Raw genomic sequence first — 143,326 nt, 5'->3', positions numbered from 1 at the left:
CTCTATTGCACTGCCACTCATTATACTGTCTCCCGACCCCCCAATTTAGTGCTTCTTGTTACAGTACCACCTATTATAGGGTGCTCTATTATACCCCCCCCCCCCCCCCCCCCCCCCCCCCCCCCCCCCCCCCCCCCCCCCCACGATGGGAAAAATGCCAAGGAACCCCTGCAGAGTCCTCAAGGAACTCCGGTTGAGAAAGCCTACCCTATACTCTGTATGGTATCCCACAGGCGCTCCAGTTTTCTCCCATTTTAGAGGACAGAACCATGGAAGGGACTATCTGTTGGGGTTAAGTGTTTAGCAGAAGAGTTCTGCAGTTGGATTGGGTGAAATATGTTATTTGTCAGTGGTTGCCATTGAAGCCACGGCATCAGGAAACCGGTTGATGTTAGGGGGTCCAAGGTTAGACATCAGAGGTGGGGTTTGTGCAGAGGGTGGTTACATTTGGGCATCAGGGAGGGAACTGAGACGGCAGCTTCTGTATATCGCACACTCCAGGGGGAGGGGTTAGAGTAACGGCAAGGCAGCAAATCCCTAAACCACCAACAAACACACAGCAGTGCCAAGTGAAAACCACAAAGGAAGCCAGTCTACAAAATGTACCACTGACACCCAAGCCAAACATGTACCAGGACTGAGGTAGAGGGACTTGAACCCGCCTTCTGACGCTACAAGTGCATTTATAGCTAAATTTATCTAGAATATCAAATATTGCTCAGTCACATGTTGCGCCAAGGGTGTCCACACAGTTTCCTGATCAGAGGGGGCGGGGCTGCATTTCAGAATTACTGTTGATTTTCAGCTTAACAGCCAATCCGGTTCAAGAGAATTTTTTTTTGTGTGTTGCTCCTGAGGAGACTGCATGGGAAGAACTCTACAAGTGATTTAACATTATTGAATAAGTTTAGTTACAGGTAAAAACCAGCTGTACAGCTGAGTACCCACACCAGGGCCAGCGCTGCCAAAGGGGTCCATTGCCCCAGGGGCCCTGCACCGCTGACCCTGCCAAATGCTGCTGGCACTGCGCCCCGGGGCCCTTGCGTGTGAAGCAGCAGTAATTACTCACCTGTCCTGGCAGGGGGCAGCTGCACAGTCCCGGCACTTTTACCACACTTCCCTCCTCCTTCTCTGTGACCTGGTGTGTGTTGTGTGTAAAGGCGCCCAGTCATAGAAGAGGAGGAGGAGGACAGCATGGTTAGAGTGCCTGGACTATGCAGCCACCGCCTGCCAGGACAGGTGAGTAAATACTGCAGTTACTGCTTTACATGTAAAGGCCCGGGAAGCAGTGGGGAAGAGGCCTGTTCGAGCAGGGGGCCCCCGGCTTTAGTTTGCCTCAGGGCCCCGGAGCCCCTTAAACCGGCCCTGACCTACACAGAGCTAGGAGAACATTTTTGCTGGTAAAGGGACTTTAACCACTTCAGGACCACAGTCTTTTCGCCCCTTAAGGACCAGAGCCTTTTTCTCCATTCAGGCCACTGCAGCTTTCACGGTTTAATGCTCGGTCATACAACCTACCACCTAAATGAATTTTACCTCCTTTTCTTGTCACTAATACAGCTTTCTTTTGATGCTATTTGATTGCTCCTGCGAGTTTTACTTTTTATTATATTCATCAAAAAGACATGAATTTTGGCAAAAAAATGATTTTTTTAACTTTCTGTGCTGACATTTTTCAAATAAAGTAAAATTTCTGTATACATGCAGCGCGAAAAATGTGGACAAACATGTTTTTGATAAAAAAAACCCATTCAGTGTATATTTATTGGTTTGGGTAAAAGTTATAGCGTTTACAAACTATGGTGCCAAAAGTGAATTTTCCCATTTTCAAGCATCTCTGACTTTTCTGCGCACCTGTCAGGTTTCATGAGGGGCTAAAATTCCAGGATAGTACAAATACCCCCCCAAATGACCCCATTTTGGAAAGAAGACATCCCAAAGTATTCAGTGAGAGGCATGGTGAGTTCATAGAAGAATTTATTTTTTGTCACAAGTTAGCGGAAAATGACACTTTCTGACAAAAAAAAGAAAAAAAAAAAGTTTCCATTTCTTCTAACTTGCAACAAAAAAAAATGAAATCTGCCACGGACTCACTATGCTCCTCTCTGAATACCTTGAAGTGTCTACTTTCCAAAATGGGGTCATTTGTGGGGTGTGTTCACTGTCCTGGCATTTTGGGGGGTGCCTAATTGTAAGCACCCCTGTAAAGCCTAAAGATGCTCATTGGACTTTTGGCCCCTTAGCGCAGTTAGGCTGCAAAAAAGTGCCACACATGTGGTATTGCCGTACTCAGGAGAAGTAGTATAATGTGTTTTGGGGTGTATTTTTACACATACCCATGCTGGGTGGGAGAAATATCTCCATAAATGACAATTGTTTTATTTTTTTTACACACAATTGTCTATTTATAGAGATATTTCTGCCACTCAGCATGGGTATGTGGAAAAATACACCCCAAAACACATTATACTACTTCTCCTGAGTACGGCGATACCACATGTGTGGCACTTTTTTGCACCCTAACTGCGCTAAGGGGCCCAAAGTTCAATGAGTACCTTTAGGATTTCACAGGTCATTTTGAGAAATTTCGTTTCAAGACTACTCCTCACGGTTTAGGGCCCCTAAAATGCCAGGGCAGTATAGGAACCCCACAAATGACCCCATTTTAGAAAGAAGACACCCCAAGGTATTCCGTTAGGAGGATGGTGAGTTCATAGAAGATTTTTTTTTTTTTTTTTTGTCACAAGTTAGCGGAAATTGATTTTAATTGTTTTTTTTCACAAAGTGTCATTTTCCGCTAACTTATGACAAAAAATAAAATCTTCTATGAACTCACCATACTCCTAACGGAATACCTTGGGGTGTCTTCTTTCTAAAATGGGGTCATTTGTGGGGTTCCTATACTGCCCTGGCATTTTAGGGGCCCTAAACCGTGAGGAGTAGTCTTGAAACCAAATGTCGCAAAATGACCTGTGAAATCCTAAAGGTACTCATTGGACTTTGGGCCTCTTAGCGCACTTAGGGTGCAAAAAAGTGCCACACATGTGGTACCGCCGTACTCAGGAGAAGTAGTATAATGTGTTTTGGGGTGTATTTTTACACATACCCATGCTGGGTGGGAGAAATATCTCTGTAAATGACAATTGTTTGATTTTTTTTTTTACACACAATTGTCCTTTTACAGAGAGATTTCTCCCACCCAGCATGGGTATGTGTAAAAATACACCCCAAAACACAATATACTACTTCTTCTGAGTACGGCGATACCACATGTGTGACACTTTTTTGCAACCTAGGTGCGCTAAGGGGCCTAACGTCCTATTCACAGGTCATTTTGAGGCCTTTGGATTCTAGACTACTGCTCACGGTTTAGGGCCCCTTAAATGCCAGGGCAGTATAGGAACCCCACAAGTGACCCCATTTTAGAAAGAAGACACCCCAAGGTATTCTGTTAGGAGTATGGTGAGTTCATAGAAGATTTTTTTTTTGTCATAAGTTAGCGGAAAATGATACTTTGTGAAAAAAAAAACAATACATATCAATTTCCGCTAACTTGTGACAAAAAATAAAATCTTCTATGAACTCATCATACACCTAACAGAATACCTTGAGGTGTCTTCTTTCTAAAATGGGGTCACTTGTGGGGTTCCTATACTGCCCTGGCATTTTACGGGCCCAAAACTGTGAGTAGTCTGGAAACCAAATTTCTCAAAATGACTGATCAGGGGTATAAGCATCTGCAAATTTTGATGACAGGTGGTCTATGAGGGGGCAAATTTTGTGGAACCGGTCATAAGCAGGGTGGCCTCTTAGATGACAGGATGTTTTGGGCCTGATCTGATGGATAGGAGTGCTAGGGGGTGACAGGAGGTGATTGATGGGTGTCTCAGGGGGCGGTTAGAGGGGAAAATAGATGCAATCAATGCACTGGGGAGGTGATCGGAAGGGGGTCTGAGGGGGACCTGAGGGTTTGGCCGAGTGATCAGGAGCCCACACGGGGCAAATTAGGGCCTGATCTGATGGGTAGGTGTGCTAGGGGGTGACAGGAGGTGATTGATGGGTGTCTCAAGGTGTGATTAGAGGGGGGAAATAGATGCAAGCAATGCACTAGCGAGGTGATCAGGGCTGGGGTCTGAGGACGTTCTGAGGTGTGGGCGGGTGATTGGGTGCCCGCAAGGGGCAGATTAGGGTCTAATCTGATGGGTAACCGTGACAGGTGGTGATAGGGGGTGATTGATGGGTAATTAGTGGGTGTTTAGAGGAGAGAAGAGATGTAAACACTGCACTTGGGAGGTGATCTGATGTCGGATCTGCGGGCGATCTATTGGTGTGGGTGGGTGATCAGATTGCCCGCAAGGGGCAGGTTAGGGGCTGATTGATGGGTGGCAGTGACAGGGGGTGATTGATGGGTGGCAGTGACAGGGGGTGATTGATAGGTGATTGACAGGTGATCAGTGGGTTATTACAGGGAATAACAGATGTAAATATTGCACTGGCGAATTGATAAAGGGGGGTCTGAGGGCAATCTGAGCGTGTGGGCGGGTGATTGGGTGCCCGCAAGGGGTAGATTAGGGTCTAATCTGATGGGTAACAGTGACAGGTGGTGATTGATAGGTGATTGATGGGTAATTAGTGGGTGTTTAGAGGAGAGAATAGATGTAAACAATGGATTTGGGAGGTGATCTGATGTCGGATCTGCGGGCGATCTATTGGTGTGGGTGTGTGATCAGATTGCCCGCAAGGGGCAGGTTAGGGGCTGATTGATGGGTAGCAGAGACAGGGGGTGATTGACTGGTGATTGACTGGTGATTGACTGGTGATTGACTGGTGATTGACTGGTGATTGACTGGTGATTGACTGGTGATTGACTGGTGATTGACTGGTGATTGACTGGTGATTGACTGGTGATTGACTGGTGATTGACTGGTGATTGACGGGTGATTGACGGGTGATCAGGGGGGATAGATGCATACAGTACACGGGGGGAGGGGTCTGGGGGGGGGTCTGGGGAGAATCTGAGGGGCGGGGGGGTGATCAGGAGGGGGCAGTGGGCAGGGGGGGGATAAAAAAAAAAAATAGCGTTGACAGATAGTGACAGGGAGTGATTGATGGGTGATTAGGGGGGTGACTGGGTGCAAACAGTGGTCTGGGGGGTGGGCAGGGGGGGGGAAATCGGTGTGCTTGGGTGCAGACTAGGGTGGCTGCAGCCTGCCCTGGTGGTCCCTCGGACACTGGGACCACCAGGGCAGGAGGCAGCCAGTATAATAGGCTTTGTATACATTACAAAGCCTATTATACTATTTCCATGCGGCGATCCGGGTGCTAGTAACCCGCCGGCGCTTCCGAACGGCCGGCGGGTTACTACGAGCGGTGGGCGGAGCCAGTCCCCGGCGGCTGATCGCGTCACGAATGACGCGATCGCCGCATAGCCACCCACGCAGCCGCCCCCGCCGATGGGCGTATTGCGGTCGTTTGGGCCCGGACTTTGCCGCCGCCCATCGGCTGGGGGCGGTCCTCAAGTGGTTAAAAAGAAAAAAAAATTCTATACTTATTTAAAGGGAACCTAACATGAGAAGTATATGAAGGCTACCATATTTATTTCCTCTTTAAAAAAAATACCAGTTGCTTTGCAGCTCTGCTGATCTATTTGGCTGCAGTTTTGGCTTAACACCAGAAACAAGCATGCAGCTACTCTTGTCAGATTTGACAAAAATGTCAAACGCCTGATCTGCTGCATGCTTGTTCAGGGTCAACGGCTATCAGTATTTAGCAGAGGATCAGCAGAATAGCCAGGCATCTGGTATTGGTTAAAATGGAATAAATATGGCAGCCTCCATAGCCCTCTCACTTCAAGTGTCATTTACGGAGAACCTCAGGATGTTTTTAAAGGTGCCCCCCACCCAAATTTTGTTTATCTTGAGAAAATTTACTTTCCGTTTTTTAACTCAGGAACATGTTATATGGACTAACACTGTCTATGTTCTGTCCCTTCTAGAATTCCTTTCCCCGGTCAGAGAGTGTGTTCAGTAGAAGCAGTGAGTGCACCTCCCCTACGTGCGTCCTTCCTGTAGAAGTGGTAAGCCAAAAGGAGATGGTGGAGGGGGAGCAAGAAAGTGAAGACAAGTTCTGTGAAGAGGGCTACGCAAGCAGAAAGAAGCTGTTGGACAGCGACACCAGTTCTGGGAACAGCAGTGGTCTAAATCCTTCAACTAACATTTCATCTTCAGAGTTCAGTGGTCAAGCGACCAGCTCTTCTGGGGACGAGAGGATCCCTAGTGATAATTCGGCAAATTTGCACATAGTTTCAGATTTAGATGAAAGTTGGTCTTCTCATACTCCAATACCAGCAGATGCATTAGGTCCATCTCCTAATCTCCAGTTTAACAAGAATGAGGTCTTCAACATCAACTTGAACTCTATATCCATAGCAGATGCTGGGGAGGTGTGGACAGACCTTAGTCAAGGGGGGTCTTTAAAAGAAGAGCCAGAGCATCATATAAACTCGGGTCAAGATGGAGTCCCACCAAATGCAGATATATGTCCTTCTATTGCCTTAGATAGTATGGAACTCTCAGTAATGGATGAAGAGCTTGTCAGTGGCGATGAAGAAGGTGATCCATCGGATAACTGTGAATCAGATGACCAAGTTGTCTCTGGATACATGAGAAGATGAACTGTATATGGCGGCCTGTGAAGGTTCTTGTTTGTTTCGATCATGGTATAGCCAAAGGAAATAATGCAAAATCGATAGGACGTTTTCTTTTTGTGCTCTAAGACATTTCCTCACCCCTCCAAGTGACTTTCCCTGTAAATTACATGGAGTAGGAAGCTAATGTTTTCAATAACCTGTTCCCGAACATGGTATGCTTACCTCATGAGGTACTTCTGAAGGGTTCAGGGGGTACTTTTGCGGGACAAAGTAATTACAAATAACAGAATAAGAGCCAATTTCCAAGCAGCTCCTGCCTTTTAAAGGAAACCTGAGACCCAGAATACTGGGCTGTCCAGCGGGAGACAGGCGAGGGACTGAGCGGCCTCAAGGGGGCTTGAGGAAGCCCCAGGTAAGTATAAAACCTGAGACCTCTTTGGTCTCGGGTACACTTTGAACTGGTCTGCATCAAATTTAAAGGCACAGTAACATGAGCCCATATCTGCAGTAACAGATTTAGCAGGGGATGAACCAATTACACGATCTCCTCTAAACCATATGGAGACATTCAGTTTCACATAGTGATATAATTATGTGGCAGCGTGGGCAGCCAGTCTCCATGCCCCCATCCTACCACTATTACGTGACTTGAGAGCTAACTTACTTGTGGGGTGCTTGAAACTTACACACGGGTACGCAAACCGCTCACACTGGCTGGGACCACCATCTGCAATGTGGGGGGGAAGGCTGCTCACCACTCAGAACTAATCACTACTGCCCCCACCACTGAGATTACCCACAAAACCTCCCCCAAACATTCAAAAAACATATAGTTTCACATAGTAATACAATAATGTGGCTGCACGGGCAGCCAGTCTCCACGTCCATTACTTCATGACAAATGCTGTTAATCATGTAAACCAGGATTGGTATTCTAACTCAAGAAAACATATAAAAACCAGGGTTGGTATTTTAGTTGACAGAAATGGTTGCAAAGCCATATGGGCTTTGGCACAAAGACATGTTGCTTTGCAATGCTGGGGGGCATGTGGTTTATACAGATAGACTGAATGGGACAGTGCTGCGCTGGGCACATACATGTATGACTCGGCAAGTTGTCTGGATACAGCGCCGCGCAGTGCATAACTGTGTCCATAAGGCAACGGAGTATTTGCACTGTCTGATGTCCCTGCTTATCCTACACTGACAACCGCTCAGGAGCCTAAGGGCCAGTTCACACTCGGAACTCGCAACCATGATCGCAGTTTTGCCAAGATTTGCATTGTGATTCCTGTTCAACAGAACGAGGATCACATCGTGATCACTCCCAAAGGGTTGGATGCAGCACGTTTTGTGATTTATGAAAATCGCAAAGGCTGCAGTGAGAATGATCTCATAGGGATACATTGGCAACAGCGCTTTACTGGTTGCCGGCGATCAGCAAAGCCCCAAGTGTCTGAAGGTACTATTACTAAACTTTTTATTATTATTTTTTTTTTTTTTTTTGAACAGTTGAGAACCTTAACCTGGAGCTTTTAAAAAGTGTATTCTGTTGTGTGTCAAAATGCACTATCCCCTTCCGAAGTGTTATATCAGACTACAATGTACATTGCTGAAAGCTTAGTGAATGAGTGCGTGTGATTACAAGCTTATGCACACAGTCATGCTGTGGCCACGCATGCAATTCATTGCAAAAGCACAAAAACAAATTTACTATCCTATCCGCAATCCACACTGTGTTCTGATGTGACCCACTGAAAGGGAACCAGAGATGAAAGGGATATGGAGGCATGTTGATTTCCTTTTATATAATGCAGATTGCCTGGTTGCCATGCTGATCCTCTAATACTTTAAGCCATAGATCCTGAACAAGCATGCAAATCAGATAACTGACAAGATTAGTTGCATGCTTGTTTCAGGTGTGTGATTTTAAACCCTACTGAACAGCAAGATCAGCAGGACTGCCAGGCAACTGGTAATTAAAAGGAAATAAATATGGCAGTTTCCATGGGTCTCACACCTCGGGTACCTTTTTTAAATGGCGCATTTTCACAACATTAAGTTTAGACTACTTAGGTTATCTAGTTTTCTCCATCTCTGAGAGCCATAGTAAATTCCTGCTTATGTGGTCCATACCATGCAGTAGTTGGTAAACTCCATTTTTTTTTTATCTTTTTTAAATGTGTTCATAAATCAATTAAATCAAGGTGTTCTAGATCAATCTGATCTAGAACACAGAATACCCAGATTGCTCAGGGTGACCCAGAACCACTAGGAAAGTACAGGGGGCTGAAAGAGACCAAAAAGCCCTCCTAAAAAGCAACACCAAGTGTAATTTGCTTTCTTAAAGGGAATCTAAAGTAAGTAAATAAAAAAAAAAAAAAAAAAAAAGCCAGTTTAATTTACTTGGGGCTTTTACCAGCCCCCTGCAGCTGCCCTGTGCCCGTCTGTCACTGAGGGATCCATCGGTCCCCTGCAGCGCCCCTCTTTATTCTAGATGACTCCGGTCTGCACGCCTCCTGATCATGCTCCTGCGGACTGGAGTGCTCTGCATATGTGCAGTAGGAAAACAAAATCTACTGTGCATGCGCAAGACACTCCCAGCAATGGGAGCACGATCAAGGACATACGTGGCCAAGCATTTGCAGTGGCCATCGACTCGCTGAGTCCCCCGGCGAAAAGCGGGGTGCTGTGGTTGACTGGATGATCGCTCAGTGGCAGCGTGGGTACAGGGCCGCTGTAGGGGGCTGGTAGAAGCCCCTGGTAAGTTTAAAAGTGGCTTTTTTTTATTTGCTTTAGATTCTCTTTAAAGAACACCTGTAAGGAAATAGTGTCTTGGAGGGAGAAGCCTCTGGATCCAAATGAGGTCAGCCCAATCCTGTGCTGGGGACCCCAGACAAAATAACAATCCCCGTTGCATTTCAGTGCAGTAGCGGCTTCTTGCTCTGTCTCCGGCAATGGCCGAGCCCGATCGGGTCCACGCTTCTGCACGAGGCGTCTGCACCTGTGCAGTAGAGCAGATAGAATCAGCCTCAGCTATTTCCACCGGAGCCCGAGCAGAGAAACACCAGTGCACATGCATGCACACGGACAAGTAGCCGACAAGATCTTCGGGGTTCCAGTGCTGGATCCCCTCTACTTCAGAGGGTGGGAGAAGCCTCTTTAGGATCCAGAGGCTTTCCTCTACCGAGGTAAGTACCCCCCAGGTTCACTGTAAAACAGAAGTTATTTGCGATAATTCATCTTTTAAGGACCACTACCGCGAAAAAGTTTAAAATAAATGTAAACGCATACAAATAGGAAGTATGTTTCTTGCAGAGTAAAATGAACCATAATTTACTTTTCTCCTATCTTGCTGTCTCCTGCAGTGGGTAGTAGAAATCTGACAGAATTGACAGGTTTTGGACAAGCTCATTTCCTCATGGGGGATTCTCAGCATGGCCTTTATTCTTTATAAAGGCATTCCCTGAAAAGGATTTATACAAATATGCTAGCCTGTCTCCTTGCTCACTACAGTTTATTGTCAGTTGGATGGAGCAACTGCCAGTTACTAAGTGCTTTTGAAAATAAAGGAACACTGAGAATCCCAGGAGATTAACTGGTCTAAAACCCATTGGTTCTGTCACATTTCTATTACCTACAGTAAGTGACAGCAACATAGGAGAAAAGTCATTATGTCTCACTTTACACTGGAAAAAATGTACTTATTTGTATATGTTTACATGTACTTTAACCACTTAACCACTTTACCCCCGCGCGTACGGATTTCTCCGCCCCTTTTTCCATCCTTTCACCCCCAGGGACGGAGAAATCCGTACTCTGCGCACTCCCGCCGCTGTCCGCGCTCCCGCTCGTAAACACGCCGCCCGCCGCTAGTAAACACGCCGCCGCCCGCTCGCCCAGAGATCAACGAACGGGAAAATCCATTCCCGTTCGTTGATCTCAGCCCCGCAATGATCTGCTGCCGCTCGGCTGAGCAGCGCGATCATTGTGAAAAAATAACAAAGTTCCAGCCTCTTTCTACTTCCTGCAAGAGTCCGGAAGGACGCTTGCAGGTCGTATGAAACAAATTGGTAATGTTGCCATCTTGTGGCCAAATAGTAAAACTACACCCTAACCATTTTTTACACACAAACTTTTTTTACACAAAAAATTAACTCCTTACCTCCCACACTCCCCAATTTTTTTTTTTTGTAATTAAAAAAAAAAAATAAAAAATTTACAATTTAAAAAAAATACATAAATAGTTACCTTAGGGACTGAACTTTTAAATATTTATGTCAAGAGGGTATAACACTGTTACTTTATAAACTATGGGCTTGTAATTAGGGATGGACGCAAAACTGAAAAAAATGCACCTTTATTTCCAACTAAAATATTGGCGGCAAACATTGTGATAGGGACATAATTTAAACAGTTTTATAACCGGGATAAATAGGCATATACATTTAATGGGTTTTAATTACAGTAGCATGCATTATTTAAAAACTATAAAGGCCGAAAACTGAAAAATAAAAAAAATAAAAATTTCCCACATTTTTTCCTATTTTCCCATTAAAACACATTTAGAATAAAATTATTCTTGGCATAATGTCCCACCTAAAGAAAGCCTAATTGGTGGCGAAAAAAACAAGATATAGTTCATTTCATTGCGATAAGTAATGATAAAATTATAGACGAATGAATGGAAGGAGCGCTGAAAGGTGAAAATTGCTCTGGTGGTCAGGGGGTAAAACCCCTCAGTTGGGAAGTGGTTAAGTACCAGCGGTCTCTGCCCCCTTAAAGAGAAACTCTGAACAAGAACTTTATCCCAATCAGTAGCTGATACCCCCTTTTATATGAGAAATCTATTCCTTTTCACAAACAGACCAGGGGGTGCTCTGTATGGCTGATATTGTGGTGAAGCCCCTCCCACAAGAAACTCTTGAGTACGTACTCCTGGCAGTTTCCTGTCTGAACTTTGCTGCATTGTGGGAAATAGCTGTTTACAACTGCCAAAAAAGCATGCAGCAGCTACATCATCTGCCAACAGTAAAAATGTCACCATGTAATGTCAGAATGCAAATCAGGGATTTAAAAGTTTTTACGATGGGCAAACACTGACTAAATCATTTATACATAATTATTGTAAAAATGAAGCACTTTTTTTTTATTATTATTACATTATTTTCACTGGAGTTCCTCTTTAAGGACCAGAGACTGCTGGTACTATCTCGATGGAATCCTGATGAATCGCCGCATGCAACCGCCGCACACCGGAATCCTCCTCAAATCCACTCTGCCGTCTCTATCATCAGCGGGGAGTGACGAAAATGGCGGATGCGAGCTGCGGCGGTGATTGAAATCTATGCCCTGTCAGCCAGGTAACCACCAAGACGGCATAGATTTCAATCACCTCGGTCTTTAAAGGGAAGGTTCAGGGAAACGTTGAAAAAAATTAAAAATCCATATCCACTTACCCGGGGCTTCCTCCAGCCCGTGGCAGGCAGGAGGTGCCCTCGCCGCCGCTCCAGAGGCTTCCGGTCGTCTTCGGTGGCCGACCTGGCCAGGCCGGCTGCCAGGTCGGGCTCTTCTGCGCTCCACGGACGGGCTCTTCTGCGTCCCACGCGGGCGCGCTGACGTCATCGGACGTCCTCCGGGCTGTACTGAGCAGGCGCAGTAGTTCTGCGCCTGCGCAGTACTGCCCGGAGGACGTCCGATGACGTCAGCGCGCCCGCGTGGGACGCAGAAGAGCCCGTCCGTGGAGCGCAGAAGAGCCCGACCTGGCAGCCGGCCTGGCCAGGTTGGGTCGGCCACCGAAGACGACCGGAAGCCTCTGGAGCGGCGGAGAGGGCACCTCCTGCCTGCCACGGGCTGGAGGAAGCCCCGGGTAAGTGGATATGGATTTTTATTTTTTTCCACGTTACCCTGAACCTTTCCTTTAAGTAGTTACATTTTAAAATATTTGTGATAGTGGTCCTTTAAGTGAAGCAAGTGTGGTTTCCCATGATGCATTACTTTGTAATATGCTATTAATCTCTTTAGATCTTTGAGCTAGAACACAAAAACAAAAGGTCTGCTTGCTGTATTTTCTTTGGGTGAACATGAGGCAGTTTTTAACCACTTATTTTTACAGTATTTTTATATTTTTTTATTTTTGCTTCTAAAAAGTACAACATTGCACTCCTCCTTTCCCATTTCCTCCTGACCATTATGGAACCACTGCTTTTATACCACAGTATTGCATTATTTTGTACTGAAAACAATAATAATGGAAGCAATTTTAATATTACATTTTGTACTTGTCTTTTGTCTACTGAAATTTTTATGTCAATTCACAAAACTTCAGTCATGTAAATGGGAATGAAGAAATGGTTGCTTGACAATGTGTAAAAGAAGCACAGGGAGAATGGGAGTCCAAATAGTGCAATGTGTCACCAAATGGAGCAATGTGTGGGGAAAAGGAAAATGGTACTTACAAAGGTAGGTTGCAGTAGGGGCAACCAACCACTTGAGACATGTGCTGATGCACAAACCCAACTCCACCTCGGTGTCCAGAATGTACTGGATGCGGTCGCTTTCTTAGGGTGAAAAAAAAAGCTGGTTCTGAGTGTGGTTATGCCACGTAGGACCAATAGCACCCCTCCACGGGATGGTGAAAAGCAAAACAAGAGGTAAGAGGCACTCAGAAATGTATAGAACTCAGTTAAAAACAACTAAAATGAAAAAAGGAGTGGTGGTGCTCTGTTCGGCTACCTACACAGACTACTGTGGCACTACTACTGTGTGCATATTGACGGTTTAGCAGCCAGTTAATTTAGAGACTAGCAAGTGCTCCAGGCCAATTTATTTTAGCATATTTCTTTATTTATTACGTTTGCTTGCTACTAAATGGTACTGCTGTAATGTGTATTTATAGCCACTTATCACTAGAGGGCAGTGTGAGACAATAACAGTGGACTTCTGTATTCAGTCTCTGCATTTTCTGTTAGCAGGGAGAGATCAAAGCATTCCAAGAATTTACAGCACGAGTTCTGCCGACTGAGGTGCAGTGCACTTATCTCAAATGAGATAACTATTGAAGCTCCTAATGGGTTAAAGCAAACCTGAAAATGAAAAGTCAAAATAAACATACACATGTCATACTTACCTCCCATGTAGTCTACTCCTTAATCTATTTCGGTAATGAATTAAAAAAACAAAACAAACTTCCCACAATCCTGCTGCCACTGTAAAGTTCCTGCAGTTAGGCAAAGGCACCCTGACCAGGAAAAAGAAAAAAATAGGGACACAGAGACCTATTTTAGCTGTTAGGCAGTAGTGTGGGAATCACTATTTCACTTTTACATCTGGGGGTATGAGCTGGGACTGTAAGGTGTTTTTTTTTGGGGGGGGGGGGGCAGGTTTTTAGCAATGAATTATGTTGCTTCTCATTTACAGTAAGTCATTTACTATGGGTTTAGTTGACTCAGTATGGGATGGGCACAGAAAGCAGATGCACCCGTCCTCTTCCCAGAATAGGTGTGTAAAGCTCACATGGCACCGCAAGCCAGAATAATTAGGATTACTCCATTGATGGGCACAGCAGCTCCTCTGAGAGGTGTGAGCTCTTTCACAGTTACAGAGCTGATAAATACTACAGAAAGGATTGCAGTAGGGGTTCGTTGGAGTCCTACAAAGTCCCTCCTTAACCCCTTAGCAGCCAAATAAAGTAAAACTTTGCAGCTGTAGGCCCAAATTTTTCTGCTGCGGTAGTGTGCCTTCCTCAGGCTAGGCAAAGTGGGCGGCAGGTAGCTGTTTTAGTTACCTGTCCAGACGGCTGGATTGGTTTCTTCTATCCTTCACCGCAGGAGTCAATGCAGCCCCAAGATTGGGTCCTGATCACATGATATGACATGCATCCAGGTGATGGTGTCAGCATTACAGCGCCATTCTGTGGTGGAAGAGGGATTATGGAAGTGTCTTCCACCACCGGGTGGCACTGTAACTCCGACACCATCCCCTAGATTCCAATCAAGTCATGTGATCAGGACCCAGAAGATGTCGGGAGAGGCAAAGCCAATCCAGTCATTCGGACAGGTAACTAGAACAGCTCCTTGCTTGCTCTGCATGGCTGTCCTAGGCAGCCGAGTGTAGCCGCCCCCAGCTTTTCTGCGCAAGTTGTCTCAAACCAAACTATTCATCCAGGGTAATATAAGGTCAAAGGGTCCCTGAGGTGAGTGGGTTATGGAGGCTACCGTATTGTTGGTTTTTCTTTTAAACCATGCACATTGCCTGGCTGTCCTGCTGAGCCTCTGTCTCCAAAACATTTGGCTGTAGACACTGAACAAGCATTCAGATCAGATGTATCTGACAAGATTTGCTGCATGCTTGTTTCAGGTGTGTGATTCGGACAAAACAATCAGCAAGACTGCCAGGTATCTGGTTTTGTTTAAAAGGAAATAAAGATGGCAGCCTCTGTCACTCACCTTGGGTACACTTTAAAGCACACACTGAGGCCTGGTACCCACTGAAATCAGCAAACGCAACCGCTAGCGTTTTGTCTGAGCGGTTTGCAAGCGGATTCATGCGCGTTTTTGGTCGTGTTTTGCAACATTGTATTTTTTTGCCCAGCGGGTGCGTAGCGGTTTGCGTTTTTATCCTGATTGGTCCTGTGAATTATTTTTAATTTTGTTACAGTGTGCTGAACCGCAAAACGCTAGCAAAACTGCTCAGTTTAGGTTTTGCTGAACGTTTCTGCTAGCGTTTCAATACTTTACATTGAAGCGCTAACGCTCCCAAAATGCTGCAGGTCCTGCGTTTGCGTTTCTGGGAAACGCAAACGCTCCTGTGGAAGTTGCCCCATCCATTAACATTAGCCCAGCGTTTTGGCAAACTGCTAGCGTATCGCAGTGCTGCCAAAACGCTGCCAAAAGCGCTCCTGTGGGTTCCAGCCCTGACAGTTGATGGGTATACTATGTAATTAGTTGGTTCTGTTCACACTTTCTGCATTCTGCAACAGATAAGCGGAATGCAAAACTGCGACCTGCGCAAAAATTTCCAGAAAAGTGAGTGTGTTTCCCATAGAAGAATATGGAGGTCTGCTCCAAACTACACCAGACCACAAAAGACCACCAGAGCAGACACTACACTGCTGGCCCTCGGTGATCTACCTCTACACTGCCCCTCAGCATATGCCACACTTGAGGTCATACCCCTTCTATGCTTAGAAATTCTGAAAAACTTTAACTTCATGCCCATTGACTTCAATGTATTTTGCTAAGATGTATTTTCTGCATATCCCTATTTTTTGTGGATATTTCCATTTGTGCGAAAATGACTTTTCTCATGCCCATTGAATCCAACGTAGTTGGTAGAAGTGTGTTTGTTTTTGTTCAGGCCCACCGATTTTTACACGGGGTAAATGTTAGGGCCCGTTTCCACTAGCTGCCACGCGCAGTTGTGAAATGCGTGATGGCACTTCCTGGTCTGTGGGTACGCAGACGAATCCTAGAAGCTGTGCCATGCATGGCTATGGAATTCGCTGCCGCCCGCATAGAAAAATGCTGCAATGTCGGTCAAATCGCTATGGCAGAATTTCCCCGTGCGATTGGCTTGTGGGGAAACTGCAGATTCGGCCTGATTTCCACAGCAGTGGAAACGGGTCTTTCTTTGTATGAGATTATGGAGAAAAACATGGTTGTAATTTTTTCACATATCAATATATCAATACACATTGTGCTTACATTTTTTTTTTTTTTTAAAGCTGTGGTGAAAGCGGTTTCCTCCCATCATGCTTTGCAATTTAACAATAGAAAAACTGACACCAATGTAGTAAATTCAGCAATCACAAGTCTGGAGCTTTTCAGTATACTGTAGATCAGTGGTTCTCAACCTGGGGTCTGTGGACCCCTGGGGGTACATCAGTACCTGTCAGGGGGTCCCCCAGGGGCAGTGGGAAAAATGGCGGAGAACTGCTGCATCGCAGTTTACAATTGAATAATAGCAGGCCAGGCAGCTGTTACATCTCCCTGTAGCACCGATATGCCCCATTCATAGGCGCTCGTGCGGGAGATGTGTAGTATCATGGCTCTCTGATTGGCCCAAATGCTGTCTGTCACAGCAGCGCCTGCACCCGCCCGCACTACCATTGCGGCCAATCGGAGCCGCTGCTGTGACAGACAGCATTTGGGTCAATCAGAGAGCTAGGCTACTACACATCTCCCGCACCAGTGCCTGTGAATGGGGCATAGCGGCGCTACGGGGAGATGTAACAGCTGCCTGCTATTATTCCATTCCAGCAGCGCAGTGCTACGGTGGGATGGGGGGGGGGGGGGGGGTTGATTTACTGCAGCAAGTGTACATGAGTTTTTCTGGGGGGAGGTGGGGATGGTTGGGCAAGGAGGAAACGGATCTGCTCCGGACACTATTTTCCTGTAGCCAGGAATAGAGGAGCAGGCCAGGGGTGTAACTAGAAATCACTGGACCCTCCTACGAAACTTTGGATGGGGCCCCCTCCCAACCCCCCCCCCCCCCCCCACCAAATCCTCTTCCCACCAACCCCCCTCCCTCTTATTTATTGCGTGTGCTGTTCTAGTGCGACTACTGATAAAATAACGTATTTTGGGTACTGTCCCTTTTTTTTTACGTTCATCCACAAGTAAAATCCACGAAGACAAAATACTAATGCACTGCAATCTAAAATGAAAGTACAATAGTACATCATTAAGAGGTCACTTCCTTGATCGGCCACTTTGAACATTTTATACAGTGAGATTTTTGTTAATCATGATTTTGGATATCCTGGATAAATATGTAATGAGGACAGAAAAAGAAGCCTCCCTCAAAGTCAGCTACTGTATTGCAGTGCAAGGAGAGGCCCACACAATTGGTGAAAACGTAGTAAAACCTACTACTATGGATATATGTGAAACCCTATTTGGCTCAAAAGAAGTTAAAGAAGTGCCACTTTCCAATGACACCATAAAAAGAAGAATCACACTTTGTGCAGATGGCATTTTAAATCAGCTCATTGCCAGGCCTTGCAGTTGGATGAGAGTACTGATGTCAGTGGCTTAGCAGTGCTATTAGTGTTCGTTCGCTACTTTTTATAATGGAGAAATGTTAGAAGACATTTTGATCTGTGATGATCTGAAAACCACAACTACTGGAGCTGATATCTTTGAAAAAGTTGACAGTTTTTTCTCTACTTACGGCCTGGACTGGAAAAAGTGCATTGACATTTGTGCTGATGGTGCCAAGGCAATGCAGGGTCCAATTTCTGGAGTAGTTACAAGACAGTTGCCCACCCCTCTTGTATTAGTAGCCAGTGTCTAATTCACAGGGAAAGCTTGGCTGTGAAAAACATACCTATAAAACTTAAAGAAATGTTCCATTCAATGGTTCAAATGGTAAATTATGTGAAATCTAGTGCCTTGAACACAACACTGTTCAAGCAACTTTGCAATGAAATGGGCAGTGATTATGATTGTTTGCTATTTTATACAGAGGTTCGTTCGTTGGCTTAGTCGTGGAAAAGTGTTGGTACGAGTCTTTGAATTACGCAGTGAAATCTTGATGTTTTTTGCATAAAATAAGAACTAAAACAAGTAGTCAAAGCACAAGAGACAAACTGCAGAAATGTATTGATTTTATGTCAAATGACACCAATTTGCAGGGCCTTGCATACCTATCCGATATATTTGGGAAACTGAACACACTAAATCTGGCATTACAGGGTAAAAAATACCACACTTTTCACTGCCCATGATAAAACATCTGCCTTCAAAGAAAAAATGGTTGCTTGGAAAAGGAGAGTCGAAAAAGGTAAATTTTTAGACCTTTGAGACTATGAACACATTCTTAAAGGGAAACTTCAGCCTAAACAAACATACTGTCATCAAGTTACATTAGTTATGTAAATTAGAATAGATAGGTAATATAATCTCTTACCCACCCTGTTTTTTAAAAGAACAGGCAAATGTTTGTGATTCATTGGGGCTGCCATCTTTTTGGTTGAAAGGAGGTGACCAGAAGCAGGAGACACAGTTCCAACTGTCCTGTGTCCTGATTACCCCTCCCAGCTGCACACGCTAGGCTTCAAATGTCAAATTCAAAATGTAAAAAAAAAATTGCACCAAAACAGCAGAACGAGAACAACAAAATCAGAAATCCCATCATGCTTTGCACAGCATCAGGGGAAAAAAGCCCGGGCAGTTTTCTTCTGTGCAGCTAAAAATGAGGCTTGTATAAGAGAAACTGATACTGTGAAACTGTTAAACACCAAGCCTTTTCAGTGCTTCTGAGTCGATTTTTAGTCCGGAGGTTCACTTTAATGGAAAAGGACATACCCATCAACTACAGGCAGCAATTATTGATCATATTACACTGCTGACTGTTTCTTTCCAGAAATATCTTCCTCCAATGATGGACATTGAAAACTACAGGTGGATAGCTAACCCTTTTTTCAAAAGGTCAAAATACATCTAATCTCTCAGCAAAAGCAGAAGAGGATGTTATTGTGTATCTCTTGTAGCACTGCACTCCAGGATAAATTTCACACTGTACCCCTGTTCGCATTCTGGGCTAGTTTATCAGAAAGTTTTCCAGATGCAGGAGATGCAGCTATTCCTAAACTTCTACCTTTTGTGACGACATATATGTGCAAATGTGGGCTTGCAAAATACTGTGACACAAAAGTTAAAAAGAGGAATAGACTTGATGCCTCTGCAGATATACACTGTCAGCTCTGATACCAGATTTTACCAAAATTGCTGCAAATATGCAACAACAGATTTCGCATTAACTTTTTTTAAAATTAAGTATGGACACAGTACCTGCCTATCTCATTTGTTAACCAGGGACTACCTGTATTTTGCTAGTATTTGGCTCCACCCACATGTCATGGCCACACCCACTTGTACCCCTTTGTTGGACATCCCTAAACAAATGTACCCCCTAACAAATGAACATGTGCTGAAAAGGTTGAGAACCACTGCTGTAGATAACACTGGGGGAACTGTGATGAAATTACTATGTGGAACTTGTTAATTTTTGCCTTGTTAAAGGACAACCAAGGTGACGTGACATGAGACAAATCTGTGTATGTACAGGGCCAAGCATACAAACAACTAGGCTGTTTGTTTTTTTTTCTTTCTTTGTCCGATTTTTAGGTGAATGAGGACAGATACAATTGTTTTTCTCATCAGTTTTTCACCTTGGATGTCCTTTAAAGAGGATCTGTAACATCAAAAGATCCCCTGGGGGGTACTCACCTCGGGTGGGGGAAGCCTCCGGATCCTAATGAGGCTTCCCACGCCGTCCTCCGTCCCTCAGGGGTCTCGCTGCAGCCCTCCGAGAATAATGATGTCAATATTTACCTTCCTGGCTCCTGCGCAGGCGCTCTGACGGCTGTCGGCTCCGAACTGCACGGAAATACCCGATCGCCGTCGGGTCTGCTCTACTGCGCAGACGCAAGTTTCCGGCGCCTGCGCAGTAGAGCGGACCCGACTGAGATCGGGTATTTCCGTGTAGTTCGGAGCCGAGAGCAGCCACAGCGCCCCCGCTGGAGCCAGCAAAGGTAAATATTGAATTTACAGTCGGGTCTTTCGCCGGCTGTTCGGAGGGCTGCAGCGAGACCCCCGTGGGACAGAGGACGGCGTGGAAAGCCTCATTAGGATCCGGAGGCTTCCCCCACCCGAGGTGAGTACCCCCCAGGGGATCTTTTTGACGTTACAGAGTCTCTTTAAAGAGACACTGAAGCGAAAAAAATATATGATATAGTGAACTGGTTGTGTACTATGAATAATTACTAGAAGATTAGCAGCAAAGAAAATATTCTCATATTTTTATTTTCAGGTATATAGTGCTTTTTCTAACATTGCATCATTCTATAATATGTGCAGATTACAAAACACTCAGCATTCAAAATGATTCTTTCAGAGCAGTCTGTGAACTAATGACCTCTCCTCTGGCAGAGAAAAAAGTAAATAGTTCAATAACAGTTGAGATAATAAAAGTCAGATAACAGCTCTCTCCACGACTTTGAAAGTCGTAGAGCTTAATGGCTTGTTTGCATAGAGATGACAACTGGAGTTTCTTAACTCTTCCTGTACTGGAAACAATTACACTGATTTATCTGATCTTAATGTTTTATTTCTTAGCTGTACTACACATACAAATCATAATATCATAATTTTTTTTTCGCTTCAGTGTCTCTTTAAGGGCTCGTCCACACTAGAGGTGCTTTTTCATTTTTTTTTCAAGCGCTGGTGATTTGTCAAAATCGCCCTGAAAGTGCATACACCATGCTTTCCTATGCGCTCGATTGGGGCTTTCCGTTCGCTTTCCAATCTGAAATGCACTGCATGGTCCGTTTTCAGGGCGATTCTGCCTCAATGGAATGTATACGAAAAGCACAAAGCGCTCACAAAATCGCTTTGTGCGGCGATTGTGTTCGCGGTTTTAAAGAGACACTGAAGCGAGAATAAATCTCGCTTCAGTGCTTATATTCAGCAGGGGCATGTGTGCCCCTGCTAAACCGCCGCTATCCCGCGGCCAAACGGGGGTCCCTTACCCCCCAAACCCACCCCTGCAAAATCTACGACCAACTTGGTCGTAGATTTTCCTGCTGTTGAGACAGGGCTAACGGCTGCAGCCCTGCCTCTCATCGCCGTCTATCAGCGGCGCATTGCCGCCTCTCACCCGCCCCTCAGCGAAGGAAGACTGAGAGGGGCGGTGGAGAGACGGAGATATGCGCTGACAGACGCGCATGAGGCAGGACTGCGGCCATTAGCCCTGCCTCAATGCGGAAGAGATCCCCCGCTGCACGGAGGGGATTTGGGAGGTAAGGGACCCCCGTTTAGCCACGGGATAGCGGCGTTTTAGCAGGGGCACACATGCCCCTGCTGAATATAAGCACTGAAGCGAGATTTATTCTCGCTACAGTGTCTCTTTAAGAATAAATACATTACATTTATTCTTTTTCGGGTCAAAGAGTTCACTTCCTGACTTGGGTCAGGGAGTGATTTAAAAAAAACGCTCTGGAAAAGCGCTTAGAAAAGCGCTTTTAACGAAAACGCACCCACCACCCAAGCGCTGGGAATCGGGAAAAAAAACTTGTCAAACGCCCAACAAGAACACTAATGTGATCGGAATGCAATGTGAACAAGGCCTAATGGGCACGGTTCACACTTCATGTGCATTGGAAGGGAAGGGAAAAAAGTGCACCTATGGGGTACTTACCTCATCAGGGGGAATCCTCTGGAATCTGAAGAGGCTTACCCCTTCCTCTTTAGCAGAGGGGATCCAACAATGGGACCCCCAAAAATTCAGCTGACGAGGCTTGACAATGGTGTGCACAGACGCAGTACCAGCTTTCCGATGGGCTCTGGCGGAAATGGCTGAGCCCACAAGGCGCCTGCGCAGTAGTGCGGGTCCAGTCAGGCTCCACTATTTATGCTGGAGTCCTAACGGTGAGCCACTAAAGCGTCTGTGCGCACCTCCATCAAACATTGTCGGCTGACTTTTTGGGGGTCCCAGCTCTGGCAACTGAGATTATTTCTGTTTACTTTTGTCTAGGCCCTAGACAAAAGTAAACCAAAATAATCCCAGTGGTGGAAGGGGTCTGCGTAGGAGCATGGGGGAAGCCTCTAGGATCCAGACTGGCTTCCCCCTGCCGAGGTGAGTACCCCTGGCAGGGTAGATTTCTTTCCTTACATGTTTACTTTATATACTACCATTTTTTTTAAGCATTTTACTATGGTAACTATTGGAGGCAGGGGGAGGGGTTAATGTATTTAATTTATGTAGTGTAAAATGTTGTTAGTTTTTTTTACCACTAGATGTCCTCACATTCTTTATTCTGTGTCCCTGAACAGAGATCAGAGCACACAGGTAGGCCCAGTGCACACTGAGCGGTTTTAGCAGCGATCCCCCCAACTGCATCCACCTGTGAAAACTAGCTTGGCTAATGTACATCAATGGGCTAGTGCCCAGCGGTTTGAGGTTTTTAGCAAACCGCAAACGTGCGTCCTGCTGCACATTTGCGGTTTGCAGAAGCGTTTCTGCCTCAATGTAAAGTTTAAATACGCAAACCGCTCTGGAAAAACGCTAGATCAGATCGGTTTTCCAGGCGTTTGTTACAGAAGCTGTTCAGTAATAGATTTATTGAACGTTTTATCGATAAAACATTCGATAAATATATAACACCTTAGTGAATTCAAAATTAGATTTTATCCATGAGGTAAATTATGAAACGTTGATAAAGTGTTAGATAAAGCTTAATGAATTGAGGCCATTGTGGCAGGAAAGGCCTTCAGGGAAAGCACGATTGACGAGAAGGAAAGTGGAGAATAGCAACTGAAATAACACAGGTGTTCCCCAGAGCTAACCTAACCGTCCACCTTGTGGCAGCACAGACCTAACGCAAGAGAGTGTAATCTGTCATGTGTCCCCTCCCTCCCTCCTCCCACTCTGCATTATCTTCCTGTACTTTCCCCGAGAGCCTTATAAATGAGGAAGTAACAGTGTCCATAATCAGTGTGTCGATAAACAAAGCAACATTTTAGGGGACATCGGGGACACAAAGAACTGACCATGTACCGCTACTTAGCCCTGGTCCTCCTCTGCCTCAGCAGCCCAGGTGAGTACCTGTTGTAGGCTCCTGTTTACTACTACTGACAGTTAACCAGCTGTATGTCATGACCAGGATTGTCTCTCCTTTATTAGGTAGTTACTGATTGCTCAGCAAGCTCATGGTGAACCAGAACTCATAGAAGTGTGTAGGGAGCTACAAAGGACCAAAAAGCCTCCTTACTAAGATGATATGAAAAACAGAAGTTTGCCTTCTCAGAACAAAAGTTATTTGAGCTCACTCCAACCTGGATAATCGCAAATACCTTCTGTTTTAAGAAGGCAAACTACTATTCTGTAGTGTCTGATACAATGTATATCTCGGAGGTACTTCTGACAGCACCAAGGGGTTCAACCGCTTACTGAAGTATAATTTGCGTGTTTTTGTCACTTTATAATCAGCAAGTATTTTTCGTGTTATTGTAAAAGTAGAGGGTGCGGTTTCCAAACATTAATCAGTGATTGGGGTGTTTGTTTAGAACTCACAGAATTAGGTGTAGACACAACAAGTCTATACAGCAGGGGGGGGTCTTGTGTCTAGTCGCCCTACTCCAGGGGTACCAGTTATACATGTGGTTTTGCGAAGGGAAATGCCATACTGCGTGTGCTGAACCTTTTGTTCTGGGAACTGCTGGGTGTCGGAAATGCCATTGTTAGAGTGCAGGTTACCAGTTCCTCTGCTTTGTGTGCTCCCTGTGGTTCTCAGTACATGAATTGTGGGTATCCATGAGTTTTACAGAGCTACACGGGAATAGTTTGTCACATGAGCAAGTTGTGGTATACAGCGTCTCTCAAAGTGAGTACACCCCTCACTTTTTTTGTCAATATTATATCTTTTCATGGGACAGTACTGAAGATATGACAATGTCACAATGTAAAGTAGTCGGTGTACAGCTTGTGTAACAGTGCAACTCAACACAACAGCCATTAATGTATTAACTGCTGGCAACAAAAGTTAGTACACCGGCTAAGTGAAAAATGACAAAATTCTGCCCAGTTAAACATTTTCTCTCCCCAGGGTCAGGTGACTTGTTAGTGTTACAAGGTCTCAGGAGTAAATGGGGAGCAGGTGTGATATGTTTGGGGTTATTGCTCTCTCACACTCTCAGGGCTCGTTCCCACTATCGCGAATCCGCATGCGTCCAATGCATGCGGATTCGCACATGTAATGCAAGTGGATGGGCCTGTTTCCACTGTAGCGTTGTTGAGGTGCGTTTTTTTCAGCGGTAAAAAAAACGCACAAAAGAGCCAACGAATTCGCCTGCGAGTGGAATGCATGCGAATCGCCGCTAATGTATTTAATAGTAAAAACGCATGCGTTTGTTACATGCGTTTTTACCCGCGATTTCGCGTGCGATTTCGCACCTTTTTCTATTTTATTTTGCCCTGGCAGTGTCATGGTTAATTTCGCATGGCACCCTGCCATGCGAAATCGCACGCGAAATCGCGGGTAAAAACGCATGTGGAAACACATCCGCATGCGTTTTTACAAGCGTCGGAATGCCGGCGAAATCGCGTCGCAACAGTGGAAACAAGCTCTTATACTGGTTACTGCAAGTTGAATATGGCATCTCATGGCAGATAAATCTCTGAGGGATCTTAAAGGGAACCTGAAGTGAGAGGGATAAGGCAGCTGCCACCTTTATTTCTTTTTAAACAATACCAGTTGCCTGGCAGTCTTGCTGATTATTCTGGCATCAGTAGTGTCTGAATTACACACCTGAAACAAGAATGCAGCTAATCCAGTCAGTGGTATGCATTAGTCAACCATAGACATTGAAGTGCTTAGCGTCCTCAGCAACCATAGAAATTGAAGTGCTCAGAGGTTGTATTTTGCAAATAGACATTTGAGTGCTGAAAGGGTTGCTGCAATGGTGGTGGGGGGTGTCAGCCTGTCAGTGCTCAGACCATAAGCCACACACTGTATCAAATTAGTCTGCACGGCTGTCATGAGACCAAGAAAACTTATTTGCTTCAGATGGTGTCAAGTGTTTGTGGCTGCAACCAGATGAGGAGAGCACCACTACTATCTGCGGCAAACTGGCGACTAGTGTGTTTCAAACAAAGACCATTGTTTCCAAGCCACGCCCCACAAAATATGACCAACACGTTATGGATAACTATTTTTTTTTAAATGACCTCTTTAAATCGAAACTGAACTTAGAAACTTCCTGTTGGCTTTAAAAGATACGCAACAGCATAGAAACCTTTTTAAAAAAATGTTTCTTTGTTACAGCTGATACAAATCCTGCAATAAATCTGCAGTGTGTCTACTTCCTGCTTTCATGGAAGCAGACATATTAATATCCTGGCAAGGAAATGAGCAGCGCTACTTAAAAACAGACTAGTGCCTACCTGCAAAAGAGTGCAAGCCCCACTTGTGGGGTCGAATACACACCGAGCATACACATGACCTGTCTACCACTAGAGGAGGATGTTGGTTTCCATTAACAGCTTGCATGCAACCTATTAAGTACTCGTCCCTCCCACTGCAAAGAAGTCAATCCTCCATGGGAGGGGCCTAACACTAACTAAATCCTAACCTATGTATATGCATAGCCTGGGTGCGGCTAATCAAAATCGAAAATTGAAAATTGCGCAAAAGGTGGATCAGCGCAACACCAGGCCGCCTCCGAATGGCCTTCATCAGAGATGCGCTTCTGTTTGGGTTCAAGGTGCGTTTGTAGTTCCTGGGGGGGCTCAGCGCATCTCTGATGGAGGCCATTCGGAGGCGGCCTGGTGTTGCGCTGATCCACCTTTTGCGCAATACTAATATCCTGTGATTTCAGTTGACCTTATCTGCCATGGAAGTCAGCTGACCCAGCTTAGGGCTCAAATTACAATTTGCGATTAGTTACAGATGAGGGGGAATTAGACAGTCTAAACTCTCTATACATACCGGGTGCATTTCTCTCTCTTTTCCTTCTGTCCCCTGTAAGAGTTCAGGTCCTCGTTAAACATATAGCAGTCAGCTCTAACTAGTGTTAAGTAATGTTAAATTGGTGATCCTGCGCTGATCTCCACTTTTAATGGCAGTTCTTTAGCAATTAGCCTGTTTTCCATCTTTTATAAATATTTCATAGTGGAGATACTCATTCCTTTATTTTTATGGAGCAGAGAAGTTAGAGATCTCAGCCCTGCAGCATGAAACTTTCGTGACAATTTTTTTTTTTTTTTTACTTAAAGGAGAACTGTAGTGAGAGGTATATGGAGGCTGCCATAATAATTTCCTTTTAAGCAATACTGGTTACCTGGCAGCCCTGCTGGTGTATTTGCCTGCAGCAGTGTGAATCACACCAGAAACAAGCATACAGCTAATCTTGTCAGATCTGACAAAAATGTCAAACACCTGATCTGCTGCATGCTTGTTCAGGGGCTATGGCTAAAAGTATTAGAGGCAGAGGATCAGCAGGGCTGCCAGGCAACTGGTATTGCTAAAAAGGAAATAAATATGTCAACCTTCATATACCTCTCACTATAGTTCTCCTTTAATCACTTTACTACAACTTGCACATCCACCTCTGACCACTGACTGCACAACTACAGGGGAAACGCAAAAAAAATTAGAATATTGTGCAAAAGTACATTTATTACAGTAATTCAACGTAAAATCTATTAAATTGGAACCCAGGGTTTTTGGATGAATTAGCTGATTAGAGAGTCAGACACTTTGAGCCTAGAATATTGAACATTTTCACAATATTAATGGTCTGAGATTTTGGGGTTCTCATAAAGCTGTAAGCCATAATCATCAAAATTATAACAAATAAGGCTTGAAATACTTTGCTTTGAATGTAATTAGTATTTCATATACAGGTAGTCCCCGGATAACGACCGAGATAGGGACTGTGGCCAGAAACCCACTGGGAGCGCTTTGTAAGCGTGAGTGATTTGAAAAAGCTCTTGGTAATGCAATGCTATGGGGGATTTTTATAAAATCACATCACTCTAGTGGGATCACACCCATAGCATTACATTACTAAGAGCTTTTCAAATCACAAAGCGCTCAGAAAAGCTCTCCTAGTGGCTTTCTAGCCTGTAGGTTCGTACTTATCCTTAAACTCTTCTTAAAGGGAACCTTAACTAAGAGGGATATGACTGTTTCCTTTCAAACAATACCAGTTGCTTGGCAGTCTGCTGATCTCTAAAGGTGGGTACACACGTCAGATAAAAGTCTTTGGAAAATGAAAGATCACAGACCAATTTTACCCCCTTTCATGTAGTATGAGAGCCATACTCTACACAGTCTATTCTATGGAGCTGAACTCCCCATCAGATAAAAATCTTTGCAAGATGCTGCACACAAAGATGCTGTACACATTCAACAGATCAGTATCTGCAAAAGATCTGTTCCTGCAAAAGATCCATTCCTGCAAAATGCATTCATAGTCTGATATCTGCAGATCCCATACACACCTTGTTTAACGGACATTCATCTGCAGATCAGCCAATTATCTGCCGATCTGAAGATCCAACCTGGTGGATCTGATCTGCAGATAATTGTCCGTTAAACAAGGTGTGTATGAGGTCTGCAGATATCATAGATTATGAATGCGTTTTGCAGGAATGGATCTTTTGCAGGAACAGATCTTTTGTAGATACTGATCTGTTGCATGTGTACAGCATCTGTGTGTGCAGCATCTTGCAAAGATTTTTATCTGATGGGGAGTTCAGCTCCATAGAATAGACTGTGTAGAGTATGGCTCTCATACTACATGGAAGGGGGTAAAATTGGTCTGTGATCTTTCATTTTCCAAAGACTTTTATCTGACGTGTGTACCCACCTTTAGGCTGCAGTGGTGGCTGAATCACACACCTGAAACAAGCATGCAGCTAATCCAGTCTGACTTCAGTCAGAGCACCTGATCTGCATGCTTGTTGAGGGGCTGTGGCTAAAAGTATTAGAAACACAGGATCAGCAGGAAATTCAGGCAACTGGTATTATTTGAAATGGGAAAAATCAGCATCCTTTTCAGTTTAGGTTCCCTTTAAAGGCTCGTTTCCACTATAGCATTGCGGAATCACCAGGAAATCACCGCGGACGAAATCACATGCGGGTGCGATTATGCATGTGTTTTTCCTGCGATTTCGCATGCAGTAGTAGGTATGCGATTTTAACCATGTCACTGCCTGTGTAAATTAACATTACTTCCTATGCGAAATCGCGGGAAAAAACGCATGCCAAAACCGCATGCGATTTCCCTATTAAATACATTGAATGCGATTCGCATAGCAGTGTGCGAAGAGCGAATTCTGATGGCTCGGCCGTGCAGATTTTCCCCGCACACGAAAACGCTCCGCACAATGCACAAGTGGAAACAGGCCCATCCACTTGTATTGGCTGTGCGAATCCACATGCGGACAACGTATGCGGATTCGCTATAGTGGAAACGAGCCCTTCGTCGGAACATTGTGCCATCTCTGTCCTCTGTGCCTCCAGTGTCCCTCGCTGTGTCACCTCTCTCCTCTGTACCTGCTTATACAAGTTTAAAAGCATTTTTTCTTGTAGTTTTTGAGAAAATCAATTTTAAAAAAATTTAGTCTCATTTGAAATTTTTTTTTTACTTGTTCCCATGGAAACAAAGAATTCATGCCGTTCATATCGGCGGGTTGTTCGTAAGTCGGCGTTCGTACTTTGGGGACTACCTGTATTAGTTTCACCTTTTAAGTTGAATTACTGAAATAATTTGACACTTGCACGATGTTCAGATTTTTTTGAGTTTCACCTGTATCTCTCACTGCCACCTGCACATCCACTTCTCACACCTGCAAAGCCAGCTCTCATTGCTGTCTGTGCATCAACCTCTCACTACAACCTGCAAAACCAGCTCACACCAACATAAAACCAGCTCTCACCTTCTCACTATAGCCTGCACTGCCACCTCTCATTGCCATCTGCACAACCACTTCTCACTACCATTTGAAAAACCACCTCTCATTGCTGTCTTAACAATCACCTCTAAGTTCTAACGCCTGTACATCCTTTCACTACTGCCTGTGCATCCACCTCTCACTACTGCACAGGTGTACATCCATCTCTCACAACTGCCTGCACAACCTCCTCACTGCAACTTGCAAAACAACCTCTTGTTGCTGCCTCTCACTACTGCCTGCACACCCAACTCCTCTCACTACTGCCTGCACACCCAACTCCTCTCACTACTGCCTGCACACCCAACTCCTCTCACTACTGCCTGCACACCCAACTCCTCTCACTACTGCCTGCACACCCAACTCCTCTCACTACTGCCGCCTGCACACCCAACTCCTCTCACTACTGCCGCCTGCACACCCAACTCCTCTCACTACTGCCGCCTGCACACCCAACTCCTCTCACTACTGTCGCCTGCACACCCAACTCCTCTCACTACTGCCTGCACGCCCAACTCCTCTCACTACTGCCTGCACGCCCAACTCCTCTCACTACTGCCTGCACGCCCAACTCCTCTCACTACTGCCTGCACGCCCAACTCCTCTCACTACTGCCTGCACGCCCAACTCCTCTCACTACTGCCTGCACGCCCAACTCCTCTCACTACTGCCTGCACGCCCAACTCCTCTCACTACTGCCTGCACACCCAACTCCTCTCACCTCTCACTACTGCCTGCACACCCAACTCCTCTCACCTCTCACTACTGCCTGCACACCCAACTCCTCTCACCTCTCACTACTGCCTGCACACTCAACTCCTCTCACTACTGCCTGCACAACCACCTCTCACTACTGCACAGGCGTACATCCATTTCTCACTGCAACTTGCAAAACCACCTCTTGTTGCTGCCTCTCACTACTGCCTGCACACCCACCTTTTACTACTGCCTGCACACCCACCTTTTACTACTGCCTGCACACCCACCTCTCACTACTGCCTGCACACCCACCTCTCACTACTGCCTGCACACCCAACTCCTCTCACTACTACACAGGTGTACATCCATTTCTCACAACCTCCTGCACAACCTTCTCTCACTGCAACTTGCAAAACCACCTCTCAATGCTGCCTGCACAATCACCTCTCACTACCACCTGTGCAACAACCTAAGGGCCTATCCACACTAGAAGGTTTTGCCGGCGATTTCTGCAAAACGCTCAAGCACTAGCGCATTTTATAGTGCTAGTGCTGTAATTCCCTATGGGCCCGTTCTTACTTGGATGATTTGCGTTAATCACCGGCGATTAATGCAAATCGCCAAACGCAAACATGAAGCCTGCACCATTTTCAGGCGATTTCCCGGCGATCCTGTTTCAGTGCTATAGAAGCGCAGAACGCGGGAAAATCGCTGCAGTGTCCAGTAATTTTTTCCACGTTAAATCGCGGAAAAATCACAACCCGCAAAACGTTTTTCACTTTTATGTGTGAATTGTGCCTACAGTTTCAGTCAGAAATTCCACATGAAAGCAGCAACTGGTCAGCAGATTGTAACTTTGAAATGCGTCTGATTTTCCGTGGCCTGAACACACGCTCAACCAAATCACCTGATGTCGTCTGATTTTGGTCCGTTGGATAACACGTACACATGGAAAAACGACTATACAAGCAACTGACAACAGGCGGTTCGCCTGATCCATCCAGCAGATCAACTTGCACACGACTGTTGGGCTGATATCGTGTATTTGGCCACGTGTTGTCGTTTAGTTACATATCGTGTTAAGGGTTTGTCGTGGTGTCGGTCATGTTGTGTTGTTGGCCGTGTACTTTGTTGAACGTGTGCCTTTAGTCCGCTCTGAATACTGACTTGTCTCGCACTTCATGCCTGCCTCAGGCCCCACGCAGGCAGAAAAGCGGCCCAACAGCTCACACTGCTTAACCTCCTGCCGCCCGCGTCACGCCAGTACGCGTGGCCGCGGCGGCAGCCCCAGGACCGCCTAACGCCAATTGGCGTAAGGTCCTGGGGCTCTGTTTTGCATGAGATTGCGCGCATGGTGCGCGCGCATCTCATGCTCGGAGGGCGGAGCTCCGCCCCGCCTTCAGTCTCCGAGCGGCTATTGCCGCTCGGGAGACTGTTAGACGGCGATCACGCCATCTATTTACTAGATGCAGCGCTGCGATCAGCAGCAGCGCTGCACCGGGGACAGCCGTGTGACACGGCTGTCCCCATGGGGGACAAGAGAGCGATCGGCTCTCATAGGCAGAAGCCTATGACAGCCGATCGCCGTAATTGGACGGCTGTGGGGAGGGAGGGAGGGAGGGAAGGAGGGAGGGAGGGAGGGAATAAATTTGAAGGAACAGGGGATTTTAGAAAAAAAAAACCTAACAATAATATTTATTTAAAAAAAAATAAACATGGGGGGAGCGATCAGACCCCACCAACAGAGAGCTCTGTTGGTGGGGAGAAAAGGGGGGGGGGGGGGTCACTTGTGTGCTGTGTTGTGCGGCCCTGCAGCTTGGCCTTAAAGTTGCAGTGGCCAATTTAGCTAAAATGGCCTGGTCACTAGGGGGGTTTAGCCCTGCAGTCCTCAAGTGGTTAAAGTGGACCTGAACTTGTACACAGAACAGAAGGAAATCAGAGAGAAATGCACCCTGTATGTACTTAGGGCTGGTGCACACCAAAACCCGCTAGCAGATCCGCAAAACGCTAGCAGATTTTTAAACGCTTTTTTTTATTTTTATGAGGCGTTTTGCTAGCGTTTTGCTGTTTGCTGCTGCGGTTTTCAGTATAGTAGATTTCATATATTGTTACAGTAAAGCTGTTACTGAACAGTTTCTGTAACAAAAACGCCTGCAAAACCGCTCTGAACAGGCGTTTTTCAGAGCGGTTTGCGTTTTTCCTATACTTAACATTGGGGCAGAAACGCATCCGAAATCCAAAAAATGCCTCACCTTAGCCTGTCTAACTACCTCCTCATCAGTGACAAAGCACAAGTTGTAATTCGATCCCTTTCTTGTGTCAGATGAGTGCCACGGCAGAGAGCTCATTTGGGAACACAAGATGTTAACAATATGTCTGCTTCCATGAAAGCAGGAAGTTGTCAAACTGCAGATTGGTTGCGGAATTTGTATCAACTGTAACAAAGAAATGTTTTTTTTACTTTAAAGGTTATTATGCTGTTGCTTATCTTTTAGAGTTGAGATGATGTTGTGAGTTTAGGTACGCTTTAAGCAAAGTCACTACCAGGGAGTTGACAACCTGGATCCATCAAAGGTGTGAGGAAATCTCAGCAACGAGAACGGATGAGTGGGTCTCCAAGTGGATTTATGCAATTATAGCACTTACCATATTTTTGGGACGATAAGACGCTCTTGACCATAAAACAAACCTAGAGGACAAAATCCAGGGGGAAAAAAAAATTATATACTAAACCTGGTGCATCCATGGTGAAGGGGCATCTTGCGGATTATGCCCCCTTTGTACCTCATGCCACTTTTACCTCTTGTGTCGCTGTGTCCTCCTCTTTCCCCCTTATGTCCTCCTCTATGCCCCTTTGTGTCCTCTGTTTGTCCCCCTGTGTCGTCCTCTGCATAGGCACAGTACAGGGAGTCCCTGACATTGCGGTGGGTTGGATGTTCATTGGAAGGTGTTCACTCCCTGCATTTGGACTATAAGACGCAGTGACTTCTACTCCAAAAAATATAGTATTTTTTTTAACCATAGTAGCAAAACCACAATGTTTCGGCCAGCAGGCCTTTATCTAGTAAACCTTAAAGGCCTGATGTGTCAGGCCCCTCACAGGCCAACATGTCCCTCAGCTGATAAATTAGTAAACCCCTCCTTCCTCCTTTCCCAAATGAATGTGTTCCTGTCACAGTTCACCTTTGTACACTGAATGGTAAGAACGACATGACGTCTCCTGACACCACATTCCGGCCAGCAGCCTGTCACGGCCAAGTTCTTCATGCTGAGAACAATGTGGCCCGTTTATGAGTAATTCCAATCATTCCTCCTTGAGGCGACAAGATGTTCTACAAAACACGTCCAGATGACACGTTCTGCACTTAACTATTTTAACTTCATGCATAAATTAGCAAACAAAAATCAAAATGAGGCTTTTAAGGCCTGTGATAATACATATACATATATATATATATATATATATATATATATATATATATATATATATATATATATATATATATATATATATATATATATATATATATATATATATATATATATATTCATTTTTGTAGATTGTAATTAAATGCTACATACTTGCATATTATTATGGGCCTCAAACCCCTCGTTTTGATTTGTCAATTGATGCTATTTCTTCGCACAATAGAAAACGTTTTAACGTGGACTAACGCACAGCAATATTAAGTCTGTGCAACATTCACAGTGCACACGTTGTGTGTAACGTGTAGCAATATTTAGAAAGTGCTGCTTGCTGTGCGTTTAGCAATAAATCTGCTGCATTGTGTGTTGCACATGCTCAGTAATGTTTAATGTAACGCATGCGCCATTTTCGTTCCATCACTGTGCGATGAAAATGGCGCACCCAACGCAGGGCTAAAGAATGTACTATAACGTCCAAGTTAGTCTTTCAATGCGTTGCATTAGGGGCACGTTATGCGACCTTAATGTCGCATCAAACGCAACTTCCCACTGTGAAAGAGGCCTCAAACACGTATTTTAACATACATTTTAACTTAATGTACAAAAGCATAACATATTTCATAGCTTTCCCTGAAGGGGTTTTAAATAGGAATGTAGTCATGAGGAAGAATAACTGGTCCATCAAATTTTGAAACCTGACTGATGTGTGCAGCAAGTGTGCTACTGCAAGGTTGGGCACAGGCAGACTAGACCGTGGATACTGCATTTATCCTGATTTGTGAATAGTCTCCAAAGCTGCAATGTGGTTGCAGATTACCACTTCATTGATCACTTGCAGTTCACTTTTAGGCCCCGTTCTCACTTACAAAACGCCTTTCACACTTGGGGCGATTTTCCGGCGATCGCGATTATCGCTTCTATAGCACTAAACGCGATCGCCGGGAAATCGCCTGAAAATGGTGCAGGATACAAATTTTTTTTGAGCGATTTGCGTTAATCGCCGGTGATTAACGCAAATTGCCCAATTGAGAACAGGCCCATAGGTTATTATTGCACTAGCGCTTTAAAAAGCTCTAGTGTGAATGGGGCCTTAGAGCTTCTTACACACAAACTATCACTCGCAAGGATCAGGCCTTCATTGATCCATTGGACAACAGTTTGCGGCAGAATGATGTGCAGACCCATCGCTAGCCTAGAGGCTATCGATGCGTCTGTTGCTATGGAGAGGAGTGATGACACATGTAGCGTGACAGTTTGGCTCTGGCTTGTGGGGTGAGTTAAAGTGGACCTGAACTCAGAACTTCCTCTCTGATCTAAAAGATACGCAACAGCATAATAACCTTTAACCTCCGTGGCAGTAAGCCCGAACTACGTTAGCTAGCCGCCAGAGAGGATCACATGGCCCCCGGATGATTTTTAACCACAACTCCGACTCCAAGTCAAACCAGGGTATTTTTGTTTAGAAAAGACATAATAAATATTACCTATGGGAGATGAGGTAAGTATTAGGGAAGTGTAGAAAATCCCCTGGCGTCTATAAATACCATTAAGTGCAATTATGTCTCTCAACCAAAGATTGGAATGTGAAGCAAATTGCAGGGCTGAAAAATTACTGACTAATCCACTAACTGCCTTCTCACCTTGACTGAACACGAACAAGCTGAATCCAGTGCAGGAGAATTGGGCGCAGCAGCGCAGGAGACTTCGGCGCAGCCGGCGCCACCATAGGCCGTAATAGGAATTACGGCTATAGCAGCGCGCAGGGAGTAACTTCAGTGCCGTCAGAAGACGGAGCTGAAGTTGCTTTTAAAACAATAATTCGCCTTCCAAGCCAAATTATTTCATTCCCCACTATCCATGGCTGCCTGGGGGGGAATAGTAATTAACACGGCCGGGACTTGTGCAGCAGCAGGATCAGCCATATACCGGCTGTATCCTGCGCCCAAGTCTCCAGCGCCGTTCTCTCTCGTACGCACTGAACAGATGTCCCAAATTAAAGGATACCAGAGCTGAAGATAGTTTGATAAATGGGGGGGAGCAGGCATATATGGGAAGCTGCCCACTGCTGCCCCTGTTCTCCTCCGACCCCCTCCTTTCTTACCTAAATGTCTCCCGACAGCCTCCTCTGGGTCAGGCATCAGTGCGCTGTTGCAAGGGCACTGCGCACACGCATAATCGTGATGTCATGCAAAGTGTGCAGCCTTGCCAGTGTCTGCGCACTGATGCCCGACCCGGAAGAGGCTGCCGGGGGCATTTAGGTAGGAAAGGAGGGGGTTTGGAGGAGAACGGGGGGAGCGTTGGGCAGCTGGACAGCTTCCCATACATGCAGTCTCCCCCCCACCCCCCCTCCCCATTTCTCCAACTATCTTCAGCACTTGTATCCTTTACCAGGTTTTCAAACTCCTACAGTGGGTTGCAAAAGTATTCGGCCCCCTTGAAGTTTTCCACATTTTGTCACATTACTGCCACAAACATATATCAATGTTATTGGAATTCCACGTGAAAGACCAACACAAAGTGGTGTACATGTGAGAAGTGGAATGAAAATCATACATGATTCCAAACATTTTTTACAAATCAATAACTGCAAAGTGGGGTGTGCGTAATTATTCAACACCCCCCCCCCCCCCCCCCCCCGAGTCAATACTTTGTAGAACCACCTTTTGCTGCAATTACAGCTGACAGTCTTTTAGGGTATGTCTCTACCAGCTTTGCACATCTAGAGACTGAAATCCTTGCCCATTCTTCTTTGCAAAACAGCTCCAGCTCAGTCAGATTAGATGGACAGCGTTTGAACAGCAGTTTTCAGATCTTGCCACAGATTCTCGATTGGATTTAGATCTGGACTTTGACTGGGCCATTCTAACACATAGATATGTTTTGTTTTAAACCATTCCATTGTTGCCCTAGCTTTATGTTTAGGGTGGTTGTCCTGCTGGAAGCTGAACCTCCGCCCCAGTCTCAAGTCTTTTGCAGTCTCCAAGAGGTTTTCTTCAAAGTTTGCCCTGTATTTGGCTCCATCCATCTTCCCATCAACTCTGACCAGCTTCCCTGTCCCTGCTGAAGAGAAGCAACCCCCGAGCATGATGCTGCCACCACCATATTTGACAGTGCGGGATGGTGTGTTCTGAGTGATGTGCAGTGTTAGTTTTCTGCCACACATAGCGTTTTGCATTTTGGCCAAAAAGTTCAGTTTTGGTCTCATCTGACCAGAGCACCTTCTTCCACATGTTTGCTGTGTTCTCCACATGGCTTGTGGCAAACTGCAAACGGGACTTCTTATGCTTTCTGTTAACAATGCCTTTTTTTCTTGCCATTCTTCCATAAAGGCCAACTTTGTACAGTGCATGACTAATAGTTGTCCTATGGACAGAGTCTCCCACCTGAGCTGTAGATCTCTGCAGCTCGTCCAGAGTCACCATGGGCCTCTTAAATGCATTTCTGATCAGCGCTCTCCTTGTCCGGCCTATGAGTTTAGGTGGATGGCCTTGTCTTGGTAGGTTTACAGTTGTGCCATACCCTTACAATTCTGAATGATCACTTGAACAGTGCTCCGTGGGATGTTCAAGGCTTTGGAAATCTTTTTGTAGCCTAAGCCTGCTTTAAATTTCTCAATAACTTTATCCCTGACCTGTCTTGTGTGTTCTTTGGACTTCATGGTGTTGTTGCTCCCAATATTCTCTTAGACAACCTCTGAGGCCCTCACAGAGCAGCTGTATTTGTACTGACATTAGATTACACACAGGTGCACTATATTTAGTCATTAGCACTCATCAGGCAATGTCTATAGGCAACTGACTGCACTCAGATCAAAGGGGGCCGAATAATTATGCACACACCACTTTGCAGTTATTGATTTGTAAAAAATGTTTGGAATGATGTATGATTTTCGTTCCACTTCTCACGTGTACACCACTTTGTATTGGTCTTTCATGTGGAATTCCAATCAAATTGATTCATGTTTGTGGCAGTAATATGACAAAATATGGAAAACTTCAAGGGGGCTGAATACTTTTGCAACCCACTGTAAATACTTTATTTATGGTAGGCATGTTGTTAAAATAGGACAAACTTAGGGCTGGATTCCACTAGGGCTGGTTCGCAGTGTTTTCCTGCAGGCAATTTCAAATGGGGAATCACAGCCAATTCAATAGGCTGCTTCCGAGTTTGCATGTGAGGGAAAAAAGCTGAAGCACTGCAACAGATTTTCGGACGACGCATCCGAAATAGGCCCTTAATTAGCAGGATATGTTTAAAAGTGATATTAAAAAGATCAAACTGAATCAGAGAGAAAGATGTGTCTCTTGGTCGATCTGCCCATAGATCGCTAGTTACCAGCCTGACGTCACTAACTAGATGCCTGCCTGATGTCACTAACTCCCCTCAGGAGTTTACAGTCTAATCCCTGCCTCATATCACTGACTTTAGGAGCTTGCTTCCTAACCCTCTTCTCATGTCACGAAGGATGACATGAGACAGTGATTAGACTGTAACATACTAAGGACAGTTAGTGACATGAGGCAGGGATTAGACCACAAAATATTTTTACTTGGAGGTGTGGCCCGTATTGAGGGGTGGAGTTTAGGGCGCCAGAATACCTGTGCCTACATGGTCCTGAGTTTTAAATCCGGCCCTGCCTGTTTTGCACTAGATTTGCTCCAATTCTCCTTGCCCTTGTTTTGATAAATCTTCCCCAGTGTATTTTGCAAAGTTTATTCTGCTGTCAGTAGCTGCATGTTCAGAGTTTCCCAGTATCCTCCTCCTCCTCCTATGCATAATGGAGAAGAGGCGCCCTGTGAGAATGAGAGCGCACCAACTAATGGAGCAGTGCGACTGGACAGGTGAGCTGCTATGCTGCTAAAAACAGTGCAGGGGAGCACAATAAAATTGAGGGAGGGGGCGAAACAGTTGGGTTCAGAGGGGCTACTTTTGCCCCGGCCTCCAGGACCTCATTGTGGCCCTCCTGGCTCCTGCAGACCTGTTCAGAGCTGCTTGACAAGGACAGCAAACCACATAAGAAGCGCAGCTATAGCCAGAAATATTACGTTGCAAACGAGGTCTTAGGCCTCATTCACATTATGAAACGCAGATAGCCATGTGTTCAGGACGAAACGCATGTGTTCGCCTGTTATCTGTGTTTCCGTCCGTTGTGCTTCTGATCCCATTCATGACACTGAATGGGTCAGCGCTTTCATGTGGAATTCCAATAAAATTGATTCATGTTTGTGGCAGTAATGTGACAAAATGTGGAAAACTTCAAGGGGGCCGAATACTTTTGCAACCCACTGTATATTGCACGTTATACATTTGAATAGGAAGAAAAACGCGAAACGGCCGTCGCTTGGCCCACCTCAGTCCCTCACCTCCCACCTCTTCACCAGCAGTCTGTTTACCACGCATCAACATTGTTGTGAGTACAGCCCGGATTGAACTGTAATCACTTGTTGCATTAAATTGAATTATCTCAGGACGCAAGGTGCACTCCTCTTCTCTTCATCTATCCATATGCATATTGCACATTATACGCCAGGGGCATAACAGGAGGGGAGCAGTCCGTGTGATCGGAGCCCAGAGCAGTTTTTGCAACCCCCAACTACTAACCTTCCCTTCCTCCAATACAGGGGACTATACTGCAGATCAGGTGTTTTTGTGGCTGTACTTGTTATGGGAGTGAAGATCATGATGCCACACTTGTTTTATAACCCTTGTGAGATGGGCCCCAAGGCCATAAAGGCACCAAAGGGAGGCAAGGTAAGGGATGTGACCATTGGTGGACCCCATCCAAGTTTTGCCAAGGCCTTAAAAATAAAATAATATATTTGAGTTCCCACACAAGATAGAGAAGTGCCTGTTTGCTGGTAAATTTAAGTTCCGTTTTCCTTTTAAAATGACACGTTATCCCGGCTAATGTCTATAAATGTGTTGCGGAACATGCTTGTTGTTGCTGTGGTTTCACTCTGACGAAAGACCTTTCCTCACAGCTGTGCTGTTTCTGATTCAGTAACCTGTGACTGATCACCCTGTGCCCCGTCCCTGTCGCTCCTCCTGCCCTCATCTTGCTTTTATCTTATTCTGGTTATAGTGTAATGCTGGGCACACATGGCGCGATAGTTGTTATCAATCGAGCCGCTGATGACTCGATTGATAATATTCAACCTGTCCGATCACCGCGGCGGATCGACACCGCGCTCGATCCCCGCGGGTGCACAATGGAAGAAACGAGCGGCTGATAAGGAACTGCCTGCGGGGACAAGCAGGAATCGATCCACGCACCCGCGCGGACGAGCGGGGACGCGCCGGCATTGAGCCAGTGGCTCGATTCCAGCGCATAAACGCCCCGTGTATGCCCAGCATAATGGAGTCTTGTGAGAGGTATTTTTACCACAAAGCTTGAAATGTTTTTACAGTCTGTGGAACAATGAGCTGTACAGAAGTTAGATTTGCATTATGTGAACCGGTTTTTTAACATTCTTTGTTCTGTGGTATGTTGCAGGATTTGGACAAGTGCCAGAGCCCGTCAATGTCAATATAGATTCGCAGAACTTCCAGACTTTTCTGCAGTGGAGCCCGCCTCCTGGCTTTGGGGAGGAGGAAGACGTGACGTATACCGTGCAGTATAAACTGTAAGGCTCGGTTTTATTCTCCTCTATAATAAAACATTTTTAACGCAGTCCAGTGTTCTAATTGACAGTATGCAGCAACCTGAAACCCCGCCCCATTCCCAGCCTTAAGCAGATGCAATAGCTGCTTGTTGGCTGCACACAGTGTCACCTCCTACACAACATCCCTTGAATGAGTACTGGGGGAATTTGATCATGTGATCACATACTGTATATTCAGCTCTGACTTCTAGGCAATGAAACACACATCAGGAAATGACAAATATAATGTGTGATCTTCTCTTGCAGTCTGACTCCATATACAGTTTGCAGCTCATGAGACATTAATGGGAGGGCTATAGATCGCAAGAGGTTATTTTCTCTGCCATGACTGTGGTCACACAGTCTGATGACTCCAATGAGTAAGAATTAGTCAGATTCTCCAATACTTCTGCTTTCTGGTACAAATTATTAACCAGTGGCGTAGCTTAGAAGCCATGGGCCCCGGTGCAAGTTTAGCATTGGGGCCCCCCAAGCATGCTATAGATAACAATTGATACAACACATAAAAAACAATCAAGGACAACCACAGTGTCAGAGGTACAAGAAGGGGATGGGAAGCAGTGTGTTAATGATCACTACTATTCAAATCAACTATATGGCCAGGTGCACACCAAAAACCGCTAGCAGATCCGCAAAATGCTAGCAGATTTTGAAACGCTTTTTCTTTTTCTGTAGTGTTTCACTTAGCATTTTGCGGTTTTGTGTAGCGGTTTTGGTGTAGTAGATTTCATTATGTATTGTTACAGTAAAGCTGTTACTGAACAGCTACTGTAACAAAAAACGACTGGCAAACCGCTCTGAAGTGCCGTTTTTCAGAGCTGTTTTGCATTTTTCCTATACTTAACATTGAGGCAGAAACGCATCCACAATCCAAAATCTGCAGCAGCCCGGGAGTATGTGTTTCTGCAAAACGCCTCCCGCTCTGGTGTGCACCAGCCCATTGAAATACATTACCCTAGCGGATCCGCAGACGCAAGCGGATCGCAAACCGCAGCAGAACCGCTCTGGTGTGCACTAGGCCTAGAAGTGAATATTATCAGCACAGGACCAATAAAGAGCTAATACTTTGTTTGAGGGGTGGGTCACTTGGGCCCCTCTAGTCCAAGGGCCCCGATGCGGTCGCTACCTCTGCACCCCCTATTGCTACGCCACTGTTATTAAAGGCTGATTATCCGCGTCCCCGGCCGCAATAGCGCCCTCTATAATGCTATTGCGGCCGGGGACGCGGATAATCAGCCGCGTTCCCAGCCTGTCGGCCGGTGATGGCCAAACCGGAAGTGGCCGCCGGCGAGACCAGGTGCATCGGAGGGACACGGCGAGGGCACCGTTCAGCTGCAGGGGGCTGAGGGGAGCCCCGGGTGAGTAAAAGTATTTTTTTTCATCAGACTTAAGTATTCCTTTAAGACAGAGGTACTGTATATGGAGGCTGCCATGTTTATTTCCTTTTAAGCAATACCAGTTGCCTTGCAGCCCTGCTGATCCTCTGCCTCTAATACTATTAGCCATAGCCCCTGAACAAGCATGCAGCAGATCAGGTGTTTCAGACTTTAAAGTCAGATCTGACAAGACTAGCTGCATGCTTGTTTCTGGTGTTATTCAGATACTACTGCAGAGAAATAGACCAGCAGGGCTGCCAGGCAACTGGTATTGATTAAAAGGAAATAAATATGGCAGCCTCCGTAAACCTCTTACTTCAGTTTCCCTTTAACACTAGTTGCTTGTCCATTTGGGATTACAGCTTGAGCAGACACTGGTCCTTTAATCAAACTAGTAGATACAGAAGAATGAAAAGTGCTTTGTAAAGAAATGAACATAGGATTAAAACTGAAGATTTTAACCCCTTTGGGACTGGAGGGTCCTTAAAGGCCCATACACACGTCGGATTTTAGCGAACGACCCGTCGTTTGAACGTTCCGTCGTTCGGACGTTTCCGTGTCAAATCCGACGTGTGTACAGACTATCGTTCGGGTGATAAGACTGGTTACCAGCGATCCGCCTGGCGGATCAGAGTTGCCCTTTCCCTGTTTGAGCATGTGATTGGCTCACAGTAATCATGGGGTCAGGAGCCAATGAACGGGATACAAAGCTCTGCTGTCACTGTGACAGCAGAGTGAGCAGGCTGCAGCGTTGCTGGATTGGCAAGAGAGATGGGAACAGTGTGAGTGCACGGTGGAGAAGTTGAAATTGATGTCCTGGCAGGCTTAAAGGGACCCTGAGCAAAGGTAATGAAAGCAAATCTGGACTTACCTGAGGCTTCCTTCAGCCCCCCGTAGTCCCTTGGTGTCCTCTGGGTCCCCACTGTTGTCCCGCTGGCGGCTCCGTAAACCTGGCGACTTCGGCTGCGCAGGACCCTTATGGTGACGGGCGCGATGACGCGCCAGGTGCCTGGACAGGCAACACATGCGTGACTTTGGCCGAAGTCACCTGCTTACAGAGCGGACCCAGAGGACGCTGAGGGACCTTGCGGGCTACCGGGCTCTGGTTGATTTGCTAGCTTAGCTCTGCCTCTTTGGCTAGCTGCACTCTGGTGAGACTTAAGGTATCTCTATATATATCTATATCTCTATATCTATATATCTCTATACACAGTATTGCTAGCTATTTTCCAGGAATCAATGCAGCCACCATCTGAGGCATAAGGGTCCATAGAAACAGCTGGGGATCAGATAGTGAACCACTGTAACATTAGCACAGGCTACACTTGCATCCTTCTCTTACTTAATGGCTGGGAGTTTTCGCTACATACAACTTTAAACAACCATACACTAAAACTATGACTTACTTTTTTGCAGTAATACGCGCAGAGCTGGGATTGACTTCAGTGACATCTGTGTGACTCAGGACCTGACCTGTGACTTATCTTTCATCACTTATTCCTTCATTGCAAGAGTGAAAGCTGCAGTGGGCAACAGTGAGTCCGGCTGGATTAATAAAGCATTCGACCCCTATACAGAAAGTAAGTATGAGATAGATATTCATTTTAGTGTTTATATAACGTTGTACAGAGTACATTGTCTTGTCACTAACTGTCAGAGGGGCTCACAATCTAGTCCCTACCATAGTCATTTGTCCATGTATGTATTGTAGTCTAGGGCCAATTTAGGGGGAAGCCAATTAACTTATCTCTATGTTTTTGGGATGTGGGAGGAAACCGGAGTGCCTGGAGGAAACCCACATAGACACGGGGAGAACATACAAACTCCTTGCAGATGTTGACCTGGGTGGGATATGAACCGGGGACCCAGTGCTGCAAGGTCACAGCGCTAACCGATAGATAGATGTTTTCATCAATTATTTCTGATAGCTCAGCCGAGTTGAAAGGCCAATTTCAAGAATAACTTTATTTAGTTTTAAAATGTTTGGAAAGCATTTAGAACTAGTGAGGATTTTGCATGATTACAATAACTTTTCACCTACTCTCACTATGGTCTAGTATGACCCAGATGAGAGATGGATCCCTAGAGCCTAGGTAAATTGTCCAGAGGTCATCTTTAGTATAGCAGACAGTTATCTAAGTCTAAGGTAGCCAGTGGTTTTCATTTGAAAAACTGCAGTCATCACGAGATTAACTCACCTTAGATCCTGCAGAGCTCATGCCTTGCAGTGGTGACAACTGAAAGGCTGACTGTAGGTGAGTTTGCAGCAGATATTATGTACACAGCAAGGACTGTGAATAGTCACCGTCCCCCCCCCCCCCACCACCACCACCACCACCACCACCACCACCTCCTTTCCGTTCTGAGGAAAGCTTCTCCATTCCAGGCACTGACTGTTGCAATATATTCTTTCCTTCCCCAGCTCTGATTGGTCCTCCAGACATCAAGGCTTCCTCCAGGTCTGGTCACATTGACCTTATTTTCTCTGGTCCGTATATTTACTACCCAGCGTACACAGTGAAGGAAAAATATGGAGAACTTGACTACAGAGTGGAGTATTGGAAAGAGTCAGATCCTTCCCATGTAAGTAATGGATGGCACTGAATTCCTCCTGTTATAACCTTGGATGTAAACATCTTCATATTTTAGATACATCTGAAAGAGGAACTGTAGTGAAAATAATGTAATGAATAAAAATGCTTATTTTCTCACAATATTAATTTATAAGTTTAGTATCTTGGAAACAGTTGTTATTTCCCACAATGCAACGTGGTTCTCAGACAGGAAACTGCCATGACATCACACTGTGGGAGGGGTTTCACCACAATATCAGCCATGCAGATGTCCCTGATGATCTATTGCTTAGGCGTGTGCTCCTAAGCATCCCTATTTTTTACAGCAACCCCACTCTTACTTATGCATCCACCCCAACAAAAGGCACCAGCTCTCCTCTTGCATGTGCAGTCAGTTTTACTTTTCCATTTAAAACTCTCTCCAGTCTCCTCTAGGCTGCAGCCTATGTGGCCTTTTCACAATCTGGGCTTAGTGGTCTCACACATCAACAAACACATTCACACTTTAGAGCATTTCTGGTGAGAATCTACACATACATAGTTACATAGTTACATAGAGAATCTACACATACATAGTTACATAGTTACATAGAGAATCTACACATACATAGTTACATAGAGAATCTACACATACATAGTTACATAGAGAATCTACACATACATAGTTACATAGTTACATAGAGAATCTACACATACATAGTTACATAGTTACATAGAGAATCTACACATACATAGTTACATAGAGAATCTACACATACATAGTTACATAGTTACATAGAGAATCTACACATACATAGTTACATAGTTACATAGAGAATCTACACATACATAGTTACATAGTTACATAGAGAATCTACACATACATAGTTACATAGTTACATAGAGAATCTACACATACATAGTTACATAGTTACATAGTTACATAGAGAATCTACACATACATAGTTACATAGTTACATAGAGAATCTACACATACATAGTTACATAGAGAATCTACACATACATAGTTACATAGTTACATAGAGAATCTACACATACATAGTTACATAGAGAATCTACACATACATAGTTACATAGTTACATAGAGAATCTACACATACATAGTTACATAGTTACATAGTTACATAGAGAATCTACACATACATAGTTACATAGTTACATAGTTATTTTGGTTGAAAAAAGACATACGCCCATCGAGTTCAACCAGTATAGGTATACATGTGGGGATACATGTATCCCCCCATGTCAGCTGCCTCTTCCAGAGGTCTTTGGCTGATGCTTCTGTTGTCTCCATAGTAGGACCCTTCCCATTGGTCCCCCTACTTTCCATAGAACAGAACAGGCTGCTTGGCTGGAAGATGAGCAGTGGGTTTGTTCAGTTGCTCACGAACAATCAACAATAATCAAAGGTGTCTATATATTATTGAGTTTGTTGTAGATAAGGTAAAAGATCTAGATAAATATCTAGTTGATGGTGTGCCACCTAGCAATAGGAATGCCATGTACATACTGCTGTGCTCATGGCGGGAGGTAAGTATGACGTGTGTAATTTTGTATGTTTATTTTGACTTTTAATTTTAATTTCAGGTTTGCTTTAAACAATGCATATTGTCTGAGGCCTGGGGCACACCAAAAACCGCTAGCAGATCCGCAAAATGCTAGCAGATTTTTAAACGCTTTTTCTTATTTTTCTGAAGCGTTTCAGCTAGCATTTTGCGGTTTTGGGTAGCGGTTTTTGTGTAGCAGAATTCATATATTGATACAGTAAAGCTGTTACTGAACATCTTCTGTAACAAAAACTACTGCAAAACCACTCTGAACTGGCGTGTTTCAGAGCGGTTTGCGTATTTCCTATACTTTACATTGGAGGCAGAAACGCCTCCGCAATCCAAAAAATGCCTCAGCCCGGGAGTATGCGTTTCTGCAAAACGCCTCCCGCTCTGGTGTGACCCACCTGTGAGAAAACGCGGAAAAGCGGTTTGCAAGCGTGGGCCTACATCTGATAGTATGGCTAGACGCGGAGAAACCGCCGCATGCCCTGATAGCGGTGCGACTGGTTCCGCGTCCAGCGAGGCGGGTGGTTCACAACACATGTCTGGTGTGGCTGGGACTGATAGTCCACACAGGTTCAGGACGCGCACGCGCGCTGGGAGGCAGAACTTTTATGACAGCCAGAAGCGAGTCAGCTGACCAAGCCGGTCAGCTGACGTTGCAACCAGTTCCCATTGGTCCAGCACTTAGGGGAGGCACTGGATAGCGCTGTACTATATATACTGGGTGCTGGTCATTCACTGGTTGTCTGCAGTTGCGATCACTACGTGGAAGCACTCAGACCTTTTGTCAGAATCTGTGTTGTTATTCTGTTATTATTTAGACTAGTTCCAGGGTGTTGATGATCAAGGACCTCACACCCAAGTCTAGGAATCTGTATTACCATTCTGTTATTATTCAGACTAGTTCCAGGGTGTTGATGATCAAGGACCTCTTACCCAAGTCTAGGAATCTGTATTACCATTCTGTTATTATTCAGACTAGTTCCAGGGTGTTGATGATCAAGGACCTCACACTTAAGTCTAGGGACTTGTGTTACCATTCTGTGTATATATATATATATATATATATATATATATATATATATATCAGACTAGTTCCAGGGTGTTGATTATCACGGAGCTTACACCCAAGACTAGGCATTGTTTATTATCTGTTATGACTTTCTGCTTTCCTGACCACTCTTCTGATCACTGATTCGGCACCTCGCTATATCTGATACTCTGTTCCCAAACCTTGCGTTCCTTAGGATTACCGAATCAGTCTCCTGTCTTTGTACTTTGTCTGTCCGTGTGTTGCCGACCTGGCTTGTCCGACCTCGAGAACTATCTTCTCCCTTAAAGGGGAACTGAAGAGAGAGGTATATGGAGGCTGTCATGTTTATTTCCTTTTAGACAATACCAGTTACCTGGCAGCCCTGCTGATCCTCTGCCTCTAATACTATTAGCCATAGCCCCTGAACAAGCATGCAGCAGATCAGGTGTTTCAGTGATTCAGACTTATAAGTCTGATCTGACAAGACTAGCTGCATGCTTGTTTCTGGTTTTAATCAGATACTACTGCAGAGAAATAGACCAGCAGGGCTGCCAGGCAACTGGTATTGATTACAAGGAAATAAACATGACAGCCTCCATATACCTCTCTCTTCAGTTCCCCTTTAAGAGTTAGTTCACAGATCAGTCAGTGACATCCTGCCTTTGGTGTCACTCACGCTCTGGCCCTTCCTACCCCTAGCCTGGCTCCTCCCTGCGGGAGAGTCCCAGGTTACTGGAAGGTACTTGTTCTCCAGGACCGTATTGCCTGCTGCCCTGATACCTGTTCCCCAGGTATTCTCCTCAAAGTATTACAGTTGCACCAAACACTCATATTACTCAGGTATCCAGAGGTTAGTGATATATCTGATTATCGGTGATACTGCAGATCATCAATAATCAGGTATATATCTGCATTTTTGGTGATGCTGCAGATCACCAATAATCAGATTCTTTCTGTGTTACACCGATCGTTACACCACCCCATTGAAATACATTACCCTAGCGTATGCTGCAAAAACGCCTGAAAACCCGCTCGGTGTGCCCCAGCCCTGAATGTCCGGATGATCTTCTGCCTTTAATAATTTTATCTATAGCATAGACCCTGAACAAGCATATGTAGATCAGCTGCTCTGAGTAGAGATGGTCGTAGTCAGCCAACTTCGCTACGCTGGAACTACGCGTATTTTTAGGCAAATACGCTTCGAAATCTACGGCTCCGAAATCAGCCACTTCGCTACGTTAGCATACCGTAGAATATGCATTAAAATACGCAAGCTTCACGTATTGCGTAGCGTAGTTGATGCGACCGCTTATGCCCTTATGCGGAAAAATTTCCGCAATAATCTGCTAACTATGCGCATACACAAACTAATATAAGCATACATTCCAACATCCAATGCGAAATTGTATGTGTATAAAGGGCAATAAAATTTCTGCGCATGCGCAATGACCCATATAAATGCAGTTACCGCACGCGTAGTTGACTTCGCAATACATATGTCAACTACGCATAGCGGGCGAAGCTACGCATAGCGGGACTACGACTACGCGGAAATGCGTACGTGTAGTTCTTAAACTTCGCCTACGAACTACGATGCGTAGTTGCGTACTACGATGCATAGATTTGCGCTGGCGTAGTTTACGAGCAACCCTGGCTCTGAGTGAAGTCTGCCTGCATTTGCCGCATGCTTGCTTCGGGTATGTGATTCAGACATTTCTGCAGCCAAAGTGATCAGCTGTGCCAGACAACTGGTGTTATCAGTAACAGGGCCGAATTTACAACTTAAGAGCCTCTAGGCACAGGTTTCTGGCACCCTAAACTCCACCCCTAACACTGGTAGTATTCTTCAGTGTTTTAAGGGTCCTCATCAAGCAAGGACCCGTACAACACAGAAGAACGCCGCTGATATAACCGTTATAATGCATAACCACCACTAGCAGGGCCTGTACCTATGCACCAGACAACTGCATTGGAGTGAGGGAGGGGCCTGAGGACATATACACCACAGGGTAGGAGCGCAGCAGCGGTGTCTCCGCATCAGGAGGGAGGAGGAAAGGGTCATTTGGGGAGGGGATCAGTCTCTCTCACATAAAGCGCCTGTAGGCACAAGCCTACAGTGCCTTAAGGTAAATTCGGCCCTGGGTATTGTTTAAAAGGAAATAAATATGGCAGCTTCTGTGTGCCTCTCTCACTTTCGTTGTCCTTTAACCAGCATCAATCAGGAAAGCCCAGGTTTCTAGTAGATGCACAGTATATACAGTATTTAGTTTTCAAAGAAGCTCTTGTAAAGTACCTCCTCTGCTGTGATTGAGATTGTGTGCTCAGTGTAAAGAGAAATCTGCATTCCATTTCAGGTTATGAAGCTGACCACAAATAAAAACACGGAGACACTGAGTGACCTGGATCCGTGGACATTGTATTGTCTAAGAGTCCAAGCTTATATTCCCGGGTATGATAAGGAAGGACAGTTCAGCTCAACAATATGTGAGAATACTACAGATGATGGTAAGTATTGTTATTGTTACACTTTGCCATTGTAGATCTGACTTGCAGAAGGACCTTTTGTGGCTTGGGCCTATAACTGGCTATGGCCCTGCCTAGGAGAACTGACGGAGAAGCATGTGATCAGTCTGATCAGATGATAGATTTGCTGGTCATGGTCATTTCTTAAACCAGGAAGTCATCATCACATACAAATCAAAGCCTTACTGATCTACCAGCTGATCAAACTGATCACATGCTTCTCTGTGAGTTCTCAGGTTGGTGCACCAAGTACACCTGAGGTTTAGCAATAGAAGGAGAAAAGATGGGCACAGCTGCATAAAATACCCTTTATTGTGGCTGGGTAGACACAATGGTCACAGCAGTGGGGGGGGAGGAAGATGTCCGACAGCTGTTTCCCAGGGATTAACCCTGTTTCATTAGACATCTTCTTTCTCCCCACTGCTGTAACCATTGTGTCTCTACCCAGCCACAATAAAGGGTATTTTATGCAGCTGTGCCCATCTTTTCTCCTTCTCTTGCTGGAATTTGTGGACTTGTATTGGAGCACGCTGCAGGTAAAACCAATGTGGTGTTAATCCATCCCTGCTGCATTTAGTGCCAGTTTTGTGTTTCTCCTACATTTACACCTGAGGTTTAATAGCGGAATTCGGTGAGTGCTTGATGTGAGGTGTACTTGTCTCTGTATTGCAGGCAGGACTCCGTGGTGGAAGCTAGCTCTGATCTTCCTGTCAATGATGCTCTTCGCCATGCTGGTGATCCTCGGACTTTGCTTCATAATCTACAAAGGATACAACTTACACAAATCTCTTCCAAGATATTCCATCCCACAGCATCTGAAAGAGGTTGGTTCCTTAGTCTAGATGACATTCATCTGTCTATCTTTATTCACCCCCTCGCCCCTCCCCCCCCCCTTTCTTTTCTATCTTATTTTTACCTTGCCCATGCTCACACTCCCCGAATCAGCAAAAAACGACACAGGAAATTTGGGCTCAGCCAGAATCGCGATAATGTGAATTATGACTATAGCGGCACTCAGTCAGTAATTTGGGCGCCGTCAAAAGATGGTGCCCACATTAGTATAGAACGGCGTAATTCAGCCACCAGCAATAACTGGAAGCCAAACTGAGTCTTACCCCAGAGTCCACAGCGGCCTGGGTGGGAAACAGTAATTAACAACGCCTTTAGCAGGAGCAGGGTGAGTAGTTTTTTGGCTTTACCTTGTGCCCAAATTTCCCAGTGCCTTAATTACACTTTTGCCACCCTCCCCTCCTCTCTGTCTTTCTCTCTATTCGTGTGTGTGTGTCGTGCTGTGTGTGTGTCGTGCTGTGTGTGTGTGTCGTGCTGTGTGTGTGTGTCGTGCTGTGTGTGTGTGTGTCGTGCTGTGTGTGTGTGTGTGTGTTGTGCTGTGTGTGTGTCGTGCTGTGTATGTGTATGTGTATGTATGTGTGGGTGCTGCACACTCTCATCCTCATACGCTCATCCTATCTCTGATGGCAGTGACGGTTCTAGTTGCAACGGGGCCCCGAAGCAAAAAATTAAAGGGGAGCCCCTTACAGACAACCCCCTCAGCCAAAAAGCAGCATTAGAGGCCCTTTGTTGCAGCCACATTTACCCCTAGGGCCCCAGACCCTCCAACTATGCTGTGCTACCCCAGGCCCCTGCAATGTCTTTGGCAGAGTAGCTGTCCCATGCTGCTGGGTCATAAAGGAGAGGCGACCCTGCCAAGAATGTAGTTAGGAAGTGCATGAATCCATGGAGTGACAGAAACGCGCACCCACCGGGACAGGTAAAACACTACTCTGCCAAAGATGTTGCAGGGGCCTCAGGGAGCAAGTTAAGTTGGGTTGGGGGGGGGGGGGGGGGGGGCTCCAGGCTTAGGGGCAATTGCCCCCTTTGCCTCTATGGAAGCGCCGACTCTGCCAGATGCACTTTTACAAAAACTTTCTGTGGACAACTAATGTATAGACTGGCATCTCCCTGAACTCTTCTGCTCAGTTTATTTGGCTAGGTTCTGTGTCAGTAGCTCCTCTAACTCTTTTATATAGAAAGCGCTCTGGATCTTCCATATATTGCTACACTTAGTTCAAGATACCATCCTACACTCATCCTGTGCTCTTCTAATGACCTTCTCCCCTTATTCTCCATAGTCACTTTTTCCTTCTCCCACATACTGTACAGGATTTCTCATGTGCTTCTTCCCTTCTCTAGAACTCCTTCCCAGTACCTGTTAGACACTCTCTAGCCTTTCAAATCTACAAACAAATCTGTAAGGTGCCCACACATCTAGAGATGTAGGGGCAGATCGATCAAGAGACAGATCTCTCTTTGATCAAATTCGATCAGAGAGAGATCTGTTGGCTGTTGGCAGACCAATTCCCAGTAGATTTCAGCAAGCAATCTATCGGGAATCAGCCTAGCAATGCTTCCTCCCCCAATGTAAATTATTATACAATGGACTGACTGACCTTACCTCTTATGTCCTCTCATTAGACTGTAAGCTCCTATGGGCAATGCTTTCCTTCCTATTGTATTTTGGGAATGCTGTATCTGTTTAACTATGCCATCCATTGTAAAAGGTGTATATATAATATAATATATATTTATATATCTATATATTAGGCAGCTCTGTACATCTGCATCACACAAGGCTTCCTACAGTGGCTTGCAAAAGTATTCGGCCCCCTTGAAGTTTTCCACATTTTGTCACATTACTGCCACAAACATGTATCAATTTTATTGGAATTCCATGTGAAGACCAATACAAAGTAGTGTACACGTGAGAAGTGGAACGAAAATCATCATTCCAAACATTTTTTACAAATCAATAAGTGCAAAGTGGGGTGTGCGTAATTCGGCCCCCCTGAGTCAATACTTTGTAGAACCACCTTTTGCTGCAATTACAGCTGCCAGTCTTTTAGGGTATGTCTCTACCAGCTTTGCACATCTAGAGACTGAAATCCTTGCCCATTCTTCTTTGCAAAAGAGCTCCAGCTCAGTCAGATTAGATGGACAGCGTTTGTGAACAGCAGTTTTAGGATCTTGCCACAGATTCTAGATTGGATTTAGATCTGGACTTTGACTGAGCCATTCTAACACATGGATATGTTTTGTTTTATACCATTCCATTGTTGCCCTGGCTTTGTGTTTAGGGTCGTTGTCCTGCTGGAAGGTGAACCTCCACCCCTGTCTCAAGTCTTTTGCAGTCTCCAAGAGGTTTTCTTCCAAGATTGCCCTGAATTTGGCTCCATACATCTTCCCATCAACTCTGACCAGCTTCCCTGTCCCTGCTGAAAAGAAGCACCCCCCGAGCATGATGCTGCCACCACCATATTTGACAGTGGGGATGGTGTGTTCAGAGTGATGTGCAGTGTTAGTTTTCCGTCACACATAGCGTTTTGCATTTTGGCCAAAAAGTACAATTTTGGTCTCATCTGACCAGAGCACCTTCTTCCACATGTTTGCTGTGTCCCCCACATGGCTTGTGGCAAACTGCAAACGGGATTTCCTATGCTTTTCTGTTCACAATGGTTTTCTTCTTGCCACCCTTCCATAAAGGCCAACTTTGTGCAGTGCACGACTCAGGGCTCGTTTCCACTATAGCGAATCCGCATGCGGGCACTGCACGCGGATTCGCATAGGCAATGTAAGTGGATGAGGCTGTTTCCACTTGTGCGGCTGCGGCAGCGTTTTTTGGTGCGGCAGAAATCTGCACGGCAGGGCCGTCAGATTTCGCGTGCAGAAGGAATGTGCGCGAATCGCCGCTAATGTAACTAATAGGGAAATCGCATGCGGGGTGACCATGCGTTTTTTGCCGCGAAATCGCATGCGATTTCGCATAGGTAATAAAGTTAATTTACTCAGGCAGTGACATGGTTAAATTCGCATGCAGCCTTACCTATGCGGAATCGCATGCGAAATCGCGGCAAAAACACATGCGGAATCGCACCCGCATGCGATTTCGTCCGCGGTGGAATGCAGGCGATTCCGCAACGCTATGGTGGAAACGGGCCCTCATAGTTGTCCTATGGACAGAGTCTCCCACCTGAGCTGTAGATCTCTGCAGCTCGTCCAGTCACCATGGGCCTCTTAGCTGCATTTCTGATCAGCGCTCTCCTTGTTCGGCCTGTGAGTTTAGGTGGACGGCCTTGTCTTGGTAGGTTTACAGTTGTGCCATACTCCTTCCATTTCTGGATGATTGTTTGAACAGTGCTCCATGGGATGTTCATGGCTTTGGAAATCTTGTTGTAGCCTAAGCCTGCTTTAAATTTCTCAATAACTTTATCCCTGACCTGTCTGGTGTGTTCTTTGGACTTCATGGTGTTGTTGCTCCCAATATTCTCTTAGACAACCTCTGAGGCCCTCACAGAGCAGCTGTATTTGTACTGACATTAGATTACACACAGGTGCACTCATCACTCATCAGGCAATGTCTATGGGCAACTGACTGCACTCAGACCAAAGGGGGCTGAATAATTACGCACACCCCACTTTGCAGTTATTGATTTTTAAAAACCGTTTGGAATCATGTATGATTTTCGTTCCACTTCTCACATGTACACCACTTTGTATTGGTCTTTCATGTGGAATTTCAATAAAATTGATTCATGTTTGTGGCAGTAATGTGACAAAATGTAGAAACTTCAAGGGGGCCGAATACTTTTGCAAGCCACTGTATGTCATTTATGTGAATTATTTACCATTTAGTTGTACAGCACCATAAAATACATTGTCGCTATGCAAATAACAATTGCATTACTCTAATGCTGGGTACACACGATGCATTTTTTCGGGTCGATTTTCCATCTGATCGATTTATGATTCGATCTTCTGATCGATTTCCGATTTGATTTTGTTAACTTTTCTTATCTATTTCCATGAGATGAGCAATTGATGAGAAAAATGTCGGAAATTATCTATTGAACCATCTACAGTATCTAACACAAAATTGTATGGTGTGTACCTAGCATAACCCATACATGTCAAACTCCGGCCCACGGGCCAAATCTGGCCCTCAGTCATTACATTTTGCCCCAAGTGGTTTCCCCACTTTGCATTATGTTTGGCCAACTCTAGACCACCAAGAAAGCTATATTGGAGGTGAAGCATTAGAACACTAGGGAAGCCATATAGGGGGGAGAGAGGGGAAAGCACTAAACACCAGGGAACTGTATAGGGGAGGGAGGACCACTAGACACTGGGGAATTGTATAGAGGATGGAGGGCCACTAGACACCAGGGACCTGTATGGGGCTGGAGGAAAGCCATTTACCAGGGAACTTTAAGGGAGGAAAGTGGCTAGTAGACATTGAGGTGGGCCCATGACTAGGTCCCACTGTCCAATTTCGGCCCACATTTGAGTTTGACCCCCCTGGTCTAACCTGTTCTGTTTTGTGTTTCAGTTCCTAAGCATGCCGTTTTACAACACGCCACACCTGCCGACACAGCCCAGTGAAGACTGCGGAGAGTCCAGCGAACAGCTGACATCAGTGTCTGTGGACAGTGAAGAGACAAAGGAAGAGGCCCCTGTCAGTGCTTGAGGGAGCACTCCACTTGTGGCAATCCAATACCCCTGCTAAACTCTCCACAAGCACTGCGGTGGTGACTGACAATATCACAGATCCTGCTACCCTTCTACCATAACTGTGTACAGACATATCACTGTCAGCCTATCCTGTCCTGTGGTTTACTGAACATTCTGAAGACAGACTCAAAACTGACAATAATAAGGGGGAGGGGTGCAATAAAACTAAAGGAAAAGGCTTGCGCTGAGCAAGGCCCCTTTCTCAGAATTAATGTGCGAACTGCGTTTTGGCTAATTCCCTGCATAGCTCTGTAATGGGATTGCATTTATGCGTTTTATTGCAAATTTTCGGATGCAAATTTTGGCAACCATCTAAGCGATTTGCATATAGTGTAAGCCAATGAAAATTGTGATTGAGTACAATGCGTTTGCGATTTTTTTTTTTCTAATCGTGAAATCACGCGGAAAAGTGCGACTGCAGAGCAGCGGAAAACTCAAAATCGAGAGCAAGTGTGTCCCCTACCTTATCCCTGGGATTTCTGATCACAATCTTTCAGATTTCCGATTCTGCGTTTTTCTAATTTTTTTTTCTTCCAATTCTTCTTTTGTTTGTTCCTGTTGCTTTTAAGCAAATTTTGGCACTGCAATTTTTCCATTCATATTGATGAAGTTAATTTACGTGATCCTATATGTTCAACTTGCATGCAAATTTTCTAATTTGTAACGCAAATGGGAAAAATCTTGTCGCAAATGCATTGCACTATGGGAAATATCCCGGCACGGTTTCCATCAGTTATGTGAATAACTAGTTTTTTGTGATCTGATAGCGATCGGAATCACATCGCAAAACGCAGCCAGCGGAAAAGAGCCCTATGACTCCAAATTAAGTTAAAGCACTTTTCCAGGACGCTGATTAAAGCAGATCTGGCCACAAATCTCGGGGGCAGACTAACAATTTATTTATTTTAGCATAATGTTCTATTTTTGCCATGGCCACTCCCCCACTTACAAGCTCCTCCCAGCCTCCATCTTGGTGAAAACGGTCAGTTGTCACACTACAAAAGGGTATATTTGCAGCTGACTTGCATTGAAATAGAATAAAATGCCAAAGAAATATCAGGGTTAGCAAGACTAACTAATCTCAGCTGCACTGAAAGATGTAAATATTTTCATACTGTTTGTCTCCATTTTATTTTATATGGTTATCGTATTTTGTACCTTTTATATACTGTCTGGAATACACACTAATGCTGCTTTTTCTTTTGCAAGTCAGAACCGAATCAAGGTTTCTTAAAGGGGAGCTGAAGAGAGGTATATGGAGGCTGCCATGTTTTTCCTTTTAAGCAATACCAGTTGCCTGGCAGCCCTGCTGATCCTCTGCCTCTAATACTATTAGCCATAGCCCCTGAACAAGCATGCAGCAGATCAGGTGTTTCAGACTTTAAAGTCAGATCTGACAAGACTAGCTGCATGCTTGTTTCTGGTGTTATTCAGATACTACTGCAGAGAAATAGACCAGCAGGGCTGCCAGGCAACTGGTATTGATTAAAAGGAAATAAATATGGCAGCCTCCGTATACCTCTTACTTCAGTTCCCCTTTAAAGTACACTTGTCCGAGGCACATGGAGGCTGCTATATTTATTTCCTTTTAGGCCTGGTTCACATTGCAATTTGGCAGTGAAAACTGTATCGGAGCGGATCCTAACAGATCCAATGTTAACCAATGGATTTGTTCACATTGCTCTGTTTGAATGGATCCTTTTGATATGTTCCGCCGAACATGGCGTAAGTTTGGGGTTGTCCGCAATTTTCCGAATTGGCTAACCCGTCGTATTTACGCCCCGCTAACAGAACGGGAAGTCACAGTTTAAAAACTGATGCCGAGTAACAACTGATCCGTTTCTGATCCATTTTCACTGATTCGTTTCCTTGTTTCTGTTCTGGTGTTATTCAGACACTACTGCAACCAAATAGATCAGCAGGGCTGCCAGGCAACTAGCATGGTTTAAAAGTAAAATAAATATGGCAGCCTCCATAGCCCTCTTGCTACAGTTGTCCTTTCAGGTAAGAATGGAGGAAGGACCTTGTTAGAGGATTACAAGTACTTTTACCTTTTTCAAAAAAAAAAAAAAAATTTAAATGGGTAGCTGACTAAGGAAAATAAATACGATTTTCACAAATTATACCTGGTACATACAATGGAATTTTCCATCAGATTGATGGTCAAATCGATTATTTCTGACAGGTCTGAATTGATTGCTGATCATTTTTCTGAACGATTTTGTATAAAATTGATTGGAAAAAGAATCAGAAAAACATTCAGAAATCAGAGTGGACCTGTCGGAAATAATCAATTCAACTGTCAATCTGATGTAAAATTGCATTGTGTGTACCATGCATAAAGGCCCTCAGTTTTCAAATTAGGGACCTTGATTATTGTTCTGGCACATGTTCCTTTGTAAAACTCTCTCTTTTCTAGGTGTTAGTATTAAATTATGAAAATATCTATGCAAATGTCAATAAATGCTGCACAGTCACACTATTTTGTACAGGGAAAAACATGCAGTTAAAAATAAAAAGATAGAGCAAATGTCTGGCACTAGCTTAAAGAGAAAAACCGCCGCTCCTGTGGACCGCACTGGCCTACTTTCACTTTCATGACCTATAGGTCACGACGCTGCACGGAGAGACTGTGTGTCTCTCGCTGCGTTCAGGGAGGCGGGAGAGCAGCAAGGGGCACGGCCAGGGAGAGAGATAAGGAAAAGTCCCTGCAGGAATGTCCTTAGCAGGCGTTTTGAACAAGGAATTTGTCTCCCTGTGTTTACCTCCAAGATATGCCTGGGGACACAGAGGTATATCATGAGGCAGAGAACATGCCTCTGTGTCCAATCTGCCCACCTCGGGTTCTATTTAACGGGATCCTAAACTTAAAAAAAAAAACTAGTTTAACTTACCTGGGGCTTCTACCAGCCACCGTGCCCACACTGTCACTTTAGTGATCCTCCAGTCCCCCACTGCATCCCTCTTCCAGATGGCTGACTGGCGAGTCGACGGCCACTGTGCATGCACGGGCGTCCTTGATCATGCTACCGTTGCTGGAAGGGTTCTGCGCATTCGCAGTAGATTTTTCATACTGCGCATGCGTAGAGTGCTCCTGTGCACAGGAGCGAGATCAAGAGGCGTGTGGACCAAGGATGTACATCCAAATGACAGTGTCGCTGCAGGAGACTGGAAGAACATTTAGTGATGGCGCGGCACAGAGCGGTTGCAGGGGGCTGGTAGAAGCAAGTAAAAGACCTTTTTTTTTCTTTTCAGTTTAGGTCCACTTAAAGTGATTTTGGATGAAAATCTAATTTTAAAGATTTACAGCAATTTCAGAATAGGAATGAATAAAGTGCCTGGTAACATGATTCTTGTTGCTGCAATTCCTTTGTAGGAAACCCGTGTCTGAGCTCAGCAGTTTCAGCATGGTGGGCTCACTGGGCTGGGTTTCTAGCCGCCCATTCAGGCTATACCATTACCGTGCTTTGTGAATCTCCGCCCACATAGCTGAATCTATTCAGGAAGTAGCAGCCAAGGATCATGTGACCCAAATGTGAAATACCATTTAAGGTACTTATTGAGATTAAATATATATATGTTATTTAGTTTCGGCTGCAAATAAGGTTAGCAAACTGCTTGGATATTAAGTTTAATACCATAAGGCCTGGCTCACACTGCAAGAGCTTTTTAAGAAGCAGTGATTGTAAAAGCTCTTGCTCATCTAATGATATGGGGGACTTTTAAAAAAAATCACATCGCTCAAGTGAGAACACACATAGGTTTACATTAGCAAGAGCTTCTAAAGTCTCAAGCGCTTAGAAAAGCACTTGCAGTGTGAACCAAGCTGTAAAGAGGAAAGTGTAGCAATCCCCCTCGCTCCTCTCCACCTTCATTATCTATTCTTTGGACATCTCCTGTGTTTTTTTTTTAAACTACTAATAAATATATATTTTGCAAAAAGAAGCGTGTCTGTGGTTTCTTTTCATACAAGATATGAGCGGATTGATAAAGCTGCATAGAAAACCAGATGGCGGTGATTGAAATCTGTCCTGTTTGTGGCCGTTTATTCCTGCTAGGGCGTAGATTTCAATCGCCGCCGCGGTTCCCTGAAGTGAGAAGGATGTGGAGGCTGCCATATTTATTCCCTTTTACCCACTTGCAGATCAGACAGCTCTGGCTGCTTTAGGACCAGAGCCGCCTGGGCCCTATTATACAATTTCATAGCTGTCATTGGCTCACAGACATCATGGGGTCATTGGCTCCTGTCTGATATACAGAAGCTGGTGTCAGTGTGACAGCAGAGTGAGCAGGTGCAGTGATGCAGTGTCAGGAACAGTGAGAGCGAGCGGACGGCGCTGCTGCAAGTGAAACCTACACCCTGGCAGAAATAAGCGGTTAAACAGTACCAGTTCCCTGGCAGCCCTGCTGATCTTTCTAGCTTCAGTAGTGTCTGAATCGCCCACCTGAAACAAGCATGCAGCTAATCTTGTGAGATTTTTGTCAGAAACATCAAATATCAATGCAGGGTCTATAGCTAAAAGTATTAAAGGCAGAGGATCAGCAGGACAGCCAGAAAACTTGCAGTGTTTAAAGAAACGAAAAAAATCTCCTCACTTCAAGTTCCCTTCAAATGGGGTGTTTTCATGAGACAGAAGGGCTCGTTTCAGCTGCACATACCAGAGAAGACGAGAAGATCTTCTTGGTCCCCCTTAATGGGATGTGGATTTTACCAGAACCTCAAACTGCTCTGTGTTTAGAGAAGAAGCAGCCTGTGATCAAAGTCGATGGTGAAATATGTCTTGGCCTCATTAACATTAAAGGGACTCTGAAGTAAAAATAAACTATATATCTGCAGGGCTGCCGGGCAACTGGTATTGTGTAAAAGGATATATGGCAGCTTTCATATCTCTTTCACTTCAGTTGTCCTTTAAAGGGAACCCGAGGCAGATTTTTCTAATCTGAATAGGACACAGAAGCATGTTCTGTCCACAATGACATGCCTGTGTCCTTCTATTGCCGCTGACAGTCCCCCCCTGGGCTCTGCTGTCCCCACTGCAAAATAGCACTATTCTAGCGACAATCTGCCTGTCGCTAGCCTGTTATTTACCTCGTATTTGTCAGTCAGCTTCTCCTCCCCGCCTCCTCTATTGCAGGGTAAATACAAGGTAAATATGCTAGTGGCAAGCAGATTGTCGCTAGCCTAGCGCTATGTTGCAGGGGGGGACAGCAGAGCCCAGTGGGGACTGGCGGTGGCAGTAGAAGGACACAGGCATGTCGTGCACAGAACATGCCTTTGTGTCCTATTCAGATTTTAAAAAATCTGCTTGGGTTCTCTTTAAACTTCTTACGGCAGTTTATACAATTTATACAATACTGTAACATGTAGCAAAAAAAAAAAATATACAATTACACAAACAGATACATGGAGACAATTTTGTATGAAATGTTGTAACTGGAGTCATTTGTAAGTAGGAGACAGCTTGTACTCTTGCAGCAAGGCGGGAGTTTATTAGTAAGCAGGAGAGAGCCTGTACTCTTGCAGCAAGGCGGGAGTTTATTAGTAACTTAAGTAGACCGCTTGTACTCTTGCAGCAAGGCGGGCGTTTATTAGTAAGCAGGAGACAGCTTGTACTCTTGCAGCAAGGCGGGAGTTTATGTGTAAGTAGGAGACAGCTTGTACTCTTGCAGCAAGGCGGGAGTTTATGGATAATCTTTTTACAGAGTACTCTCATTGAAGCTGCAAAGAAAAACAATGAAGTTTTGATGCACAAATGTGTGGTAATATTGCATGCAGACAGCACACGGCAGTATTATTGTTACAACCAGCAGCGTCTCACATGAGTTATGCAATTACCGGTAGTACAACCCATAGTAGTAGAGTAGCACAAGCCCTAAAATATTACCGCTACTTAGTGCACCAAACCCATTGTGAGTAAGTTCTGCAGATTGAAAATGGAAAGATCATTAAATTACCCAGACTTGGGCAGCAGCCATCCAAAATGGATTTTCCCAGCCCTGCCCTCCTATGTCCTCTATAAGGCCTGGTGCACACCAAAAACCACTAGCAGATCCGCAAAATGCTAGCAGATTTTGAAACGCTTTTTGTTATTTTTCTATGGCGTTTTGCGGAGTGCTGCAGCGGATTTTAGTATAGTAGATTTCATATATTGTTACAGTAAAGCTGTTACTGAACAGCTTCTGTAACAAAACGCCGGCAAAACCGCTCTGAGGGCTGGTGCACACCGAGCGGTTTTTTGGGCGTTTTCAGATCCGCTTGCGGCTGCGGATCCGCTTGGTCAATGTATCTCAATGGGCTGGTGCACACCGGAGCAGGAGGCGTTTTGCAGAAACGAAAAATGCCTGGGTGAGGCATTTTTTGGATTGTGGATGCGTTTCTGCCTCAATGTTAAGAATAGGAAAAACGCAAACCGCTCTGAAAAACGGCACTTCAGAGCGGTTTGCCAGGCGTTTTTGTTACAGTAGCTGTTCAGTAACAGCTTTACTGTAACAATACAGGAAATCTACTACACCAAAACCGCTAGACAAAACCGCAAAACGCTAGCTGAAACGCTACAGAAAAAAAAAAAAGCGTTTCAAAATCTGCTAGCATTTTGCGGATCTGCTAGCGGTTTTTGGTGTGCACCGGGCCTAAGGCCTGGTGCACACCAAAACCCGCTAGCAGATCCGCAAAATGCTAGCAGATTTTTAAACGCTTTTTCTTATTTTTCTGTAGCGTTTCAGCTAGCATTTTGCGGTTTTGTGTAGCGGTTTTGGTGTAGTAGATTTCATGTATTGTTACAGTAAAGCTGTTACTGAACATCTTCTGTAACAAAAACGACTGCAAAACCGCTCTGAACTGCAGTTTTTCAGAGCGGTTTGCGTTTTTCCTATACTTAACATTGGAGGCAGAAACGCCTCCGCAATCCAAAAAATGCCTCACCCCGGGAGTATGCGTTTCAGCAAAACGCCTCCCGCTCTGGTGTGATCCATCCCATTGAGATACATTGACCAAGCGTATCCGCAGCCGCAAGTGGCTGCAAAAACGCTGAAAAACCCACTCGGTGTGCACCAGCCCTCAACAGGTGTTTTTCAGAGCAGTTTGAGTTTTTCCTATACTTAACATTGAGGCAGAAACGCACCCGCAATCCAAAAAATGCCTCACCCCGGCATTTTTCGTTTCTGCAAAACGCCTCCTGCTCTGGTGTGCACCACCCCATTGAGATACATTGACCAAGCGGATGCGCAGCTGCAAGCGGCTGCAGAAACGCTGAAAAAGCCGCTCGGTGTGCACCAGCCCTAAATCATTGTAATTCTTTAGGTCCCGAATGCTGAGGTGGTGGAGAAAACAAAGGAGCGGTTTCTGCAACTGATTTGATTAAATATTTGAATTTATGGTGGCTATTTGTGTTTTATTGTGGCACTGTCCTAAGGTTCCACATTTCCAGCTGCACTGCATGATTTGCCACAAAGGGGATGTGTGCAGATAACATAGATGTACTGTGCAAGCTGCTCCTGGAAAACCAGATGTGGGCGGGTCTTCTCACCCAGCCAAAAATTCTACCTGACCTAAAATATTAAAAACAAACAGTAGTATTGGTGCTGACTAGATAAGCATTAATGCACAGATGGATTAATGGAGCCCTAGGCAATGTAGTAGAGTTGGCACCTGCCTGAGGTCCTTCTGGTAATTTGAAGTGGAAAGAGGTCAGAAAGTTGCAGGTGGTCCACCTCACACCCACTAGGCCCCAGGCACCTGCCTAGGTTGACTGGTAGATGATCCCGAACACTGCTATTCCAGCGCAGGAGAATTGGGCGCAGCCGGCGCCACCATAGACCGTAATAGGAATTACGGTTATAGCAGCGCACAGTGAGTTACTTCGGCGCCGTCAGAAGATGGAGCTGAAGTTACTTTTTAAACACTGTAATTCGGCCTCCAGCAATTGCCAAATTACATAATTCCCCACCATCCATGTGGACCTGGAGCGGGAATAGTATGTAAAGCCGCCGGGAACCTGTGCAGAAGCGGGATCAGCCATACCGGCTGTATCCTGTGCCCAAGTCTCCCAGCGGTGACTTCCCTCGTACGCAGGTGATCCTGCTCTGCACTAATGTAAAGACTTTTTTTCCAAACATGAAATCAAATTAGTAGAGCAGAACCAGAGCTTTGCACAGGCCTAATCATTCAGGAAGTTCCTAGTTTAGCCCGTTCATGCTATTTCCTGTGGATTCAAAATAGGCCCAACTAGTGCTGCTAATTCAGCACTGCTGCCCTTTTGTAATGAGGTGTGTACTTTCCCCTCCCACAGACACCATCTTCAGGAGGTAGCAGAGTGTCGCTGCCTACTAGGGATGATTAATGGGATCCAGATAATTTCTCCTTGCATTCAAATGTTGTTGTAAATTATATGCAGCTTGAAAGTCGAGCAAACAGAATAACCTCCTGTCATTTTTTTTTATTGGTCCAAGTTCAAGCTGCATAACATTTACATGAAATGTGAATGCAAGGAGACATTATTTGCAACTCATTTATCATCCCTACGGCTAACTAGCCTCTGTGGTGTTAGCATTTGTAGTAAGGGTGCATACACACATGTAATTTTGATTGGCCAATCGCTGACCAAATTTACCATCTCCATAAAGAATTATCAGAAAAAAATAAATAAAATTAGAAAAAAAAAAAAAAAAAAAAAAAAAAAATCAGGAATCTGATCAGACCTGGCTGATATAATAGATTTGACCGTCTATCTGATGGAAAATTGCATGGTGTGTCCCAGGCATTATAATCAAGTATAAAGGGGCACTAATGTGGAGTTTGAGTACTTTTACTGTCCTCACACCACCCTTCTTACCAGTCTTTCAGCCTCTTTACAGCTGGCCCATCCCTGTACCTCACAATCATGTTCATATACAGGGACAGGCTAGGACTGCCATACTATCTGGTACTTCCACCCCAAAACAAACGGTGGAATAAGGTAGGCCAGAATCGCACTGCAGGGGTGGAAGACATGAGCATTCAAGCAGGAAACAGGAGGTAAATCCTCCAGTCAGACTTGGGTCAGAAAAAAGACAAAGTACATCAGCCAAATATGCATTTTTTTAATTACAGTAAACAATGCCCTGTCCCATGTCAATGGCTTTGCACATAATCTGTACCTGCAACATAAATAATGCATTTATAAGTCCACTTTAAAAAAAATATCATTATTACAATATTTGGCAAATGTAGACTCCTGTGTGAACTGGTTTTTCTGTCTTCTGTGGGTATAAAAATGTAAAGACTGGATCCAGCGATCAGCAAAGCGCTGCTGCTAGCATATCCCTATGGAAACATTCTCACTGCAGCATTTGCAATCAGCCACAAACACGCTGCATGCAGGGCTTTGATGACAATTGCGCTGTGTCTCGGTCTACTGCACAGGAATCACAAGAGTAACTGCGGTAAAACATGAGATTTTGCCCGCCAAATCGCAAATCAGTGTTCAATATGAACCCACCTTAAAAGCAGAATCTTGTGTGCCCACAGGAAGAAATGGAAGTAGGGGTACACTCCTGTACATATGTATTTTACATGATGGGACAGTTGCTGCTCCGCTGTGAGGCTCTGAAGAGGTATCTACAATTATTAGGCCTCGTTCAGACTATACGCGTTGCCGTCCGCATTTTGGCAGCGCGTATAGTGTGCGACACGCAAGAACGGTAGAAGGGCATAGACAGCCCTTCTACCGTTCCCATCATATGCGCTGCGTGGCAGCGCGATTGCGCTATCGCGTGCTGCACGCATTTTTGGGAATCGCAGCGCAGATCCCATTCATTGTAATGAATGGGATCTGCAGCGCAGCGCATAGGAGCGCAGATGGCGTGCGATCGGACGCGTTGCGTTCCAATCGCACAGCCATCTGCGCTAAATGATGTGAACGAGGCCTTAAGCTACTCCGTGAGGATCCATTCACTTGAGAATTGAACATTTGTATTTTAAACCATTTAAAAGAAGCATTTGACCTTCATACATTTGCAGCTGTAGAATATTTCATTTATCCCCAAACTATCTCGTCAGTCTGTGACTGCCTCTCTGGAAAGTTGCCAGATCTGCAAATGTTTGGAAGACTTCTCCAGACACCATGGAATGGTTGGGTTCCTGCTTGGCTGCGAGCTGCACAGACATAAGAATAATAACATTCTGCCTAAAATCATTATTTGCATAGGGAACACCATTTAAAATCTGTGTAACTGTTGCCACAGTACAGAATCACGGTTTAACCCTCTGGGCGATACAATTACATCGCCCAGGAGGGGGCGCAGCACTTTTTTTAAAATATTTTTTTTTCTAAATCATGTAGCTAGCCTAGCGCTAGCTACATGATAGCCGATGTGCAGCGGCATCCCCTCACCCCCTCCGATCACCTCCGGCGATCAGCGCAAGCAGGAGATTCCGTTCAGAACAGGATCTCCCGCTTGGCTTCCCCGTCGCCATGGCGACGCTCGCGATGACGTCACCAACGTCGTGACGTCAGAGGGAGTCCCGATCCACCCCTCAGCGGGGGCTGCGCGGCACGGCGGGTAGCGACGGATCGGCGCCGATCAGAAGTTACACGCAGCTAGCAAAGTGCTAGCTGCGTGTAAAAAAAAAAAAAAATTATGCAAATCGGCACACCAGGGCCTGAGAAATCCTCCTGCGCGACATACCCCGAGCTAAGCTCGGGATTATCGCCCAGGAGGTTAAGGGATTTATTTTTATGTTAGAAATTAAATAAAAAAAAAAAGTTAAAATAACTGTTATTGGAGAATATTCACATTATGAGAATCACGAAGGTTTCCTTAATGCTTATGTATCAGCAAATGTTTGAACTGCAAGACTTGGCACACCGATCAGGAAGACATAGTTCGATCCTGCAGTACAGTACAAATACCCGATAGCAAAAATATAAACAAGGAGCAGCCTGCTGTATCACTTATTTGGCATCCTAGGCGACAGCCTATGTGGCCTGCACACAAACCAGAGTGTCTATGTGGCACAAAGCGCAGACAAAGTGCTCAACAAGCCTGGAGTGGTGCAATAAACACTTATTTGCAGAGCACATTTTGTATGCGACTCTGTGGTCACGGAAGCTGCTATCCCTCCACTGTCTGTAAAGTTAGTTGGGAGGCCACAAAGCAACACTGTCATTTCTCTTCCTCCTGTTCTCCAGCCTTCAGGTTTTCTCAGCCTCCGGCTGGCTGTGGTTCGTAATAGCTTCCTCATCAACATGAAGTTCAAGTCCCACGATAGAAAGATGATCGCACTGCTCATTGTATGCAAGTTCAGCATCTTCTGGGTAGGTAGATGGCGGTGGATTATCCAAAAACTGCAAGACACAAACACACCATCAAAAAGATACTGGAAATGGTGTATGCCTTGTGCTCTCTTCATACAGTCTGCAGTTTCACCTACATATGCTTTTCCTTATAAGGAGCTTTGTTTAGGGTTCAACAGTGGCTGGAACTGTAGACCAGCAGCCTGAATTAGGAGAGTGAGTGGCAGATGGATACCCGGCTACTGCAGGTGTTCAGCATTCTCTACTTTACAGAGTTGGAGGTAGATATTAAGCCCAATCTACACAATACGACAATATTATAATATATAAATTGTGAACAAAAGCAAATTTGTTTACAAATTGCAAGTTCCCAAAGCAAAGTTATCTGCTCTGAAAGCTGAAATTGCATTTTATTGTATATCCACTATATTTATATATTACAAAGTATCTAGTGATCATTTTTCTCCCTTTTGCTAAGCCTGCAGCGGAGTTTCAGCACTCCTAGGAATGTTTACTAATTGTGGCTGATAAGAAAATGTAAACAGAAGCCAATGTAATCACATCCTAGGCACAGGAAAGAAGCTTTCGACTGAAGAAGAAAGTGCTGTGTTTTAGGCTCTGTTCCCACTTGAGTGGAGAACGGACAAAAAAAAAAGTCCTTTCTCCGCGCATTGTTAAATGGAGAGTGAACAGCTGCTATGTTATACAAAACATCACACTTGTCACGCTGCCACGGATCAGCGGAATCCGTGGCAGTAAGCAGGCCGCACTTCTGTGCAGTCCGCAATAATCCCGGGCCAGGCGGATGTGTACCCCCATATAGCCTATAGGGGAGCGCATCTGCCTGGGGCTCCAGCCACATCACTGCGGAGCAGCTGAGCGGACATTATACTGTCCACCCTTGCTGGCCCCACGTGATGCGGAAGACGAGTGGGAACGGAGCCTAATGGTGGCCACACACATTACAATTTTTTTGTTTCTTTTCGATTCGTCAATTTAGATTTTATTCCGTTTGAATGAAAATCTAGACTCTTCTTCTAACCAATGCCCTACACATGTTTGTTTTTGTCGTGATTGTGTCAAAATCCATAAAATATATATATTAGATGTAATATGTAATTTTTCATTTATTAGAGCTCGAGTCCACTAACGCAGTTGCGTCTGCTCTTCAGTTACACCTCAATGTCACAGATGCTGAAAAGCGGACAGAAGCGGATACAACTTAGTGGGCTCAGGCCCTCAATGTGTATGGTAAGCTCTATGACATCACTTACATTAACAAATCTCTTCCTTATTTATTTTAACCTCCTTGGTTATCCCAAGTCAGGCTCATGGTGGAAAAAAGCCAGGACCGGTTATCCCAAACCTGACTTGTGGTAGCTGCCAGAACGTTAGAGACTCTGAAGTCTCAAAATTCAGGTTTTACCGGTAATTTTAGAAATCTCTTTAACATTAATGCCCTAACTAAAATGCAGCATCCCCGCGGCTGAACACTAACTAAATCACCCCAAACTCCCCAGCAAAAATCCACGTCTTTCTTGGTCGTGCATTTTGCTGCCCGGGAGGCAGAGCTTTCAGCTGCAGCTCTGCCTCCATGCGTGTCAATCCGCGTGCATCTCCGCCTCTCCCCCGCCCCTCTCAGTGAAAGAAGACAGAGAGGCGGGGAGAGGTGGCGATCCGCGCTGATGGACACGTGTAGAGGCAGAGCTGCAGCTCAAAGCTCTGCCTCTTCACGGAAGCGTTCCCCGCAGTGTGCCCCGGGGAATTTGGGGGGAGGGGGGGTGAAGGATTTAGTTGGTGTGCAGCCATGGGATGCAGCGTTTTAGTTAGGTCATTGATATTAAAGAGATTTTTAAAGTAAAAACATGAATTTTGAACGACTTCAGTCTCTCTTTAATACAGATCAGTGTGCAGCGGGCGTGTTAACTTACCTCCTGGGGGATCCAGACGCCGGCAGCCATTCTTCTTTCTCTCCTGGGAGGCTCTGTATCCCTCAGGTGAGATCTGCAATCTCACTACAGGGTTACAGCGCCACCCGGACGATGGAGGGAAAATGGCATCTCTGGATCCCAAGTTGGTGAGTAACAAGTAGGGGCTGCTGCAGGCTGTCTAGCAGCATGATTTTTCCAGGCTTTAGGGTCTAAAAGTATACAAAAAAACTGGACCGCTTTTAGACCCTAAAATCTGGAAAGAATCATACCGCCAGGGGAGTTAATCAACACTTCATTTATTACAGTGAAGGAATACATTCTAATGGGTCACTTTGACAATTAAAAATTCTTTATTCTTGAATGTAAACTTAATTGAAAAAGTTAAATGATTTTCATTTTCTGATAAAATTGATCTGATTTTTCCAACCTTTCCGATAGATTTTAATCGAGAAAACTGACAATTTAAATCGGATTTATTGAAGAAAAAAAAATTCTCGATTTTCTCACACAATCGATCATTTTAATCCAATTGGGGTAAAATCGACCTGAAAATTGTAACATGAGTGGCCACCATAACTGTTTGAATGCTGTTCTGCAACATTTTTTTTTTCTTTTCCTGATAGTAGGTATTATGCGGCAGTTAATCTTTTAGAGCAAAAAAGAAAAGCTGAGCTTCAAACCACTTTAGGGTCCTTTCACACTAACTACTCTTTGAAAGGATTGGTTAGAACACCAGCTTCTCAATCAAGCCATTATTCTAGATCAGGCATGGGCAAACTTAGCCCTCCAGCTTTTGAACTACAAGTCCCACAATGCATTGCAGGAGTCTGACAGCCACAGTCATGACTCATAAAGGCAAATGCATTGTGGGATTTGTAGTTCCTTAACAGCTGGAGGGCCAAGTTTGCCCATGTCTGTTCTAGAGGTTTGTCTGCACTGTTCTGAAGAAGGGGGCCCTACATGGCCCCGAAACAATTGTCAACTTGGTGTTTGACACATGATTGAAGAATAAAGGCTTGATTGAGAAGCTGGTGTGCTAACCAATCCTTTGTACGAATCGATTCCTATTGGATACCACTTAGTATCTCTGATTATGCACGCACCCCATCTGATACAGCAAGGTGTGCCTCTCCTCACCTTTTACCACACTAACAATGTCACATTGCGGTACTCTCCCCCACCGCTGCAGGAATCAGTCTGTAGGAGACAGGCCACATTACCCACAGTGCGGCACAACAGAAACGGTTCGAACGATAGAGAGGCAGCAGCATGGTACCGCGAACAAGCTTTATAGGATTACTGCGGTAGTGGTGCAGCGAGCATATCACAAAAAAAAAAAAAAAACACATGACGCATCTCCCGTCCTGAAGTGTGCACGTGACTGAGGGGGCCAGACATTTATGACGTGTGACGTCACTAGCGTATACGTCCGGGGGGCGGGCTCACGGCGAGTTCCCTGTTGGGGCAAGCTGCCACACGTAACAAAATGCAGCTACTGGTGCATTGTGAGCCACTGTAGTAGGCTTTTCTGTCACATGCTCTGTGTGTGTAACCACCCTAACCCTGAACAGTACTCACCTCTTGTATGTGAGGCGGAACCCTATATGGACACTTTAGCCAATTCTTGATCGTATTGACGGGTTTGTGCACGGGATACTTGACTGCAAACACAGCAATCATAATTGCAAAGACAACAATGCCTGCGGTAATGAACAGCGCCTGGGCAATCGTCCTTTCTGAAATTTTTAAGACGAAATAGACAGGAAAATTATTAAAAACAAATCTGGAATAAAAAAAAATAATAATTCACATGAAATAGAAATAGAGGGAGTATCTTACACTGTTAAAGGGAACCTGAAGTGAAAGTGATAAGGAGGCTGACGTATTTATTTCCATTTAAACAATACCAGTTGCCTGGTAGTTCTGCTGATCTGTCATTCATCAGTAGTGTCTGACTCTCCTACACACATGAAACAAGCATGAGGTAAATCCAGTCAGACTTTAGTCAGAGCACCTAATCTGCATGCTTGTTCAGCGTTTATGGTTAGAAGTAATAGAGGCTTGGGACAATTATAAATGACAAGTATTGAGAGGTTATAGTTGAATAGTTAGAATATAACTTTAACCATCTTAGCGGTATGGACGAGCTCAGCTCGTCCATCACCGCCGGAGGCTGCCGCTCAGGCCCTGCTGGGCCGATTTTGATAAAATAAAAAGCAGCACACGCAGCCGGCACTTTGCCAGCCGCGTGTGCTACCTGATTGAAAGAGGGTCCCCCCAGGCGCCCGAGCCCTGCGCAGCCGGAACAAATAGTTCCGGCCAGCGCTAAGGGCTGGATCGGAGACGGCTGACGTCAGGACGTCGGCTGACGTCCATGACGTCACTCTGCTCGTCGCCATGGCGACGAGGAAAGCCAAACAAGGAAGGCTGCTCATTGCAGCCTTCCTTGTTACTTCTGATTGCCGGAGGCAATCAGAAGAATGCGTCGGGAGCGCCCTCTAGTGGGCTTTCATGCAGCCAACTTTCAGTTGGCTGCATGAAATTGTTTTTTTTTTATTAAAAAAAAACCCTCCCGCAGCCGCCCTGGCGATCTTAATAGAACGCCAGGGTGGTTAAAGAGAACCCGAGGCGGGGTTCTAACAATGCAATCCACATACAGAGGCTGAGTCTGCCTATACAGCCCAGCCTCTGTTGCTATTTCAATCCCCCCTAACTTCCCACTGCACTCTGTAATCAGCCATAAATCACAGCCACGTGTCAGAGCGGGCTGTGTTTACATCTGTCCTGTCAGTCTGCCGCTCCCCTCGCCTCCTGCAGAGCTCCGGTCCCCGCCCGCGTCCCTTCCCTCGCTGCTGATTGGAGGGAAGGGACGCGGGCGGGGACCGGAGCTCTGCAGGAGGCGAGGGGAGCGGCAGACTGACAGGACAGATGTAAACACAGCCCGCTCTGACACGTGGCTGTGATTTATGGCTGATTGCAGAGTGCAGAGGGAAGTTAGGGGGGATTGAAATAGCAACAGAGGCTGGGCTGTATAGGCAGACCCAGCCTCAGTATGTGGATTGCATTGTTAGAACCCCACCTCGGGTTCTCTTTAACCACTTGCCGACCAAGTGATTTTCCATTGATCTGTGCTGGGTGAGCTCTTCAGCCCCCAGCACAGATCGTATTGCAGGCAGGGCGATCAGACTTCCCCCCCCTTTTTTCCCCCACTAGGGGGATGTCCCGCTGGGGGGTCTGATCGCCACCGCAGTGCTGTGCCTTGCGGGGGGGGGGGTAGGCTCCTCAAAGCGCCGTGCAGTGTAAACACCGGGGATTTCTTCCCCACGTGTTAACATTTCGCCTGCGAGCCGTGATCGGAGGCTCGCAGGCAGTTCTGGGAGACACCCTCCGTGAACTGACATGGAACTTGGAAACCCGCAGACAACCAGCTTCGGCGTTATCTGGTCATCAAGAGGTTAAGGCCCGAAACAGCTGTTCGGCCACTGAGAAAGTGTCATAGTCCAGCTCCCCATTCAAGCACAAAGCAAACTGGAAATGGGAAAAAAAGAAAAAAACCACTTACCTCTTTGTTCGGTCATTGCACAGACAGTCTCACTCTCCAGACCCGCTACATAATCTGTAGAGGCCGTCACCTGCATGCAATACTTTGTGTGTGGCTCCAGATCCCTCAGTATATAGAGTGTTTTACCAGAGTGAACCGTTTCCTAAAACAAATGTAACATTAAGATCAGTCAAAGAAACTGTACGTGTTTATAGCATCAGTCCGCTTGTACAGGAAGTCCCCGATTTACAAACACGTGAATTATGAATGGCCCACCGATATAAATGGACAAAAAAAAATGTGAAATTTGACTCTGTGGGAACAAGTCAAAAACACAGTTTCAAAAAGACCCTGTAGCCTTTTTTGTGAAAAATCAATTCTAAAGAAATAAAAAAAAAAGAAAAGGTTTTGATACTTAGGGAACAGAGAGACAGAGGTGACACAGTGTGGGGGCAGAGCAAGACACTGAAGGCACAGGGAAACACAGGTGACACAGGGGGACACAGGAGGTGCAGGGGACAGAGATGACACAGCCTTTCCACTTAAAGGGACCCTGACCAGACCTAAAAAATGCTCAGTTTATTTCAGAGGCGGAACATTAAACAGATCCAGCCTTGGTAACACTCAGTGCACCCATTTGTCAGCAATCAGTATCCTACCTCCTTCTCCTCTGAGTTTTCCTTCCAATAACGCAATAAATAATTCATATTCCAGTTCTCAGGGATTGGTGAGAAGGGCGGAGCGAAGTCCACGACCAGCATCTTTGAATGTGGCTGCACAGTGAGTGATGTCACAGGGCCTATTGTGGCTGTGGAGATACCGAAATGAAGTTAGAAACTCAGCACTGCACACCCGTCTGTTTATATATAGTCAATAGGTTCATTCCCACTTACAGCTCAACTTATGAATTATTTTTAGTTTTGGTTATTGTGGAAAGAGCTTAATAAAATTTTGGAAGTTATTCCTTTATGAAGGAATTTCCCTTCATTTCTTTTCCCTGGGACCTCCACTGGATTGGAAAGCTTTAAAGCAAACCTCTGAGGTTTGAAATCCTTAAAGGGATACTTAAGCCAGGAATAAAAAAAAAATCAGTTTTACTTGCCTGAGGCTTTTACCAGCCCTTTCCAGCCGCTCCGTGAACTCGCAGTCACTCACAGATTCTCCGGTCCCCCGCCACCTGCTAGTTTCGTTTCCGCTGACAGGCCCGATTTGCTTGGCCACGGGTATTTTTCTTTGCATTCCTGTCCACAACAGCGTCCTGCGCCTGTGCAGGACGGCGACATGAAGGAGACACGTGGCCAGGCCTGTGCAGGCACAGAATGCCCGCCGATTCCCTGTCAGCGAAAATGAAACTAGCTAGCGGCGGGAGATCGGAGGCTCCGTGAATGACTGCAAAGGCACAGGATGGCTGCAGGCGGCTGGTAGAAGCCCCAAACAACTAAAACTGATTTTTCAGAACGGAGACTCCCGGCACTTGTGCAGTAGCACAGACCTGCTCGAACCAGAGTCTGGTCGGGTTCCTACCACTGTGCAGTTTGCTTATGCATGCGCAGTAGCATGGACTCGATCGGGTTCAGCTTTTACTGCCGAAGCCTGATCGGGTTCATGCTGCTGCGTATGTGTGAGCTGTTGACAAAAGCGGATGGGACAGCACTGGAACGGGCCGGTGAAGTAGGATGGGGGAAGACTCAAAGGCTTCCCTCTCCAGAGGCAATACCCCTTTGGGGCACTTTTTTCCCTTCAGATGATTTTAGTGCCGGCCCGAGCCATGGAGTGCCTGCTTTGGGTGCTGCAATAGACCGTAATGTTATTATGGCTATAGCGGCGCAGCATAGAATAGCGTAGCGTAGAATAACTAATTTGGGTGTCGACCCTGATTTTACATCCATAGAGGGAGCGGCTAAGTAATAAGTAGGGGGAATATATTTGTTATCTTCCGCTACTTTGCCGCACACAGGGAGAGCCGTCTCAGCTTCTCCTCACGCCCAGCAATATGTAAACCTTCAGAGTTACTTCAAAGACACATCCAATATCCTGTGACAGGTGAGATGGTGCCAGCAGTACTGTGACAGATATTAATGTGTACTCCCTTTCAGAGGCATTCTTTTCACAGAAATCAGACGCCTGGCTTGGGCTGCAAGCCTGCCTTGCTGAGTCCAGTTTGATGCTAACACTAAAAAAAAAATGTAAGAAGCCTGAGGATTGCGTGCGGCCCGATCACTTACTGTTTTTATAACCCAGGAACTCTGGTGTTCGGGTCCAATTAGATCTTCTGGATCCCAGCTCCGCCCTGACTAGCAAAGTCAGCCTCCAGAAATGTGGCAGTTTGGTAAAAACGCATTGCGTTTCTGTGATGTTTACACACAGGTAATCTGGCTGCCTGGCTCTGGCCCTGCAGAAGAAAGAGCAGATGTTATAGCAGTGACTGTTGTCAAGCATTATAAACAAGGTTGTATTTATCAATGCAGATGTCAGTGCTGGAGGGGCCTCTGTACATCCAACCACTGTAGGCACACATCTCCATTAGTGATCCAGACATGTATTGCTGTGCAGCTGTTGTGCAACTTGTAGCTCTGCAAATTCACCACACTGTGGAAATGACTGGAAAAAAGTGTATTGTGAGTGTAAAGGCATAGAGCAGAAAACACAGATAAAGGATACACAATGGGGCTACTCGGAGCTGCAGAACATAAGTGACCTGGTTCTTTAAAGGGACACTTAGGGGTGGAAATGAGTTGAACTTACCTGGGGCTTCTAATGGTCCCCCGCAGACATCCTGTGCCCGCGCAGCCACTCACCGATGCTCCGGCCCCGCCTCCGGTTCACTTCCGGAATTTCAGACTTTAAAGTCTGAAAACCACTGCGCCTGCGTTGCCGTGTCCTCGATCCTGCTGATGTCACCAGGAGCGTACTGCGTAGGCCCAGTATAGTCTGTGCCTGCACAGCACGCTCCTGGTGACATTAGCAGGATCGAGAACACAGCAACGCAGGCGCAGTGGTTTTCAGACTTTAAAGTCTGAAATTACAGAAGTGAACTGGAGGCGGGGCCGGAGCATCGGTGAGTGGCTGTGTGGGCACAGGATGTCTGCAGGGAACCATTAGAAGCCCTGGGTAAGTTCAACTCATTTTCCCCTGACCCCCCCTACAGTATCCCTTTAAAGGACATACGAGGTGAAAATAAAGTGATGAGAAAAACGATTGTATCTATCCTCCTTCTCCTAAAAAGGACTTTTTTTTTAGATCTCCCACAATTTTATTTTCTATTTAAACCTAGTTTTTAAGTTTTTTACTGTTTCATTGTCTCTGCTCATTGACATATTCATTGAAGTAATGCCTAGTACACACCATACAATTTTCTGTTAGATTTTTCTGTTAGATTTTCTCTAATTCGATTATTTTCTGTAAAGTACTGGTAGAGACTGGTCATCATCTCTGGCGCATTGTCTTCTGGTTATTTCCTGCTGAGTAGAACTATGCCTAATTGCTCGGCAGATAGATGTTAGATAGATCATTTCCAACATGTTGGAAATTATCTATCTGGCAGGTAAATCTAATGCTAGGCATACACGGATGGATTGCTTCTTATCAATGATGGCTCGATTGATCATTTCCGAGGTGTCCGATACCCCGCCGGATCGATACTGCGCTCGATCCCCGCGGGTGGACAATGGGACAAAAATGAGCGGAAGATAAGAAGCGCCTGCGGGGATGAGCGGAATCAATCTGGGCGTGAGCGGGGACGCGTCGGGATCGAGCCACCGTCTCGATCCGGCGCATAATTGCATCCGTGTATGCCCAGCATAACAGAAAATTATATGGTGTGTACTAGGCATAAGCCAGAGCTCAAATCTATGAATTATTGACCCCTCTTATCTCTTTCCTGCTCGAAGGGCTGGTGCACACCAAAACCCGCTAGCAGATCCGCAAAACGCTAGCAGATTTTTAAACGCTTTTTTTTATTTTTATGAGGCGTTTTGCTAGCGTTTTGCGGATTGCTGCTGCGGTTTTCAGTATAGTAGATTTCATATATTGTTACAGTAAAGCTGTTACTGGACAGCTTCTGTAACAAAAACGCCTGCAAAACCGCTCTGAAGTGCCGTTTTTCAGAGCGGTTTGCGTTTTTCCTATACTTAACATTGAGGCAGAAACGCATCCGCAATCCAAAAAATGCCTCACCCAGGCATTTTTCGTTTCTGCAAAACGCCTGCCGCTCTGGTGTGCACCACCCCATTGAGATACATTGACCAAGCAGATCCGCAGCCGCAAGCGGATCTGAAAACGCCCAAAAAGCCGCTCGGTGTGCACCAGCCCTTAGAAGCCATTTACTGACAGGAAACTATTTTATAGCTGTAATTACTCATCAGTGAGAGTTATGCTGTAGTCTGACCAAGTCAGACCCAATCCCTACCAGGAAATAAACTGTCACTTGCATACCTGATTTATAACTCTTTCAGTTATAGAAAGAAAAAAAGGAACACAGCCTAGTTATTTGTGTGCTTGGCACTGCACATATACACGTCTATCTCATCACGTCACTTGTTACCTCGGATGTCCATTAAAGTTCCTGTGTAGTTACTGAATTCCCATTTCCCGCTGCCTCTTTCCTTCTACCAAAAGTGCAATAAGATAACATTTTTAAAAAGTGTTTAATTTTAAAAGTGTTTACAAAAGTGTTCTTAAAGTGAGATGAAACTCCATATGAACCGAAAAAAAATTAAAATAAATAATCTAATAAGAAGTTATTTAGCTTTCCTACACTGTTTTTAGCGTTTACTGTCAGAAATAACAGATATGAATAAAAGAAAAGTTTTTCTGCTGGTTTCCATTTTTTTTACTGTTTGGCCTGGTGCACACCAAAAACCGCTAGCAGATCCGCAAAATGCTAGCAGATTTTGAAACGCTTTTTCTTCTTTTTCTGTAGCGTTTCAGCTAGCATTTTGCGGTTTTGTGTACCGGTTTTGGTATAGTAGATTTCATGTATTGTTACAGTAAAACTGTTACTGAACAGCTACTGTAACAAAAACCGCCTGGCAAACCGCTCTGAAGTGCCGTTTTTTCAGAGCGGTTTGCGTTTTTCCTATACTTAACATTGAGGCAGAAACGCATCCGCAATCCAAAATCTGCAGCAGCCTGGGAGTATGAGTTTCTGCAAAACGCCTCCCGCTCTGGTGTGCACCAGCCCATTGAAATACATTACCCTGGCGGAGCCGCACCCGCAAGCGTATCGCAAACCGCAGCAGAACCGCTCTGGTGTGCACTAGGCCTTTCTCTGATGCAAAGAAGTGACATCACATCTGGGGTTTTTTTTGTTTGTTTTTTTGTTTGTTACCCAGCTCAGTGTTCATTTACTGCTTATTTTATTAATTTACTGCTTATTTTACAGATTACTCTCTTTCCACAGCAAACTTCACCTAGATAACAGTCTTCAGGTACGTACACACTTCTGATATTTCTGAACGACTTGTCGTTCAAATCGGTAGTTTGAACTACAGTTTGGCATGTGTATGAACCATCGTTAGACTGATAGCAGCAGTTTGGACTGATCTGCTTGGCGGATCCGTGGACTAACTGTCGTTCAAACCAGGGCTGTGGAGTCGGAGTCGTGGAGTCGGGCAATTTTGGGTGCCTGGAGTCAGAGTCGGGAAAAAAAATGCACCGACTTCGACTCCTAATGAATTTGTAACTGTAATTAAAATAGAAAATATGATAAAATGTTCTATTTCTCAGATAATAGTCATTAAAAATAATGTATATATACAGTATATATACAGTAATAGCTGTGCTTAGTCCATAAAAATGAAATAAACCAATCAAAATTAGGTACTTGTGCTGCTTCAATAAAGCAGTCCCCGTATTTTTAAGGTCAGATATACATATCTGATTGTGACTGTATATATGATGTGTACACAGGAATCTCTTATATATGTTACGGCCAGAACCCACAGTGTGGCCACTTCTAGTTCTGGCCGGCCACTTCGGGTTCTGGCCGGCCAATATGCGAAGTGGCCGCAGCGCAGCGGCCAATGTGAGAAATGTTTTGTTTACGCCGTCTCGCTGCGGCCAAATTGATGACAAAACTTGCTTAATTTAATGAAATATAGCCGGCGGCAATGTAATAGATGAAGCCGCCGGCTTTCGCACTGCCTCTCCCCGATCCCCCCCCCCCCTCTCTCCTCTCCCCGCCTCCCATACAATACGTAGCAGCCGGCGGGGACACGCAGCCGGAGAGTCATTCGTCGCGACAGGGGAATCCTGCCGTTCCTGCAGAGCGGGTGCTGGCAGAAACGATGTCTGCAGCCTCCCCGCTCTGCTGCCCCTGCTGCGAAGAACGACTCTCCGGCTGCATGTCCCCGCCAGCTGCTACGTATTGTATGGGAGGCGGGGAGAGGAGGGAGGGGGGGGATCGGGGAGAGGCAGTGCCGCCGGTTATATTTCATTCAATTAAGCCAGTTTTGTCATCAATTTGGCCGCAGCGAGACGGCGTAAACATTACATTTCTCACATTGGCCGCTGCGCTGCGGCCACTTCGCATATTGGCCGGCCAGAACCCGAAGTGGCCGGCCAGAACTAGAAGTGCCCACACTTCGGGTTCTGGCCGTAACATATATACTAAATAACATCTATGCTGTAAGAATAAAGCCTGATGTGTAGCTGTGTCACTCATAGAGATGGTCAACGAGATGGAAATAATTCTGCATTGATGCTGATTTATGCAAATGTATGCACTCCCTTTGCTGATGAAATCAAATAATTTGATATGTTGTTAAAATTTGGTTTGGTGACTACAAATTAAAGGGTAACTGAGACGGATGAAAAGTAAAGTTTTATACATACCTGGGGCTTCCTCCAGCCCCCTTCAGGCTAATCAGTCCCTCGCTGTCCTCCACCACCCGGATCTTCTGCTATGAGTCCTGGTAATTCAGCCAGTCAGCGCTGTCCGGCCGCATGCCGCTCCCACAGCCAGGAACATTCTGCACCTGCGCAATAGTGCTGCACAGGTGAAGTATGCTCCTGGCGGCGGAGTATGTGCATGCGCACTATGCCCGACTGGCTCAAGTACCTGGACTCATAGCAGAAGATCCAGATGGTGGAGGAGGACAACGAGGGACTGATTTTCCTGAAGACGGCTGGAGGAAGCCCCAGGTATGTATAAAACTTTAATTTCATCTGTCTCAGGTTTACTTTGTTACACAGTAGTACTATACTCTACATATGCACTCCCCACAGAGCTGCAGGGAATCCACTGAGAATGCTGTGCACATTGAACACAGAGGTGTTGTCTGTTTACAATCTCCTCATTCCCCTGCAGAGTACCTGCACATCATTCTTACATGTACCCACACTTACATTGCCAAGGGCCTGATAGATGTTCTTTGTTCCGGTTTGTACCTTTTACAAGTACTCTTACCAAGGACTAGTTTTAGTCTAAAGGGAATAAATATAGTAGTCTACATATCCTTCTCACTTCAGTTGTCTTGTAAAATTCCTAAGCGTTGGCAGTTAAGAGACTAATTTCATGTTACATACTTTTAATCAACAAAATTGTAATGTGCAAATTAGAGGAGTCGGAGTCGAGGAGTCGGAGTCGGTGGAATCCTAAACTGAGGAGTCGGAGTCGGTGGATTTTTGGACCGACTCCTCAGCCCTGGTTCAAACGACAATTAGGTTCATACATGTGTACAAACGACTTGTTTGAAAGTCTATTAGCTCGACACTAATAGACTTTTGAACAACAAGTCGTTTGATCAGTCATTTGATCTAGTCCATTGTTCTATCAAGTCCATTGACCAGTCAAACGACATGGAAATTAGCTGTAATTAGCATTTGAAATGTTTTGTCGTCCGTGTGTACAAGGAGTTTGAACGACTTTTTGTTTGAATGACAAGTCCTTCAAACGTCCAGTTGGAATGACAAATCGGGCATAAAAATCAGATGTGTATGCACCTTTACATCGCTGTGTAAACTCTTCAAAGGGAGGGAGAGATTCAATTACCATAGCTTCCTTATCTGAAATGGGATTGCATTTTTAGATAAGCTTGTTATTAAAGCACAAGAAAAAAAAATTCCCACAATCCTGTTGGCACTGCACAGTTTGGCACGGTTCAGCAAAGGCACACAGGTCAGGTAAACATAAATTAAAAAAAACGGGGGACATACAGGGCCCTATTTTAGAATTTTATAAAAAAAATAAGTTTTCATATATATTTGGAGCACTGACTTTTTTTTAGGTAATTTTATTCTTGGATGTCACAGCCCCCTTTAAGGTGCTATACACACCCAATGACCATCACCCGTAGGTCTTAGAACTCCAAGTCTGTTTTGTTGGATAATGCTATGCACAGCGGAATCATGCAAAGAGGAACGGAACGCCGCGACTCTACGACCGAATGGTGCTGAACTGCTATGCAAGGCTAAAGGGGCCCATACACTCAGCCGATTTTCTGGCCGACCGATCGATCCCGATCGATCGATTTTAGGTCGATCTGATGAGATTGCTTATCAGTTTGCATTGGCCTTAATGGAAATCTGATGGCAAAAAAATGCCATCAGATCGAATTTCAATAGACTTCAAACTGAAATCTATTGGAATTCTATCCTGATAAAAAATGTTCTAAAAACGCATCAGATAGATCATCAGATGCATTTCTTATCTATCTGCTGCCAATCTGACGAGTGTATGGGCACCTTTAATCCAGGTTTCCGATTCCCAGATTTGAACAACACTACTCTGTCTTGGGCAACCGTACAGGGCTGAGTACAGCTAGGCATCTGCTAAGCAATGCATACTGTTGCTATGGAGAATGATGATTGACAACAGCATGGTGCACAACGGATCGGCTTCTGGCAGGTGGGTAAGGAGAGGAACGATACACTCGAACAAATTCTCTGTGCCTTTGTTTGATTTAAAACAAATGCGTTCCTTTGATCAGATGAAAAGAATTCAGAGTATGACATTAATAAGGAGAACAGGAGGTGAAGAGGCGCCCAATTGGTATATAAAACACTTTAAAAACAATAAAATTCAAAAGGAAGAGGTGGCTTACCTCAGACGACAAATCACTTTAGAAAAATAATTTTAATAGTAATTAAGCACTGGCAACGCGTTTCGTGGGACCCAGCCCACTTCCTCAGGCCAAGTAAAGTGCCGCTCTGTCTATCAAGCCGCGTTTGGGGCGCCTGACTTTAATAAATTGTTCAAGCATCACACCCCTAAGAGCTGGTTTCCATTAAGCCCACATGCGTCTTACAGGATTCGCACCAGCAGTTGCAGTAATGACAGTACGCATCCGAATCCCTGCATCTGTGCCATGCATGCCTATAGGGATTCAGGTGCACGCTGCTGTAAAATGCAGAATGCCATCTGAATCACTCCAGCATGCAATTCAGACAATAAGGCTATTGAAAGAGTTTCCCCTCTCAAATAACTTGCGCAGAAACACTGTAGACTAGATTCCACAGAAGTAGAAATAAGCCGTAAATGAAATACTGTACAACCCGAAAATGTGATGAAGTGCTTTGTTTATAGCACTTCTGATGGCTCTGATGGTCAAGCACAGTTTATTTATACAACAGAAGATATTGGCAGCGCTTCCAAATACAGGCTGCACCAGAGTTGACCAGCTGCATAGATGCGCAGAGCCCACACAAGGGCAGAATACACCACTTGCATTCAAAACAGATGCAGCAAAGGAGGACGTTGGCTTCAAGGACAGCCTGTGCACAGATTGCTCAATGCGAGACTCTTCCACGACGATGACGTGTCCTCTTGGAAGAGACCTAACCACTAGCTAACAGTTAAAACATAGTATGAACCACTAGCCATAAATGGTCTACACATTTTCTAAACCTGTTCTTTATAAAATGTTTATTTATATCTTATATGTGCTGGTCCACAGACCAAAACTGATCATGATTTGATAAACTTACTTGCATATACTGCATGTTCAGTTATAGGGAATAGGGATGGAATTTGCTGCTTTTGCATTCCGATCACAGCTCTGTTTTAAAGAGGAACTCCATTGAAAATAATGTAATAAAAAAAAAAAAATGCTTCATTTTTACAATACAGGTAGTCCCCGGCTTATGAAAGCCCGACTTAACGACTTGCCGATATGAACGCCCACCGAATCGCCGCGATGACGTCACGATGCGGGGGACTACCTGTTCATCTGCCCGCTCCTTGTGCAGAATAGGCACAGCGGAAGCCGCATGGAGACTTCTCACCTGTTCCATGGTGGTGAAAGGTCCAAGCGTGCTCCCGGGAACCTGCGCGGCCCGTCCTCTCTCCCTTCACTGTTCCCTGGCGGCTCCTCTTGAGTCGCATAATGACGCAATCAGGAAGAACCTGTGGCGGCTCTTCCTGATTGCGTCATTATGCGACGCAAGAGGAGCTGCCGGGGAACAGTGAAGGAAGAGAGAACGGGCCACACAGCTTTCCGGAAGCATGCATAGACCTTTCACCACCATGGAGCAGGTGAGAAGTCTCCATGCAGCTTCTGCTGCTCCTATTCTGGGTAAGGGGACATAGGAGGCAAAAGGGGGATATAAGTAAGTACTAGGGAGACAAAGAGGAGAATACTGGAGGCACAAGGGACAGGGATAGCACAATGTCCCGTCTTAAGAACGGATTCAGGTTAAGAACGAACTTACAGTCCCTATCTCGTTCGTTAACCGGGGACTACCTAGAATTATGTATTTAGTCAGTGTTTGCCCATTGTAAAAGCTTTCCTCTCCCCGATTTACATTCTGACATTTATCAAATGATGACATTTTTACTGCTGGCAGGTGATGTCACTGGAAGTAGCTGCTGTTTGCTTTTTTGGCAGTTGGAAACAGCCATTTCCCACAATGCAACTAGGTTCACAGACAGGAAACTGCCAGGACCATGATCCTCACACTTTCCTGTGGGCGGGGTTTCACCACAATATCAGCCATACAGAGCCCGATGATCAGTTTGTGAAAAGGGGGTATCAGCTACTGATTGGGATGAGGTTCAATTCTTGGTCACGGTTTCTCTTTAACTACTTGACGACTGCTCCATGCCAATTGGCGTGAGCAGTGCGGCAGCCCCAGGATTGCTCCACGCCAATTGGATTTTTTTTACGTCTATGGGGCTAGCAGGAGATCGCGCGCAGGCTGCGTGCGCATCACCTGCTCAGAAGGCCGACCTCTGCTCCGCCTTCAGTCTCGATCGCCGCTCGGAAACTGTTAGACAGCGAAACCGCCGTCTATTAGGGTAGTACAGGGATGCGATCTAAGGCAGCGCTGTACTGGGGACGGCTGTCCCCCTGGGACCCCAGAGAGCGATCGGCTCTCATTGGCAGAAGCCTATGACAGCCAATTGCCGTGATTGGCCGGCTGCGGGGAGAGAGGGGGAAAAAAATTACAGAAATAGTATTTTTTATAAGAAAAAATATATGTATTAAAAAAAAATAAACATGGGGGGAGCGATCAGAGCCCACCAACAGAGAGCTCTGTTGGTGGGGAGAAAAGGGGGGGGGGAAAATCACTTGGGTGCTGAGTTGTGCGGCCCTGCAGCTTGGCCTTAAAGCTGCAGTGGCCTATTTAACAAAAAAAAGGCCTGGTCTTTAGGGGGGGTTTAACACTGCGGTCCTCAAGTGGTCAAGCACGATTTGTGTATCGTATTACATCTTTGCCTTCAGCTTACATATACTGTACAGTCCTGGCCATCTACGTTCTAAAACAAGCCATCCATCGGCTCAACCAGAGATCTTAACACAAATTATTATTAGTACTTCAAGTCTCAAGGATGCCTCTAATTGCCTCTTGGATAACAAGCTTGTTACTTCAGAACATAAAATGACTGTTTTGAAATGTATAAAGAGACATCTTGACCCTACTCCCCTTTAATCTGGCTGCTGTCTGGGAACTGTTGCATGAAGAGAAGGCTGTGGGAGTCATTTAATTGTAAGTTCAGAAAGAAGGCTGCCAACCCAGGTGTTTCCAGTAGAGATAACATATGTCTCTACTATGGCATCACAATAACGAGCCTGCAACATGCGCAAGCCTACCCATGGATCTGTACACAGACAGCCAACTGTCATCTGGAAAATGCAAACACGTCAGTCCCTCTGCCCTGTAGACTTCTGTTATTTGTCTCTCATTGAGCACATATTTTCCTGCATGACTGCTGGCCATTGAACGTATGTACAGACCGCCATAGAAGAAGCAATAATACAAAACATGAAAGGCCTGTACAAACTTGTGATAAAACATATTTTAAGACAAACGATCTCACTTATGTAATCCGACACTCTCACAGGAACGTTTGTGCCAAATGGCCATGAAATAAAATGATGAATGGCAAAAGTCGAAGAAAAGACGAAGTGGATTTTTTTGAACAGTTATTGACTGTCATCTATAGGGATCCAACAAGTACCCCAGTTATTTTGTTATTATGCACCCATGCATTATAGTCAGTCATTCGCACCATGACCTGAACCTAAAGTGAAAGTAATGTGGCCAGTTTAACCTCCTTGGCGGTAACCCCGTACTACACACGGGGTAGCTGCCGCGGAGGATCACATGGCCCCAGGACTTTTTTTTTTTTTTTTTAATGTTGGTATACGCTTTGGCTAGCAATTCGCTAGCTAAGCGTATGCATAAAGTTGCTCAGGTCCCCCGCGATCGCCCGCAATACCTTCCGGTATACATACCCCCCAGCATTCCCACGCTGGCGCAGCTGCCCAATCAGCTTCAGGCTTCGTAATGATGGCGATCGGGATTGCGGATGACGTCATCTCCAATCGTCGCCATAGCAACGACGGAAGCCGATCGGGAAACTGCGCTTTTGGGGGGGACCGGAGCAGCTTTTTACATACGCTTAGCTAGCGAAATGCTAGCTAAAGCGTTTGAAAAAATTTTGGGGGGCAAAAAACCTCCCGGCGGACGCAGCCTCAGAAACTGCGTACCGCAAAGGGGGTTAAAGAACAACTATTATTTACAGAAAAAATGTTTTTCTGTAAACCCCACATACCTATAGAGCACAGCCTGTATGAAAAAAAAAATGCTTTACCAACCAGCTGTTTGTAGAAATTTTGTGTCGGGGTAGGGACTGAGCGGATCTGTAACCTGGCTGTAAACGGTTTACACTGCGGCAGACAGAGAAAGAGAGAGAGAAAAACAAACACACAGACAGAGCTGCAGCTGATTATTTACACATATTTGAAGCTTTATTTCTGCTTTCTATCATTCTGAACAGATTACAGTCACAGTGTCAGAGCCAGTGAAGGTTGTTTCTGTATGCTGGATGTGCTGGACACAGTCCTCCATAGTACTGCCTACAGTGAAAATTGTGCTCTGTAAATGTCATTTTCTTCATATAAAACATGAAAAGATGGAAAAAAAAGCCTTTGTATAGCCATTTGCTAGTAATTACTGGAAATATATGTGGCATTTAGAATTTTAATGAACTTTGATACTTGTCCTTTAACTTATGAGGGGCCTCTTCCAGCCCTCTGTAAATGTCCTGGTTCCTCTTAGTCATTCCGCACTTCTCTGTTCAGCAGCTGTCCCTTCAGAAAGATCACACTCCTGTGGCTGGGAGCATTCTGAGAATGTGCTGAATGCTCCTGGCCTCACGAGCACGATCAAGGGAGTGTGCAGCCAGACCCATGCATGTGTAGTTGTGCATCCTGAGTGTATCTTTCCTCTCCTTACCCGCCTGCCAGAAGCCGATCCGTTGTGTACTGTGCTGTTGTCACTCATTGCCTGTAGCAACAGTATGCCTTTCTCAGTAGTTGTCCAGCGATGCATCTGTACTCGCTGAATGCTTCTGGTCTCGGGAGCACGATGAAGGAGCCGTGCAGCTGTGGCCATACATCCGCAGTAGCCCACAACCGGCCTAGTCGGCCGGCTTTCGGAGCACAGCGGCTGACTGGAACAGAGCAGAAAGATGACGAGGGGACAGAAAGACTACAGGGGGCAGGAAGAAGCCCCAGGTGAATAACACGGAACATTTATTTCACTTTAGGAGCTCTTTTCCACTAGGAAACGTTGCAATCGCGTTTCATTCATAATTTCCACCACCACGATTACACCGCGTTCCATCGGATGTACAGCACAATTGCAGTGCATTTTGCACCGGGGGGAAAACAAGTGGAGAATTGCCAAATAATAGGGAAAATTTCATAGTGACGTGACGGCTATGCGATTTTACGGCACGCACAGAAAATGTGGCAGGACGTAGCGTTATGCGATCCGCTTGGGATTGTGATCAGATCTCAAAATGCTGGTAGTGAAAAAGGGCCCTTACACCACAGAACGAGGGCTCATATTGTGAAAGGGACTGGTTCACGCACATCCGTGGGTATGCCGAGGATGTATGTGTACGTGTCAGATTACATCATCACTCCCACATCAATACCAACTGTCAGCACCGTTTAGACACTTTTACAGTTAACATATGCAGATACCCAGAACAGTTACCACACATAAAAATACATTTTGACTGCAAAAATACCTAAAATGCATAGATATGATCTCAAAAGCACAGGAGAAGGTTATGTTGGTTACATGCGGTAGATGGTGTCAGATTAGTAGTGGATGTGGGGCAGAGTAGAGGTTAGGCTTGCTGGGTGTGCCATTACAGGCCATACAGGAGATACATGATGATAAGACAATGAGTTTACACCTCCTAATAACCTGTGACCAATGATTCTCTACTTACAGTTGATACTGCACTGTATACTTGACTGGTTCTGCCTCATTCTCCACTTCAACCGGATCCCACAGGAGCACATGCTTCAGATTGTAGGATTGTATGTGGACGTTAGTCGGGGCAGGTAGATCTAGTGAAAATACAAATTCATTACCAAACATCGAAAAGAGTAAGTCCAGCCAAAATTACTATACTATATACTACAGTTCCACTGAAGCTCAAACTGAGCAGCCTCTGTAGGCAAGTAAATGCCTGCTGCACACCAAAAGCCTGCACAGTATACAAACCTCCCCTAGTTTACTATGCTTGCTGACCTTAAAGTGGATCCGAGATAAACTTTTACTCATTGCATAATTGTGTTCCTTTCATATTGTTTATAGGGCATTCCTCAAGCCAAATACTTTTTTTGTTTTGTTTTAATACTCTAATTCCCTATAAACTAAACAAGCCTCACCCACAGCTTTTTCAGAGAGCCTTGGCACTGTAGCAAGGGCTTATGGGAGCTCAGTCTGGGCAGGAGGAGGAGGAGGAGGTTACTAGCCAGAGATTTCAGAGGCAGAGGGGAGGAGGGAGGAGGAGAGCAGAGTGAATTTGTCACAGGCATAGAGCTAGAGATAGGGCTGCTCAATTTCAAATTCAAGTGAAACTCGGATAGTTGCTGTCCGGATTTCACCATCCTAATTACAATGACCTGTGCTGACGTCTTCCTCGGTCCGTCCCTTGGCGCCTCCCACGATGCGGTCCAATCTGGCATTACGTGACTATACACTTCCTCCTTCAACCCGGAAGGAGGAAGTGTTTGTACTCACGTGACCGCCGCGTGGACCGCATCGTGGGAGGCGCCGAGGGACGGACTGAAAAAGACGTCAGCTAGGTAAGATTGACACCACCCTCTCCCAACACATGCACAGGTGATTGTAATTAGGAGGGTGAAATCCGGATAGCAACTATCCGGGTTTCACTCGAATTCGAAGTTGAGCATCCCTAGCTGGAGATGGTATCAGCTTTGCCTGAGCGTAATGTTTGCAAACAACATGGCTGCTGTCATTGTATCCCAGGAAGAAATAATCATATTCTGTTAAAGCTGTTTGCAGCTAGATATGCTGTGTAAACTATCTAAACTTTAATATGATATATAGACAAGTTACTTGTTATAGTTAGTTTTTCATCTCGGATCCGCTTTAAGAGCACCCATGTGCTCTATAAACTTCAAGCACACCGAATAGCTGGCTCTGGGATTGGTTCATCCTCAGCTGTGAACTCTGATTGGTCACCCTTTCCCTGAGCGTTCTCTGAGCAGAGCAGGATGCTGGTACAGATCAATCACAGCCCCACCATGCTGACATTCACTGACCATCACCTGATATCTGTGCATGACTTTTCTCTACTTTGTTTACCTCTTTTCAAAGTGGAAGTTGGGCCAGACGATGTGAGCGGAAACCCAGCATGCAGGCTTCCTCTTTCCATTCATAGAGTAAACCTGTAATAACACTCTCTGCCTGACCATCACCGGCTCACTGATCAAGTTACATATCCAAGGACTAGGAACAAGCACTACATCTGATGTCATTATTAAAGCCAGAGATTCAGCACGACTGCCAGGGACCCTTTCATAACTACACGCTTAGGGATCTCTGAAAATGCCTTAAAGCGGACCTGAACTCAAAACTTCCTCTCTCCTCTAAAGCCGAATCTACACGAGTAGATGATTCGGCTCGATTGATAAGATCCGACAGGACGGATCTCCGCACCGCCGATTCCCTGCTCGCTCCCCGCGAGGGGACAATGGCAGGGAATCGAGCGGAAGAGAAGCGGCGCCGGCAGGGACGAGCGGGGAATCGAATGCAGCGCACGCGTGGCGAGCGGGGACGCAGCGGGCACGCGGAAGAGGCGATCCGGCGGCTAATCGAGCCGCCGGATCGCAGCCTCATCTACCCGTGTAGATGAGGCTTAAAAGAAAAGTAACAGCACAATAACCTTTAGGCTGGTTTCACAGTGGGACGTTACAGGCGCACGTTAAAGCAGCCTGTAACGCACCCCACCGCACAGCAATGAAAAATCAATGGGCTGTTCACAGTGCCCACGTTGCGTTACTCAGTAACGCTGCGCCATAACCGAACGTACTGCATGCAGTACTTTATAAGCGGCAGAGCCGCGTTAGACTGCTTGCACATGCGCTGTAATGTTGGGGAGGTGCGGAGAGCGGCCAGGCACATCGCCAATTAATATTCACTGCACTCAGTGACGTGCAGGGTTTACTTCCTGGAGCAGCCACTCTGTGCGGCGATTGGCCGGCGGAACCACGTGATGCCGCATGCGCACAAGAGTGCGCATCACGGACGCCAGAGTGAGCTGCACAACGCGGCTCACTCTGACGTCCACATTAGAGAGCACCAGGCGTTGCGTTTGGGGCACGTTATGCGACCATAACGTCCCCTAAAACGCAACGTCCTGGTGTGAAACCAGCCTAAGGCTAGGTTCACAGTAGGATGTTGTGGTGCTGCGTTATAGTCTTATAACGCAGCTTAGCGCACTGCAATTAAAGGTCTATGCGACGTTCACAGTGCAACGCTAGCGTCCCTTTGTAATATGTAGCGTTATGGTAACGCACTCACACACGTTACCAGGTACAGGAAAGCTACTGTGAACTTAGCCACATTTCTTTGTTCCAGCTGATACAAATCCTGCAATAAATCTGCAGTGGGTCTACTTTTTGCTTTCATGGAAGAAGACAGTTAAAATCCTGTGCTTACAAATTAGCTGCTCTGCCAAGGCAGCCAGCTGACAGATCAAATGATGCTGTCACAGATGAGGTGGAATTAGACAGGCTAAACGCTCAGGGCTGGTGCACACCAGAGCGGTTCTGAAGCGTTTTTTAAAACGCTTGCAGGGGGAAAACGGCTTGGCTAATGAAAGTGAATGGGATGGGGCGCACCAGAGCGGCTCATTTTTTCCACAAACGCAAACTCAGGGGCTGCAGCATTTTTTAGATTTCTGAGGCGTTTCTGCCTAAATGTTAAAGTATAGGAAAGTGGAAAACAGCTCTGAAAAATGCGAGCGGTTTTCCAGGCGTTTTTGTTACAGAAGCTGTTCAGTAACAGCTTTACTGTAACAATATATGAAATCTACTACACAAAAATGCTCCAAAAAACACTAGGCTTGTTTAGAAAACCTCTCTAAACATGCCTAGAATCGCTCTGAAATCTGCTTCCAAAACAGTGTTTTGCAGATTTTTAGTGTGCACTGGGCCTGATATAGGGCGCATTTCTCTCTGTTTTCCTTCTGTCCTGTGCAAGAGTTCAGGTCCACTTTAAGATCATTATACGTGCTAGATTTTCAGAGCCAATTGTCGGCCAGGAAGATCTTTTACTGCCGATGACCTCGCTAGTGGCCTGTAACAGAGGATAATTAAAGATGGACTTCTGTTGCTCTTGTATTGCAGGCCTCACAGCGGGCCCCTCTCACTTGTCCTTCCCACAACTGAAGAGGACAGGCTTTCAAGCCGAGTGTCTGTAGGGCCTCTTTTCCACAAGCAGCTGAAGGCGGCTAATTTCCTGCCTGTCAGCTGATTCCATCCACCAGCCAGGCGCTTGTTACCGCTCGGCACAGGCGGCCCACCATGTAGTTGCATCTGAGCACAGAAGCGACATGAGGCCTTTTTTTGCCCCTGGATAACTCCACCACGTGTCAAGCGTGTTACCAAATGCTGCCATTTGGCTGATTATCATTGCAACCAAACGGCACGTGTGGCTGGCAGCCAGGTGGCTGAACTGTTCGGCAAAAGGGCAGTTCAGCCATCCATGGCAAATCAGCCCTACTTATCAGGGCTGTGGAGTCGGTACAAAAATCTTCCGACTCCAACTCCGACGCCTCAGTTTATGGAACCACGACTCCGACTCCGGGTACCCAAAATGGCCCCGACTCCGACTCCTTAGTCTAATACTTAACAGGGCTGTGGATTTTTTACAAAAATCATCCGACTCCTGACTCCGACTCCTCAGTTTATGAAATCAACGACTCCAACTCCGGGTGCCCATAATTGCCCCGACTCCGACTCCAACTCTGGCTCCACAGCCCTGCTACTTATACCAATAGCTATGCTGAGAGATCAGTGAGGTTATTCCAGAATTAGGGCTGCACAATTCATTAATGTTGCCAGGCAGACAATCGAGGAATCCAGACACAAGTAAAGGAAGTCCTTCATCATCTACTGGTAAATTATGAAAGATTAGGCAATCCAGTAACTCTGGTGAATAATAACACTTCCTGTTCACATTGCTGGCTCACACCAGACGGCAATTGTGCTGAGCTGCTAGTGCAGTGTCCCCTATGAGGGTGTTCCCAATTCCCATAGCAGAATTTGGATTTTCAGAAAATCATAATCTTACTGCCTGTACCATTTTTTTCACTATTAAAGAGAAACTATTAGCTATAAAATGCCCCCCCCCCACCCCCACAAAAACAAACAAACACATATGTAAGCAGATAACTACTTGCTCTACTTACATAACATATGTATTGTACTGTCCACATTTTGATTTCTGTGATTTTTATGTTGTAAATTAGAACGCTTCTGTTGCTGGCAGGGGTCATCTTGTGTCCGGCTAGCCCCCCCCCCTCCCCCCCCCCCCCCCCCCCCCACTAGGAGAGAAGTGAGTGACAGAGGCTTCAGCCAATCAGGCTGATTCAGCATGCCTGTCACTTCTCTTTTGCGTCTGCGTACGGTTTTACATCCTGGGGGCATGGGGACAGAAATCTACATGAAAAAAAAAGAAAGAATGATTTTAAACGTTTAAACTGCCTGGTTAGCATCCTTTCTACTGCTATCAACCTGCGATAGGGAACTTATTGTGTATTTTATGCCTAACAGTTACTCTCTAAAAGTTTATTGAAAATCAGTAATGAAGAGTAGACAAATAGAGCATCAAAGCAGTATGGTGGTCCACAAACTACTCAAAAGTATCAAAGTGAACAGTTAGGACTGGTTCACACGGGCGTCTGCCCAGCTTTCGGCGGCGGCGCATTTGGCAGTGCAGCGGTGGCAACACGTTCAGGCTTTCAGTTGCAGTCTGCGTTTTTCTTCATCATAGGTGGACATTACCCGCGGCGGTTAACCGCCCCAGGACGCTACATGTAGCGTCCAGGGTCACCTCGAACGCCAGGGAAAATCGGGATCCGAGCGCTGCGTTCACGTAAACGCCGGTAGAAGCCTGGTGCCAACGCTCCCATTCACTTGAAATGGAGTGTTTAACGCCAAGTCCCGAACGCTGGCGGTAAACGCGGGGCAGACGCCCGAGTGAACCAGCCCTAGGAGATCTGAAACCCTACGCAGGGGTGTCAACATTTTTGGAGAGAGATCTCAGCAGTGAGTAGGACCAAAGTTACAAGGAAAAAAAAAAAAAAAAAAAAAAAAAAAAAATCAGGACAAAACATTAATATAAATGATATACATCATAACCATTCTGCTCCCTGTGCCAGTATAAGAGAAAGGGAGAAAAGTGAGAATGAGAAAGAGAGGAAAAGGAAAGGAGAAAACAGGAGGTTAAGAGAGACAGTGTTGCAGTATGATAATGCAGTATGATAACTCTACCCAAACAGACCAGGTCAGCCTGTACCATTTTCAGAGCAATTCTGCTACAGGAAAAACTTACATTCCTTTAAAAATTGCTCTGAAAACAAGCCCTATGCCCGGTACACACAACATAATTTCCCAACACATCAAATCATAATATCCGGCATGTCTGATCTGCTCTTGATCAAGAACGAGATCGATTTTGAGGAGTACTGATCTGAAAATCAATCCCATTCTTGATCAGGAGCAGATAGGCCATGCTGAAAATTATTGATAAGACCATTATTGATAAGACCCATGGATCAGACAGGAATCATCATTTGCATCATTTGTACCAGGCATTGACCTGTATTTTGTAATCACAGTTCACCGCTGATCAGGCAATGATAAAGTTCATTCTGTTTTATGGGGAGGGGAGTAGGAATGCAGGAGGAGTTACACCAGTGCTCAGCGCCAAGAGGAATCTAAGGGCTCGTTTCCACTATCGCGAATCTGCATGCGTCCAACGCATGCAGATCCGCACATGTAATACAAGTGGATGGGCCTGTTTCCACTGTAGCGTTGTTGAGGTGCGTTTTTTTCAGCGTGAAAAAAACGCACAAAAGAGCCAACGATTTCGCCTGCGTCGGGAATCCGTGCGAATCGCCGCTAATGTATTTAATAGTAAAAACGCATGCGTTTGTTACATGCGTTTTTACCCGCGATTTCGCGTGCGATTTCGCACCTTTTTCAATTTTATTTAGCCCTGGCAGTGTCATGGTTAATTTCGCATGGCACCCTGCCATGCGAAATCGCAGGCGAAATCGCGGGTAAAAACGCATGTGGAAACACATCCGCATGCGTTTTTACAAGCGTCGGAATGCGGCCGAAATCGCGTCGCAACAGTGGAAACAAGCCCTAATGCTAAGGACACACACCAGATTTTCCCTGCTGATTTTTTTTTTTCTTTTTTTTGTGATCAACGTGGGTGAAAATCTAGGTAAAGGTGTCCTCAGATCATTACAGATCCAATGCACTGAATAACCAACCACTATTTATACTACTGTTTTCTCTCCATTGGGGCCCCTCGTCCACTTTCTATAGAACATAAAGTGCTGCTCAGTCGGTATCAAGCAGCATATCTGTGCAGCAATTGCTCCTAAACTGTCACTAAGAATCAACAATCATTTCAGTACTCGATAGAACTTTGATAGTATGGGGAAATATAGCAGAGGGGGTGCAGTACTGGTGGGGGAGGGGTACAGGGTATAGCAGAGTGCATGCAGTACTGGTGGGGGAGGGGTACAGGGAATAGCAGAGTGGGTGCAGTACTGGTGGGGGGAGGGGTACAGGGTTATAGCAGAGTGCATGCAGTACTGGTGGGGGGAGGGGTACAGGGTATAGCAGAGTGCATGCAGTACTGGTGGCGGAGGGGGTGCAGTACTGGTGGGGGCGGGGTACAGGGTATAGCAGAGGGGGTGCAGTACTGGTGGGAGAGGGGTACAGGGTATAGCAGAGTGCATGCAGTACTGGTGGGGGAGGGGTACAGGGTTATAGCAGAGGGGGTGCAGTACTGGTGGGGGAGGGGTACAGGGTATAGCAGAGGGGTGCAGTACTGGTGGGGGAGGGGTACAGGGTATAGCAGAGGGGTGCAGTACTGGTGGGGGAGGGGTACAGGGTATAGCAGAGGGGTGCAGTACTGGTGGGGGAGGGGTACAGGGTATAGCAGAGGGGTGCAGTACTGGTGGGGGAGAGGTACAGGGTATAGCAGAGGGGGAGGGTATAGAAGAAGGGGTGCAGTACTCGTGGGGGAGGGTATAGTAAAGGGGTGCAGTACTGGTAGGGGAGGGGTGCATGGACGGGTTAGAGCAAAGGGGGTGCAGTATTCTTTGGGAAGGGGGTACAGGGTATGGTGTGAGCTGTGCAGTACTGGTGGGGGGAGAGAGCTGCAATGTAGTTGGGGTGAAGTTGCACTTACTGAGGACGGTGCAGGTGTAGTGAAAATTTTTGCTACCTATCATATTTTGCAACTTGCCATAGAGGACAGTGTATGACTGTGTAGGCGTGGCTCCTCTCTGTTAACACGCCTGTAATTTTTTGCAACCACAGATCCCATTGAGCTAGAAAGGGGATTGTTCCCTCCAGGGGGGGTTATTAGTTGAGCAAGAGGGGGGATTGTTTCCTCGGGGGGTGGGGGGTTATTAGTTGAGGAAGAGGGGGGATTGTTCCCTCCAGGGGGGGGTTATTAGTTGAGCAACAGGGGGGATTGTTCCCTCCAGGGGGGGTTATTAGTTGAGCAAGAGGGGGGATTGATCCCTGGGGGGGGGGGTTATTAGTTGAGCAAGAGGGGGGATTGTTCCCTCCAGGGGGGGTTATTAGTTGAGCAAGAGGGGGGATTGTTCCCTCCAGGGGGGGTTATTAGTTGAGCAAGAGGGGAGGGTTCTGTGTGAGAATAGGGTTTGGTTGGGTTGCATTTTCTGATACAGATAGGTTAAAGTCAATGGCTAGGTTGCACTTTCTGATAGCTATACGTATAAATAAGTGCAACCGGTTGCAAAATCTGATAAAGTTGCAAAAAATTTCACCACACAGGCAGCAGGACGGGCGAGCAGTGTCAGGGTAAGGAGGAGCAGGAGACACCGCATAGCTGCAGGGGCGGAGGATGTCGGGAGTCTCCGGGGTCGGTGTGTGAAGGGGGATCTCGGGTGATCGGGCCTCCCCGGCTGCTGCTGGTGACTCTCCGGCCTCTTCCTGCTCGGATAGCTCCTCCCCCCGGGATGTCAGCCAGGACTTCCCCGTCTCCGGGTGACTCACTGCCGGGACTTTCTGCCCATCATTACCGTCCAGCTCCTCCTCCCCGGGCGCCGCTGCTGCAGCTCATCTTCCTCTGCGGCTGCCCCGGACTCTGTATACACCACACATCTCTGTGCCAGCAGCGCTGTATTATTAACACAGCGACATGGTGACATGAGGAAGGGACTTCTGTCACAGCAAAAAGGCTGGGCCAAAAGACACGCCCCCGAACACAATGCTATTGTCACCACTCATCCTGTAATTCTACATAGCTCCCAACTGTGCCTCTTTTGGAGGGACAGTCCCTCTTTGGGAGCCCTGTCCCTCTTTCCTCCTCATTTGTCCCTCTTTCAGGAATTTGTCCCTCTTTCTATGTAAATATATATATATATCTACTAAAAATGTGTTTGATTGACTATTAACTTTATTCTCATCCTTTAAAGTGAACCCGAGATGAAAATAAACTGATGAGATAAACAATTATATTTATCCTCCTACTCCTAAAAATCACTTTTTAAGACATCTCAGGATTTTATTTTATATTTGAAACATTTAGAAAGTAGATTAAATGTTTTGTTGTCTCTGCTCAGTTGCAGTCTATTAAGTGTCCCTAAATGAAAATGCATGACCATTTCTCTCTCTCCTTCTGCTCTCAGAAATATGTAGAAAATGTATTTTGCCACAAAAAACTTTTATGGTTGTAATTTGCTTATCAGTGATGTTTACTATATTCCTGACAAGGGTCTGACAAGACAGTAGCTGTTATTTCCAGCCTAAAAAATTAACCATTTCGGGCACCCAAATAAAACAAGTAAAACACCTTGGTTATTAATATATTTAGTACTGTACATACACATGTTTATCTCATCATGTCACATGTCGCCTCAGGTACACTTTAAATTGATGAATTACTAATTTAACATGTTAGTATGAAGGAAAATGACCCAGGGTAGCAAGGAGCAGTGTGGCATGAACTATAAAACAACATATTTTTCTTATGAAATCTTTATGATTTGAGTGACTAGGGGTGTGACGGGGCGTGATCAGGGGTGTGGCAGGGGCGTGGCTTGAGTGTCCCTCTTTCTCATCTCAAAGAGTTGGGAGGTATGATTCTATAGTATTATTAGTATTTGTAAAGAAATAAGACAATAAACCAGAGGAACGGTTGGGATGTTTTTATTCTTTAGGCCACCTGCACACTGCAAATTTGCGATTCCAATTTTCCCTGGATGCTAATAAAAAGAAAAACGCAGAAAAAACGCTGCATGCAATACCGAATTAAAATCGTAAATTGGAATGTAGGCCCCCAGCACACTGCAAATCCGATTTCCGATTCTAATTTGCGATTCCGATTATCCCTGGATGCTATAAAAAAAATAAACACAGTATGCAGTAACGATTAAAAAAAATCACAAATCAGAATTGCATGTAAAATCGCGTCAAAATCGAAATCGCATGTAGTTTTCAAGAGAAGAGACCTCAATTAACTGCTTGCCAACTGCGTCGCGCCAATAGGCAGCACCAGGACTGCCTAACGCCAATCGTAAGTCCTGGGGCTTCAGTTTGCAGGAGATTGCGCACAGGCTGCGTACGCATCACCTGCTTGGTCTCCCAGAGGCGATCGCTGCTCGGAGACTGTTAGACGTCATCTAATTAGGGTGTACAGTGCTGCGATCTACAGCAGCGCTGTACTGGGGACAGCCGTGTGACACGGCTGTCCCCTCCTGAGTCTCGGAGGTGATCGGCTTTCATGACTTCTGATCACAGGGATTGGCTGGCGGGGGGGGAGGGATATGTAAATGTTAATAAAAACATGAAATAGAAAATAGAAATAAACAAACATTCGGGGGGCAATCAGACCCCACCAACAGAGAGCTCTGTTGGTGGGGAGAAAAGAAAGGGGGAATCACTTGTGTGCTGTGTTGTGCGGGCCATGTAGATTGGCCTTAAAGCTGCAGTGGCCCATTTTACAAAAAATGGCCTGGTCTTTAGGGGGGTAAAGCCTGTGGTCCTGAAGAGGTTAAAAATGCAAATCAGAATCGCATGTATTGTGCAAGAGGCATGATGATTGATGCGCTCTGACAGTACGCAGACTTTCCTCAGCCTCTGTAATGAAAAATATTGCAACCTGTAATATTTTGCAACTTGAATGGACTGTGCTTAACTGCGCATGCGCCCCTTCTTTCACATTTCCAGGCTCTCATTATTTGCAACTGCTGGGGTTTAGTTTATTCCAAGGGGGGGTTATTAGTTGTCCACCGGGGAATGGGGAGGGGTTATTATTTGCCTACCAGGGGAGTTCTTTATTCCCTCAAGGGGGGGGGGGGGTTATTAGTTGACCAGTAGAGGAGAGTTCTGTGTGAGAATAAGGTTAGGTTGGGTTGCTTTTTCTGATACAAATACATTGAAATCAATGGTTAGGTTGCACTTTCTGATGGCTATAAAATTATTGCAACCGGTTGCAAAATATTATAAATTTGCAAACATTATCTCCACACCTCACAGTGTACAATAAAATCCATATCCTGCCGTTTTTAGAAAATGAAATAAAGGGTTGTTTTTAAAGCGAGCTTGTGAAGATGGCCATTAGTGGTATAATCTCCTGGACCATCGACTGCATGACTGATCGGATCGGGTACCGTTAGTGGTGCCAATCGACAATGAACGATGGTTCTATTGATCGCTCTGTTGATCCAAATTCTAGTATGATTCTTTTAAGGTGGCCACTAATGATCCAATCTTTTTCAACCAATTTTCCAAATCTATGTAGTATAAGGGTAAATTGAGTGAATATATCAAATGGATAATTTAGGCAGTTCCCTTATATTACATAGAAATGGTAAGATTAAAAGGGATTAAAAAGATTGGATCATTAGTGGCCACCATTACTCTGATTGGATTGCTTATAACTTCCTTTCCATCTGTGGGTCCGGATGATCATTTCCAAACAATCGCATCGGACAATGGTTAAAGCAGATTCGAGATGAAAAACTAACTATAACAAGTAACTTTTCTATATATCTTATGTACAGTTTAGATGGTTTAAACAGCAAATCTGTCTGCATACTGCTTTAATATAATATGATTATTTCTTCCTGTGATACAATGACAGCAGCCATGTTGATTGTAAACATTACACACAGCCAAGCTTATCTGCACCATCAGCACTCAGGCCCTATGCACACCAAAACCCGCTAGCAGATCCGCAAAATGCTAGCAGATTTTTGAACGCTTTTTTTTATTTTTCTGAGGCGTTTTGCAGATTGCTGCTGCGGATTTCAGTGTAGTACATTTCATATATTGTTACAGTAAAGCTGTTACTGAACAGCTTCTGTAACAAAACCGCCTGGCAAACCGTTCTGATCTGCCGTTTTTCAGAGCGGTTTGCGTTTTTCCTATACTTAAAGGGGAACTGAAGAGAGAGGTATATGGAGGCTGTCATGTTTATTTCCTTTTAGACAATACCAGTTGCCTGGCAGCCCTGCTGATCCTTTGCCTCTAATACTATTAGCCATAGCCCCTGAACAAGCATGCAGCAGATCAGGCGTTTCAGTGGTTCAGACTTATAAGTCTGATCTGACAAGACTAGCTGCATGCTTGTTTCTGGTTTTAATCAGATACTACTGCAGAGAAATAGACCAGCAGGGCTGCCAGGCAACCGGTATTGATTAAAAGGAAATAAACATGACAGCCTCCATATACCTCTCTCTTCAGTTCCCCTTTAACATTGAGGCAGAAACGCCTCCGCAATCCAAAAAATGCCTCACCCCAGGAGGATTCGTTTCTGCAAAACGCCTCCCGCTCTGGTGTAACCCACCCCATTGAGATACATTGACCAAGCGTATCCGCAGCCGCAAGCGGCTGCAGAAACGCTCAAAAAGCCGCTTAGTGTGCCCCAGCCCTCAGACTGTGAAAAAAACTAATCCCCCCTCTTCCCTCCTCCCCTCTGCCTCTGAAATCAATGGCTAGTAACACCTCCTCCTCCTGTCCAGACTGAGCTCCCATGAGCCCTTGCCACTGCCAAGGCTCTCTGAAAACTGTGGGCAGGGCTTCTTCAGTTTATAGGGAATTAGAGTATTAAAACAAAAACAAAAAAGTATTTGGCTTGAGGAATGCCCTTTAAACAATAGGAAAGGAACAATTATGCAATGAGTAAAAGTTCATCTCGGATCCACTTTAAGTTAAAAAAAAAAAAAAGATACCCACACAAAGGAAACTCTCTGGATGGGTCAGAGGCTTCGCTTGTCCTCCTCGACTTAGGGCACCCATGTGGTCTGTTTGGTGAGCTAAAGTGGAGAGATGTCAGAGAAAGTGGCTGGTGGGTCCTTTGAAAGCCACTAGGCGTCAGGCACCTGTCTGGGTTGCCTGGTGGATGATCCTGCTCTGCATGAGTGTCTAACTTTAAAAGAAAAAAATGTACACATTTTGTGTAAAAAGATCTGGCCTGGAAACGCTGTCATGCTGAGCTGATTTCTGAACCGTTAAGGCCTCTTGCACACTACATGCGATTCCGATTTTTTTATGAGATCCGATTTTTGATTCCGATTAGAAAAAAGTACTGCATGCTGCTACTTTTTTTTTTTTTAATCGGAATCAAAACTTGGATTGTATAAAAAAATCGGAATTGCATGTAGTGTGCAAGAGGCCAATTTTTTCCATAGGCCAATTTTCACTATGGATGAATCTGCAGCTTTCCCTGCTTGCGAGCTGCACAAGGAAACGCTGCCTATCCATCTAGGGCAAGGCTGCCCAATAGGTCGACCGCCTTATCGGTAGATCGCGGCCTCTTGGCCGCGTCTCATTAAATTTTGCGGCCAGCAGCATGTTTAGCTGCCGGCCAATAAGAATGCAGGGGAGAAGACGCGGCGAGCAGAGAGGGAGGAGAGAGGCGGCGCGGCCGCTACGTCATGGCTGGGGGCGGCGCCGGGCAGCCTGCAACGTGCGTGCTTGTAACATGCCCGGCGCCGCCCCCAGCCATGACGTAGCGGCTGCGCCGCCTCTCTCCTCCCTCTCTCCTCGCCGCGTCTTGCCGTCTTCTCCCCGACATTCTTATTGGCGAGCGGCCTGCCTGCCGGAGGTTCCAGGAGTCCAGAGGACCCTGGCTAACCTATGCTGCAGGTACATATACCTGGCTAAGCTACACTGAGGGCCCCTATACCTGGCTAAGCTACACTGGGGGCCCCTATGCCAGGCTAACCTACACTGGGGGCCCCTATGCCAGCCTAACCTACACTGGGGGCCCCTATACCTGGCTAACCTACACTGGGGGCCCCTATGCCTGGCTAACCTACACTGGGGGCCCCTATGCCTGGCTAACCTACACTGGGGGCCCCTATGCCTGGCTAACCTACACTGGGGGCCCATATGCCTACACTGAGGGCCCATATGCCTGGCTAACCTACACTGGGGGCCCATATGCCTGGCTAACCTACACTGGGGGCCCATATGCCTGGCTAACCTACACTGGGGGCCCATATGCCTACACTGAGGGCCCATATGCCTGGCTAACCTACACTGGGGGCCCATATGCCTGGCTAACCTACACTGGGGGCCCATATGCCTGGCTAACCTACACTGGGGGCCCATACGCCTGGCTAACCTACACTGGGGGGCCCATACGCCTGGCTAACCTACACTGGGGGCCCATACGCCTGGCTAACCTACACTGGGGGCCCATATACCTGGCTAACCTACACTAAGGGCCCATATACCTGGCTAACCTACACTGAGGGCCCATATACCTGGCTAACCTATACTGAGGGCACGTAACCTATGCTGCAGGCACATACACCTGGCTAACCTACGTCGGGGGGGGGGGGGGGGGGGGGGCGTGCTTAGCATTTGGGACGTTGGTAGATCTCCTGGCCTCGGCAAATTTTAAAGTAGCTCACGAGCCGAAAAAGTGTGGGCACCCCTGCAGTAGGGGAATACTTTTACAAAAAAAAAAGAAAACCGCTTTAGATTAACCACTTGCCGACCGCCCACAGCCCATGGGCGGCGGCAAAGTGGATGCCTTAAGGACCGCAATACGCCTTAGGGCGTTGCGTCCTTTTCCTATGCCGGGGGAGCGATCGCGTCATTGATGACGCGCGCTTCCCCCGGCAACTGGCTCCGCCCACCCGCCGTAACATCCCGCCGGCCATACGGAAGCGCCGGCGGGATGTTAACCCCGCGATCGCCGCTACAAAGTGTATAATACACTTTGTAATGTATACAAAGTGTATTATACAGGCTGCCTCCTGCCCTGGTGGTCCCAGTGTCCGAGGGACCACCAGGGCAGGCTGCAGCCACCCTAGTCTGCACCCAAACACACTGATCTGCCCCCCCCCGCCCACTGATCGCCCACAGACCCCTCCTGCCCAGCCCCCAGACCCCTGTTTGCACCCAATCACCCCCCCAATAACCCATCAATCACTCCCTGTCACTATCTGTCAACGCTATTTTTTTTTTATCCCCCCCCTGCCCCCTCCTGATCCCCCCCCCCCACCCCTCAGATTCTCCCCAGGACCCCCCCAGACCCCCCCCCCCCCCCCCTGTGTACTGTATGCATCTATCCCCCCTGATAACCTGTCAATCACCCGTCAATCACCCCCTGTCACTGCCACCCAACAATCAGCCCCTAACCTGCCCCTTGCGGGCAATCTGATCACCCACCCACACCAATAGATTGCCCGCAGATCCGACATCAGATCACCTCCCAAATCCATTGTTTACATCTATTCTCTCCTCTAAACACCCACTAATTACCCATCAATCACCCCCTATCACCACCTGTCACTTTTACCTATCAGATCAGACCCTAATCTGCCCCTTGCGGGCACCCAATCACCCGCCAACACGCTCAGATTGCCCTCTGACCCCCCCTTATCAATTCGCCAGTGCAATATTTACATCTGTTATTCCCTGTAATAACCCACTGATCACCTGTCAATCACCTGCCAATCACCTATCAATCACCCCGTCACTGCCACCCATCAATCAGCCCCTGTCATTGCCACCCATCAATCACCCCCTGTCACTGCCACCCATCAATCAGTCCCTAACCTGCCCCTTGCGGGCAATCTGATCACCCACCCACACCATCCGATCGCCTGCAGACCCGCAGTCAGATCACCTCCCAAGTGCATTGCATCTGTTCTCTCCTCTAAACACCCACTAATTACCCATCAATCACCCCCTGTCACTGCTACCCATCAGATTAGACCCCCATCTGCCCCTAGGGCACCCAATCACCCGCCCACACCCTCAGACCCCAGCCCTGATCACCTCGCCATTGCATTACTTGCATCTATTCCCCCCACTAATCACACCTTGAGACACCCATCAATCACCTCCTGTCACTACCTGTCACCCCCTAGCACACCTACCCATCAGATCAGGCCCTAATTTGCCCCGTGTGGGCTCCTGATCACTCGGCCAAACCCTCAGATCCCCCTCAGACCCCCTTCCGATCACCTCCCCAGTGCATTGAGTGCATCTATTTTCCCCTCTAATCACCCCCTGAGACACCCATCAATCACCTCCTGTCACCCCCCTAGCACTCCTATCCATCAGATCAGGCCCAATACAACCTGTCATCTAAAAGGCCACCCTGCTTATGACCGGTTCCACAAAATTCGGCCCCTCATAGACCACCTGTCATCAAAATTTGCAGATGCTTATACCCCTGAACAGTCATTTTGAGACATTTGGTTTCCAGACTCCTCACGGTTTTGGGCCCGTAAAATGCCAGGGCGGTATAGGAACCCCACAAGTGACCCCATTTTAGAAAAAAGACACCCCAAGGTATTCTGTTAGGTGTATGACGAGTTCATAGAAGATTTTATTTTTTGTTAAAAGTTAGCGGAAACTGATTTTTATTGGTTTTTTTTCACAAAGTGTCATTTTTTACTAACTTGTGACTAAAAGTAAAGTCTTCTATGACCTCGCCATACACCTAATGGAATACCTTGGGGTGTCTTCTTTCTAAAATGGGGTCACTTGTGGGGTTCCTATACTGCCCTGGCATTTTAGGGGCCCTAAACCGTGAGGAGTAGTCTAGAAAACAAATGCCTCAAAATGACCTGTGAATAGGACGTTGGGACCCTTAGCGCACCTAGGCTGCAAAAAAAGTGTCACACGTGGTATCGCCGTACTCAGTAGAAGTACTATAATGTGTTTTGGGGTGTATTTTTACACATACCCATGCTGGGTGGGAGAAATCTCTCTGTAAATGAACAATTGTGTGTAAAAAAAAAAATCAAACAATTGTCATGTACAGAGATATTTCTACCACCCAGCATGGGTATGTGTAAAAATACACCCCAAAACACATTATACTTCTTCTCCTGAGTACGGCGGTACCACGTGTGGCACTTTTTTACACCCTAAGTGCGCTAAGGGGCCCAAAGTCCAATGAGTACCTTTAGGATTTCACAGGTCATTTTGCGACATTTGGTTTCAAGACTACTCCTCATGGTTTAGGGCCCCTAAAATGCCAGGGCAGTATAGGAACCCCACAAATGACCCCATTCTAGAAAGGAGACACCCAAAGGTATTCCATTAGGTGTATGGCGAGGTCATAGAAGATTTTATTTTTTGTCACAAGTTAGCGGAATATGACACTTTGTGAAGAAAAAATTCAAATCAATTTCCGCTAACTTGTGGCAAAAAATAAAATCTTCTATGAACTCACCATACTCCTAACGGAATACCTTGGGGTGTCTTCTTTGTAAAATGGGGTCATTAGTGGGGTTCCTATACTGCCCTGGCATTTTAGGGGCCCTAAACCGTGAGGAGTAGTCTTGAAACAAAAATGACCTGTGAAATCCTAAAGGTACTCATTGGACTTTGGGCCCTTTAGCGCAGTTAGGGTGCAAAAAAGTGCCACACGTGGTATTGCCGTACTCGGGAGAAGTAGTATAATGTGTTTTGGGGTGTATTTTTACACATACCCATGCTGGGTGGGAGAAATACTTCTGTAAATGACAATCTTTTGATTTTTTTACACACAATTGTCCATTTACAGAGTTATTTCTCCCACCCAGCATGGGTATGTGTAAAAATACACCCCAAAACACATTGTACTACTTCTCCCGAGTACGGCGATACCACATGTGTGGCACTTTTTTGCACCCTAACTGCGCTAAAGGGCCCAAAGTCCAATGAGTACCTTTAGGATTTCACAGGTCATTTTGCGGAATTTGATTTCCAGACTACTCCTCATGGTTTAGGGCCCCTAAAATGCCAGGGCAGTATAGGAACCCCACAAATGACCCCATTCTAGAAAGGAGACACCCAAAGGTATTCCATTAGGTGTATGGCGAGGTCATAGAAGATTTTATTTTTTGTCACAAGTTAGCGGAATATGACACTTTGTGAAGAAAAACAATTCAAATCAATTTCCGCTAACTTGTGACAAAAAATAAAATCTTCTATGAACTCACCATACTCCTAACGGAATACCTTTGGGTGTCTTCTTTCTAGAATGGGGTCATTTGTGGGGTTCCTATACTGCCCTGGCATTTTAGGGGCCCTAAACCATGAGGAGTAGTCTTGAAACCAAATGTCGCAAAATGACCTGTGAAATCCTAAAGGTACTCATTGGACTTTGGGCCCTTTAGCGCAGTTAGGGTGCAAAAAAGTGCCACACATGTGGTATCGCCGTACTCAGGAGAAGTAGTATAATGTGTTTTGTGGTGTATTTTTACACATACCCATGCTGGGTGGGAGAAATAACTCTGTAAATGGACAATTGTGTGTAAAAAAAATGAAAACATTGTCATTCACAGAGATATTTCTCCCACCCAGCATGGGTATGTGTAAAAATACACCCCAAAACACATTATAGTACTTCTACTGAGTATGGCAATACCACATGTGTGGCACTTTTTTGCAGCCTAACTGCGCTAAGGGGTCCAAAGTCCAATGAGCACCTTTAGGCTTTACAGGGGTGCTTACAATTTAGCACCCCCCAAAATGCCAGGACAGTGAACACACCCTACAAATGACCCCATTTTGGAAAGTAGACACTTCAAGGTATTCAGAGAGGGGCATGGTGAGTCCGTGGCAGATTTCATTTTTTTTTTTTTTGTCGCAAGTTAGCAGAAATGGAAACTTTTTTTTTTTTTTTTGTCACAAAGTGTCATTTTCCGCTTACTTGTGACAAAAAATAATATCTTCTATGAACTCACTATGCCTCTCAGTGAATACTTTGGGATGTCTTCTTTCCAAATAGGGGTCATTTGGCGGGTATTTATACTATCCTGGAATTCTAGCCCCTCATGAAACATGACAGGGGGTCAGAAAAGTCATAGATGCTTGAAAATGGGAAAATTCACTTTTTGCACCATAGTTTGTAAACGCTATAACTTTTACCCAAACCAATAAATATACACTGAATGGGTTTTTTTTTTTATCAAAAACATGTTTGCCCACATTTTTCGCGCTGCATGTATACAGAAATTTTACTTTATTTGAAAAATGTCAGCACAGAAAGTTAAAAAAATCATTTTTTTGCCAAAATTCATGTCTTTTTTGATGAATATAATAAAAAGTAAAAATCGCAGGAGCAATCAAATAGCACCAAAAGAAAGCTTTATTAGTGACAAGAAAAGGAGCCAAAATTCATTTAGGTGGTAGGTTGTATGAGCGAGCAATAAACCGTGAAAGCTGCAGTGGTCTGAATGGAAAAAAAGTGCCTGGTCCTTAAGGGGTAGAAAGACTGTAGTCCTCAAGTGGTTAACTAGAGCAGAGTGAGCCTTTTTTCAGTTTTAACCTGCACCCAAATTTCCTCTCACCTTTTTTACCAATCGGACAAGACTGACGTCTAAACGAGGGATGATCATTGAGATGTAAGCCAGTTAGTGAATTTTAAATTTTCAAGCTGTATATATTTGCATACAAAATTTACATAATCCTGCAACAACTTTGAATATTGACCATCCCTAGTCTAAACTTCCAAATCAGCAGTTCTCCTATGTCTGGGGTGGACACACAGACATGAGATCCTGGTAAGCTCTTTCATTTCAGGTCTATAGGCCAGCCAGAGACAGAAAGAGGAGCGTGGTGAGTCTCACCTCTGGTCTATGTACCTATTCAGTAAGGAGTCATTGGGCAAGACTCTGTAAGACTGCAGGGTGGTCTACTGACTGCATCTTTAATGGCTGAAGCTTTCAGGTGCTTTCGGTAAACCAGGAGAAATGTTCTATACAAATGTTAACATTATGTTATAAAGGGACCTACTATACTGCAAAGCAGACAAGAAGTCATGTGCTGGTAGATAACACAGCCACAGACATTGGTTTGGAATACTTCTTCAGCCAGAAACTGTCTGTTGTCGGTAACCTAAGCGCCTCCTAAACAGAGGAGATGCCATACTTCCGACAGATGTTACACTTGAGAGAATTGTGTAACAGCATCGGGGCTTTGCGGTGGCAGAAGAGGAAGTGTAAAATCTGTGTTGTTGCATTATGTGTCAGCCAGTTTGTCTCCTCTGTAGAGCAGAGATAGCTGATCATAAATAAACCTGACCGCAGGATTCCGCTTTGTCCTGAGAATCACACGCCATTGTGTGTCCATCATTTCAACAAAATGCGTACAGTTGTGTCTTACAATGAAACTGAATCATCTACAAATGGAGGTTGCAACATTGGCCTTCATTCAGAATACATGTGTGGTAAAGAAATTTCTACAGAAAACAAGAACTCATTGGAGTATGTGAGGGGCTACAATGATCCTAAAAGCCCCCTTACTAAAATGCTAAGAAAAACAAAAGTTTGCTTTCTTAGAACAGAAAGAATTTGCAATAATTCAGGTTGGAGTGAGATTGAGATTGTCTCCCAGAGCATCACTGCTGAATATATGCAAATTAACCATTGTTGCCCTTAGAAGCTAAACACACCTCCCGAACCGCTGGAATGCAATGATGTGACAGCTTGTTAATTTGCACAGAGCCATATTGGCTCAGGTTTACTTTAAGCTAAAAAACGCACTGTGTAGATCTGGAAAACACAATAAAACAAAATAAGGATTATATTTTATTGAAGTACAATGTACAATACAAAAAAAGTATAAAAATAATCAAATAAAATTTTAAAGCCGTAGTGACATTAGCGGTAACAACTAGATCTGTAAAGTTACAAAATCTGAACAAGGTGCTTTAAATATCAAATAAAAAAAATTAAAAAGTATCTACATATTTACAATTTAGTGCAATACACGATAAAACATGTTTGAAGGTTTGTTGTTCCGGGTCAAGTGACACATGATTTCGCAGGTCGTGTAACATTTAAGTGCATGCAATGTTTATTGTTATGGCACAGCTGAAGTGAAAAAAAATAAATGGTTATGCTGGATACACACAAAGCTATTTCCTGTCTGATCGATGGGAATCTGACCATTATTTTCATCATGTCTGATCTGCTCCCATTCGATAACTGGATCGATTTTCCAAAGTTATCATGGGAAAATGGATCCGGTTACCAGGAGCAGTTTACACATGTGCACAGAATGGAACTTCCTGTCAGATTACCCGTCGATTGGACAGGAAATTGCAGTGTGTGTGCCCAGCATTAGCGATGCCATTCCAGTATAATAAAAGAAAAGATTGGCAGACAGAACAGCTTCAGTGAAATGTCCAATGACCTTAGCGTTGACTTCAAAAAAAAGTATTTTACAATCATTTTATGCAAAGCAAACCTAGTACTGTCACTAAATATAAAAAAAAAATATCACCTGATTCAGGTCACCATTTGGATTAATGTTCACCGTACTTTTTTCTTTTTTAAAAACTTTTTCTGCCAAGATGGCCCCGACCATTGTAACTACTTGCAGCTCCTTGGTTGTGCGCATTATAGGCGTACATTGCCCCAGGCGCCGTGCACGAGAGACCCGAATTCTGGGCATGTTCAATTATCCCTCTCGTTGACCCCTTCCTAGTTGAGATGTGCGTAAGGCACATTAGAACAGAGTTAAAAGCTGCAAAGGGCGTGTTTTGGGTATCCCATTGTAGCTAATGACGGCCCTTCCTGCTTCAAGAATCTGATAAGCTTCTGTCAGAAATCACAAAGGAGGATTATAGCTAGCAGGAGTGGTCTGGGAAAGGCACCAAGGAGGCTGTATGTGGACCTCTATGCTCTATTTTGATTACAAAATTCACTTCAGGTTTGTTTTAGGCTGCTTTCACAGTGGGACGTTACAGGCGCAGGTTAGAGCAACCTGTAACGCAGCCCAATTCACAGTAATGAAAAATCAATGGGCTGTTCACAGTGCCCACGTTGCGTTACAGTATAACGCTGCACGTTCAATGAAAGTGCAGCATGCTGTGCGTTATACGCGGTTTTAGCCACGTTAGACTGTTTGCACATGCTCAGTAATGTGTATTATGAGTAGCCACATGGCTAATTAATATTCACTGCACTGTGCGGAAGTCACTGGTGGGACCACGTGATGCGGAGTGTTCCGATCACGTGGTCTCTCGTCTTTTGCTGCATGCGTCGTTTTCGTCCGATAGTATGCATCAAAAAGTATGCATCACGGACGCATCAAGAGACGCATAACGCGGCTCTATATAACGTCCAACTTCAAAGCTCACATGCGTTGCGTTAGGGGCACGTTAAGCGACCTTAAAGGGACTCCGAGCTCAGCCAAAAAATGAAAGTTGTACTCACCTGGGGCTTTCTCCAGCCCAGTGCTGGTCGGGAGGTCCCACGACGGTGTCCTGGCTCCTCTCCATGTCACCGCTCCGGAATGGCTGACCGGCCGCAGCCCAGGCGACACTCGGCCGAGTGTCGGGCTGCTCCTTCTGCGTATGACGCGGCTGATGTCACACGCCGGCCGCTTCGCATCATCACGGCGGCTGGCGTGGCAGTACTGCGCATGCGCGTTTAAAGCATGCATGCGCAGTACTGCCACGCCGGCCACCTTGATGACGCGAGGCGGCCGGCGTGTGACGTCAGCCGCGTCATACGCAGAAGGAGCAGCCCGACACTCGGCCGAGTGTCGCCCGGGCTGCGGCCGGTCAGCCATTCCGGAGCGGGGACATGGAGAGGAGCCAGGACGCCGTCGTGGGACCTCCCGACCAGCACTGGGCTGGAGAAAGCCCCAGGTGAGTACAACTTTCATTTTTTGGCTGAGCTCGGAGTCCCTTTAACGTCGCATCTAACGCAACGTCTTAGTGGGAAAGAGCCCTAAAAGTATTCGTGCTTATCAGTGCTACACATTCCTTTTAAATCTATTACTGGATTTTAAATTTCCTTAACATTTAAATTGCAGCTATCCATTGGTTTTCAAAAACTAGCCGTCAACATAAACTAAAAAATGGAATCTGTAATTTGCAGATAGTTTCCTTTGCATTCATGGGTAATCAGTTTCCTTTTCCTTCATGAGCAATTAGCTACAGGAGCTGGCATATGCATATGTCTGACGGCAAAGCACATGTGAAATGCTGTACCAATCGTTTCCCAGCATTTGGAAGGTGCACCACAGCAGCTCATAGGGGTGGTTTCAGTCTTCAGCTGCCCATGTGAAACGGGACTAAGCAAGCAAAATGAATGTCAAGGAGCACCCCGACCAGGTTTAGCAAAAAGGCTGTGGAGAAGTATAATGGTAGATCAGGGTTGGGTTCTGAAGAAATACTGAATACCCCAAGAAGCACCATTAACTGCATTATAACAAAATGGATGGTACACGGACCATGATACCACTGAAAATTATAACAAAATGGAAAGAACATGGACCATGACGCCACTGAAAACCAAACCAAAGAATGTCGCCCACCAAAACTCACAATGCACAGTATGGGATCGCACACCACAGTCGAGGTGCTGAACCGTATCAAAGTCCAAAACAAATATCCAATGGGTTTGCACACTCTTAGATACCAAATCCAGTTTTATTCGATTACGTGACACACCATTCCAAAAACCAACAAATCGTTTCGGGGCCCCACAGGGTCCCCTTTGTCAAAGTAACAGTACAGAATGGTATCGAAAACTCACAGACTGGGCAAGGAGGGCCTTGGGAGAGCCACTAAAAGGCAACACTAGGCATTTCAGCATGAAGTAACCATGGAAACATCACATGGTCCATTTCCCTGAAAGGGGTTTTAGTACTAATACAAACAACATTTTCCTCAGAGAAATACTGTATAGTGTAGGTAGTTCCTTTCTGACTGCAAATCCTGCTGAATTATTATAACTATTTTAAGGCCATTACAGGTTAAACCTGAATACATGTACAGAATAATACCAGACAGGATTGAGGAAAGAACGCAGCTCTATGGACAGCAGCACGTGATGTAATGTTATTCCCTATAGCTTCCTGCTCGTTACCGGCCACCTGCACTTGCTGCAGAATTGTGTATGGCTGACATGTTAGAAACCCAATGCATGGCAAGTCCATTCATTGTAGTGAATGGAAAATGAAAGCATGTTTGGGAAAATCACATCGAAATGCAAAGTGCTGTGCATTGTGAGTGCACTTGTGTTTCCCATTGAGCTTAAGTGGGGAACTCCTCTTCTAATCTGAAAAATGTTACAATTCTGTTTATGTATGAGTGTTCTGCGCACACGCGGTTTATAGACTTGTAATCACATATGGGCAGAATGCTCTGGGCTACGGGACCGTGACTGAGAAGACGCGGGGCCAGAACAGCGCATGCTGTCAGAGCTGGGCGGGAGTCTTTACTTAGGGCTCTTTCACATTAGACAACGCGTGCAGGAGCAGTTTCCTGCACGTCTTGAATAGCCTGCGGCGTGTCAGGATTCTGCGGTGCGACGCTGATTAGCAGCGGTAGTAATTAATTATCCCGACGGGAAAACGCTGGCTCCAGACGATAAAAAGCTCCCAGGTGTGTCGTACCGAACGCATCATAACGCAGCGTCAGGTGTGAAAGGTAAAATTAAAGTCTATGGAGGGGGAGCTGCACACCTCGGCATGGGACGCCACGCCGTCCCCACTCATCTCTGGATCCACGGGTCTGTAAAAGGGCAACCTCCCATCACCGCGCATGCCGTCCGGTTCCCTAACCAAGACCGCCACTGCTTGGACCCGTGGCTTACATCCATCCATCTACTGGCCTACATCTGTTGCATCTGAGCATCACGGTTTTCTGGATCTTTTCAAGCGGATTTTCACTATGTTGGACTGCAGATGACATGCTACTTTGGTGAGACAAGTTTCATCTGTTCCATCTATATGACATGCTGCCTTTGTTCATATGCTGGACTCTGCTTCTGCATACTACTAATTAGCTGCTCATCCATTGCGTGCTGCTACATGGCATCAAGTGCCTGATAAAGCTACGACAGCTGCAGCTTTTGTTTTCCTTTGGCTGCTGTGAGGACTTTTGAGACAGCCTTGAGCACAGGGCTTTATCATCCTGACCCTTTAGGCTGGTTTCACAGTGGGACGTTACAGGCGCACGTTAGGGCAGCCTGTAACGCACCCCACCGCACAGCAATGAAAAATCAATGGGCTGTTCACAGTGCCCACGTTGCGTTACAGCGTAACGCTGCGCCGTAATAGAACGTACCGCATGCAGTACTTTATAAGCGGCAGAGCCGCGTTAGACTGCTTGCACATGCTCAGTAACGTTGGGGAGGAGCGGAAAGCGGCCAGGCACATGGCTAATTAATATTCACTGCACTCAGTGACGTGCAGTGTTTACTTCCTGGAGCAGCCGCTCTGTGCAGCGATTGGCCGGCGGGACCACGTGATGCCGCATGCGTCCAAGAGTACGCATTACGGCATCACGGACGCCAGAGTGAGCTGCACAACGCGGCTCACTCTGACGTCCACAGCAGAGAGCACCAGGCGTTGCGTTAGGGGCACGTTATGCGACCATAACGTCCCCTAAAACGCAACGTCCTGGTGTGAAACTTTTGGTTCATGCAGGTGGCTGGTTTTGTCACTATATACAGCTCCTTAGAGTGAATAGCTATTGCCTAGGCAGTTGGTCTGCTCATATTTCAGTATTAGAATCAGGTGCCGGCGTATGCTTGTGGATGTGAGGTTGTTGTGGGATTGATGAGTGGTGATGGGGTGGCCATCCCATGTGCTTTTTAATATTTTATGTTTTGTCCAATGAAGCATTCAATACATTTTGATATTTCTATAAATAAGCAATAATTTTTGCGAGTTGTTTCTGTTGCATAGAAGGGGGTACTGCATGTCTTGTATGTTTGAAAGTATCCCACTACCAGTCCTTGATTATGAAAGTCTATGGACTTTCATTTTACCTTGGTTAATGCAAAGTTTCGACTTTGCGTTGATACGCAGAAAAAGGGCTCTAGCGTAAAAGAGCCCTCAGGGACTTACAAGACACTGAGGGGCCTCAAGACAACGAAAAAAAAGCTGAAGGAAGCCCAAGGTAAGTAAAAATCAACTTTTTTTCCCCAGTTCAGATGTGCCTGAAATTCAGCTGTCCTCAGCAGACACAGCTAATATGTACACACAGGATGTTATCCTTTTGTCTGCTTCCATGAAAGCAGGAAGTAGGAAACACTGCAGATTTATTGCAGTCCTTTCAGGTGTAACAGAAAGAAGCAGTTTTTCTTGAAGGTTATTATGCTCTTTATGTTTTAGAGCTGAGAGGGAGATCTGAATTCAAGTCCACTTTAAATCTTTCAAACAGAAACAAAAAAAAATAATCTATTACTTCTAAAGTCTCATGAGGTCAGCCAGGCAGACAATGAGGAGTACTGCTGTGCAAGTTCAGGGAGTTTTCTGTAAATAAAAAGGAGGAAGATAAGCCCACTATTTTCTACAGAAGAGACAGAGGAATGTCAAAGCCAGACACGGTCTTATCTCTCCCCCAATAAATAACACAGCAGTATGGAAGTCATGAAGGTGATAGTTTTTTGTTGTTTGCTCCAGTAAAATGATTATTCTGACTCACTGGATATCCCCAGGGAAAAATAAAGTATTCTTCTCCAAGTGTTTTAAAAAGTCGGTTTCCTTTTTCTGAGGAGGACGTTACAAGTTGGGACAAAAGTCCAAAACTAGACGCCCTTTTTTCTTATTATGTTACTCAAGATTCATTCTAAGGAAAACAATCTTGTCAGTTTTTTCTGTAGTGGGTAAATCCGCAGCTTCATGCAGACTAGTTTCTGCTGCTCTTCAGAGGACTGCGTACAATGCAAGGGACATTTCAAGCCTCGAGTAGCGAAATCTTCCAACATATCCAAATAATGGCTGGATTAAAAACGTTAACCAGAAAGTCAAAACTCCATAAAAAGCATGACTCCTTTCCAGAAACCGTGCTTTACACATTCCTCAGTCAGAGGAACTCTCTCGCTAATATATTCTATTTCAAATGCGGTTTACAAGGTCTGTGATCATCAAAATCAAGGGAGGAAAGGGCAGGACATTTGGAAAGCTATAATGTAGCTAGATTCTCATCACACATAGTGGAGCCAGAGACAGCCTATGAAGCTCTCTTAGGCTGGTGTTGGGTGGCTAGGGGAATAAGCCATGTCTCCACAAATAACAGACATGGTGGCAGGAGAGACATGCTACATACTTGGTGGCCTTAGCTGACTAGGTTCTGGAGCAGAACCTTTAGGGCTGGTTCAGACGGACGTTTGGAGGCGTTGCGTTTGCTGGCGTCGCGTTCAGCAGCGTTCGTGTGCGTTTGGATGCGGTCGCGTTTTTTCTTCCCCTAGGGGGACATTAGCCGTCGCGGTTAACCTCCCCTGGAAGCTACATGTAGCTTCCAGAGGCTCCTTGAACGCCAGAGAAAATCGGGACCCAAACGCCGCGTTTGTGTAAACGCGCTTGAAAGCTTGGTACAAACGCTCCCATTCACTTGAATGGGAGCGTTTAACACCAAGCCCTGAACGCTGGCTGTAAACGCTCTGCAAACGTCCGTCTGAACCAGCCCTTACACTGATCAGCACCCATTTCATACATCTTTTTCCCCTAAATAGAGCAGTTAGGTATTCGAGAAGCCTTCTTGACTGAAAAAACAGACAAGCCCGTCCATATTTATATTCTTAGCAAGCACACAGACTACCACCAAAGCCTAGAACTTGGCCTTGGTATAATATCTGGAGCTCAAATACAGAATCAACAATTTTTTCATGAACGAAAAGATGACGTATCATTACTGGTACCCATCATAAATTCCAACAAAAATGGAATCTAAGGATTTAGTACTCTCTGCCAATAACAGCCCGCCTGTTCCTTTCAAAGAACAAGTGAAATGTGGGGCCCCCCACTCCCAGGTCCAACCTTTAGCCCTAATGGACATTGTCTTCATTTTCCAGGTTATATTTTAAGGTAATGAATATCCTTCAATGCTTAGTCCCCTTAGTGTGCTGAAGGTAGTTGCAAGTCACATTTCTGAACAAATCATTAAGACTGCTACAGGCGGGATAGCAAGGATCAAAAAGTGAGCTGCAATGTCAAGATTACAGCAAATCAAATTATATTTTGTACAACCAGAGCCATCCTTTCCATGTTTAGTCATGTGATTACTATGATTGGCTCACAGTAGTGAGGTCGGAAGCCGATAGAATCAGCTCCTGATCAAGAAAAGGAAGCTCTGCTGTCAGTGCGACAGCAGAGCGAGCGGGTGCATCGGCGTGAAAAGCCGCGCGAGCGTCGAGACCACACTAGGGGTTTCACCATCTATGCCCTGGCAGGAATAACAGGAGACAAACAGGAGGTGCAGATGTCAATCAGCGTGGTCTGGAACCAGTTCAATCTATTAAAGCAAATCTGCATTCCAGCTGTCATCGGTTCAAGTTTGCCGCCTCAGGGAGCCCTTTGAAGGCTTTGGAAGCATTTGAGTCCCCGACTGCTCCCGAAGATGAGCGGCTCCTTACTACGCATGCACAGTACTGTGTCCCATCTTTGGAAGCACTGTGGGATGCGGATACTGAAGGCATAATTGACTAGTTGGTTGAATACATGCAATGGGGGTGACAGTGCTGGGACGAGGGGACTGCGAGAGGAATCGGAAGGCTCTACAGGATCTGGGACCTTCTTTCTCCATAGGTGAGTTTTTTGCTTCAGTTTTACTTTAAAATGGTGAGATACCTGCTGGTATACATTATAAAGCTAGAACGTTTGGAGGATTGTTAAAAAAAAAATGATAGGAACTACTGAAAGAAAGCACTAGAATAGTAGCTACTCAAAAGCAGCCTATTGCAAGGACGACTTTGGTGTTACCCAATTCAGAAGATATTGACAATAAAAGTCAGTCTATCTGGATGGATGGGGTTTCCATCTGGAGGACAGTTTCGTTTTTTTAAAGCAGTATCGTCACCATAAAAATCAAATTTCAACAGCAACTGATCTGAGTGTATTAAGTGATAAAGATGCTAAGCCTGCATTCAAAAAACTTTCAAAACTTTTTCTGCTGTTATGATTTGGAGTTATCACATACTTAAAGGACTTACGAGGCGAAACGCCGAAAAAAAGTTAATCACTTGCCTCATCTGTTAAGGCACGGAGGACGCCGTCTGCTCCCTCCGTGCCGATGCGCCGGGTCCCCCCGCTTATTAGCCCCCCGGGCCGGCTGCCGACCCCACGGCCCGGGTCGGGCTCTCTCGCCTCTCCCAAGATGGCCGCATCCTTTGCCCGCGGCTGCGCAGTCCGCATAGCCGCGAGTGCGGCTGCGCAGCTCTAGGGCCAACCCCTCCGTTCCACGCTATCGGAGGAGTTGGCCCTAGAGCTGCGCAGCCGCACTCGCGGCTATGCGGACTGCGCAGCCGCGGGCAAAGGATGCGGCCATCTTGGGAGAGGCGAGAGAGCCCGACCCCGGGCCGTGGGGTCGGCAGCCGGCCCGGGGGGCTAATAAGCGGGGGGACCCGGCGGATCGGCACGGAGGGCGCGGACGGCGTCCTCCGTGCCTTAACAGATGAGGCAAGTGATTAACTTTTTTTTCGGCGTTTCGCCTTGTAAGTCCTTTAAGGAACACTGGCCCTTTAGTAGTCGTGCCAAAGAATTGCATGCTGGCGGTTCTTTTTATTTATAATCTATTCCTCCTCTTCCCTTTATTTTCCTGCCAGCTTCTTATCTGAAACCTAATCCCCTACTCACTTGTGTTTTCAAGCAAGGCTGAGGCGACTCAGCGATTGGAGGAGACAAGAAAAAAAAAGTAAAGGGCAGAAATGACATCACAAGTTAGCCTCAACTGTGGGCAAAAGACATGGCCCCCACCAGGAACAGAATTCTCGTCATTTACTATATAACATTCAATGAAATCAAAACGTGGACAGTACAATACATGTGTTATGTAAGTAGATCAAGTATCTACTTATATATGCGTTTTTTTTCCCTGGCATAGTATGGCTGATCCTACTGCTTTAAGGAATGTAGTCTGCGGAAGTCACCAGTCAGTCTTCAAACTTCAGGGAGATGCTAGCGAAGAAAGAGCCACTTCAGGCATCCTGCATATGTAAGAGTGATGCATCCACAGTAACAGAGAACGATAGGGCCTGTTTTCACTGTGGTGGCGTCTATGAGACGGGCACCAGCACTAGCTGTGGTGCTAGAATACATCCAAATGCCTCTAGCTGAGCCATGTGCGGCTATATGGATTAACATGCATGACAGGATTGAGAGGGATACTGAGGGAACAGAGGTGAAACAGAGGTGGCACAGAACGGGACACTGAGGGAACAGGGGGACGGAGGTGACACAGTGGGTGGGCAGAGGTAGCTCAGGGGAACAGAGGTGACACAGAAGGGACACTGGAGGCACAAGTGGGTATTGAGGAGGTACAGGGGACAGAGATGGCACAGTGCTCTGACTCCAGAACAGATTCAGGCTAGGAACGAACCTACAGTGCCTATCTCATTAGTTTACTGGGGTCTACCTGTATAAATACATATGGAGAAGGGCTATGGAGTCAGTACAATAATCATCCAACTCCAACTCTTTTTGGCGATAAACTTCCTCGTGTCACCAGACAGGAAGTGAGGTGTTCTTCTCCATTGTAAGTTACTCCGGGGAAGCTGGGAATGGTTATCAGTTCTATAGAATATGGTAAAACTGTACAAATATGTAGAAATGAAGATGTGGGTTACAACATGTTCTGGGTGACTTACATTACAAAACATTTAACATTACAGTTGCTATAAGTAGAGCAAATTAAATGCACAATTTAAAGGACATATTTATTTCCTTGTAAACTGTGCACATTGCCTGGCTATCCTGCTAATCCTCTAATACTCTTAGCCATAGATCAGGCATCTCAAAAAAATCTCCAGCCCCAGGGCCAAATGTGGCCCATTGACCCATTTCTGGTGGCACCCAAAGCTTTCCATAGTGTTAATTTATGCGGCCCACAGGCTATAGCTGCGGTGCCACATGCAGGGGCCAACAGCAGTAGCAGACACTGACTAGCAGCTGCCACTATGCTAGAAGCCGTAACAGCCACTGACTACAGCTGCCACTATGCCAGCAGCAGTAACAGCCACTGATTAGCAGCTGCCACTGTGCTAACTGCACTTGGTATATGGGTTCCCCTGAAAATGTCCGGCCCCATAGCACTCTCAAGAATGGAGATATGGCCCTTTGCCTAAAAAGTTTGGCTACCCTGCCCATAGACCCTGAACAAGCATACAAATCAGATGTTTATAGCAAAAATCTGACACGATTAGCTGCATGTTTCCTTCAGGTGTTTCAGACACTACTGACCAGAAAGATCCACAGGACTGCCAGGCAACTGATATTGTTTAAAAAGCAAACAAATATGGCAGCCAGTATTTTCCTCTCACTTCAGTTGTCTTAAGAGGTTAAAATGGTTTATATACTGCTAAATAGCACCAGTCCATTCCAATGATTGCCCCAAATTTGATCTTTCTAGTATGGGGCTCATTGATGATGATTTAAAAAAAAACAAAAAAAACAAAAAAAAAAACAGATCATTTGGATAGCTTAAAAACAGATCGATTTTAACATTTTAATTTTGTTTTTTGCATTAAAAAGTTTAGTAAAAAAAAACCCAGTTTGTATAAAATAATGTGACCTGCAGCCACTTGCTCACTCCCAGTCAGTCTGAAGCACTCCCCTTTTAGTCACATGGGCATATTGTGGGGAGACTAATTGGTCAGCCAGCTGGAGCCACACCTCCTATTGAGTGATAGCCTACCATGGCTGTTAAAGGGACACTGTAGGGGGGGGGGGGGGGGGGGGTCAGGGTAAAGTGAGTTGAACTTACCTGGGGCTTCTAATGGTCCCCCGCAGACGTCTTGTGCCCACGCATATACTGTTTACAGGATGTCTGCGGGGGACCATTAGAAGCCCCGGGTAAGTTCAACTCAATTTTCCCCTGACCCCCCCCCCCCCTACAGTATCCCCTTAAGCAGTCTCTAGTAGGTAGGTGTTTCAGACAGACTGGCATGTAGGAGCAGAAAGCTGGAGGTTAGTAAAGTGAAGGATAAACTATGAATTAAACTTTTCTCTTTTTTTTTATGAATTAAAAACTTTTTTGCTTTGCAAAAACTTTTTTTTAAAACTAAAGGATTTTGAACATAATTGAATTAAAATAATGTTCTAGAAAATGCATGTGAAAAACTGCCTGGACTGGCACATTATATCAAATATAATCGATATATATATATATATGCCCATGTGATCTACGTATAGATCATTCATCTCAATTGTTCCATGTACAGCCCCCACTGCAGAGGATATAGCAGCCTGTTATACTCACAGTGACGCCATAAACAATAAAAAGTAACACACACTGCCGAGCAGTGGAAATCCCTGATCTTGGTAGGTAACATTTTGCAGAATATTTTGTAACACTAAAGAATAAAATTGCAGTCCTGAGCCCATGTACACAGTACATAATGCTCATGCTCTGGCAACGCCAGTCTCATCCTCATTGGAATAATTCCCAGAGTCTCGGCCATCAGCCTCTGGCGCATTTGTCACATTGCCCGCTGGACTACTCTCGATAATGTAGCACTTGTCTGTCGTCTCTTCCTCGTGAAATAAAAAGGGGTTTTTAATACAAGGCCGAGGCGAGTCCTGCAGACACTGTAGAGACAAAACAAATTATTAAAGAGGAAGTGTAGTGAAAATAATGAATAAAACTGCTTTTTTTTAATGATATTCAATCATAGGTTATTTAGTCACTGTTCGCCCCTTGTAAAATCTTTCCTCTCCCCGATTTACATTCTGAAATGTATCACTGGTGATGACAGCTTTAGTCCTGCCAGGTGATCTGTGCGGAATGTTCATTACTGAGAGTTCTATGCATAGAGGGAGATATTGCTTGATTGGTAGTAGGAAATAGCGGTTATTTCCCACAATGCAACAAGGTTCACAGACGGCAAACTGTCAGGACCATGGTCATGACATCACACTGTGGGAGGGGTTTCACCACAATGATCTATTCGAAAAAAGGTAAATATTTCTTGTGGGAAAGGGGGTATCGGCTACTGATTGGGATGGAGTTCAATCCTGGGTTAAAGTTCCAATCCTGAGTTAAACTGTTGTTGGGACAGTAAGGTGGCTAAGGCTGGGGATACAATGTAAATTTCTGTTGCCTGAAACAAGCACACACTGCCCAGCTCCTGGCCGATCAGCATGTACTGGGTGTGTGGAGAGGGGAGGGCGTGTGAGCAGCACTTGCTGCAAAAACTTCCTTTAAGTTCTCATAGGAACAAGAGACATTGGGCAAGGCAAGTCATTCTGCCAGAAATTTTTTTTTTTTGGGACGCAGAAGCCTGGCGAAGACACCTATAATCACAAAAGATACTTGATCAAAACAATCATGAATGATTGCTTCAGCCAAAGAAAATCTGAAGTGTGTTCCCAGTTTAAAGGGCAACTGAAATAAGAGGTATATTGAGGCTGCCATATATATTTACTTTTAAACAAAACCAGTTGCCTGGCTATCCTGCTGATCCTTTGCCTCCAATATCTTTAGCCATAGACCCTGAACAAGCATACAGCAGATGAGGCGTTTGACAATATTTTCAGATATGAGAAGATTAGCTGCATGCTTATTTCTGGTGTGATCCAGACACTACTGCAGCCAAATAGATCAGCAGGGTGCCAGGCAACTGGTAACGTTTAAAAGGAAATAAATATGGCAGCCTACTTATACTTCTAACTTCAGTTTTCCTTTAACCACTTGACGTCCGCAGTGGTAACCCCCTCTAAAGACCAGGCTCTTTGTTGCAGCGCTGGGCTGTGCAGGCTTTTCGGCCTCACGCACAGCCCAGCTTAGGTGCTCAGGGATCGGACTTGCCTCCTTTATTTGTCCCTAAGGGGACATGCCGCCGGAGGAGTCCGATCGCTGCTGCCACTTTTTTTTTCCCCAAGCCTCATCGAGGCTGTTTCTCTCCCCTTCCTCCCTCCCTTCCCTTACCTCCTCCTCTCCGATGCCTGCATTGGAACAGGACGGCGATCCGTCCTGTTCCGCCTCTCATAGGCATCAGCCTATGAGAGGCCGGCGCTCCCCGGCCAATCAGAGGCCGGGGATCGCCGATCTCTTACAGCGCTGCAGCCCCCGGCAGCGCTGTACGCATGTAAACAAAGGAGATTTCTTCCCCTTAAGCTTACAAGCAGCCTGCTAGCCGCGATCGGTGGCTAGCAGGCTATTCACGGAGCTCCGCTCTGAACGGGCAGGGAATGATCACGCATGCGCGCGGCCGTTCCCTGGGAAACTGCAGCCCCAGGACTTGACGCCAATTGGCGTTAGGCGGTCCTGGGGCTGCCGCCGCGGTCACGCCTGTTGGCGTGAGGCGGTCTTCAAGTAGTTAAAGAGGAACAGTTGCAAAAATCTTAAAAAGTAAAAACACATACAAATAAGAAGTGCATTTCTTCCAGAGTAAAATGAGCCATAAATGCCTTTTCTCCCATGTTGCTGTCACAGTACGTAGTAGAAATCTGACATTACCAACAGGTTTTGGGTTAATCCATCTCTTCATGGGGGATTCTCAGCACAGCCTTTATGCTATGACATTCCTTGAAAAAGATTTATACAATGATGCCGGCCAGCCTCCCTGATCGCTGCACACTTTTTTGGCAGTTGGACGGAGCAACTGCCATTCATGAAGTGCTTTTAAAAATAAAGACACCCCTAAGAACCCCCCATGAGAAGATGGGCTAGTCCAAAAAAAAGTCAGTAATGTCAGATTTCTACTACCTACTGTAAGTGACAGCAACGTAGGAGAAAAGTCATTTATGGCTCATTTTACTCTGGAAGAAACATACTTCCTATTTGTATATGTTAACATGTATTTGAAATTTTAAGATTTTCGGGACAGAGGTCCGTTAAATCAGTACAACTCTGGCCTTGCCAAAGGTTTAAATCCCAGCCCAAAACCCCATGTGCCTGGAGCTGGTGTGCTTTCCTTTGTGTGACATTCCTCACACATTCTAACGACACATTCGTATGTTATCTGGCTTGACCCAAAAGCTGCGCCAAGATCTCAGTTGTGAACTGGGCACTCCATGATGGCACTGGAGCTGGCGGACTAGCTATAGGATGGACTACAACAGATGTGTACGCATCACCCAAACCAAAGACATTAAGGGCTTGTTCACAATGCATCAGTTGCATTGCAGAATAATTCTGTAGGTCACCTTACTGTGCATACCATTCTATGGGCCTGTTCACACCACTGCATTGTAACGGATCACTTTATTCTAACTCACTGCAAGCAGGCTCTGAATTAATGTCTATGTCCAGTCTCCATTGCAGTTCACTCATACCGCATACATTATGCAACTGACCTCTGTGAATCCAGCCTAAGGCTAGGTTCACAGTGGTCAGTTGCATAACGCACGTTATAATGCATTAATATGACTGAACTGCAATGGAGACTGGACATAGACGTTAATACAAAGCCTGCATGCAGTGAGTTAGAATAATGTGAGCAGTTACAACGCAGTACTGTGAACAGGCCCATAGAATTGTATAGGCAGTGAGTGAATATGCAGAATTATCCTGCAACACAACTGACCACTGTGAATCCAGCCTAAGACAAGAATGCATACAGTGCAATTGTCAAAAATATCCCACTCAGTGCCCCCCCATACCGAGGTGCCTTGTAAGCGATTCCCCCACCCCAGGCTCCCATTACCGGCTCCCCTCTCATCCACAAATGCTTAAAATAAACACGCGGCGAGAGATTCGGAGGTTGACATGTTTAGGTCAGTGGCTGGATGGTGTAATGGTTAAGGGCTCTGCTTCTGACACAGGAGACCAGGGTTCAAATCTCGGCTCTGCCTGTTCAGTAAGCCAGCACCTATTCAGTAGGAGACCTTAGGGAAACTTGCCTAACACTGCTACTGCCTATAGAGCGCGCCCTAGTGGCTGCAGCTTTGGCGCTTTGAGTCCGCCAGGAGAAAAACGCGATATAAATGTTATTTGTCTTGTCCATTTCCTTTTAAATAATACACATTGCCTGGCTGTCCTGCTGATCCTCTGCCTCGAATACAAATACTTTAAGCCACAGACCCTCTCTACAAGCATGCAGCAGATCAGATGTCTATGACAAATCTGACAAGATTAGCTGCATGCTTATTTGAGGTGTGTGATAGACCCTACTGATCAGAAAGACCAGCAGGACAGCCAGGCAACTGATATTGTTTAAAAGGAAATAAATATGGAAGCTTCCTTAGGTCACACACCTTGACTTCCTCTTTAGACGGTTTCATACGTGTGTTAAAACAATGATCGTGGTGTTTGTCGGTTAATCACTTCACTAGTGAGCCAGAGCAATTTTAACCTTTCAGAGCTCCTTCCATTCATTCGCCTATAACCTTATTACTACTTATCACAACAAAACGATCTAGATCTTGTTTTTCACCACCAATTAGGCTTTCTTTGGGTGGTACATTTCACTAAGAATTATTTTATGCTAAATGCATTTTAATGGGGAAAATAAAAAAAAAATCCATTATTTCTCAGTTTTCAGCCATTATAGTTTTAAAATAATACATGCTACATTAATTAAAACCCCCACCTTTTATTTGCCTATTTATTTTCCTAGTACAATGTATGGTGCCAATATTTTATGCAAAAGTTTATTTGGGTAATTATGGGCGAGTGTGGGAGGTAAGGGGTTATTTTTAAATGTGTTGGTCATTTCATTAACATAAAATGTATGTAGGTGTAATTTTATTATTTGGCCACAAGATGTCCTCACGCATTATCTTCCTGAGTGTACAATTGCTAACAGGAAGTAATGCGTGGCTGTTTTACAATGACTGCAGGCATCTCATTGATGCCGATGATCATTGATACCAGGACTTAGTGGGGAGATCAATGAATGGGAACGCAGTTCTTATTCATTGATCTCCCCAATAACAGGCGGCGGTGAGAATGTGTACAGGGGCACGTGGCAGCCATTCGCCACAATAGACAATTATCTGTGTCCCTGAGCAGGTACTGAAGTCCTGCACGACGTAGATAATCCGTCTGAAACCACATAAATGGTTGAGCGATGTCCATTCCAATGAATGCTCAAGTTCAATATAAAAAGCTTTAACAAACTTTTTGCCACATGATTTCCTTTTATTTAACTGCAGAATGAAATTGCGGTGACGTGCTGTTTGCATTTTGTTATTAAATGATCCCCCCACCTGACCCCCTCCTACCTGCTCAATGCTGGATGGCAGCTTGGTTTTTGGGAAGAACACATGCTTCATGTAACGCTTCAAGGGGCAGAGACAGACGTACACTATGCCCGACATGACAATTACCCCAGCAAACACCAAGCCTATGGCCAGCTCCGTAGCATAGGACCCAGGAGCTACAGAAAGGAAACAAACACGCAAATCATGTGACAAGAACCATGAATCAGAGGGTTCTCTTAGGTAAAGAATGAATTAGTAAGAGTTATACATTTTTAAAGCAGGTTTTTCTTTGTTAGATCATTTAAATCTGCTTTTTTCTGTCTTATAAAGATAAAGAGAAACCAAGGCGAAGCCTTATAGAAAAAACAGATACTTACCTATGAATAGGTAAGAATAGGCATACATTCGTTTTTGCCGCCTGGTGAATTAGGCGCAGGGTGAGCCGAATGAGGTCTCATCTTGCTGTCACACAAATTCTGGGAAACGTTCATTACTATTCAGAGGGAGAAGTAATCCAGGTTGCTGTGATCCTGTGCAGCCATAGACAAAATAACATTATGTCTGTGGCGGTGCCCAGGTCAGGGGCAGCGTGGGTAAGAGTGCGCACCAAAATGACCTGCTTTGGAGCTTCTGGATCCTACTCATCACCACCGCCTCTCAGATGATGGCCATGCTCTCGGCCATGCACAAGTGCGGCTGTACTGTGCCTGCGAGTGTATGGCTGTGCCTGCCCACTAAGCCAAAGCAACTTGTATACAAGCAGCTTTGTGGATTTCTGCGCAGGCACGGGCATACTCGCGCAGGCACAGTATGGCCACGGTCGTGCAAGGTGGAGAGTGCAGCCATGGAACACAACCAACAAGCTTTTTCTCTGATATGTTTCGGGGGTCTGTGCATGGCATGAGTGGGGGTGAGAAGAGTGCAGGAAGCCTCTGGTCTAAGTACCTGCTTTTTCTCCAATTTCTCACCTTGGGTACATTTTTCAGTTCATACACAAAAATCTGCCAAAACTGCTGGCACAGCGCAAGTGAATATATAGAGAAGAGATGACATCACTGGGTTACAAGCACTGGCCTGTACTGAATAGACATTAGGCGCGTTGGACAGAACAGATGTATCTAGACATCCTCAGTAGGGACTCCAGTTTTTTTATTCTTGCTCTCTTGGGGCGAAAGGGGACAAACAGATGACCATTGACATGAACATGTTCTTAAAGTGGACCTGAACTCAGGACTCCTCTCTGCTCTAAAAGATACACAACAGCATAATCTTTAAGCAAAAAACATGTTTTTGTTGCAGCTGATACAAATCCTAAAATAAATTTACAGTTTCTACTTCCTGATTCATGGAAGCAGACATATTTGTTTACAGCCGGTGCTTTCAAATTGGCTTATCTGCTTATCTGCCATAGGCAGTCATGTGACACAGGGTTGATATCAAATTACAACTAGTGATTAGACACAAATGAGGGGGAATGAAACAGGCTAAACGCTCTAAATGCATTTCTCTACGTTTTCCTTCTGTCCTGAGCAAGAGTTCAGGTCTACTTTAACTGATCTCCAGCCTTATAATACAAACATCAGGCGAGTATATTCATGAGGTGAACACGCACCAGTGGTGATGCAGAAGGGTTTGCTGTAAAGGCCGGTCTGGTCGGGATCCGCTCTTTTTACACGGGCTCTTGCACAATAAGTTGTAGAGGTTTCCAGGGCTTCTATCCTGAAGTGTGGCCCATCCGCATCCTTAGTGATCACCTGTGCAAAGAAACACAAGATGCTTTGTCAGAGAGGATAGCTGTGTGACAACTATGGTCCTGATTCAGTAAGGCTACAATTCCACTTGTGCGGTGCGGAATCGCCGGGAAATCACCGCGGACGAAATCGCATGCGGGTGCGATTTTGCATGCGTTTTTCCCGCGATTTCGCATAGGGTTGTAGGTGTGCGATTTTAACCATGTCACTGCCTGTGTAAATTAACATTACCTCCTATGCGAAATCGCGGGGAAAAACGCATGCCAAAACCGCATGCGATTTCCCTATTAGATACATTGTATGCGATTCGCTTAGCGGTGTGCGGGGAGCGAATTGCAGATTTTCCCCGCACACAAAAACGCTCCGCACAACGCACAAGTGGAAACAGGCCCATCCACTTGTATTGGCTGTGCGAATCCGCATGCGGACAACGCATGCAGATTCGCTATAGTGGAAACGAGCCCTAAAGCTTCTCCAGCATCGCCAGTGGATATCACCACCTATGGTGAATAAAGTTTGTTTCCTGGTTTATCAGTGCTGTGATCGCTATACTATAATCTCTCTAAACTGGTGATCCGATGAGGATGGCCAGCAGTCACCTTTATTTTGTGTTTTTTGGAGAAGCGGCAAACTGGCCCCCCTTCTATAAACTCATATGCAATAAAAAGTCCCTTTTAAAGGTGGACTGTCTACTAAGCAAATATATGTCCACAGTAATGTGCCTGACGTTGGGAGCTACAACATTAAAGGGGAACTGTAGTGAGAGGAATATGGAGGCTTCCATATTTATTTCCTTTTAAGCAATACCAGTTGCCTGGCAGCCCTGCTGATCCTCTGCCTCTAATACCTTTAGCTATAGACCCTGAACAAGCATTCAGCAGATCTGGTGTTTGACATTTTTGTCAGATCTGACAAGATTAGCTGCATGCTTGTTTCTGGTGCGATTCACACTACAGCAGGCAAATGGTTTAGCAGGGCTGCCAGGCAACTGGAATTGCTTAAAAGGAAATCAATATGGCAGTCTCCATATTCCTCTCACTACAGTTCTCCTTTATCTTGTTTTAATATAGGTTGAGCAACGGTCCTTTATTTTCTGTTTGGTCAATTGTTTAGTCCAAGTTGCTCCTGCAGTTTGCAGTCCGAGTATGAAACAGAGGTTGTGCTTAACTCTACTATTTTTTGCATACAATTAAAGGGAACCAGAGAGGATCAAAAAAAGGTTTTATATATACACCTGGGGCTTCCTCCAGCCCCATACGCACGGATCGCTCCCACGCCGCCGTCCTTTGCTGCCTGGATTCGCCGGTACCGGGTCCCGTCATTGCCGCGAGTCGGCCGGCGGACGCGGCCGATTCTCCGCATCACACGGAGCTCCCTCTATATAAGTACGCATGAGGCTGCCTACTTGCTGCTCAATTAAGCAAGTTGTAATAAATTTGGGGACTGCAGCTCAAGTAACTATTTTTCGATTGGATTATTTCATTTTTGTGGCCTAAGCACAGAATATATATCTGCATGTGTACACACAACTTCTAGTCGTTTGTCCAACTAAGAAATGTTCAAACATACAGTCGTTTGATCAGTCGTTTAATCTAGTCCATTGTTCTATCCAGTCCATTATCAAGTTGGTTAGACGACATGTAAATTAGGTAAATTAGCGTAGCAGCCGCTTTGTTGGTCAGTGTGAAAATGTGAAAAACACAGCTTATATATGTACACTGACATACAGAGGACATGTCGGTATATATAAACTGTGTTTTTCACATTTTGTCAGCATCTGCAAGAACCAAGTCCGACGAAGGCTTATTAGCCAAAAGGTCAGACGCTATGCGTCAGTAGCATGTACAGATAGCCGCCTGGAGGTTATGGGACAGCACACGGAGGCTGCAACAGGACAGGTAACGTATAAATGCACAGGGAGGGGCACATTTATACATTACAGTGGAGGTTTCGTCGCTTGTTTTGGAAATTGCCGCCGTACCGCTGCGCACCCAACCAAGCAACTTCGGCCCCACATCTTGCAGCATGCACGATAGACAAAGCGACCAATTTCTGTCCTGAAATTGGTCGCTTCGTTGGTTGGGCATGCACTTGGCGTCAACGATTTTATTATAATCGAATTAGATGGCCGATCAGCCTCCAAATGTATGGCCACCTTAACAAGGTACAACACTCTACTGCTTCTGCATACAATTAAAATGCCTTCCCTTATTGTTGACTCCAGATAACGCCCTTTTGAAAGTCTAATTTACAAATGCGGCCTTTACCTCTGTTTTTTTTAAACCTTTCCAGATCTCCAGCTCATACTTCCATATATGCCCACGCAGGAAGTCCAGATGTAATCCCTCTGGCTCCTCAACAAGAATGTACAGAACATTGTTGTGAATGGTCATGTTAATGCCTGTTGGGGGTCCTGGCACAGCTGTAAAAAAAGGAGACTACAGTAAGGCCTCATATACAACTGAAAGACAACTTTACTTACGGTAACGTCTTTTCCAGTAGTCAGAAGGACAGCACCCCTGGTGAGACTTGTCTCCCTCCCAATCGTGGACAGGAACTGCAAAAGAAAAGATTTGCATAACAAATTGGCAGCCATACATAAGCCACTATCTTACCACCAGTAACTCAGTTAATACAATAGATGACACGGACCGCATAGATGCTTACTTACATAATTATTATTCCACCCAAAAGAAGGGCGGGTTGCAGGGGTGCTGTCCTTCTGACTACTGGAAAAGACGTTACCGTAAGCAAAGTTGTCTTTCCCAGAACGTCATTGGACAGCACCCCTGGTGAGACGATGTACAAGATATAGGATCTAGGGAGGGACCACTGCCTGCAGCACCTTCCTTCCAAATGATAAGTCTGCTGCGGCCGAGATGTTTAGGCGATAATGTTTCACAAAAGTGTTCTGACTTGACCAGGTAGCAGCTCTGCATATCTGTTCTATAGATGCCCCTGCCCTCTCTGCCCAGGAGGTTGATATTGCTCTTGTAGAATGAGCTCTGATTGGAGAGATTAAATGCTTTCCTTGAACCTGGTATGCTGATGTGATAGCCTGTTTTATCCATCGTGCCAGCGTTGCTTTGGAAGCTTTGTTGCCTCTTTGTTTTCCAGCAAAAAGGGTGAACATTGCGTCAGTTTTCCTCCAGGAACTTGTTCTTTCCATGTAGTGTATAAGACATCTCCTTACGTCAAGGGAATGGAGTCTCCTTTCCTTTTCATTACTAGGATTCTCGCAAAAGGAGGGCAGGAAGATCTCCTGATTTCTGTGAAAAGAGGAAACTACCTTGGGTAAAAAGGCTGCATCAGGACGTAATGTTATTCTATCCTCCGAAATGGTGCAGTAAGGCTCTCTAATGGATAGTGATTGTAATTCACCAATTCTCCTGGCTGAAGTAATTGCCAGCAGGAAAATGGTCTTTAAGGTAAGAAATTTTTCTGAAATTTGCGCTAATGGCTCAAACGGAGCCTCACACAAACCCTGTAAAACAATGTTTAAATCCCAAGCAGGTACTTTTGTTTTAATTGCTGGCTTAAGTCTCTTTAAAGCCTGAAAAAAACGTACAATTAGATTTTCTTCTGCCAGCCGTTTTTCTAAAAACACACTAAGAGCAGATACCTGTACTTTCAGGGTGCTGATACTAAGACCTTTCTTATATCCACACTGAAGAAATTCCAATACGGACTTAAGAGATGCATTGTTAAAGGATCTTTCCATACACCAATCGTTAAATATTCTCCAGGCTTTTTGGTATATTTCTCGAGTCACTTTTTTCCTACTCTGTATCAAAGTTTCTGATAGTTCATCTGAAAACCCTTTGGACTTCAGGATGCCCCATTCAGGTTCCAAGCTGAAAGGTGAAGCATGTGTAAGTTCGGATGCCATACTGGACCCTGAGATAGCAAGTGTGGCAGAGGAGGAAATATTATCGGATCTGTTACTGCTAGTGCCCTCAGTGACGTGAACCATGGTTTTTTTGGCCACAGTGGAGCTATTAAGATTACTCGAGCCTTGTCCTGTATAATCTTCTTTATCACTCGTGCTAGCAACGGAACTGGAGGAAATGCATACATCATTACTTCCCCCCAATTGATCGAGAAGGCATCTACTTTCCATGGTAGATCTTCTGGAAACAGGGCACAAAATTGTTGGCATTTCGTATTCACTTTCCTTGCAAACAAGTCTATTTTTGGGCAGCCCCATTGTAACGTCACCTGCTGGAATATTTCCTGATCTAATGACCATTCGTTCGCATCCAACCTCTTCCTGCTGAGGTAGTCTGCCAGTTGGTTTGAGGTTCCTTTTAAGTGTGTCGCTGTTAAGGATGAGAGATTCCTTTCTGACCAAAATAGGATCTTCGTCGTCTTTTCCCATAAGGATTGACTCCTCGTACCCCCTTGTTTGTTTAGGAAAGCCACCACACTCTGATTGTCTGTCCTTATCCTCACATGAGACTTCTTGATTTGGGGCCCGAAATGTAGTAAAGCTTGCCACACTGCTTGCAGTTCTCTGTTGTTTGATGACTGTGAACTGATCGTCATACTCCAGGCTCCCTGGGCCGGTTGAGAATTGAAGTGGGCTCCCCAACCCCATAAACTGGCGTCGGTTGTAATTGTATTCTGATGAGGAAAACTCCACAGACGACCTGGAGATAGATGATCCAGCCGTTTCCACCAAAGCAGAGAAGCCTTTGTACTCTGTGGAATGACGATTTTCTTGTCCAGTGACGTCATAGACCTGTTCCAAGATTTTAGTATCCACATCTGTAAGAATCTTGCATGGAACTGCCCCCACTGGATTGCCGGAAAGGAAGAAGTTAGAAGACCTAGAAGTGCCATGGCCTTTCTTAGCGATATGCTTCTCAATTTCTGAAACGAGAGAACATTGTCAATAATAGCACTGATCTTCCTATCAGGTAACAACAATTTCTCCTTTCTAGTAGAAATAATGAAACCCAAAAACTCTAAGGATTGGAAAGGGACTAGGGCAGACTTTTCCCAATTAATCAACCAACCCAAATCCTGGAAGAAGCTCAAAGTTGTAGTTATCTGATCAAAAACGGATTTCTCAGAAGACCCCCATAATAAAAAATCATCAAGGTAACCGACAATATTAATCTGTTTTAACCTGAGAAGGGCTAGTACCTCAGACATAACCTTGGTGAATAGCCATGGAGCTGAAGATAATCCGAAAGGTAAGGCATTAAACTGAAAATGTCTTACCTCTCCTTCCATCCACACGGCGAACCTTAGGTATTGTTGGCAGGACAAATGGATTGGCAGATGAAGATATGCATCCTTCAGGTCTAGAGATGCCAAGAAGTCGTCTTTCTGTAAGAGATGAACTACAGATCGGATATTGTCCATCCTGAACTTTCTGTATTTGACCCTCAGATTTAGTTTCTTTAGGTTTAGAATAAATCGATAGGTTCCCTGAGGTTTCTTCACCAGGAAGACTGGAGAGTAGAATCCCTGTTCTTTTTGGCATGCTGGAACCTGACGAATTACCCTTTTCTGAAGAAGTGACCTTATTTCTGATTGAAGGGCTATTCTTAAAGATGGGTCTTTTGGACAAGGGGTTAGGACAAAATTTTGAGGGGGAGGCTGCTCGAACTCTATTTTGTAACCTTCTAATATTATATTCAGTAACCACTGATGGCTGAACAGTTGTTGCCATTTTTCGAAATAGTTGGTGACTCTCCCCCCCACTGGAATGATGGCGTCATTGCTTGTTTGTCTTTTTGGTATTAGTAGAGGTATTGGGGGGTCTTTGTTGTCTATAAGGGGCCCATCTTCTACCCCTGGAAGATTTGTTATCCGCTTCATTTTTGGCGGGGGCCCGAAATGGCCGCTTATTTTGAAAAGGGCGCTTCCTTGGGAAATTATTATTATCCGCCGTACGATCTAGTGTATCGTCCAGCTTTGAACCGAACAGCAGATTACCTTCACAGGGGATACCACAAAGCTTAGATTTTGAGGAAGTATCCCCATTCCAGGTCTTAACCCATACTCCCCTTCTAGCCGAGTTGACTAGCGCCGTGGTTCGGGCTGCCAACTTTACTGTATCATCTGCCGCATCAACCATGTAATTTGAGGCATTCGTAATTTTTGGGAAGTCATTAAGAATTTCTTCCCTAGAAACTCCATTAGCAATCTTAAATTGTAGGTCTGATAGCCAAGTTTTCAGAGAACGACTAACTGCTGTTGATGCCACAGCCGGTTTGAAAGTTAATGAAGCCGACTCCCAAGCCCTACGCAAAACATTATCCATTTTTTTGTCTATTGGATCTTTTAGGTTACCGAAGTCTTCAAACAACAGGTCTGATTTTCTTGACACCCTGGAAAAGGAAGGATCCAGCTTTGGCGGAGGACCCCAACAAGCCTGATCATCCGGGGCAAAAGGGTAGCGCTTAGATAAAGATTTGGGCCAAAAGGCCCTTTTCTCAGGATTTTCCCATTCTTTCTTAATCATAGATTTAAGAGTAGAATGGACCGGAATGAATCTAGATTGGGGGTCCGCCAAACTTTCATACATCTGGTCCAGGGGTGTCAGGGGTTTTTGCTCTGATCTAATACCCATTGTTTCATGCATGGAGGTTAGGAGATCTTTCATTAAATCTGGGGAAAAAGCAAATTTCTGTGATTTCTCAGCTTTTTCCATCTCTTCACCCTCAGATATCTCTTCTAATGCAGATATTTCCCCCTCAGAGAGTTCTGAGCCCTCTATATCACTCTCCCTACTTCTCCTAGCCTGCACAGGAATACGTGCCGCTGGAGTAGGAGAAGACCCAGTATTGATAGGTATAACAGCAGCGTCACTGCTAGGGCCAGGAACATCAGCAGGGTTGGGGGCTACAGCTTGAGAAGAAATAGCAGAATCCTTAATTTCTTTGATTGCTGAAGACATTTCCGCCCGCATCCAACCCATCAGATCTTTAAATATGACAGGGGATTCATCTTTAAAGTGAACCAGAGACGAAGCACCCTCATGTATTTTACCATAGAAATCAGTGGGAACATTAGAGAAAACACCTACCCTGCTCTCTGTTCCATCCTCACTGCTAAAAGTGTCTGTTATCTAGCTGAGATAAGAATCCCGGACTGAGCATTGAGTTTGGCTTTGCTATAATGACTCAGCTATAATGATTTCTGAGCAAAGCCAGCAGGGGGCAGGCTTGGACTTGAAAAGACACAAAAGAACACAGTCTCAGCTATAATCTTTCTGTAGCAAAGCCAGCCGACTGCTTAGTCGGGATTCTTATCTTAGAGGTGATAACAGGCAAATTAAACAGAGAACAATGTAACAAAGAGCAGATTAGGTGTTTACTGTCATGTTCCCACTGATTTATAAGGTAAAATACATGAGGGTGCTTCATCTCTGGTTCTCTTTAACCAGTTTATTTGTGCAATCCTGGCACAACTTTTTAGAGGATGAGGATGACAAGCGAGTGGAGCAAATGGCACATTTCTTCGCAGATTTGCTAGATCCACTTGATGCATGCTGACCCTTGTCAGTTTTATCATGTTTTTCAGGCTTTTCATGTTTTTCAGGCTATAAAACATAATAATAAGCCAACCATTAGCACCCTCTCTAGTACACACACATATATATATATATATATATATATATATATATGTATACACTGCATATCTATATTTCCATTGTACTTGCCAGAGAGGTATCTTGGGCTGGCCTGGCAGACTGCGCAGGAGCTGACCCAGAAGCGTCCTCCATGCTCACATAAACCACCAGAGTGAGACAGGAAAAAGGATTAAATCCAGAATCACATGAACAATAGGGCTCAGCTGACTAGCACATTAGCATAATTTATTTGCATAGTCCCCCGTCGCGGCACCTGCCGCTTAATAGATATGCATAATTACCTCGTATCTCCGCAGCCCCTGCCGCGCTATTTGCTAATTACCTCAGCGAATCAGCTGATGCTGATTCGCAATCACCTCCGCGGCCCCTGCCGCCCGATCAGAGTCACGCCGGACGCCGCGCGTGACAACTTCCGGGTTGACCCGGAAGTACCTTGGTCTGAAAGCGCGCCTGCGCTATATCTCTGCTGCCTCATACGGAGAAGCCTCCTCCACGCTGCAGGGCTCCGACTGTCCACTGTACAGCATGCCTGGAGCCCTGAAAGACGTTGCCCCCGACCATCTGTCATGGATAGCATCCTGGAGACCTCTCCTCTGCATTCCCGTCCGGGACAGGAAACTGAACTGAGTTACTGGTGGTAAGATAGTGGCTTATGTATGGCTGCCAATTTGTTATGCAAATCTTTTCTTTTGCAGTTCCTGTCCACGATTGGGAGGGAGACAAGTCTCACCAGGGGTGCTGTCCAATGACGTTCTGGGAAAGAATGGTCACCAAAAACTAATGTTATTGTTTTGAGTAATAGATTAGGAACAAGAAGCGCTGTACACATCGATGGACACCTGTACACAAGGTAGACCATCTCCTTATACAATGATACATGATCATTTCAGGTGAAAAGTCTTTGGTATGTGTGCGGCTTTAGTATGAGGCAGGTCCTGTTCTCTTTCATATTTTTAATATTTGTAGCGTGTACACAGGATGTCTCCAACCAATGTTTTGAGATAATAATAATAATAACAACAACAACAACACTACCCTGCTATACCACTGTATACAAAGCACCTTGATTTTCAGCACATGAATGTAATCTTGGCTAACAGCTTACTTTCTTTTCGAGGATGAAACTCTACGAAGTTGAAGCTGCGTTCACCCGTCTGGCTATTGTAGACCGAAACTCGGAATTCCGTCGTTACATATTTGTCAATGCCGGATACGTTGCACTCCAAGGTGGTGATGTTCTCACATCCTTCCATTTTCATCCATTTTTTACTAGAAGGAAAACTAGCAAAAAAAAAAGAAAAAAAGGGGATCTGTTAATTCCAGCACAGCTTGATTAAATGAACTCTGAGCTGACAAACCTTACAGGACAACTGAAGTGAGATGAATATGGAAACTACCATATTTACTTCCTTTTAATCAATACCAGTTACCTGGCAGTCCTGCTGATTCTCTGCCTCTAAGGGCTCTTTCACATCAGAGCTTGCGTTGGAGAAAGCTCAAAGCATACGTTTTGTTGTATGCGTTTTAATATACGTTGCACTGCAGTGAGTGTGCGTTTTTAATCCGTTTTCAATGCGTTACAGCACATACAAAAACGCAGGTAATTTTTTTTTTCTTTTAGTTTTCAACTTTCTACATTGTTCCTCTTTTGCATTCTGGGACTGATTGTCTGCGTTAACGGATTAAAAACGCGGATAGTGTGCGTTTTACATTGACTAACATTGTAACGCATAAAGCTAGCGTCGGCCGAAAAACTGCGCCTGGGTGCAGTGTAACGCAACGCACAAAAAGGCTGCGTTACATGTGAAAGCTAAAATGAAAGTCTATGGACTTTAATTTCACCTTGGGTAACGCAAACTTTACCCTTTGCGTTGAAACGCAGAAAATCTGCCTTAATGTGAAAGAGCCCTAATACTTTTAGCCATAGACCCTGAACAAGCATGCAGCAGATCAGGTGTTTCTGACATTATTGTCAAGTCTGACAAGATCAATCACATGCTTGTTTCTGGTGTGATTCTGACACTATTGCAGCCAAATAGATGAGCAGAACTGCCAGGCAACTAGCATTGTTTAAAAGGAAATACATATGCCAATCTTCATATTCTTCTCACTTCAGCTGTCCATTAAATAAGCAGTGTCCATAGTTCTGCACAGTTCAGAACATGCAGTTTGATTTGTCAGGATGTCCCCGGCCCCCTCCTGAGCACGGTGCGCACGCTTACAGCATTGCCAGCGCGGCAAAGACTTCTTCCTGTTCAAAGACCCTGGGCCAAATTGCAGCTGAATAGACCTGTGCAGGAAGACACTACTTATTTAAAGGGAACCTGACGTGAGTAAAATTATTTAAAATAAACACGACGTAGCTGCAAATTAATATTACATACTAACCTCACCGTCAGGCGTACGAAAGGAATCAGCACGGGAGACTTGGGAGCAGGATACAGCCGGTATATGGCTGATACTGCTGCTGCACAAGTCCCGGCCGTGCTAAATACTACTCTCCCTCCAGGCCGCCATGGATGGTGGGTAATGAAATAATTTGGCTTCCAGCTATTGATGGAGGCCGAATTATTGTGTTTTAGAAGTAACTTCAGCTCCATCTCCTGACAGCGCCGAAGTTACTCCCAGTGCGCCCAAATCTCCAGCGCTGGAATGAAAGTCTTTGCACAGTCAGTCCCTCTCAGAAGCTCACCATTTTCTTCTTACAGTGATACCTTCCAGTTCTGACAATATTTTGTCAGAACTGAAATATACCAGTTGCTGTCAGTCGTATATCAGCAGCTTTCAGTTACAACTAAACATGCAAGGTAATGTCCATGCTTCCCTATGGCTCAAGTGGGTGATATTACAGTTTTACAGTGTGCTGACCAGGAAGCTGTTATGGGGTAATGGCCATTTTTAAAATGGAAGACAAAGAATTCCATTGATCACAGTGGACAAATGGAACGCAGGAGAGGAGAAAGAGATTGAGGAGTAGACTACACAGGAGGTAAGTATGTCTTGTGTATGGCTATTTTGACTTTTTATTTTCAGTTCAGGTTCTCTTTAAGGTTTTTCCCCTCAGAACTCAGTATGTACTTTATACTGGTTGAACTCGATGGACGTATGTCTTTTTTCAACCAAAATAACTATGTAACTATGTAAGAATTCCTTTAACAGGAACCCAGGGTGATGAGACCTATGGAAGGTGCCGTATTTATTTCCTTTTAAACAATACCAGTTCCCTGGCAGTCCTGCTGATCTTTCTGGTCCATAGGGTCTAAATCACACACCTAAAACAAGCATGCAGCTAATCTTGTCAGATTTGTCATAGACCTCTGATCTGCATGCTTGTTCAGGGTCTATGGCTTCAAGTAATAGAGGCAGAGGATTAGCAGGAGAGCCTGGTCATGTGCATTATTTAAAAGGAAATCAACATGTCAGCCTCCATATCCCTCTCACCTCAGGTTCCCTTTAAAGAGAACTTGTATCCATCTGTTTTTGGAGTGAAAGTGTGTACACACACTAGTCCCAACTCAGCAGAGACTGCCCAGCCTGGCTGGCTCTGTTGAGATTCTAGAATATGAACAACCTCCCAGGAGCATCACTGAAAGATACGGACAAGCAAGGGAAGCTGTGCTCATTCTATCGAGGCCCAAGATTTAAAGGGAAAATGAGGAGCCAAGAGAAGTGATCACACAATCATTAAAGCGAACCAAAGCTTAATATTTAACCTGCAATGAGGGAAGCCTCAGGATCCTTTTGGAGGTTCCCCTCGGTGGTCCGCAGTGCCCCGGATGCTGAGCGCAGACCACCTCCTTGTGGCCGTGCAGCTCCTCTGTCGCAATCACAGCTTCGCGTTATAAGCTGTAGCCTGCCCACGCAGTAGCAAGGAGCCGCGGGCTCAGTGTTACTGCACATGCGGGCTCAGATGACTATTGCGTGGCCATGAATGCGGAAGAGAAACCGCTCGGCCCTGATAGGATTAGCGACAATGCATTGTCACTAATCATTGGGGAGGTGGGGGTCGCACTCAGCGACGGGGGACAGCGGACCACTAGGGGAAGCCTGCATAGGATCCTAAGGCTCTCCTCTCTTTAGGCAAGTATGTCATGTTGTGTACCCGAGCTTCGGCTCATGTACACTTTAAGCCTCTGCACTCAAACCCTCACAACAAGCTGGAACCCTGGTAATGATAACAAAACAAATTAAATGCAATTTGTATACAGTAATGGACCATATTGGCTCCCAAAATGGATTACATTCAAAAACACTCTCCACCAGACCCCCTTCACCAGCGTTGAGGGCCCCTCGTTTCAAAAGGGTCCCCACTCTACCCACACCAGTCAGCACCAGTTCCAGTTTATTACATATATTCTGGGGTGAACAGAGTTTGTAAAAAACACGGAAACAGTCAGTACAACTTGAAAACAAAGCTGAACCCTCCCAAAGCAGATCAGGGCAAGACGGATCGGTGATCTCCACCAACCACGATCATTCCCCGATCCATTTGGTAAGCGTAGTCGGAAACAAAAGATCATGTAAATGATTGTTTACATGATCGTAGCAAAACCCATGTAAGTCATTGAGGATTGTTCCGATCCTAACTATTTAAATCGAACAGGTTGGTCGTTCAAAACCGAAGGATCGCCGTGGGTGGCATGCGTCGTTAAACAATCGTTTATTGAATTTACGCTAAACAATGTTGCGTGATATAGTGAAAAAAAATTGTCAGTTGTGCAAAATCGCCCAAGAAAATCGTTAAGCGGGCCTTAAGACTTTTCCCTGCGACTGTACATACCAATGGTCCACAGAAAATGTCACATTTGGATTCCGTTGGAAATCCCAGTCCCACTTTAGCAGGAAGCTTGCGTCTATTGCCTCCACTCTAAGGTGCTGCGAGAGCCCTGCAAAGCAATACACAAACTCAGCTCACAGGTAGATTACATCCAATCACAGCTTGTTGCATAGAACAGATGGGAAACAGTCTGTCAGTTTACAATACATTCGTTTCTGGTATGAGAAAACCTACATTCAGGGCTCATTTATATAAGAAATGATCAAGCATGAGACATCACTGCAGCATCCACCACATTAGGGATTTTAAGAAACAAAAAAAAACAAAAAAAAACAAAAAACATAAAACCTTTTTATAGCAGATAAGAGATGAAAAACTAACTATAACAAGTAACTTGTCTATATATTCTTATCTAAAGTCTAGATAGTTTACACAGCAAATCAAGATGCAAACAGCTTCAACAGTATATGATCATTTCTTCCTGTGATACAATGAGAGCAGCTATACGCTGCTTGTTTTCATTACACACAGGCAAGCCGCTCTGCATCTCCACCCCTCAGCCTGTGAAAACTTTACTCCCTTCTCCTCCTCCCCTCTGCCTTTGAAATCTCTGGCTAGTAACACCTCCTCCTGCCCAGACTGAGCTCCCATAAGCCCTTGCTACACGGGTCTCAGCGAGCCTAGGTGCTGGAGGAGCTGTGGGTGAGGCTTGTTTAGTTTATAGGGAATTAAAGAGTATTAAAAAAAAAAAAAAGTATTGGGCTTGAGGAATGCCCTATAAACTATATGAAAGGAACACAATTATGTAAAAGTTTATGTCGGATTCACTTTAATGCCAGAAAACACTTGCATTTAGTTTTTGGTGAGTTAAAAGCGCTTTTAAATCAATATTCTGACTGCAGACATGTCACCACACTTTCTGTCCACGAGACCCTTACATGCCACTATGGATGTAAAGTGAACCATAAAAGTCAGCAGCATAAGCAGAGCAGGATCATCCACAAGCCAACCTAGGCAGATTCCTGAGGCCTAGTGGGTCTCAAAGCGCCCAACTGCCCCTCTTTCTCAATCTGTATCTTGTATTTTTTAGGTTCTTTCAGTAAATTTATCTGTGAGGGCGAATAATGTTCTTACATTCCATGATCCGATTGCAAATTCCATATTCTGTTTCCTAAGTCGACTGCCGTTAATCCGTACCAATTTCCGACGCTGCTCTGAAGCAGTTTCCTAATTTGGTTTTCTTAGGGGAACAGGTTGTTAGGTCTTTGCCCAATCCCCAGACATGGAGGGCCCTGCTGAATGCTGCCTAGGAGTCGGGACCCACCACTGAAATTATCACTGCTGCGCCTTTTGAACAGGAACACCTTGGCCAGCACTGCCAGAAGCCAACAATCAGGATCCTCAGCAGCGTCAGCCATCACCGCAGGATTCTTTCATGAAGAACTGTGTCATCACTTCTGAACCTTCGCCTCCCTCTGTCCCCCTCCCCCCATGTCTCCTTAGGGATTGACAGATGATTGCCACGTATGACTGGTGGCGCCATAGTATGGCAGCCTCAACTGTTGGCTTTCAGACATTATCATCCCCATCCTTCCAGAACCTGTATGAGCCAACCCCTCCTTTGTCCTTGGCAAAATAAATTATTCTAAATCCAATTTAGTCTTGAACATCACCTTTGACCTGTCCGGCTAGGGAGGCCCTACCAGTAGCTAAGCTACCGCCGGCATAGCTCTCAGGACCACTTATTCACGCAAGCCCCACCACTGCGACAAAGTAAGGATACCTTCGGTGGCGGCTCTTCCATTTCAGATTGCCTAAAAGACCATAAGGGGGGGGGGGGGGGGGGGACAAAGCTACTACCTGGGGCCCTATTTCATCTTTATCCAGCTCTAGGCGGGAGACTGATGCCCACATAGCTGTGCACTGCATGGAGTGGTACAAAGCTAGTGGGAACAGCATTTTGGCTGAAGCGTGATCAAGCTGAGGTGGTGTATGGTGGAAAAATCAATCTGCGCTCCCCAGTACACTTCTGTTCAGAGAGTAATCTGTCACTGGCCAGTTCAGGCCACTATTGCCCATGTATGGATAGCCATTTACAGATTTACAAAGTATAAAATGCTGACTCTGTGACAGGACAAGACAGAGAATATTTATATTGTGCTTTTCTCCTGGCAGACTCAAAGCGCCAGAGCTGCAGCCACCTGGGTGCGCTCTATGGGGAGTAGCAGTGTTAGGGAGTCTTGCCCAGGGTCTCCTCACTGACTAAGCGCCGACTTACTGAACAGGAAGACACAAGATTAAATCCCATGTCCCCTGTGTCAGAGGCAGAGCCCTTACCCAGTACACTGTGTAGCAGAGCTTACCTTTAGATGAAGTGTTGAAACATTTGGGTTCACTGAGAGGGCTGCGGACTTCATGCTGAGAATCATAGACTTGAGCCCTAACACAATAAATGGCATCACGCTGAAGCTTGTTTAAATATATGTTGCAGGTTGAATGCTGTCTATTTTCCAGCCTCGTCTAAAATACAAAACACGTACTAGTTTTTTAATGCACTTTGGTAGGAAACAGCAATATTATAATAATACTAGCCAACCCGCGTCGTAGCATACGCCGCATCTATCTATCTAATAGAGTACGTGCCTCAACCTTGAAGCAAGAAGAAGTAGGCTTTCCATGAGAAAATGTATGCGTGCTCAAACACCAAGTTTAACCCTAGCAAGTCTGGCTTTGCAAATCCGGCCTAATTGGCTATTCATGAGGCAATGCTCATGCAAATATGCATTTGCTTTCGCATGCCAAACTATGCAGGGTCCAAAAACCAATACCGCAAAGCGATCGCCCTGCGGGTATTAGTTCATGCTACTTTAGCACTATCCAGGAGCGCCACGGGGAGGATTCCGAATGCCCCCATACAACCGGGGGACTGCGGGGACCCAGGCTCTCTTACTGCCTGGGGACCACAGCGGCACCCCGGAGGGGGAGGCTGGGTGGCACAGCTGCACCCCCCCCCCCCCCCCCCAAGTGTGGTCAGCGCCGGGGAGAGCCATCCGCACCCACCTCCCAATATTAAAAACAGGCACTTACCTTAACGTCAATTGCGTTCTGCAACATGCACATTAACTTGGGGGCACCACATGAGAAAGGAGTGAAGCATGGGTCACCCCGAGCTTTAGAGCTCAGGGCTGGCTCACATACAACACTCCGGGGTGGGGGGAGGACAGGCGCAGACAACTCACTCCAGGGCTCACACCACCAGAGCAAGCCATCCACCACCTGCCTCCAAAGGATACAACTGCAAAAAATGCTTTCCGTGAGAAAAATTTTGCGTGCTCAAACACCAAGTTTAACCCTAGCAAGTCTGGCTTTCCAAATCTGGCCTAATTGGCTATTCATGAGGCAATGCTCATGCAAATATGCATTTGCTTTCGCATGCCAAACTATGCAGGGTCAAAAAACCAATACTGCAAAGTGCTCTCTCGCTGCCTGGGAACCACAGCGGCACCCCGGAGTGGGAGGCTGGGTGGCGCAGCCGCCCCCCCCCCCCCCAAGCGTGGCCAGCGCTGGGGAGAGCCGTCCGCACCCACCTCCTAATATTAAAAACAGCCACTTACCTTAACGTCCATTGGGTTCTGCTACATGCGCATTAATTTTCTCATTTTGTGCAGTTTGTATCCTTTGGAGGCAGGTGGTGGATGGCTTGCTCCGGTGGTGTGAACCCTGGAGTGAGTGCGCCTGTCCTCCCCCCCCCTCTGGAGTGCTGTATGTGAGCCAGCCCTGAGCTCTAAAGCTCGGGGTGACCCATGCTTCTCTCCTTTCTCATGTGGTGCCCCCAAATTAATGCGCATGTAGCAGAACGCAATGGACGTTAAGGTAAGTGCCTGTTTTTAATATTGGGAGGTGGGTGCAGACGGCTCTCCCCGGCGCTGGCCACACTTGGGGGGGGGGGGGTCGTCCACGCCACCCAGCCTCCCCCTCCGGGGTGCCGCTGTGGTTTCCAGGCAGTGAGAGAGCCTGGGACCCTGCGGTCCCCCCAGTTGTATAAAAAGGGGGCATTGGGAATCCTCCCTGTGGCGCTCCTGGAGGCCTGGAGCACACCAAAAACTGCTAGCAGATCCGCAAAATGCTAGCAGATTTTGAAACGCTTTTTCTTATTTTTCTGTAGCATTTCACCTAGCATTTTGCGGTTTTGTAAAGCATTTTTGGTGTAGTAGATTTCATATATTGTTACAGTAAAGCTGTTACTGAACAGCTTCTGTAACAAAAAACGCCTGCAAAACCGCTCTGAACGGCCGTTTTTCAGAGCGGTTTGCGTTTTTCCTATACTTTACATTGGAGGCAGAAACGCCTCCGCAATCCAAAAAATGCCTCACCTCGGGAGTATGCGTTTTAGCAAGACGCCTCCCGCTCTGGTGTGCGCCAGCCCATTGAAATACATTACCCAAGCGTATCCGCAGCCGCAAGTGGATCGCAAAACGCTGCCGAACCGCTCTGGTGTGCACTAAGCCGGATAGTGCTAATGTAGCATGTAGCAGGGTGACTGCTTTGTGGTATTGGTTTGTGCATGCATTTGCATGAGCATTGCCTCATGAATAGCCAATTAGGCCAGATTTGCAATGTCAGACTTGCTAGGGTAAGGCCTTTTTTCCATGGACTGAATAGGCAGTGAAATGGCTCTCAAACTCTCGCTGCTGCCTGGTAACTGCTCGCTGCTGCCTGGTAACTGCTCGCTGCTGCCTGGTAACTGCTCGCTGCTGCCTGGTAACTGCTTGCTGCTGCCTGGTAACTGCTTGCTGCTGCCTGGTAACTGCTTGCTGCTGCCTGATAACTGCTCACTGATGCCTGTTAACTGCTTGCTGAGCACACAGCTCAACAGTCCGTGGAAAAGAGGCCTTAAACTTGGTGTTTGAGCACGCATACATTTTCTCATGCAAAGTACTTCTTCTTGTTTGAAGGTTGAGGCACTTAGTCTATTATATATATAGATTATTATCATCATTATAATAATAATAATAATAAGAACATTTGTATGGCGCTTTTCTCCTGCTGGACTCAAAACGTTCAAGAGCTGCAGCCACTGGGATGCGCTCAAGAGGCCACCCTCCAGTGTTAGGCAGTCTTGCCTTGAACTCCTTACTGAATAGGTGCTGACCCTAGCCGGCATTCGAACTCTGGTCTCCCATGTCAAAGGCAGTGCCTTTAACCAGAACACTATCCAGCCACTATGAGTCACGTATCCACATACGAGCCCAGTTATCTTTTAAGGCCAATTTTTTTTTTTTACAGTTAAAGTTTCCTTTAATGACCTGAAGTCTTACTGACCCCCCACCCCCATTGCTCGGTTCACCAGGTATCGCGCCTCCTCCAAGGCACTCCCGTAGCCGAGAGCATTCTTCGCTTGCACAGTAGGCAAAAATTGCAACTGCGCACACACTGACTGCCCCCGACCGGAGACTCTTCAAATCGCCCGGGTTATGGAGGGGGACAGCGGAGGAATGGCGCTGAGCAGAATGATGGTGAGGGACCAGAACGACTTCAGGGGGCTGGAAGAAGCCCCACATAAGTAACTGGACTTTTTTTCAGCTAAGTATCCCTCTAACGGCCGGTTCAGACGGGCTTCTAGCAGCATCCTTTTTGCCCTGTGTCTCGTTCAGGGGCTTGTGCGGGCCCAATACAAACAATCCCATTCACTTGAATGGGAACAATTGACGGCAAGTCCCGGACGCTGGCAGTAAACGCCCGCCAAGCATCCGTGTGAACTGGCCCGAAGGCTATGGCACATGGGTGACTTACAGATTTCCTAATAGTTCTTCATTTGTTTCAACAGAGGTGCTCAGTTGCTAACTTTTGTAAAGATTCTCTTGTGTAAAAACAACAACTGAGAGTCAGCAGCTTCTTGTGCCAGGAATAAAGCCAATTCTCTGACATTACAGTAGCTGCAGATGTCCTTCAGACAGTGATCCGTACTTTACAGCAGTAGTTCTGCAGGGAACTACAAAATCACAGTAGAATAGACTTGCAGCCACTACGAATCACTCATGTGACACAGCCCTTCAAGCGATTCTGACGTGTAAATAGTAAAAACAAAAAACAAAATCAGATCCTCACCTAAGTAGAGGGGAGGCTCTGGGTCCTATAGATCAGTGTTTCTCAACATTTTATTGGTATGTACCCCTTTTACAACCCTATACTCACCAAGTACCCCCACAGCATAGTAAACATTATCGCAAGTACCTCTTGACAAATATATATTGAATCGTAGTACATGATAATTGGTTCTAAACAATTTTACCAGCATTGACTATTACTTTTAATTAGTTAAAATACTAATTTGGTGTTGTTTAAATAAGATTTATAATTTTCTAAAACTCTA

The 143,326-nt window shown here is 45.5% G+C and overlaps 3 protein-coding genes across 3 annotated transcripts in view; 1 reads left to right on the top strand and 2 right to left on the bottom strand.

The window, feature by feature from the left end:
• The first annotated feature begins 23,106 nt into the window (after positions 1-23,106).
• On the top strand, positions 23,107-58,454 carry LOC137547191 (interleukin-10 receptor subunit beta-like). The gene is made up of 7 exons (XM_068270472.1): positions 23,107-23,249; positions 39,729-39,858; positions 42,690-42,853; positions 43,696-43,856; positions 48,787-48,937; positions 49,628-49,779; positions 54,336-58,454. The coding sequence occupies exons 1-7, from the start codon at positions 23,204-23,206 to the stop codon at positions 54,471-54,473; spliced, it is 942 nt and encodes a 313-aa protein (XP_068126573.1). The 5' UTR covers positions 23,107-23,203; the 3' UTR covers positions 54,474-58,454.
• Positions 58,455-63,575: 5,121 nt separating this feature from the next.
• On the bottom strand, positions 63,576-94,488 carry LOC137547190 (interferon gamma receptor 2-like). Its single transcript, XM_068270471.1, has 7 exons — positions 93,472-94,488; positions 85,952-86,072; positions 73,488-73,654; positions 71,922-72,070; positions 71,284-71,425; positions 69,300-69,457; positions 63,576-65,841 (listed from the first exon to the last, which is right to left on the bottom strand). Exons 1-7 carry the CDS (start codon positions 93,512-93,514, stop codon positions 65,689-65,691), a joined length of 933 nt encoding a protein of 310 aa, XP_068126572.1. The 5' UTR covers positions 93,515-94,488; the 3' UTR covers positions 63,576-65,688.
• Positions 94,489-117,578: 23,090 nt separating this feature from the next.
• The window catches only part of IFNAR1 (interferon alpha and beta receptor subunit 1), a 39,495-nt gene continuing 13,747 nt past the window's right edge, over positions 117,579-143,326 (bottom strand). Inside the window, exons 2-7 of the mRNA XM_068270470.1 lie at positions 136,957-137,062; positions 133,282-133,457; positions 126,838-126,992; positions 124,432-124,573; positions 122,841-122,995; positions 117,579-118,262 (exon numbers count right to left, since the gene is read on the bottom strand). Coding sequence (XP_068126571.1) covers positions 118,077-118,262; positions 122,841-122,995; positions 124,432-124,573; positions 126,838-126,992; positions 133,282-133,457; positions 136,957-137,062 — 920 coding nt within the window. The 3' untranslated portion in view covers positions 117,579-118,076. The remainder of the gene's footprint in view (positions 118,263-122,840; positions 122,996-124,431; positions 124,574-126,837; positions 126,993-133,281; positions 133,458-136,956; positions 137,063-143,326) is intronic.

The sequence above is a fragment of the Hyperolius riggenbachi genome, chromosome 2, assembly GCF_040937935.1.
Source record: "Hyperolius riggenbachi isolate aHypRig1 chromosome 2, aHypRig1.pri, whole genome shotgun sequence".
Taxonomy (NCBI): Eukaryota; Metazoa; Chordata; class Amphibia; order Anura; family Hyperoliidae; genus Hyperolius; species Hyperolius riggenbachi.
This window is presented reverse-complemented; position numbering and strand designations above follow the sequence as displayed.

Coding starts and splice junctions, on each gene's coding strand:
- LOC137547190 (XM_068270471.1), bottom strand. CDS start 93,514: ATGATAGGTAGCAAAAATTTTCACTACACCTGCACCGTCCTCA. Junction 72,071..73,487: donor GTTCCTGGGTTATAAAAACA/GTAAGTGATCGG, acceptor GTATCTCCACAG/CCACAATAGGCCCTGTGACA. Junction 69,458..71,283: donor TGCAATGACCGAACAAAGAG/GTAAGTGGTTTT, acceptor TAAAAATTTCAG/AAAGGACGATTGCCCAGGCG.
- LOC137547191 (XM_068270472.1), top strand. CDS start 23,204: ATGTACCGCTACTTAGCCCTGGTCCTCCTCTGCCTCAGCAGCCCAG. Junction 39,859..42,689: donor TATACCGTGCAGTATAAACT/GTAAGGCTCGGT, acceptor ACTTTTTTGCAG/TAATACGCGCAGAGCTGGGA. Junction 43,857..48,786: donor AAGAGTCAGATCCTTCCCAT/GTAAGTAATGGA, acceptor ATTCCATTTCAG/GTTATGAAGCTGACCACAAA.